The 144,179-nt window shown below is 37.9% G+C and overlaps 1 protein-coding gene and 1 long non-coding RNA gene across 3 annotated transcripts; one reads left to right on the top strand and one right to left on the bottom strand.

Annotated features, from left to right (window-relative positions):
- Positions 1–5,310: 5,310 nt before the first annotated feature.
- Positions 5,311–104,985, bottom strand: LOC132017376 (uncharacterized). 2 transcript variants are annotated; one of them, XR_009404249.1, is made up of 3 exons: positions 104,900–104,985; positions 30,767–30,811; positions 5,311–5,449 (listed from the first exon to the last, which is right to left on the bottom strand). It is a non-coding gene; the product is annotated as an uncharacterized LOC132017376 (long non-coding RNA). The 2 variants fall into 2 exon arrangements; XR_009404250.1 differs by lacking the exon at positions 104,900–104,985 and adding an exon at positions 65,314–65,392.
- Positions 102,418–105,496, top strand: TCF21 (transcription factor 21). Its single transcript, XM_059399169.1, has 2 exons — positions 102,418–103,122; positions 104,926–105,496. The coding sequence occupies exons 1-2, from the start codon at positions 102,673–102,675 to the stop codon at positions 105,013–105,015; spliced, it is 540 nt and encodes a 179-aa protein (XP_059255152.1). The 5' UTR covers positions 102,418–102,672; the 3' UTR covers positions 105,016–105,496.
- Positions 105,497–144,179: the final 38,683 nt, after the last annotated feature.

A 144,179-nucleotide genomic window follows, 5' to 3' on the forward strand; every position in this document is an offset into this window, starting at 1 on the left:
CATGTGTCTGACTCACATTTATCTAAAAATAAAAGGAAAACTAGGAGAAAAAAATAAACGAACAGAGGGTAACGTGCAGCTTCATGTCTCTAAGTCAGATAACAAGATAATTTTTCTGCAAGCTCTATATTTCACTTTACTTTCCACAATGACCTTTCCACCCTCTAGCCCTATCACTAGGATATAAATCCATTAATGAGGAATCTTTTCTTCCCCTGTCCTTTTTCATATTAATCTCAGCAGGATGCTAGACTGTTCCTTGAGTTCATTCACTTTATAGGCATTTAAAAAAAAAAAAAAATAGAGTCTGGAGACAGCCTGTCTCCAATTGGTTAAGCAGAGGCTGAAGGAAGAAATCCTTGAGTTTCCAGCTTTCATCTACCATTGATTTTCTGTGCAAACTGTGGGGAAATTTCAAAAAATCCTTTTTAGAAAAATCTGTGAAATGGGCAAATCATTTAAAAAACATCACTCACCAATGCAATTTTTTAGCAGAAAATAAAAAGCTGTTAAAAGATGAATGTTTTGCAGTTAGTGGTTTTGAAAACATTCTTGCCTGACTTGAGGCAACATAGGTTTTAACACATCACTCATTATGAAATGATGTTATGAAATGATACCAATAATAACACCAGTAAAATATAATGGTCACCACAACTTTCCCTGGAAGTGACCACATTCTAATCTAACCTTTAAAGATAAAGAGACCAGGGGTGCCTGGGTGGTGCAGTCAGCTGAGAGCAACCCACTCTTGATTTCAGCTCGGGTCATGATCTCAGGGTCATGATCTCAGGGTCGTGAGATCAAGCCCCATGTGGCACTCTGTGCTCAGTGCAGAATCTGCTTGAGATCCTCTTTCCTTCTCCCTCGCCCCTCCTGCCTGTGCACTCTCTCTCTCAAATAAATAAATAAATCTTACAAAAAGAAAGGAAAAAAAAATTAGCATTCGCAGACCTTTGCTGCCTCTCAGATAACATTTGCTCTTTTCCAGCAGCATGGCCTTCTCCTGAAGACACAAGTAACTTTCACTCAACACTGTGCACGCCCAGCGATACTGCCTTCTCTGCAAAGTAAATGATGGGGGTTGCTAAAAACTTCAAAGACATTCCTGATCTTGAAATTGTCTGATATTAAAGGAGTCTGTAAGGGAGCAGGCTCACCAAGTCACACAGTTTCTGAAGAGCTTGGTGTGGGCTTGGCTCCAATATCCAACAGCAATATTTACTGTTTGCTTGCTATGTGCCCTGCTCTGGTCCATTTCTTTTTCGGCCAGTTGGACATCATATATATAAACCTAATGTAAGGAAAAACTCAAAAGCTTCCCTGGAATGTCTATTGGATAACACTTAGTAAGACATAGTCTATACCAAGAAAAGATGAACAATACTTTGAAATCCAAATTCTAACATTCCCATGGGTATCTTGTGCAATTAAACTTAAATGAGCTGTTCCTTTAAAGTAGGTATGTCTATTTTAAAAGAAAAGGGAAGTAGAAGGAGTGCAAGTACGTACAACTCTCTGTGTTTTCCTAGAAATAACTTTTTCAAGATGGCTTATGAATTCCATTCCATTCTTCCATTAAGAAGTCTATCCGTGCATGTAATCTGGAATGAAGTCTTATGCTCCTTCCCAGAAAAGCCTTACCAGCAGGGAGACACAGAAGACACACACAGAGTGGAGAGGGAGAAAAAGTGAGACCAGCAGGGGCAGTCCAGGCTATCAATAAATGTCATCACTCTGTCATCTCACATCTAGGTAAATTTCTCCCAATTAAGAGAGGGAAATAACAAAACCTTACCATGAAGATCTCAGCCAGGCACACGGAATACACATCACAGGTAACCCTGTGGTGGGAAGAAGCCTCTAAAGCCAGTCAGGACCACCCTGTGTTAGAGGTACTCTCATTATACTGCTTGCAGGAGCCACAAAAATAAGACCTCACATCCTTGTCCTAAAAGAGTGATGGTGAAGTCTACTTTGACTACACTGCTTAAAGTTTTGTAATAATCATGAAACATTTTTACCAACATTGTAAAAAATTCCTAAAGTGAAAGAAGAACAGAAGGGAGAGAGAGAGGGAGGAAGGGAAGGAGAGAGGGAAGGAGGAAATTTGCTTTACTTTTGGAGAATGGATACTCCTAGGAGCCTGCAGATTGTAAGACTTGGGAACATTACCCTGTACCTGTAACTATATGGCTCTTTAGATTTTTTTTAAGACTTTATGTATTTATTTATCTGAGAGAGAGAGATCATGAGAAGGAAGGAGGGGTAGAGGGAGAAGCCAACTCCCTGCTGAGCAAAGCGCCCAATGAGGGACCCAGTCCCATGACCCTGAGATCATGACCTGAACCGAAGGCAGGTGCTTAACTGACTGAGGCCCGCAGGCATCCTGCATATGGCTCTCTCAAGGGCTTCATGATTTCTGAACCCAGATTCTGAATCCTGGAGACATACAGGGTAGTGTAGGAACCTTGATTCAACTTTCATTTTCCCCTTAGTTTCTCAAGAATTCACTTTGAGTACCACCACATAGAGAACTGAAGAGGACAAAGAACCCCCTCCAATTTCAGAGAAACAGCCAAGAGAATTCTCACTCAACATTTCCCACACTGATGGGAAATAATCTTTCTTTTTTTTTTTTTTTTCTTTTTTTTTTTTTAAAAGCAAGGGTCCAAAATAGGCAGAGAGGCAGGCCGAGAGAGAGGGGGAGGCAGGCTCCCTGCCGAGCAGAGAGCCCAATGTGGGGCTCTATCCCAGGACCCTGAGATCATGACCTGAGCCGAAGGCAGAGGCTTTAACCCACTGAGCCATCCAGGCGTCCCAGGAAATAATCATTCTTAACCTCTTTCTCTCTCCCTCCCGAGGCTCATGGTTCTTTGTAGACACAACTAGCATAATTGAATGGTTTCTCCCATATTTGCAGGTCAAGGGGGCAAGGCCAGAGTTGTTCAGATGTTTATTGAATGCCCAATAAGCACAAAAACAGTGTAATTGGCACCATACAAGTCCAAAGAAATAAAAGATATGGTTCCCACTAGAGCAAGAAAAATATGTAAAAAAAAAAAATTGGCATAGAGATTTCATAAGGTTTTTGCTAAAGGCAAATGTACAGACTATGAGAGCTTTCCTGACCAATGTAGTGCATTTTATATGCACTGTTTACTTTAAACGTGGATTCATCAACAGCTGTTAAAGGCACATATCCTTGCATGCACATACATACATACACACAGTCACAAGTCTCTTAGAATAAAATGTTTTAAAATAATCAGAAGTTATAAAAATGTACAAAGTTTAAACAATTAAAAGGAGAGCAGACATTAAGAATAGGTGACATTTATTGAGCATTTTTACCACTCCAAGTACTGTGCTAAGTGCTCTGTAGGCTTTGGCTCAATTAGTTCTTGCAACAAACTAAAGGGATAGAAATTATTACCATTTTCTATCTGAGGAAACCAAGACTTAGAAAAGATTAAGTAATTTTTCTAAGATGTCACAACTAACCCCATGTTCCTGAAGCATTTTGTGATATGTTAGAGAACTGCAGTCCACATTATACAGACACAGCACTAGCCCACTCTTGGGAAACTTCGTGTTTCAGGCACCTGAATGTTTCAGTCGGTTAAGCGGTTGCCTTCGGCCCATGTAATGATCTGGGGTCTTGGGACTGAGTCCCACACTGGGCTCCCTGCTGAGCAGGGAGTCTGCTTCTCCCTCTCTTTCTGATCTTCCCCCTGCTTGTGCTCTCTCTCTCTCAAATAAATAAAGAAAATCTTAAAAAAAAAAAAAAAGAAAGAAAAAGTAAGGAGTGTTTCAAACTCAAGGGTGCCCTGCAGTCAGCCTCATTATTCTTATCAGAGGACAATGATTACAAGACTCAAGGGCATGTTGGCAAACTAGCTCATAAATAAGATTAACTGAGAAAAAAGTTTTGAAGTCAATGGGCCTTTCAATGGATGGATTGAAAACAATCTGTAAAGAAAGGCATTTGGACAATTCACTCATATTGCATCATCCAACTCCTACTGAACACCCAAAGTTTGCAAGTCCCTCGTTTTGATGATAATAGTAGAGACGTGAAAGTGACAATGAGCTGCCTTTGGGGAGATAATCATAAAACCCGTGTGTGGTGATGGGATGCTGTGAAGATGAAGAGAGAGGATACAGATAATACGGCAGATACTAAGTCTTATTCTGGAGATACGAGCAAATGTAGAAGTGGGGTAGAACCATGCAGTAAAGCTGCTAACGCTGGGAATGGATTTGCAGCGGTGGTCTGGGCTGATCTGGGCCTAAGAGCCTGGCAAATCTGACCTGACAGATAAAGGGTGGGGAACATGTCTGACAGAGAAGTATGTACAAATGCATGAACATGATAAGGTCAGGTTTTTCATGGGAGAAAAACTAAGCACCTCTAAAACACAACAAAGCGAGAAAGTATTTCGCGTTAAGTTTGGCCACTGCCTGCAGGAAAATAGGGAAATGGGGGAAAGACAAAAACAGTTAGGGTGAGAAAGGGGGACAAAGAAAGAATGGTTAAGAAATTATGGCTGATCATCCAGAATCAGAAGAACCAAATGCTTCTTCTTTTCTAGCTCACACACACACAAAAAAGCATCATAATTCATTCAGTTGTTCAACCCAGAAACAAAGATGTCCTGGGTGCCTCCTTCCATTCTTTCACTCCCTACACTTCATTGGCCATCAATCCTTTGGTTCTGCTTCCTAAACCTCTCTCCTGTCTGCCCACTTCCCTGCACCCTTCAGTACTACTGAACCTGGACATGTCTCTATGTCCTCTTACCCTGCTAGTGCCCAGCCTCCTAACTGTGCCCTCCAGCCCATTTGCCCTCCTTGGCCAGTGCGACCTTTGTGAAAACACAAATCCAGCCATGTCCCTCTCCAGTGGCTTTCCAGTGCCCTTAAGGTTAAGTGAAGACTGGTTTTCTTGCCTCACAAAGTCCAGCCTCTACTTACTGTTCCCCATCCTCGGTCCCCTCTCCCAGCTCCCAGCTCCACACATACTCTGACAAACACACATACTCTGTGACCCCCTCCTGCTCAGTCACTTCCCTTTCTTGAGGTACATTAGGCACTGTCTTCTCCAGACTTTTACTCATGCTATTGGTTCTGTTGAAACCCTTTCTCCAGGTCTCACTTGGCTGACTTCAACGCACCCTTTAGGTCCTGACTTACCCGTCACTGTTTCTCAGAGCCTTCCCTGATCTTCCCAGATGGATTAAGCATCCTCCTTTAATGATACTTAATAACATTGTTTTTCCTCTTCCCCAGCATTTAGATTACCTGTTTACTTATCCATATTCTCAAATTTAGCAGTTCTGAAGAGTAGGACCACATCCATCTCATTTATTTTATATCCCTTAGTAGCTGGCAAGTGTTAATCCAGTAAATGAATGACTGCATGATTCTTCTTGACTCTGGACCGGCACTGAAGGGGAATGAGAGATCAAAACATAACAGTGGATAAATCAAACGAGGATCGGTGGCCAACTCCAAGAGCAAACCAATAAGACAGCTCAGGTTTAGTCAACGTTGTTCCAGTGGGTTCCGAACAAAATCACACTGGGGGGTGGGATGGGGGTGTGCCAAGGTGTTTTGTCTGCTTGCACCTGAGCATGTAGCTTAATGGAAGCCAAGAAACTGACTGTCCCTTCAGAACTGGGACAAGGACTCTTTATAGCTGGCATCCAGGATGTCTCATAAAGAAAAAAGCTTGCATGTGAAGGTTGGGCCAAGTTGAGGGTAAGAGAGTTAAGAAAACTACCAGAAAATGATCTGGTTTGGAAGATAGGAGAAAGATAGAAATTGGTTTTTAGTTTTCTACTGTAAGAAAATACCTAAAATATGGGACATCCTATTATAAGCAGTGTAATAGATAGCAATTATAAACTATTCCCTAAAATAATAAGTCTCTCACAAAGCCATGCAAGAACCTAGTTGTATCATCTCCTAATTTGAAAGAGTCTCTCTTTCCCCATCCCCTGCTTGGCACCTGAACTTCAGTTCATTCTTCCATTCTAGCAATCTTTCCTGGTGTGTATCAGAGTCTCTGTACTGGTTTGAATAAAACAAAAAGAGCAAAACTAAATGCACCCAGCTCCCTTTCCTCAATAAGGAAAGTAGAAGGACCCAGATTTGGCTTAATGAAAATTCAAATAAATATCTGGATATTTGGAAAGGTCAGAGGAGAGGGCAGGGAATGACACTAGATAAACGAGCACTGGGGTACCTGACAGAGGCATCAGTAATGCACGCTGCACTTCTGGGCTTTAGATCTGTATCTCTTCCGTGCTCTTGGTGATTGGTCACTTTGCCGCATCTGTCTAGAGGTAGGGAAAGCTGGACATTATCTGGGCTTTACATTGTGTAAAAAGTCTGATAACGCTTTCTGTTTTTCAAGAATAATTTAAGCTTTTCTGAACTTTTTTGGGTAAAAGCACACTTAATCATCATGCAGCAATGCTGGAAGCTGGCCAAATGCAGGACAATCAAAGGGCTTTCTCTCAAAAAGCCCTGAGCCGGATACCTCTGCTTTGGATAAGTACTAGCGGGAGAAATGCAAGGACCCTGGTTCTGGAAATCTTCAAAAACCTTCTGAGTTAAAGCAGATCCTTCCACCCTTTGGAGTAAAACTCAAGACTGGAGCATGAAAAGGAGTGAATAGTGCACAAATAATAATTTTTATTTAATACATAGGGAATATGAACGTTTATAATCACAAGCATTTTAAGCAAGAATTTCTTCCTTAATTGACTTGTCTGAATGTCTTTCCTCCCTTCCCCCCAAAATAAACTAAACTATTACTAACTTTGGCAGTTTTATACTAAAATGCAGGGTTATATATAATCTGGGAAGACCTAAGATAAGCACATCCTTCCTAATTGCTCTAAGTTATGTTTCTGGTAACTCCTCATGTTAGAGTCTTACACTGTATTTTCAGGGTATTTATCACATTTTATGCCTCTAACACTGGTGTTTGGCCTTTTGAGGCTATTCTAGGGAAAGTGATAGAGAGACAATTTAAGTGAATCCCTCCTTCCTTAACAAACGAACGCCAATGCTGCAATGTCATCAGCCAGATAGTTTGTGCTTCCATTGATAATAAAGCACTCATTTTATTTTATAGACAATAGTGAAAAGAAAGAGAAATCAAGGATTTGGAAATGTGTTGGGTAAGAGTCACTGGTTCTAATTCTGCTTTGGTTAATTCTCACTAAATTAACTGTAGTTAATTTTGCCTAACTTGCTTGCTTTACAACCAAGGGTTGGTAGTAAAATGTTCTCCAAACCTCACTCTAAAATTCTAGGAGTTCCTGACTTATTCTAGAGGTATACTAGAAAAAAGTAAATGCAATTGGTCTTACATGACAAATACCCATGGTTTTTCTTCAAGTTTACTTTGCATCTCTTCCTTTTTAAAAAATATTCACCAATGTTTTAATAGTTTCATAGTCTAATATTTTAAAATGCTGATTGACTTGGCACTTTAGAAAGATTAAAATTTAATACAAGGCAAAATTACATGAACCTCAAATATTAGTTATATAAACATTAATTCATACCTATCAAAAAAATTTTTAAAAGGTCTTGAAACTTCCTTAAGTTTTTAATTTCCCAAAATATATCAAAATACATATTCCTATTTAAAGGCTTTCAAATTTTGTCTGAGTTATAAATGTGGTAAGACAGACTAAAGAGACAAAAGCTAAAATTATAAGATCTTGTTTTTTAACATTCTGAGAAATAATGTCAGCTTGGAAAAATATAAAACATTGAAAACAATGTTAACTTGTAAAATATAAAGCATTATTATATTTATTTTTATCTAGCTCTCACTTGGTACCTTAGCAGATGGCACATTCCACACATTATTATATGCAGAAACTAATCCTTTGCTAATCCTTATGTTCATGTATTCCCATGAATAACAACATTAAAGTGTTATTACCTAGAGCACAAAGTATTGCTTTTCCTTTTGGAAAAAAAAAATCTTCTCCTCTGCCTCTACTCCAAATTCCTATCTTATGTTGCAATAATTCCTATTTTTCTGAGAACTTCTCTTACAGATTTTTTGGCCTCTTTGTAACTCATGCTCTATGGAATAGCTTTCCATTCTTCTTCCTTCAATAAACGTTTACCAAAGTGCTTACTGTAGGTGGTCAGTGACTTAGGTGTGAAGGCCACAGAACTAAGTGGACACAATCTTTCCCCCAGTAAACTCAAAAAAAATTCACCCCCTTGATTTCATCTATAAAGGGGCAATAGTAATTACTGCATTAACTATTGTGAAGATTGAATGGAATAATTTTTAAATACTTGGAAAAACGCTTTGGCCAATACCTAACACTCAAAAAATATTGTTTATTCTATTCTGCTCCTTAAGTGCTATAGTAAAAAAACAAACAAACTAACTCTCAAAGGAGATGATTTTGAACCATGTCTCAAAAAGAATTGTTTCTCAAAGGAAGGAAGATTGAGGGTGGCTGGGTGACTCAGTAGGTTAAGTGTCTTGGACTTAGGTCATGATCTCAGAGTTCTGGGATCAAGCCTCATATCAGGCTCCCCACAATGCAAGGAATCTGTTTTTCGCCCTCTTCCTCTGCCTCTCTCACTGCTCATGCTCTCTCTGTCTCTCTTTTTTTCTCAAATAAATAAATAAAATCTTAAAAATAAAAAAGGAAGAAAGATGGAAAATACTCTCCAGATGCTGGGAATATACAGTCTATAGTCCACACATGCAGTGTTAGAGAACACATCATACTCTATTTTAAGCAAGTGGAAAGAGATCCCATTAGACAAGGAAGAGAAAGCAGGATATGAAACTGGAAAACTAGGCTGGTTTAGTGGATTTAGTCCTGCAGAGATTTGAGAACTGACAGGTACTCTGAAAAAAAGAAAGTTAAATGATTCTACTTGTGTACTAGAAAAATCGTTGTGGCTTCAATAGGGAGAATGGGTTGGTTGTGCAAGAAACTGAAGAACATGAAATCGAGTAAGAGAATTCAAAGACCAGATTAGAGAAGATGATATCTGAACTAAAACAATGGCAGTTATTGACTAATGAATGTTGAATTAAGAAATATTTTAGAAGTAGCATCTACCATATGTCATCATGGATTGACATGACAGTTGACTCTAGGGTTTTTAGGTTGGTGGCCAAATGGGTGGATATATCATTAACTAAAATAAAAACTACAGAAAAAGAGTAAGAGTATTGGGGAATGAGGTGGGGGACAGAGAAGAGATATAAAAAGTTGGAGATGATGCACATAGTTTTAGACAGGTAAAAATCCAGAAGAATACTGATCCTCAAAAAGGTAGGGCAAAGTGAAGGAACCAAGGCAGAAAGTTTGTAAAGAAAATGTATAATGGACAGTTTGGTCAGTAAAGCATCCAACTCTTTGTTTTATCTCAGGTCAGGATCTCATGGGTCATGAGATTAAGCTCCAGGTCAGGCTCCACTCAGCAGGAGTCTACTTGAAGACTTTCTCCCTCTGCCTTACCGCCACCTCCTTCAAATAAACAAATAAATTTAAAAAAAGAAAAAAGAATAGGAAAAAAAGAAAAGGTATAATGAAAGAGAATAATGCATCAGGAGCCAAGACAAAAGTGTTTCAAGAAGAAGGAATTAAAGGTTCATGCCGATATAGAGAGCTAGGAGAAATATGGCTCAATCTTCTAATCCCAGAATTAGGGGAGAAAGAAATGTACAGATTCTTTTCCCAATCAGTTTGAGGAAGGGAGTGTCATCAGAGCAAATTAATGTTCAGTTAAGTTGAGGCGACAGGAATACCCTATAGAAAGTTTAACAATGTGGGGAAGAATTGGAAGACCCAGTATTCCAGTGAAGATAATTGGGAGGAGGGCCAGCAGGCAGGGGAGGGGGAAGTCACCAGACCACCAGGAAAGGACAAGACTGATCTGGAGAGAGATAAGAGGATGAGAGGATTAATGATGAGGAGACTCCGATTTCTTTTTATCTTTATCTTCAGTGAAATAATTTTCAGCACTTCAAATTCCTCTCTGGTATTACATTAACTTAATAATTTAATACTCTGGACGTTCTGCAATTCTACTCTTATGTGAAGATGCTCTGCCAATCTAAGCAACAGTCATGCCAGCTACCATAATGAGAAAGCCCAGGAAAGTTGTTGCAAAATTGCAGAATCTTTCCCATTCAGGTCACAGCTTTCCTATAAATTTCTCAAGTGTCCCCTCTGCATTTAAAGACAATCTTGACATCTTATACCTATGGCTATTTGTGGTGGAATTCCATAATTTTTCCAGCAAGGAAAATCTAAATCTGCATTCTTATGATTTAGACTCTTATTCTTGTGAAACACTGTGGAACCCCATTATCACTACCTTAAGAAAGGTAGCAGAGTCTCGAAGTTATTTAACAAACTAAGAAAAAAAATATATTGGGTAAACCACATGTCTACATCACAAGATAAAGTTCTGAAAATTGTTTTTGTCACCAGATATGCCTTGTTGAGAGCCCTGTTTTCTTTTGCCAAGATGCTGAGTCTAATATTTTACAGCCAGCTTTTTCATCAGTCCTGTGGTTAGGAGAAAAGACAGACAGCTATACTGACCACATTTGGACCAGCTGCAGAAATAATTTAATCAGCCTGGCATGAAGGGCATTGCTCGAGTGAGCAGTTTTCTCCACTGTCTAATTGGTAAATAAACATATTGTCAAGGTAATTTGTCAATATGTTTATCCTGGTATGGTAGTTTTAACACATGGTCTCAAATTCCTGATACTTCTCTTATCAAAAGGTGGGGATCCATGCCCCATTGCCTTAAAACCAGAAAGACATATGAGTACTTCTGCCAATAGAGTAAGGAATAACCAGTGTGATTTCAAGAGTAAGTTAGAAAAGGCAATATAGCTTCCATCTAGTCCTCTTGAGACACTCTTTGGAAGGAACCAGACATCATGAAAGAAGTCTGACTATCCTGAAACTACTATGCTGAAAAGACCACAGGAAGGCACTCAGTCAAAAGCCCTAGCTGAGAGCTCCCAGTGAATAGTGACACTGATTGCTAGTCATGTGCTTCGGACATCTTAGACATTCAGCCCAACTGAGCTTTCAGACAACAATATCCCAACTGCCAAGATATCCCAAGCAAGCATTGCCCATCTAAGCCTTTTCTGAATTACTAGTCCATAAAACCATGAACAAAACAAAAAATATATATTTTAAGGTACTAAATTTGGGGGGTAATTTGTTACAGAGCACTGATAACTAAAACAGAATTTGTTAGCTGAAAGTGGATACTGCTGAAAACAGCAGTAAACAACACCCCAAAACGTACGCATTGACTTTGGGACTGGGAACTGAGCAAAAGCTGGAGGTACCTTAAAGAACCTGCTCTCAGAAGTATAAAGGCCTTTGAAGGAATTGTCAATGAGAGCTTAAAGGTAATGGAGAAAACTGTTATTGGTAGCTTGAGGAAAAAACATCATTGTTCTTATTGATAAAGTTTATAGAAACTATTGTCTGGAGTAACATAAAAAATAGAAAATGTGCCTCATAAACTGATAAATCTAGCCAAGGACATCTCCAGGCAGAATGTTAAAAAAAAAAAAATGTGCCAACTGATTTCTTTTAGCAATATATTATAAGGCATGGATAGAGCAAGAAAAGACAAAGAAGAAATTTCTCCATTTTCAAAATTATGTAAAGGAAATTATAAAGAAACCATGGCCTCAAAAATAAAACTATTTCCAGTCTCTTCCAGCGGAATGTTCTCAAGGTCAAAAGGTCTTAGGATACATGTCAAATCTGGAAAAATGTGATTGTGACTAAAATTTTTTTTTAATTTTTTATTTTTTTATAAACATATATTTTTATCCCCAGGGGTACAGGTCTGTGAATCACCAGGTTTACACACTTCACAGCACTCACCAAAGCACATACCCTCCCCAATGTCCATAATCCCACCCCCTTCTCCCAAACCCCCTCCCCCCAGCAACCCTCAGTTTGTTTTGTGAGATTAAGAGTCACTTATGGTTTGTCTCCCTCCCAATTCCATCTTGTTTCATTGATTCTTCTTCTACCCACTAAAATTTTTAAACCTTTAGAATTATTTCAGATGGTACCTTGGAGATATTTTCCAACAAATGGCTCTATAAGTCTAAGGCGTGTTTTGTGATATCCTCTGTTAAATAATAAGGCTTCTCACACAGTCTCATAGAGGGCCCAAAATAGAGAAGGGCTTCTCTGGAAGAAATAGGGGATTGTTTCCATTATCTGATGGAGTAGGTTTTTAACTGGTACACAGGAAGCTCATAAAGTGTTTAAAGGAATTATATCAGCTTGGAATGAAATGGACATAGTGCAAAATGAAGAGAAGCCTTTGAGCAGGAAGAGGAATCAGAATTTATCCAGTTGTACCATGGGCCATTTCTTACAGAAAGTAAGGATTAATCACAAATAGAACAAAGAATCTGAGGGCAAACCAAAATCCACAGAGAATTAGTTTCAGGAAAAAATACTGATTCCTAATTTAAAAACTGACAAAATATGCCCAGCCACATTTCCAGTATATTACAGATCAGTGACTGCTATACCAACTGTTTTCCCCTTTTTGAGTGGAATGTCTACCCATTACCCAATGCCTAGTCTACCATTTTATATTGGGTGTGTGAGAGCAGATGACCATATACTCTGGGTGACAGTATTATTAATGGCTGTCAGCAAGATTAAAAAAGGGAAACAGGTACAGGACAAAGATAGCCATGGCAAAACAAAGAAGGCACAGCAGCACAGGTGTGAAATTGGCTAAACCAGGAGAAACCAAAGTCAGGCGACAAACGCTAAAGGAGTGGTGGCTAATGGAGGGATGTATAGATAAGTAGGTCAAGGTGAATAATCAAAAGCAATGGGAATTAGAAGACTACAGACACTGAACAATAGGAACTTGGGCAAAAACAGAGCAGAAAGCAAAGAATAAGATCACTCAAAATAATTTTTTAAAATGGGATGAGGTACTAAAAGAGGGACAAAACCCACAGTGCAAGCAAGAAATCTGAGAAGGAAATGCCATGGCCTAGAATTCTGCATTTCCAGCCACGAGAACACCTGGGTATCTGAGACCAAGTCTTATCTTGGCCAAGGAGCTTCCAGACTATGTATTTGTAGATTACTTAGTGTTAGCAGGATTAAGTGATACAATTGTGTCTAATTAGTGGCTAGTTTAGCTAGAAATTCAAAGATTATTAGAGTGAAGTGACTTACTATGGATAGGGGCAGCATTTTCTGAGATTTAGAAGCTCTTCCAAAGAGCTATGAATGTATGTCCCAGAGGCAAATGCTAGGCTGTGTCTATCTGCTCACAAATTTGACATCAAGATAGGCCATTACAAATTTTCTTTGGAAACTTCATATTGACTTTTGTCGCACAACTAATTTGATTAAACTATCTTCACTTACTCGTTAGGCAGCTTGAGTTTCTTTCTCTACAGACAAATACCACTGTATTTGTTTATACGTATTCTTTAATTAATTTTTTAATCATAAACATCCCAATAAGAACTTAGTGGTCCATATGTGAATTTACTACATCCTTCAGGTGGAAATTGTGAGTATAATAAAGTTTGCACCAATCAAAAAATTTGTCTTCTCAAATATGTCTATGATGTGCATCATCCAAAATTATTTCAGAATTGGCTCTCTACACTAGAGAAAATGGTATAACTTTAAGAAATAAATTGATAGTAAAAACTGATCAGGGAAACTGTCTTCAAATAACTGCAGCAAACTTCATCCCAATAGACTCAATTAGCTCAGGCAGAAAAGAAATAATTATTCTGACTCTTTTGTCCTTATCTAATTCATGAGAAAGAGATTATATTTTCACATATTTTTATCTTATCTGTTAACTACGTTCAACAACCAGGAAAGCACACATCAACAGGTTAATATAGTCTCTCCTAGAAAATAGAGAGGTGGGGGAGTTCAAATTTTTTATCTTTATTTCATTCTGAATTTTTTATGGTAGGTTTGCAATATTTTAATACAATAGAAAATTTGTTAAATGATTTAAAAAATAAAAATCTTTCCAGGAATAATACTGACAATGGTTGACTGTGGTACTCTGTTTTCTTAAGTAATAAAAAGTTAAAAATTGTTTGCAGTGAAATTATATAAATAAGGTATTACTAGTCTTTATCATTCAGGTAGTATTCAATGAGACATCCACTGTCACAACTTGATTTTCAACTTTGGAGTAAGAGTTCTGGCCATCAAGCCATACCATTCATCAAATGACAGCTCTTTAGATAAACTTTAAATGTGTCATGAGTATTTTTTTCTTATTATTTGAGAGCAATGTTCTCTTTACTCTCAAACTTAGAGTAAATTTATTAATGGAATATTTAGGTCAATTTTATCCTACTGAAAGTTTGCTTTTAATGTTTATTATTTTTTTCTTTTCTTTATCATAGATTTTCAGTGAAAAAACAAAGACTATACATAGAAGTTCGTATCAAATGTTGGATCTCTAAACTCAAAATTCAAGTTAAAAAAAAAAAAGATAAAGCTAGTCAAACCTCAAACTTGAAATTCCAGATTCCTTAAAAATTATTGAAGGTGAAAAGTATTTTTTATCTTTATAAAGTTTATTTTTAAGCCTATTTTTCAACTTTACCAAGTTAGATTTCAAGCCAATTTGGACTCAGCTAAAGTCTGAAACAGAGTGGGAAAAAATCTGTAATTCAAAGTCATTTCAAACTTGGACATGTCAACTAACATGACTCAGATAGGGTGCGAAAAATGCCCAAATGTCCAGGGCCTCACAAAACTCTAAATTTTCAATGTTGGCAAATCCTCTTGGTTTATATGTGATTTAAAAATATAAGCACATTGAAGATTTTTGGGCCTATCCTTAATCTAGAACTACTTTCTTCAGTTATAACATTGGTTCATATACAAGGTACATATTCACTTTTTAAAAACTAAAATATATTTGTATATTTGACTCAGAATTTCTTCATAATTCAGCTTCTATTAATATGGAGTGAAATGTAGCCAGATAAAGAACCTTATTCAAGTGAAGAGTGTCTGAAAACACTATGTATATTAGCTTTGACTAGTGTTTTCAGAAATATCAACCACATATTTATACAGTTAAGTGTTTAAATAATGCCACTTAAACTGAGTAATAAAAACCATTGTTTGGATTTTTAACACTGCATTTCTACGTCAAAAGCAGCACCAGAGTATCACATAACTAGAACATTTCTTTTTATTGTACTTTTTAACCTGTAGTAGTATAACATCCTAAAGCCTGTGTCCAGAATAATGAAAGAGTTTTTTGGAGATAAAAATACAAGTTTAAATCCTTGGAGTGGGGAGGGGGTGGCAGGGACGAGTGATGTAACTCCTAGTAGAAACATTTATAAATAGATCATATATTTTTTGTAAGGTGTAATACAGGCAAGTAATAGGTTTAAGGTTGTAATATTTTATTACTAAAGCAATTAAGTATAATTTGTTTGTGGTTTGTTGAATGTCAGAATTTAGAACATACCAAACCACCACTCTGCGCACTGTGGGAAATTGTAAGACATGAAAGATATGATTCTTTCTTCCAAACCCCCTACATCTGTTTGGGAAAGGAACACATATATTCATGATAAATTGAATGACTTAATTGGCCCACATTCACTCTTGTTCACAAGGGATCTAAATCAGGTGGTTATAGTTATTAATAAATAATAAAAATTATAATTTTCTTTATATTTTATATTCCACAAAGGATTTGAGAGGCAGAAAGTTAATAATAGAACAAAAGCTTATAATATAGGTAGGAAATCATAAAGGGAAAATGCTATAAAATTCGGATGAAAAGAATAGATACTGCTGCACAAGGAAGTGAAATTAGAGAGAAACTGACAAAGTGTCATTGTGATAAATAACCCCTATAATAACAATTAGCATTTTATACCCATTATTTCATTAATCTTCAAAGGAACCACAACCACAAGAGAGCTTAAAATTATTCATGCTACACAAATGAGATCAAAGTGGCTGAAAGAAGACTGAACGCACATCCAGAAGCTCAACACAGGTTGTCTTCCAGATCCAAAGTCTATCCTCTATGTGTTGATCTAGCTGTTGCACAGCCAGACCTATTTTATGCCCGTCCCTGGTTTTCCTGGCTTTAAGACCTTTAGAATCTCATCCTTACTTTTCTTCTGATGATAGGAGCATCACCAGCAAACAACTGTCCAAATGGAATAAAAAAATTTTTCAACAAAAACATTCTAGAATGAATAGTGCCAAGCCATTTTGGAAATCAAAGTCAGATGGGTATTTTGTGTTTAGGAAAAATAAAAGCAATTTTAATACCGGTCACCTGTCAAGTCATGTAACACCATGAATATCATTTTCAGCAATATGCAATACTTACTATACATGAGAGCTACTGTGGTTCTTCAAAAGAAAATGATGTCACTGTCAAGTCAAGATATTATCCTGGTGGAGTTGATTTTCACTCTGATTCTGGTCACAAAAAATCTTGCATGCATTGAATATTACCAAGGTTATCCATGACCATGTCCATTCTGGAGAAGTTAATTTTTTTTTAAGATTTTATTTATTTATTTGAGAAAGAGTATGTGAAAGAGAGAGCACAAGAGGAGAGAGGTCAGCGGGAGAAACAGACTCCCTGCCAAGCAGGGACCCAGATGTGGGACTCTATCCCAGGACTCCAGTATCATGACCTGAGCTGAAAGCAGTAGCTTAACCAACTGAACCACCCAGGCACCCAAGAATTTTATTTTTTATCAGAGAACTAATGTATACACTTTTATTTCAAGGCCAGTTAAAGATTCCTTTAAAAAATTCTGAGCTCATTCCCTCTATCCCTGAGAATACATTCTCATTTCTGGTATTCAGAAAGAGTAAAACTTCCCATATTGACCTATATATTTTATGTCTAGTTTTCTTTTCCTTAATAGTAACTGAATATCGTGAATATGATCATGACTATTATGAATATCATCAGAATCCAGTGTTCTCAGGACATGCTTGAAAAATTATAGATATCACAATAAAACTTTCCTAATTAACAGTGATAACTAAACGCAAACTAATTCTAGAAATTAGTATAAAGTAGTTCACCAAAAATATCTGCCAGTGGTAAAATCTAGGCTTCATTTTTTTTTATTTTGAAAAATAACATTTAAAAGACCAAAAAAATACAAAGAATAATAGAACTAACATAATAATATGCCCACCATCCAGAACGGAAAGCTGTTAACATTTGCTTATATTGACTGCAAAAAACCAAAAACCAAAAACCAAACAAACAAAAAACTTCTACATGCGCTTTTTAAAAAACTAGGTAAGTCATATAAGCCTGTATCAAAAGAAAAGAAGGAAGAGAAAGGACTGAGGGACAGAGGGAAAAGGGAAGGAGGGAATGAAGAAAGAAAAAGAAGGAAAAAAGGGAAAGGAGAAAGGGAAAAGGAAGAAAAGAGGCAGGAGGAAGAGGAGGGAGGGTAATAGAAAAAAAGTCCGAAGAGGACAAAGCGGATAATGTTGAAGAATTATAGATAAAACTGAAGATCCCTCTGACCACGATTGCCATCCCACCTCCTCCTCGCCTCTGCCAGGAAGTGTCCACCATCATAACTTTAGTGTGTGTCCTTCTAGTGCATTTTAGAATATTACGCTTGTGATTTACTCCATCATATTGATATACACCTCTATCGTTTAACTAATTGCTTTGTTATTCAAAATTATATTTTGTATTCCAGTCATATCGATATATATATAGATCAATGTTATTAATTTTGGTTGCTGAATAAATTGTCTGAATTCAACACATTTTAGTGATCAACATCCTTATTTGATGTTCCAGTTTTTCTCTCTTGCGATCAAGTTGGCAATGTACATATTTCTGCATATTGCACTGCACACAGATGTGTTTTTCTAGTGAATAAAGCTACAAGAAAAATAGCTGGGCCATACAGTATGAGTATTTTCAATTTTGCCATGAATTGCAAAATTGCTCTCCAAAGTAGCTTCATAATTGTACACTACCACTGCTGTACATGACAGCACTCCTCTCTTTATCTTCACCCACCTGTGAAATTCTAAAATTTTTGTCAGTGTGATGCTAGCTTGCTGGTTTCAACCTGCATTTCCATGATTACAAGTGAGGATGAATTTTTAATATGTTAACTACCTACTCACAAATGCTGTTCTGTGATTTATCCATATATATTATTTACTATTTTTCTGTATCAATGATTTTTCTTAGAGTTATTTTTAAAGATTTTACTTATTTGACAGAGACAGACATAGTGAGAGAGGGAACACAAGCAGATTGAATGGACCTAGCTAGCACGGTGCCGGATGTGGGGCTCGATCCCGGGGCCCTGAGATCATGATCTGAGCTAAAGGCAGATACTTAATGACTGAACCACCCAGGCGCCCTTTTTCTTAGATTTTTAATAATACTATAGATAATAATCTTTTGTCTACTGTATACACTAGAAATATCTTCTCCCACTATGAATTGTATCTTTTGGCATAAAGCAATTTTTAATTTTGATATAATCTAAGGATTAATATGCAAATTATAGATTTACTAATATTAAATGCTTCTTCCATTCCAATGACAAGCCCCACTTGATTATAAGGTATTCTTAAAGCTTTCTTGCATTTAGTTACCTAATATTTTGATCAGCAGCTTTCTATCTGTGTTTATAATTTTATAGGCTCATAATTTACCTTCTTGCTGTTATACTAATCCAGTTCTGAAGTTGGCTTATATTTACCTCATTTCAAAAGTTAGTTGTTTTAGTTTTCTGGAACAAGTGTTCTGTTTTCTGGAGCAGCTTAGGAAATCTCACCTGGAGACTTTCTGGGCCTGAGGTTTATAACTGGGGACCTGTAGGATATATTTCCACTACTTCAATTTCTCTAATGGTTATTAATGTAGACAAGTTTTAAAAATTGTCTTCCAGTGTCAATTCCAGCATTTTATATTTTTATAATTTTTCAAATGTATTAGTATATGATCTTTATAAAATCTCATATTTTCTATAGTTAATAACATATGCTCTACACACACACACACACGCACACGCACACACAATCACTTCTGCCAAGGCTTTGCCTCTCTTAGTAATCTTCTGGTTATACGCTATTGCATATTATTAGCCTTGTTCTCTAGTTCCTTGATATTGATGTGTATGGTTAGCATATTTTTATTCTTTGTTTTCTTTTTAAGTTGTTTTTAGAAAAGCCTGCAGAATAATAAGAACATGTTTTATATCACTAACCAGTTTAAGAAAGAGAGCTTCACTAATACAGTTCAGACCCTTATTTACTCTTCCTCAAAAATATCTTCTGGGACACCTGGGTAGCTCAGTGGGTTAAGCCTCTGCCTTTGGCTCAGGTCATGATCCCAGGGTCCTGGGATCAAGCCCCACATTGGGCTCTCTGCTCAGCGGGGAGCCTGCTTCCCTTCCTCCCTCTCTGCCTGTCTTTCTGCTTGCTTGTGATCTCTGTCTTTCAAATAAATAAATTTTTTAAAATCCTAAAAAAAAAAGAGAGAGAGAGAATATCTCCTATGCACTGAACATTAGAGCTGAATACTTTACTGAATTTTGTGGGCATCATCCTTTTGAATTGCTTTATACTGTTATATACAGATATCCCTAAGCAATACACGATGCTATTTGGCCAAATTGTAAAGTTTCCATAAATGCCTATATATACATATCTGAAATGGTAGATATATAGATAGATAGAGAGATAGATGATAGATAGATAGATGATAGATAGATAATAGATAGATGACAGACGCTTGTTTTGCTCAGTCTTTGTGGGGTTCACCCAAGTTTCCTGGGATCATTACCCAAATACTCTTCTCTGGAACCTCTCTCTCTGTGTCTGCTGGTAGGGGAACCCACTCTGGGACACCTTCCTAACCAATGTATTCAGAAGTTTTCTACATCCTTGTCATGGGAAGTGTTAAATATTTTAAAACTTATGCATCTTTTGAGAAGGTGTCCTCCTTTCATCTCTTAATATGAGTAGTTTTAATGTCCAATAATCCTTTTATTCCCACAACAACGCAGCTCAAACTTGACCTAATTTTTTATTTAGCTTGGTAATTTTTTGTTTCATATTTTGTATCTATGATCAGAAGTGAGATTAGCCTGTGATTTTTCATTTCATTTCCTTATCTATTTTAAGTAATGAAGTTATACCATTTTCACCAAAAAAAAAAAAAATAATAAAGACAGTTGAGGATCGTGTATTCCTCTTTTTGATTCTCCAGAAACACTGGAGTAAAAATAAAATTGCATTTCTTAACTCTTTGAATTAAATTAGCTCTAAAACAATCTGGAATTGGCTTTTATGTGAATACATTTCTAACTTCGATTAAATTTATTTAACAGATAAACACATTTTATTTCTTCTTGAATTGGTAGTTAAGTTGTAGTTTTTCTAAGTTTTTTGAGCTGTTTTTGCATATTTTGGAAAGTATTATTCTACAATTTTATCTTCTTAGTCTTTGCAGTACTATAGTTGTCTTCTTTTTTATTTCTAATGGTGTTTATTTGTACTGTTTCATCTTTTCTTGGAGCCTAAAAATGTCTATTCATTTTTTTCCAAAACTGACCTTTTGCCTTAGCTGATTCTCTCTACTGTATATTTGTTTTCCATTTGATTAATTTTCACTCTTATCTTTATAGTTTCCTTCCTTCTACTTTCTTTGTGTTTATTTTGTTGTTCTTCTAACTTCTAAGCTGCTTAGCTCATTTATTTTCAGCTTTCTTCTTTTCTAGTATAAGCATTTGGAACCATAAATTCACTATAAAATATGCTTCAGTTAGATCTTGCAATGTGGATGTGTATTTACTATTATTCATTTTTTAACTATCAATTATTTAGAAAGCCTGTTTAAAATTAATTTTCAAAGGTATTAGTTTTTTCTACATCTCTATTATAGATGTTTAACTTACTGTAAAATGGTCTAGATGATAAAAATTCTATGAAATTCTGTCTGAGGGTGGGGTGTTTTGACAACTGCTCCTCATATGATCGAAACTGAGATGTAATCTCTCATTTAGGGTTATTTATCTTTCATGTCAAGTTTGTTAATAACATTATCCAAATTTTCATATACTAATAAAAAATTGCTGCTTGATTCATCAGCTACTAAGAGAAGGTTATACCTATTATACTCTTATTGTGGATTGTTCCATTAGGACCTTACGCATTTTGAAGCCATGCTACAAAGTCTATACAGGTTACAATTGATCAATTAAATTTTTATCATCTTGTAGCAGTCCTCTTTATGACTGGTAACTTTCACCTCAAAGTCTATTTGACTGGCCTATCATCTATCTCTCTATCTACTCTTTGATTATTTTGGCAGATATTGGTTTAGTATATCTTTTCCTTTTTTTTTTTTTTTTTTTTTTTTTACTTTTGACCTTTTTGTGTACTGGTATGTTAGGTGTCTCTCTTTTTTTAAGATTCTTATTTATTTATCAGAGAGAGAGAGAGAGGAAGCTCATATGAGAGAGAGAGGCAGAGTAGGTGGGCAGGCAGAGGGAGAAGCAGGCTCCCAGCTGACTTTGAGGTGTGATTACCCATGTTCTGGTATAGTTGTGAAACTCTAATAAGAAAAATAATAAAACAGAAGAAGGGACCAATTGAGGCATGCATTTGAGGTATAGTTATGCATTTTGAAAAACTACACTGTCTCCCACAACTTTTTGTATTAAAAAAAAATCACTATTATCAACTTGACTGATTTGCCACAGCATCCATTAATTACCTTGTGACAGATTTAAGTAATTCTATGAAGGAAATAAGGATGTTTCTTGTTCAGTATTAAGTGTTGGAAACATGTGATGACATCTGTGGTCTGTTACAGACTGGGAATTAAGAGATATGTTTTTTTGGGTAATGTTTCTGTCACACACTACAACCTTGCCTGGGCCCATAATGTACTTGTTGGGTGCTTATGAAATATGACATCACTGTATTTGGAAGATTAATAGATTTGCAGATTCGTAGCTAAAAGATAAGATAGAATTTGTGATATGGAAAACTATATTCATTATTATAAGATTATTCTGTGATTTCATTTTGTCTTCTATATAGAAGCAGATTTGCCAAGTTCCTCTAGCATGGTGAGGATAGGCAGCGATTGGACTTTTAGTTAAATCCAAACCTGATTAGTAGTTAGAATTGGCTGAGAAAGTTCTTAGAAATAAATATTCTGGAATGACCCACTCAGCCTTGGAGTACCATCTGTCTTCCCCTCTAGGAACCCTCTTCAGGATTCTCCTTAGTTCATTTCCTTCTCCCTTTTTATAATCTGTAGTTAGATTTTTATTACTTCTGTAAATTCAATCTCTCCCTATGCATCATGAAGGGATGATGACAGAGATGTTGACTATTGTCTTCTCCATCTTGTTCATAACACCTACCACAAGGCCTGGGACCCAGTAGGTGTCAATAAATATGTGAAGGAATGAATATACAAACCAGGAGAAATCTCTGCACTGTGACCCAGGAATCTTTATTTGTGAGGAGTTCCTGAGATGGTTTTGATTACCAACCCATTAGCAACACATTACACTGCCTTATGACAAAGCAATTTTCAACTAAGAAGAATATCTCCGAATTTAGGATGGCTTGGGGGCAGGGGACAGCTCTGTAAGAATTGGACTAGTGGAGCCCCACAACTTTGACTCATAAGGAACTCACTCTGTCCCCTCCAGCACTAGGGCTCAAGGATCCGCAATTGCCACCTTTAAGTACTTAGTAATTTTATCTTTGAATTTGTGTTTTGTAAATGAAGTACAATAGAAGAATGGAGAGTGAACCAGAAACTTGGAGCCTCCTCCTGCTGCCTCTCCCTTCTCCCTCCCCAGGAGAGATTGTTAGCTACCTAACACCCTACCCTCACACTTCCCCCAATCCTGCCCAGCAAATGTAGCCTGTCTTGTCCTAAAGTGGAGGGCTAAGCATGAGTTAGGAAGGGTAGGACTTCCTCTTGTGCCAGTGAAGATCCACTTTTGCCCAGATAGGTTGGTGTTAAATAACAAAGAAACCAAGGCATGTTGAAACATCTTGGGAAAAAAGGAAAACATTTTTTTTTATTGTTTTTTGAACAAGGGGCCTGACATTTTCATTTTGTACTAGGCTCCCAGTGATTTTACAGGCAGTCCTGAGGGCAGCAGATGTTCATTTAACAAAGAGTGCATGAATATTTGAAAGTTGAAAAGCACCATTCCCAGGTTGACTTCCTTAAGGGCAGATTGCTATAAAATTAAGGCAAGTTGCCACAGGGTAGAGAGTGGTACCTTGGGGTGTTTTGTTCCAAGCAAATAAAATTTTCCATAACTGACACAGACATGACCTCTTTCCCACTAAATATGTTTTCTCAGTGGAAACATGATTTTACTAAAAAGTTAAGGTTAAAAAATGGTTAACTTTTTCTTTACTGCATTTTGTATATCGCAATTTGAAGAACTGTACATAATAAGCATCTTACTAACCCTTCAAATTGTAGATTTTTATTCTCTGGTCTTCTAACTTCAAATTTACATTCTCCCCCTTTTTTTTCTTCCTTTGATACCTAAAGCCTTTTAACTGCTGTAAATGAAGTTACAGTAACTTCCAGTTTTCTCTCTTGCTTCTGTTATTTAACTCCTTGGGTATATGTCCAAGGGTTTCTTTCTCTAGGGGGCTCCAATCTTCTCTTCAAGTTGATTCCCAAAAGTCTCAAGTGCTATGGTGTCAGTGGGGAACCTGAGTCTGCCAAGAAATGGTCCATTTAAAACCAGGTGCAGAGATAGCCAAGAAGTTCTCTGGAAATGCTAAGCCAGTTGGTTGAGCAAAACAATCTGATGCTGAAGCAAACTGTGCTGAGGCACTCTGCTGACCAACAATAGGCATCAGCAAAAAAAAAAATTTTTTTTTGGACCATATCTCAGCCTTTACTTCATGGCTTACATGGCTTTACCAGTATTTTACCACGATTCCATGTCTGGGGAAGTTCCTCCCTGTCTCCTTGACATGCCATTCATCTCTAAGTTTCTCCATAAGGGACTATTTATGTAGGGAAGGAGCACCTTTATTTCTATTATTGGTTCCTTATTAGCAATAACCTGTCTCTCTCTTTTGACCACTCTTATTCCTTTGGGGATCTCTTGATCGTGCCCCTAAGTTTATTCACCAAACCGCAACTGGAGTTCCTGATCCAACCTCTCAAAGAACCCATCAGCCAATTACTGACTAATGCAGGCTATTTGACCAACACTGGCATTACTAGATGAAGTAACTCATGACTACTCTCTGGATAGAAGAAGAGGGTCAAGACTACTCCCATCAAAGAGAATCAGAACTTAAAAGCACAGGTGTTCAATTTTGGGTGGTTTCACAACTCATGATCTTTCTAGTAGGTTACAAAACTAGCCCTTGGTGATAAAAGCATAGAAAAGTGTTCAAATCCTGAAGAATTTAGCAACTCTCAAGAGGCCAGAGTTTGCTACCCCAGCCTTCTTTTGAGACCCATTGGCATAAAAGATGCTTCTCCATCCCTTCACTTTCAGTGGATGGAGATTCAAATCAAAACCGCATTGACTTAGCGAAATAAGTCAAGCAGAGAAAGACAACTATCATATGATCTCCCTGATATGAGGAAGTGGTGATGCAACATGGGGGCTTAAGTGGGTAGAAGAGAATCAATGAAACAAGATGGAATTGGGAGGGAGACAAACCATAAGTGACTCTTAATCTCACAAAACAAACTGAGGGTTGCTGGGGGGAGGGGGGTTGGGAGAAGGGGGTGGGATTATGGACATTGGGGAGGGTGTGTGCTTTGGTGAGTGCTGTGAAGTGTGTAAACCTGGTGATTCACAGACCTGTTCCCCTGGGGATAAAAATATATGTTTATAAAAAAATAAGAAATAAAAAAAAAAAAACACATTGAGATACCACACCAGTTAGAATGGCCAAAATTAACAAGACAATAAACAACATGTGTTGGATAGGATTTGCAGAAAGGGGAACCCTCTTACACTGTTGGTAGGAATGCAAGTTGGTACAGCCACTTTGGAAAACAGTGTGGAAATTCCTTAAGAAATTAAAAATAGAGCTACTCTATGACCCTGCAATAGCACTACTGGGTATTTACCCCCAAAGATACAGATATAGTGAAAAGAAGGGCCATCTGTACCCCAGTGTCCATTAGCAGCAATGGCCATAGTCACCAAACTGTGTAAAGAACCAAGATGCCCTTCAATGGACGAATGGATAAAGAAGATGTGGTCCATATACACTATGGAGTATTATGCCTCCATCATAAAGGATGAATACCCAACTTTTGTATCAACATGGACGGGACTGGAAGAGAGTATGCTGAATGAAGCAGAGAGAGTCAATTATCATATGGTTTTGCTTACTTGTGAAGCATAAGGAATAACACGGAGGACATGGAAAGATGGAGAGGAGAAGGGAGTTGGGGGAAATCGGAAAGGAAAATGAACCATGAGAGACTGGGGACTCTGAGAAACAAACTGAGGGTTTTAAAGGGGAGGTGGGTGGGAAATTGTGTGAGCCTGGTGGTGGTTATTATGGAGGGCATGTATTGCATGGAGCCCTGGGTATGGTGCATACACAATGCATTCTGTATCACTGAAAAGAAATTAAAAAGAAAATAAATAAAAATTAGAAGGAAAAAAAGAAGAAGAAGAAGAAGCCGGAGCTCAGTCTTAGAGGATGCCATCTCATCTCACTGGGATAAAGTTCTCCTGGTGGACCAGCACAGGATAGCATTTATGAACAGGTGAGTGGGGCCATGTTCTTGTTGATCCAACTTTGCCTTTGAATCTAATACAAGCTCAATTACCAAGCAGAATTGCAATTTCTTATCGTCATCTCATTGTATATTTTCTGAGTTCCTTTAAGAATAACTTTTAATGGGGATGACTGCAGAGAAGAGAGGGAGCAACACTAAAGACAAATTCCTATTTATATTTTGGACATTAAGAACATTTCAGGACCTTCCCTGATAAGCACTGGTCCTTTAAAAGATGAGAAATTTTTAATATTATTATATGAAGAATTCTTGGTCTGGTCTAATACTCCTGATTGCATCTAAGCTAAACCCCCCTTTTCTGTAGATGCCCAGTGAACTCAATCTCCCAGACTCTATCTTTAAGTCAGGACTTTCTTGCATGGGGCTTCTGAAAGTCCATAGACTCCTTGGACTTGGATCTGTATCTGTATTTGTGTATACATTTTTAAAAGGAAGTTCAATAGATTTTATTAGATTTTTAAAGAATGTCCATGATCCAAACTGTTATATCTTCATCTTGATTGATTTGTGGCTAAATGGCTTTATTGACCAAGATGTGAGACATGAGGACATTTCAGATCAAAGCCATCCTTGAAATCTTTGAAGACCCTAGCTTAAGACTGACAGTTTAGCTTGAATCCTATAATTCATGAGCTCCAGAACTATGAATTATGATTAAAAAATCATGAGAAGACAAACCTCAGAGACAGTGGTTTTCAGAATGTTTATCATGAGAAGTAGAATTCCATAGAATGCCTCAGCATTTTCTATAGGGAAAAAAGTGTTTGGGGCTTCATATTTAGCTGCAAACCCGCTAATTCCTGTGTTATATGGTTTGTATGTTACAGTTATGATTCAATACCACTTCTAAAATTTTTTATTAGAAAAAAAAGTATAAGATGTTCTTTTGAAGTTTAAAAATTATTGCTCTAGGATGTCAAATCTCTTTTTTTATCATTGAGTCTCAGGATCTGGTTGTTGGGACACCATAACTTCACCAAAACATGATACATCCAGACACTGAGTTTATTAATAAATACTACTACTGGCATATATACCACCCAGAGTCACATTAGTAAATAGAATTTATCTTTCATGTCAATAGCAACTGGTTGGAGGAAGATTCCCAGAAGACATTCTTGAAAAGGATTCTGAGCCAGGGTGGCTCAGAAAGAAACAAGACTATAAATAGTGATGTCTGCCATAGTACCAGGAAGGTGTTATATGACACTTTTTTCCCTGGGTCTTCTCTGGAGAATAAATGGCCTCAGGCTACAAAACACAAAATATAACTTCTAATATGGCATTTTGTCTCCATAGAAACTGGAACTTAAACTTTTAAACATTTTTATCAATTTGATAACTTACAAACTCTAGAGACTCCACCCTTCCCAGTCCTTCATCTGCTACTTGGCCGGACTTGACCTTAGATCCACAGTTGCCAACTCTATTGGTAAATATTAAGAAATAACTTGAAGGGGAAATACCTCAACTTCTGGTTCTGCACAGACAGGAGTACCAACTTATAAATGGAGAGCAATGTGACGCAAATTAGTTATTAGCTTTTACTCAATCTTCCAGTATGAGCTCTTGGGAAACTATCACAGATATCCAGGTTATTGAATGATTTTATTGTATAGTCATTCTTTCTTTCCATAACTCGTATCCATGTGTGTGTGTGTGTGTGTGTGTGTGTATGCACATATGAGATTACATTTTATCTCTTGCACTAGTCTGTGAGATCCAGGAAAGTCTATTTTTACTCATCATTTTGTTCCTGGGTTCTTGCATTAAAAGTTTGTCATACATATTCTATTCTATGATGCATTACTGCTCTTATTTACTAAAATTAAGCCTTACAAAGTGAAAGGACAGATAACAGAGGGAGAGAAGATGACAAAAAAGATATATAGGAAAATAAAAGTAATTGGCTTCATCTGAGAACCTTATGTACTCCTAGAGCATGTAGCCTTTAAGATCAGGAAGGATTGCTCCAGAACAGAGCTGGGAAAACTTGAGTCACTCCACTTTAAAACCATCACTGAATATCCAATTTTGTTGTTTCTCTTGGGAGAACTCCCAGCTGCAAATCTGACCTTACTTTGGCCCTAGCTTAGCCCTCCATACCTTGAGATTTGCTGATAGCCACTCTGATTTCCCTGAGCAGCTCAAATAATCCTCCAATCCTTCCAGCCTAGCATCTTCCCATTCCTTAGTCCAGTACCATTTTGTTGGCATTATGCAGTAGGATGTCTGAAATCAGGCTGGGGAAGAGCTCAGAAATACCAAAAGAGTGGTGTCCCAGATACCCAAAGAAGAATTTGTTTTAAGAAAAAGAGAATGCAGCAAACAGAACAATGAATGGACGTTTTATGGACAAAGACAGAAAAATAACAACCAAAATTACTAAGTAGCAAAGTCAAATGTGATAAGGGCTATGAAAAAAATAAAATGGGCATGGGGAAAGAGAACAGCAGGTGAGAAGGATGATGACATTTTTAGTCATGCAATCAGGGAAGTTCTCTTTGAAAAGGTAGTGTCTGAGCAGAGACCTGAATTATGTGAAGGAGAGAGAGAGAACAGCATTCTACACTGAGGGAATAGTTCTCCAAATACTCAAGGGCAGGAAGGAGCACTGATGGTTTGAATAACGTCAAGAAGGCAAACATGGCTTAAGTGGAAAGAACCAAGGAGAAAGTGGTAGGATAGTTTTTCAAGGGTCTGATAATATAGAGAAATAGATTTCTGAATGGGAACCAGTGAAAAATTGGTGATAAGGATACTACAGAGGAAAATAAGAAGTCTGGTTAGGAGGTCATGATTGGAGTCCAGATATAAAATGACAGTCAATTTTTCTAAAAAAGGTGGAAGCAGTGACAACAAAGGAAAGTGGTCAGATTCAAGATACATTGCAAGGCAGATGAAGGTGGATTGCATGTGGAGTATGGAGAAAAGAGAGAAATCTACTATGATTCCTGGCTTGAGGACTTAAGCAAAATATAATACCACTTATTCAGTTGGAGAAATTGGAAGTATTCTGTTTGGGTGGGAATAAAAAGAATTCTACTTTGGACATATTATACTGGAGATGTCTATTAGACATCCAAGTGGAAAATTTAAAATAACCAGTTTACATACAAACATCAGACTATCAGGAAGAAGGTTGTAGCTGAAGAATATAAAGTTGAGCAAACCGAGGTATTGTAAATGATCACACAGAAGATCATTCATTAGGAAAGGTGTGTAAATAAAGGCAAATGGAGGAGCACCTGTGTGGCTCGGGGCCAATTCTTAATTTCAACTCAGGTCAAGATCTCAAGGTCATGAGATCCAGCCCCGAGTCAGGGTTATGCTGGGCATGGAGTCTGCTTAAGATTCTCTCTCTCGGGACGCCTGGGTGGCTCAGTGGTTTAAGCCCTCTGCCTTCTGCTCGGGTCGTGATCCCAGGGTCCTGGAATCGAGCCCCGCGTCAGGTTCTCTGCTCAGTGGGGAGCCTGCTTCCTCCTCTCTCTCTCTCTCTCTGCCTGCCTCTCTGCCTACTTGTGATCTCTGTCAAATAAATAAATAAAATCTTAAGAAAAAAAAAAGATTCTCTCTCTCCCTCTCCCTCCTCTCTGATCCCTCAATCCCCCATGCATGTCTTCTTTCTCCCAAAAAAGGAAGAAGAAGAAGAAGGAAGAAAGAAAGAAAGAAAAGAAAAGAAGAGGAAGAAGATGAAGGAGAAGGAGAAGAAGAAGGAAGAGGAGGAGGGGGAGGAGGAGAAAAAGAAGAAAGAGGGTGACGTCTACAACCTAAGATGAGCCAACCTTTAGAGATCAAGTTAGGGAAGAAGAGCTGATATAGTGGAAGGAGTAGTGAAGTTACAAATATCAAGAAAGCAATGTCACAGGTACTGAAGGGAAAAAGTGTTCCAAGGACAGAGCCATCAACAGTGCCACATACTGCTGAGTGCACAACCAAGACAAGGGTAGAGGATAGTGCAGAGAACTGACCAGTGGCTTGGCAAGTTGGAAGCCAGTGGTTCCATTGACAAGTACAGTTTCTGTGAGATAATGGTGGTAAAAATCTGATTAAAGTGGGTTCAAAATATTAAAATATATTGAGTATACATGAGTCATCCCAGGATTTTTTTTTTTTAAGAACAACAACAACAACAACAACAACAAAAAGGTTGGAGTTGTGTGTAGGGTCAGGGGAGGATTCGTTTTTATTTAAGACAGGAGCTATTACACTTGAAGCCCATGGGAATAATCTACTAGAGAAAGATAAAATAATGATGTAAGAGAGAGGAGATGACAGTTTCTGGGGAAGGAATGGAACAAGAGGACTTATAGGAGCATGGAGCTCATCACTGTAACAGGAGGGAAGGTGACATGCAAGCATATGTAAAGGTTGGTCAATTTAGTGATGGGAGATGAGGTCATTCTCTTCTGAATGCCTCTGTTTTCTCAGGGAAATAATAAGTGAGGTCACCAGCTGATAGCAAAGAATGGGAAGGTGGAGTTGAAAGTTTGATGACAGAAGAGATGATATAAATTTGTTTTCTCAGAGCTGAAGACAGAATATACACCAGGGAAAGGCAGAAGTCTTCATTAAGATCACTTTCCCTTCTTCCTTCCATTGCTCATGACTAATCTTGGACACAGGCTGTCTACTTCCCCCAAAGCATGATGGTTAAAGAAATCTATTAAATTGCTCTTCAAAACTAAGGTGAACTTTGTGTAAACATAGGCCTCAATTTACTTATTTTACCATATGCATAAAGAACTTACTTCTACCTACCTTCCTATCCTATTTATATGGATAATATGAATAATGAGTGTAAAATCCTATCAGAGGAGAACTGTGGTTGATACATTCAAGGCAGAGATGTACAAACCAAATACCTTACCTTATTGGCCCCGGGGAATGTCCTTCTCTTTCTGGGTGGAAAGGCCTAGAGATATGAAGTAAAGACAATAAAACAATCTCTTCGCTTTAATTTTGTAGTTTAAATTTGTGTTTTTCTTATTTTTAATTTCACATTTATTAGAGAAGTTTCACTAATGAGGCATTGCCACAACTTGATTCCCAAACTATTGACATCCAGGTTGAAAAGGAGATGCACTTAAAATTTAAAGAATTCCAGAAAAAGCAAATTAAGCCCTGGTATTGTTTTATCAGTCTTTCAGGGCTGCTAAAGAGTTGTAATGCATCAGTAACTGCACCAAACTTAAAATCAAAGTAAGTTTTTACACAGAGAACCCTTAATCCAAATAAGTCTAAGACATAGAGGGTAATATGATTAATATGATTAATACCTTTTTTATGATTTTTTACTTGTGCTTTGTTTTGGCAGCTTTGAAATAAACCATTATTCATTGTATCAATGAAGACATGTGAAAATGTAGTCTTCAGAGGAAATCTGCCTGATTTAAATAATAAACATACATGATATTCTTCTATTAGGAAATAAAGAATACATTGAAGTGAGGGACAATCAAAGATGGTGGATAACACCAATGGCCCATAAATGTGTTTGGAGTTATTTGTCAATGTTGTGTTTATTTGTCTGATCCCTCTGTAACTTAGCAGTGTTATGTGAGGAAGTGACCGAAATTCCTAGAAACTATTTTACACACTCACATAGCCTGAAGTTAGTAAATTCTGCAGTCCCCTTGGCAAACTCGTCATGTTCTCCCTTTGGAAATATGATAAACTTGTTTATTCTGTTTGTCAGCTTTCCGTTTCTGAGTTTCTTCATCGAATTTGTTATCTTCTTTATGTAACCAAGCTGTCCCAAGCATTGTGTGATCACAGTTACAAAGAGAAAATAAGGATATGAGTAATAATAAAGAGGAATAGTATAGCACAGACTTGGTTAGTTGTAAATGAGATGGGAGAGTTATTTTAGCTTTAAACCATAGGGCATAATATTAAATATTTGTCTTCCAAACTGTCTCTAATAAATGAAGTGTCTTCTCTATCTCTGTGACAAGATGGAGTTTCTCCTCTGCACTGAGTGTCACACATTCCGGTGCTGGGATGTGAAGGTTTCAGAGAGAAATGACACAGCTTGTTACTGAAGCTGGAAAGCCTTCAGACCAGTGTGCTTGGCCTGAGCCAAGCTATGTGAGCATGCAGCTAGGACAGGTGAGGGTAGCATAGGAGAACCAGATTTTCTTTATTTCCCTCATATCTAGAGAAACCATGAGTGGGATAGTCATGTAGTGGTGACTATCACCACTGAGGAATTTTTTTCCTCAGTAAGTAATGAAGATAGCACCTTATAGACCAATATATCTGTGTTTCAGTGGCAGTTCAGAGCAACTCCAAAGCTCTCCTGTTCTCCCACTGTGACGACAGTGACTAGGACAGGCCTATTGGATAGTTTAAAACTTCCTAGGATGATCTCAGAGTTATCATTGGGAGAAGAACCCTGGGAAAGGTAGGACATCCTCTCATGAGTAGACTTGGTGCTTATAGTCATTTATTTTAATTGCTAGATACACCACAGTGAGAGAAACTATAGCAGTTTCATTTGTTACCCAGGCAACACAGGGAAAGTGAATCATTTCATTAAAGAAATCAGTAACTGTTTGGTAAAGCAATTATGCCTAAAATTTATAACATATCAGAAAAAGGTATTAAAGAAGTAAACAAATCTTCCAGATCATGGTATTAAATGAATTTGCTTCTTTCTTCTTAAAAAAAAATAAAAATTTTTGCACATAATGACCACTCAACATTTTTGAATTGAATTAAAGAATTCTGAGATTTTAAAGAAATTTTTTGAAATATGTTGCAATACTACTAATTCACCATATCCTCATTGTTAAAATAATCAGTCATCTGGTTTGATGAGGATATGGTTGGATAATTCTTGCTCCCTAAGAAATACTTTTTGGGGTGATAAATCTGTACACCTAGATCCATAAACAATTCTGAGTTCAAAAGACTCAATAGACTCATTGAAAGTATATATTTTCTCAAATATACAAAATAGAAAAATCTTTGGATTATTTTCAAAAGATAATAATTAATGTGTGGTTAACATTTTAGGAAGTGTTTTCACATACATGATCTCATTTGTTATTCATTGCAACCTCATGAGTTGGGAATTTCCCTATTTGATAAATAAGTTAACAAAGACTCCAAAAAGATAATTAACTTCAACATTAGTAAGAGACTGAGATGGGGTTCCTCTGTATCCAAATGTCATGTCTTTTTCACCATAATGCACAGTCCAACATAACATGGTACTATAAATGTTCCACAAAATAGAACTATAATCAGCTTTCTTGAAATCTCAAGATTTAACCATTAGTCTACCTAGCTTTCTTTTAAGTTATCATAAACCTTTCTCCACATTCCATTTAATGAATGATCTTCCCTTGTAGTCAATGTGGATCTCAATAGTCAACAGATAGTAGGATATCTACCCTGCCATATTTCTCTGGACAACTAGCCACATATTTATGCTTTGTGGCCCCATATCACTGGTTATAGCTGATCAGCCAGAGGTAAATAACTCCTCCAAGTTGAGTGTTTCAGATTCTTTCTGGCAGAAATTTGGAATCAAGGCCATGAGAGAAATGATCAGGTTCTCAAAACTCAAAAGTTAAATTATGTGTATCCTGAATCTTGGAGTGACCAATTTTTTTCCAAACTAGAAGAAGAAAAAAGCACATACATGAAGAAGAGAAGAAAGGATAGCTTCTTGGCTTTGAATTTCATGAACTACCCTAATCCTCAAAATAAATCCCAGGATTGATTGATTGATTGATTGATTTTTTTTGCTTAAACCAAAACCAGCAGGTTTTTACTATTTACAAATAACATTTTAATTAATATATCTGATAATCCACTAAACTCATCTTACTAACTTCATTCTGAACCTTTGAGCAAAACTCCCAAAACCCATTTAGATAGATGATTAGGGTAGACAATAAAAATTTAAAATTACTATAAATTGTGAGGTGTTTCTCATTAAAAACACTGCAAATAGATCTGTAGTAAAGACTTCAGCCCTGCCCATAGAGAGGTCTGGCCTTTGTCATTGGTTACTCAGAGGAATCTTTGGGCCCTGGGAACATCATGCCTGGCACAAGTGTCTTTGTCTACACCCTTGAGTGACACTAAATAGTGTATTAATGTAATTTAGAATAGGGGCTGGCCACACCAGACATTAAAAATGCATTCAGAGTAAAAGCTTTGGATCATGTGGTGTCAGTTGAACTTTGTAGAGACTGGAGACTGAAATCAACCATGTGGGCAAAATCATCCTTACATGATGGAGCCCTGACAAAAAAAACTCTGGACACCAATATCGTGGGGATAGATTTACATTTGGCAGTACGCAGTGTTGTTGTTGGGGAAGTAATGCTCTCCTATCCCCATGGGGAAGATCCATGTTTGGTTCAGTCCTGGACTCTATCCTGTGTCTCTCTTCCTTTGGCTGATTTTAATCTGTATTTTTTCCTTGTAATAAGCCATAACCATGAGAATAACAGCTTTTAGTGAGTTCTGTGATCTTTTCTGGTGAATTATCAAACTATGAACAGTTTCAAGGATCTCTGAAACTTGCAAATGATATCAGAAATAAGGGTGGCCTCATGTGGACTATTCCCTCTAACTTCACAATTGGATTAGCCTTTGTAATGAATGGTCCTGTTTTGCTTTAATATTATTAGAAAAAACAGGCTGTTTTATGAGTTATTTTAAACAGTATAAATAGTCCTCAATGCTAACAGAGGAATCAAGATTCAAGGAGAGTTTGAATTTTGTATATGCTTTTTCAGTTGATGACAGTGTTCATTTTATTAGGTTCATCTCTCCTTTGCCGCTTTAACTGTGATGTTCTTGAGATGAGGAACATGTCTTTCTCCTCACTGTATTTCCCAGTTCCTGGGATGATATAGGTACATAAGTGAAACTTAAAAATGTCAAATAGTAGTCAGATGGATGGATGGACAGATGGATTAATATTACAATTTTGCAGAATTACAATGAGATGTGCAATGCTCTAGTGAAATTCCTGTGAGAAAGGATCAGAATGAGCATACCCTTTCTTCTCACAACCCTGCCTGTGTCTCGAGAACCAGGTTTGCACAGAAGCTTAATAGGGAATATTAGGGAAATCTTTCTCTATCTTCCTAAGCTTTCCCAGGCTCAGAACCAACCTCAATAGTGTGGGAAAAGGGAGCATTCAAGCCAAAACCATTTAATAAACACCAGCCCCAGGCATGGTCAGAAAGAGATAATGCAGTCCTGGACTTCCTGGAAAATGTCTAGTCTAGGTCAGTATTGAAAAATGTTTGTGTTAATTTTTTAAGGCCTAATATTTAATTGTTTTTGTTATTACTTCTAATATCATTTGTCCTATCACTTGTCCTATAATGTGTTCAATATTTTATGTATTTTATATATTCTTATCTATTCATTTTAATCAGTTGGAGTCAATCATTCTAGAGATGGTAAACTGAAGCTTGGGGAGATTCTATTACAAGTGCAAGGCCAATGGCTGCAGGTGATATATCCTGGATGTGAAAGTAACTCTAAAGTCCATGATTTTCCCATTCTGTCATATCACTGGGCCTCTTTTCTTTTCTTTTCTTTTTTCAAGAATGCTTAGCACATGCAAGGCACATGTATGCTAGATATTTTAAGCAACAATGAAACAAATATTGCTCTGTCCTCAGGGAGTATATGATCCAACATGGGAGAGAAGCAGTATGCACAGTCCAAAATGGACTGTGAAGCTGGCTGACCAAAGGAGAAAGCACCACAGTGACTCAGAAATGATCCCTGGTTTAGTGTGGTCAAAGAAAAGTTCCCGAAGGGGATGGTACTAAGGTCATGATTAAATAAAGGGATATCTAGAAAGAAATCTGGAGATGTTCTAGGCAGAATCAACAGAATGAGGAAAGTCAAAGTAGAACAAAGGATTTTAGGGATGCCAAGTAGCTCAGTTTGGATATAATATGTAAGTGTACATTTTGTAGCCAATTCTCCTTCTCTCAATAGCTATGTATTCTTAATTATGTCTTTTCACTTCCTGGAGCCAGTTCTTTCATTTAAAAAATCAGAAAAATAACACCTATAGGTTGAATAAGGGAATAATAGATATAAACACTCAATAAATATTGTTTTTTGTTGGTGGTATAGAAGTTCTCAACCAAGAACAGTTCTATTCCCATCTCCAAAATGTATGGACATGTTTGTTGTCAAATTTTTGGAGGGCTCTGGTGGCATTGAGTAGATAGGCTCAGTGTGGCTGAATGTGCCATAATCCTTAGGACATTATAGTATAACAAGGAATGTTCTTTCCCAAAAGGCCAATGTTGTTTTCATTGAGAAATATGGGAAAGAATAATAGAAGGCTAGAGAAGGGAGATAAGAGAAGGGAGATGATTTTAGATCATGGTAGGCTTTGAATACACGGACTGCAAGTTCATTCTGTTAGATAAGGAATAGCCACTGAACTTCGTAAGCAGAAATACTTAACATCTATACTTTGGGAAGATTAATAAAGCAAAGGCTTGAAGGATAGACTGGAAGTGGGGAGACTGATGAGAATGTTGTAAACTTGTGGATGCTCACCATCGCCTCAGCTTGAAGCATTAGAGGTTTGATTAGTGTGTCAGTCACAGGGCTTTCTGGCACTCTCAAGGAACTTGTGTCAGGGTAGAAAGGAAATCCTTCCTTTGACACTTTTATGGAAACTATGAAAAAACCATCCCTTCAAGCGGATGCAACATTGTGCCAAGATGCATGACTTGAATTTAAGCCCCTTCACCTCTTGAAAGAGATACCTTTCTTAGTGATACTGATGGTATAAGAGGTGCTGAAAAGGAAAAGTCAAATTCTAGAAGGATCATAAAAGAAAAGGTAGAGAAATGGGTAACTGACTGCATCTCAGAAAGGGAAAGAGAGGGTCAAGCCGACTCCTCTGTGTGAGGCTTATATATATTGGCCTATAACGAGGTCATTATTAGAGAGAGGTAGGTCAAAAAAATGTCTCGGAGGTGAGATTATAAGTTTTGTTTTAGATATTCTGAGATACAGTGACTTCTTGATGACAACAACAACAACAAAAATGTATTAAGGTCATTGATTATAATAGAGAAGGAAAATGAGAACTGAAGAGGAATGTAGTAAAGTAGCTAACTGCTGCAACAAATAAGCACAAAACTTCCTAATGACTCAAACACAATAGACGTTATTTTTATTGTTGCTTAGGAGAAGTCTAAGGCAAGTCTTTCTGGGTGACAAAAAGACATGGTAAATCAGGGATCTAGGGACCCTCCATCTTTCAGCTTTGCCTTTCTCCTGGAATCCTTTATTATCATCTGCATCCAAACAACCAGCAAAATGAGAAAAGAGAGTAGAGGAAGTACATCTACCTCTTAAAAATCTTGGTCCAGAAGTAACAGAAGCTTATATTCCATTAATGGGTCACATGGCCACACCCAGCAGCAAGAAAGGCTGGGAAAGTAATCTACCATGTGTCCAGGAAAAAAGGACTCAAATTTTTGGTGAATAGGCGGTAGTCTCTGTCACAGAGTAGTCCTAGCCTTCATCTCTTTAAGCATAAGGTCTAAAGGATAAAGACAATGTGGATCTTCACCCCTCTATCTTCATCACCTTGTATGGTGTCTGATACCTAATGAGCATGCAACATTTGTCAAATAAGGGTATACCTGAAGCTATGGCAGTTAAAAAAAAGATCAAAAAGAAAAATTATATAAAAGGAAGAAGGGAGAGAAAGGATATTTTAATAATAAAAGTTATTTAGCATTATTATGATTATTATTACTAACATTTGTGGAGTACCTGTCATATACAAAACCTTCACAGCAGCTCTGCAAGGTTATAGATTTTAGCAATCACATTTTAATTATGATGGAAACCACCTCTAAAATGCACACCACTAGAGAAGTTTGGAGCCACCCTTTAGCCCCAGGTCTTCTAACTCCCCGTGTCAAGATCTTTCTAGAACAGCAGCTTCCATTTAGTGGGGGAAGGATGATGAACCTTGACTATCCTGTTGCACCCTAGAAAGAGAGATGTTTCGAGAACACATGGAACTGCCCCAAAGGTAAGTCAGGTGACTTAGCAGATTTCACTTTCTTGGGTTACTTTGGGGCATGAGCAGAGCTGCCTGGGAAATCATGAGCCACTCCATATATAACCAAGTATTGAATGTCAGGCTTTGTTGCTTCATTCAGCAAGCCTTCCCAAGAGAACTCCCAGCTGTTGCTGCCGACCTTAGTTTGGCTGCTATCTTGCCATAACTTTGGCTTTCCTGTTTCTGAGTGAAACTTTTACCACGTGATGGCCAATTACTCATCTAATTTCTTCAGCAGCCACCTTTGCTGATGTCACATAAATGCTACCTGCTCTTCAATAGGGGAGAAGATGGTGCCTCATCAATTTAGGTTTTTTCTCCATGCTTCTAAGTTTCACTAGGTGAGAAATCTAGGATCTCTCCTTTGATTTTATCTTCTAGAAGTCCCTTGGACCTCCCTACTTCCCTCTCCCTCCACCACTACTGCTATCAATTCTCCCACAAGCGATTTGAATAGGCCCTGAGCTGGTCTTCCCTCATTCATTGTCATCTCCCCCTCTGATTTATCCTTCACAGCAGACCAAGAGTGATTTGTTTAGATGTCCATGTGGTCTTGCCACCTCTTTGTTTAAAACACTTTAAGAAGTTACTTCAGCCTTAGAATAAAGATCACAATCCTTAGCTAGATTTTATTTTTTAATTCTATTTTTATTTTAATTTGTTTAACCACAAATAAGGCTGATGTGTTTTTCATATTAGCCCATAATCTGTTTTTTCCAATGGAGGTAAAATTTAATTCAGTGAGTTGTTAAACATACACACCTATATAACAAGCATCCCAAATAAGATATAAAATATTTCCATGGCTCCAGAAAGTTCCCTGTGACTCCTCCAAGTCTATCCCTAATCCTTTCAATTTTTATCACTAAATGGAAATCTAATTTTAAATTCAATGGGTAAACAGAAGAAAATATTAGCTACCATTTATCCCAACTCAGAAATAAACTTTGGAAGTTACACGTGTGAACTAATTCATAACTCAGATGTTTATTTTTCCTTAGCTAGACTTCAGACTCTAATAGCCAGTTTACCTGAAGGACACTTCCTTCCTCAATTTCTGTCCCCTGGACACAGTGGCTTTCTTTCATATTTTCACACATACCATACTACTTCCCACCTCAGGACCATCACACACACTGACATGGCTAGCTTTCTACCTACTTGTCTCCTATTCATTCTTCAAATCATAATTCAGTGGTTACTTCTTCACAAGTTTCTTCCCTATGATTCAGCCAAAATCAGGTCTTTCAGGGTTCCTTATGTTTTTCCCTCATAATACAGATTACAAATGGTGATTACATAGATGTGTATATGTGATTATTGGATTAATGCCTATTTCTTCCTCTATTGTGTCACAATATTAGCCCAATACCAGTTGGCACTCAACAGGTATTTGTGGAGTGAGGAAAGAAATGAGTTTCCTATCTCAGAAAATGGAATGCATAACCTTGGCAGAAAATCTGCACCACACAGAACCCTTGGAAAAGAACTTGTAATTTTGAATCACTTCATAATAATGTTACTTATTTGCATCTTAGTAATTTTATTTTAAATAAAAATATTTTGTGGTTGAAGGGCGCCCAGGTGGCTCAGTGGGTTAAAGCCTCTGCCTTTGGCTCAGGTCATGATCCCAGGGGCCTGGGATCGAGCCCCACATTGGGCTTTCTGCTCGACGGGGAGCCTGCTTCCTCCTCTCTCTCTGCCTACTTGTGATCTCTGTCAGTCAAATAAATAAATAAAATATTTTAAGAATATATATTTTATGGTTGAAAAGTTAATACATTATTATGAACCATAGAAGGAACCACCAAAATTAAACTTCCTGGTATTGGTGTCTTTCTCTTCTCAGTATGAATTTATACTACTTTATATTTATTAGTAAAAACATAATTTTTAATGTGCTTTTCTGTTCATCTAGATTTATAATATTTTTGTTCTTCAAGTTTTATATTTCTCTTAAGGATTAACCCAAAAGTTTAGTAAATGAAGTATATATACAGTTCATGAATGTATTTTAAGACTTTTGGGAAACACTCAAAAGTAAAAGCTATTTTGAGGATTAGGAAATAGCTTGTCTGGATATTGCCAAGTGAATTTGGAATGACCTTTCTTTAGGATGTAATGAAAAAGAAAGGCAAGAACTTCAACATTCCCAGTTCAAGGTTACAAGGGAATGTGAACAAAAAGTGTTTCTCATCCTGTTAACACTTGGACACACAGAACATAAAAAGTGTCTTCTTTCATTTAAAAAAATTTTAAACATACACAGGGAAACTTTGACCTTTTTGCCTTTTAACTTCTCTGGGACGGATTGACAGAGACTTTGAGCTGTTTTTCTCCTTCTCAACTTCTTACTGTGTATTTAATGAACCTTGGATACCTGGACATCCCACTGTATACATATTAAGTGTGTTGGCAGTGGGAGAGGAAGAAAGAGCTGCCAGAGACTATGTGTGTAATGGATAATGCTATTGTAATGTCAAGACTTCCCTCTTGCTATAAGGAGAAGGGAAAATGCTTCATTCATAACATGTTAAATATAAATACCCTTTAAAAATGGGCAAATATAGATGGTTACTGGCAGAGTCAGGCCAGTTAGGGCAACAACAAATTCTTGGGCAAAGATGATGGTAGTTCTTAAGAATTAGGAACTTTATTTGGGTGGGTATAGATAGATAGATTTAGATTTATTTACTTGAGAGAGAGAGGGAGAGCATGAGGGGAAAACAGGCAGAGGGACAGAGAGGGAAAGAGAGAACCGTCAAGCAGACTCCCTGCTAAGTATGGAGCCCGACTTAGCGCTCTATCCCAGGACCTGAGACAATGACCTGAGCTGAAACGAAGGGTCTGTCGCCCAACTGAGTGAGCCAGCCAGGCACTTCCGGAAGGGTCTATGTCTTGAATGAAATGCTTTGCTCCATAATTAAGAACTTCAGAGCCTTAAGTACTATTTGGTTTAGATGAAAACTGCTAACTACTGTAAGAGTGTTGTATATAAAATATGTGTATTAAATAAAACACATTAAGGATTTAAAATAAAATAAAAATGTGTTTAAGGAGAGATTTCATGCAAAAATTACATTTCACAAACGGAACCTTAAACCCAAAGGGAATTTCAGTTAAACCAAACATAGTGTGGCCAGCGCCCCTACTGGAAAAGTGAGGTACTGCATACAGCCCCCCTGCCTGCTGGGCTTTGTCAATGCCTACTCACAGAGAGAAGTAAAGATTTTTCAGGAACTTGGATAGGGTTAAAGTATTCCCTAGAAAGAAGATGCCAGCATGATGCAGTGGAACAAGGAAGCTGCAGAGAGAAATACTGCAGGGAAAAAACAGGGAAGCTGTAGAGAGAAAAACTGACCACGAATATGAAATCCAAAAGGTGTTAGATTTGAATATGAAATCCAAAAAGTGTTGCTATTAGATAAACAGGAATTCCCCAGTGAAAACAAATCCTCCCTGCCTATGGCTGCCTTGATGCTGACCAGCTTATTCACCTCTACTTTGCCCAGTGTTTCCCCTTAGTGAACTTAGGCCAACTTCCTGCTATGAGAATACATACTATTTTTTAGAAAAGAACCTTAAAGAGTAAGTAATCCAGCATATTCATTTTACAGGAAAGACATTATGACCTAGACCTAGATGTGGGGAAAATATATTTATCCAATATACAACTAAATATTATTTAATTTATTCAATTACTATTGAATACAAATAAGTTCATTTACTCATTATACTACTAAATATAGAAAAATAGAATTATTCTATGTAGTACTGATTCTGAAAATTAAAAAATAATATTCTAAAGCAAGAGGCTGACAGAAACTAATAAGTAATAGTTTGGAGAAAATCTAATGAAATACTACTTGCAATTCACAAAGAATGAATATTGTACATAGCAACAGAGGCAGGCTATGATAGGACAAAGTAACTAAAAGCTGATTACATTCTTAAGTTGGCCAAGAAACTACAGCAACTCTTACTTTAAAAACAGGGTCTCTTCTCTAAATATAGCTTCCTTCGAAGTAGCTGTAGTCTAAATTTCTTTGTATCATGATGGCAACCCAAAGCCCAGGCTTCTGAGATCACACAGCTACCAGAATGGCAAAATCAAAACTGAAACTCAGGTCATCTTAGAGCACCCAGAAATCCAGATCTTTGTGTGATATGTAGTCTCTGTCCTGCATGTTTGCTCCCCAAATCCTATGCTTAAAATTGTCTCTCTTCTTTAAAAGTGATCACAATATCCTTCATTTTTTTATCCTTATGTATCACCTAATATATATCTGAATCTACTTCAAGCATTGATTAGTATTTTATTGGTTGAGTCATGAAGTTTTTTATCTGTAAATATATAATCAAATTTTAAAACTGCCTTGGTTAGGATAAATTAAACTACTGGGAAGAAAAGGTCTGAAACTTTTAATGAATGCAAAGAAATAGAAATTCATTTCCTATTTGCACAATCCAGGGCTAATATCCATGCTAGTGGAGCTTTCTCCCTTGTCTATTGTGTGGCTCTTCTCTCCTTGAAAGTCACATCATCATCTCTATCCAACTAGTAGAATCTGAAGGAGAATGTAGAGAACCCCAGACACACCTTTCTGAAAAATCTCACCCCAAATTGAAACAAGTCACTCCTGCTCAAAAGACAAGAGAAAAGTGTAAGTGACATCTGGGCATTGTTTAGCTATCCTCCTTTTACTAAAGCAGAGGAGGGCCTGCCTTGGTAGGTAGCTCACTATTCCTGTCATAGTCGCTCACTCAAATCCATTACTTAGGCTTAAGGCTTAAGCAGTGGTGGGAGTGTTGGGGGGAATGTCATATCTATAGCTTCCTTTTTCCCTTGGATTTCTTTGATTCATCTATTATTTACTGAGCAACTAGTCTGTGCTAATCACCATAATAATAAATTCCAAACTTTTGAAATCTATATTAACTAACAAAGAATACAAGGCTGTGTACAATTAAATGTAGGTTTCACAAATAAGTTTTAAAACATCAAAGTCATACTCAATGCTAAATTGAAATTAACTTCCAATATCACCCAAGCACAAAAGTCTGCTTTTTTAAATTAATCTGTTGGTATATTAATACACAGTCCCTAAACATATACTTTGCACAGAGCACCATCCTCAATCATGCTCTAGACACAGACAGATCTAATATTTACAGCCTGACCTCAGAGTCCTCTCTAGTTGAAGAACTAATAATAAAAGGTGGTATATAATTTCTTTCTCAATTTCAAAATCTGCAGTGCTGCTGCTACACATCTGAGCTAGTCATTTCCTTATTACATATACTCCTGAGCTCTTTCCTTTTGGTTTTTGTTTTGTTTTGTTTTTATTCAGATGGTTTTTATTCATAGAGTTTCTCTGTCCCCAACATATTACTCCTGCATCAAATATTTGAGGTATATGTAATAAGTTCTTCATCTCCTATATCACTAAATCTTACTGTAGACAAAGCAAGAAATGCCACATGCTTGGTGTAATTACAGCTTAGCCAAATGAGTACATACTGCACAGTGTCAGCCCCAATCAACAGACCACCCACCAAGAGAGTGAAAAAGAAGACACTGGTTCCTCCCACAGAGGACTGGAAAAGCTTGTGATGGAAACGGGTGATAATTGTGCCATTGGCAAGCACACATAGTGCCTAGCACAACAACACATGTGCTATGATATTTAATGAATATTACTGAAATTGTGATAGTAGCAGGAAAAATAGTTGTTTGACAAATGCATGGCACAGTATCTACCCCCCCCCCCACACACACACCCTCCTTATGCCTAAAGAAGTAATTCTAGGAAAAGAAAAAACAGTTGCTTATGGATATATATGACTGGGATTTTTTAAAAGTTTCTTTCTATTTTTTTTTTTTTTAACTAGGATTGTCGAACTAAGATTCAAAATACTGTTAAACTAAAAGATTGTGAAACTCTAAGGTCTAAAGTATTTTTTTTTAATATTACCTCCTTTCTACTACATTCTAATGCTCCATATAGTTTTTCACTTCACAAAAATGTTAGTTTTCAAGTATTAGTTTAAATTTTGCCAATTGGAAGCAAAGAAAAACTTGCGGATGTGTTCTAGATAAGTGATTCTGAAATGGGAGTTTGTAGGAAAATATCCGCATCCCTGCAGAGATAATGGAGCTAGGAATGTGCAGTTTGAAAAACCTCCCCAGGCTGATTCCACAACTCCTCCACCCTCATCCTCATTTAGAACCACTGTTTGGGCTTTACTTACTCACATAAGACTGAACTAATGTCATAGCTATGGAAAACCAAAACAAATGGCTAAAAACCTTGTGAATGAAAACAACAGCCCATGGAATGTAAATCTGTTCAGCCACTATGGAAAACATCAAATATTTAAAAAAGAGTTTCCTCAAAATATTAAAAATAAAACTATCATACGATTTAGCAATGCCACCACTGGAACTACTGTCTTGAAGAGTTTTCCTCACTCATGTTCATGCAACTTTAGTTATGATAGCCAAGACATGGAGACACCTAAGTGTCCATCAACAGATGAATGAACAAAGATGTGGTGTGTGTGTATATATATATATAGAGAGAGAGGGATAGATACAGATAGATAGAGATAGAGACAGAGATATAGATATATAATGGAATAATACTCATCAATAAAAAGAAAGAAATCTTGCCATTTGTAACAAGATGGATGGACCTTGGCATTATGCTAAGTGAAATAAGTCAGTCAGAGAAAGGCAAAAGTAATCTCACTTATATGTTGAATCTGAAAAAGATTGAACTCATAGAAACAGAAAACAGTTTGGTGATTGCCAGAGACAAGGGTAGAGGGGAAGGGAAATGGATGAATGTGGTCAAAAGGTTACGATCAGAAGCACCTGGTTGGCTCAGTAAGTTAAGCATCTGACTCTTGATTTCAACTTGGGTCACGACCTCAGGGTCACGATCTCAAGGTCATGAGACTGAACCCCATATCAGGTTCACGCTGGGCATGGAGCCTGCTTGGGATTCTGTCTCTCCCTCTCTTTCTGTCCCTCCCTCCCCCCTCAAAAAATAAAATAAAATAAAATAAAATAATTACCACCAACTTTTTCTAAGTAATCAAAATTTATTTGGTGTTCTGATTCTTCAAAGTTAACTTACACTTCTGTGATTTGTCAGGTAAAAAATAGAACTTTCTCCAGGGTTTAAGATAAACAACAGACTCAACTTTTTTGATAGTTAGGTACCTCTTGTCTCAATGTCTGATTTCCACAACATAATAGTTAGTGACTACAATAGTAGCCAACATCTTCTTTATTTTTTTTAAAGATTTTATTTATTTATTTGACAGACCGAGACCATGCATAAGCAGAGAGGCAGACAGAGAGAGAGGAAGGGAAGCAGGCTCCCTGCTAAGCAGATAGCCCAATGCAGGGCTCGATTCCAGGACCCTGAGATCATGACCTGAGCTGAAGGCAGAAGATTAACCCACTGAGCCACCCAGGCGCCCAATAGTAGCCAACATCTAAAGAATATCAGTAATTCAGTAGATGATGCTGACAGGGATGAAATCCCAAGATAATATTTTATAAAACGTGACATTAAGCCAAATACTGAACAAACAACCAATTTTAACACTTTAATATATTGAGATTTTGATAAATGATTAGTGCATCTTTGATAGGAACTGATATCAGTTACTGAAGTAATACCCAACAAACTCCTTCCTTATTCAATGTGACTTTGTATATTTTCATTCTACATAATCTAAGGTAAGCCAAAGTGATTCCTCATGATGCTTCAAGTGTTAATTTAACTAAACTGTGAAATCTCTTCTAATAATTTGAAATTTACATGGATCAAAGTCATGAAAAAAGGAAGTGAGTTTAATTGAGGGATTTAAATGAGAGGAAATGTTTAAGAGAAGAATTTGGATGAACTGGGGTAGCTTCAGAATCAAAAACTTCCAAGATTTTGTCCTAAGTCCTACTCAGTTGCTCAGTTTCATAGGCATATCCTAGACCTGTCATTACTAATTATCACAGTCTCTCTATAATCTAGAGTTTAAGCAGCCCATTTTCCAACCAGCAGCTTCTATTTTGTACTTTATTCCTCCTAGTCTCCAACTTCAACAATGCATGCATAAGAATACCTCTTCATTGTCTCACTCCTCACTTCCCTTCCAAAAGTCCATGGTTAGTCCTTGTAATTACACCCCTCAATATACTCTTAAACTCTTTATCCATCTTTGTTTTGTTGGATTTATAGGACAACCTCACACCATAGCTAAATGCATTTTTCCTGCCCTCCATATTTACCCCACATCCTGCCAAACATGGATGAAGAAAGATATACAACCATGTCAAATCTCCAATAGCTCTTTACACATCCTTATTTTCAATGGATGCCCTTGCTTCCAATTTTAATGAGAAACAGAAACAGTCAGAAGCACCAAGTTCTCACTCCACCCACCTGAACCCATGGCCCTTCATCTGTACCCACCTGCCTTCTTTCCATCCTGTTCCTATAAATGAACTGTACGTGGTCCTGTCACAATCAACATCCCCATTTGTGTACTGCACTCAATCCCTTCTCAGCTAGCAAAAGGCATCTTTCTAGCTATTCTCCTCTCTTTCTTCGGCCCACCAATTGTTTCCCTCCATGGCGTATCATTCCCATCAGCACATCAGTATGCTGTTATTTCATCCATTTTACAAAATAAAACAAAACACCAAGACTTTTTTCAACCCCATTTCACTTTTCATCATGTCTCCACTCCTCTTCAGGAAACTTGTCAAAAGAGTTGTCTACCCTTGCTGACTCATTCCTTTCCTACCAATGGATCCTGAACCCATCTCATTCAAGCTTTCTCCAGACCACTCTACCTAAGCTGTTCGTGGTAAGATCATCAGTGATTTCCACATTGTTGCATCCCAAAGTCAATTCCTAGTCCTGACCCCACTTGACTTATCAGTACCCTAGGACACAGATAATCATTCTTGTGATACTTTGTTCTGTTTGTTCTAGTACACCTCACATCCTGGTTATCTTCCTACCTTGCTATCTATACTTCTCAGTCTCATTTGTTAGTGTTGGGAATACTCAAGTTCCTGGACTTCTTACCTATCCATTCACCTCTCTGGTAGTCCTGTTCAGTCTTAGGCTGTTGACTCGCAAATGCAGATCCTTAACTTGTACTTCTTTCTTGAACTTCAGCTCCTTATATCCCACTAGCTACTTAACTCACTCACTTATCAAAACTGAACTCCTAGTCACTCCAAACATACCTAAAACCTGCATTTCTAGCAGGTGTTTTCATTTGATTTTGGTGAATACCAACTACATTTCTATTAATCAGGTTAAGCTGGGTGATGTTGCAAACTGAACATTTTACTGGCCTCCAACAACAAAGGTTTGTTCCTTGCCACATATCATCACTATATCTCTTCAGTTATAAGCTACAATGGGTCTGCTCCAGGAGCCAAACTAAGAGGATAGACTTTAGCTGGAGCATTGCTGGGTTTGTAGCTGAAGCAAATGTGACGTGGTAAGCCAAATGCTAGCTCTTAAAGCCCTGCTTATTTATTTTTTTAAATTTTATTTTATTTTTTCAGTGTTCCAAGATTCATTGTTTACGTACCACACCCCGTGCTCCATGCAATACGTGCCCTCCTTAATACCCACCACCAGGACCTCCCAACCCTGCACCCCCCTCCCCTCCAAAACCCTCAGTTTGTTTCTCAGAGTCCACAGTCTCTCATGGTTCGTCTCCCCCTCCAATTTCCCCCAACTCACTTCTCCTCTGCTTACATATTCCTGATTAAACAAGTCACATGGCCTCCCGGTTTCAAGCAGACAGATGTGCAGTATTCTCCCACAGGAAGGGACTCTTCATTGAAGGAAACTGAAATATTTGCTAAAGAGAAGAACAATCTACTACACCAGTCCTCTAGTTAATCTAGCTAATTGGCTCTTCTCTTTTTTATAAATCTAGTCATCAGTAAATTAATAAATCAATAAGCTACCTACCAGTGCTAGCATTCTGGTCCAAACCATCATTTCTAGGTTCCTTATTGGTCTCCTTGCTTTTGCCCTTGTCTTTCTAGTCTATTCTTCACGTAGTGTACAAAAGTGATCATTTTAAAACACAAGTCAAATTTTGTCATGCTTCTGCTCAAAACCCTCCAATGGCTCCCCATCTCACTCAGAGTAAAAGTCAAAATCTTTTGAACAGCCTTCTGAAACTTCCCAAAACTTGATTTTCCCATCCATTGCTTCACCGACTCCATGGCTTTCTTCCTCATCTCTGCTTTACTCTCTTCCAGCCACATGGACTCTGCTGCTTTCAAATATGCCAAGTACATTCCAGCCTCAGGACCTTGCACTTGTGGTTTCCTCTTCCTGGAACACATTTCTCCCAGATATCCACATGGCTCACTACCACCTCTTCAGGTATTTGCTCAAATGTCACTTTCTCGGTGAGTCTGTACTTGGCCAACTGACTTAGAATTTCATCCTCAACCCCTCACCATGGCTCTCCTTTTCTCCTTTCTCACTTTAGTTATGTCTATAGCATTCATACCTATGTGATTTTTTGGTGTCTTGTCCATTATTTCACTCCACTAGACTATACACTCCCTGGCTGTATGGATTTTTGTCTTTTTTATTCATTATTGTAGGACAATAATATATGGAACAATGCCTGGACAGTTGGCATTTAATAAACATTTACTTAATGAATAAATTACTGAATGACATAAACGATGGAAAGATTTGAGGAACTCAAACATAAAAAAAAAAGATGTAACTTAAAAGTGTGGAAAAAAATATGGTAAACATTAATAAATATTATACAGTCACACCAACTCAAAAAAATTGATGAGTTATTTGTCTCAAATTAGAAAAAAATAAAAAGAATCTGAGGAGGAAAATAAGACACACAGAAAAAGAAGCATTACTTCAAAAGCTATAATATTAATGATCAAGGCAACATTGTAGGGTTTACTATTTAATTTATTACAGAGGGTTTAATTTTAATCTAAATTTGAAAGCAAATATATTTTAATCCTTTATCAAATGATTAAAACTACCAAAGCAAAAAACTAGTATACCCTTTCAGTTTGGTTGTACCACTTTGGTAGAAAATCAAAATTTATTTCACCTCTGACACCAGACTAAAGTAAAGCCTTTCAGCCAGATTAATTATCTGCCTCCCAGGCTGACATTACCCTAGAAAAGTGTTTCTCAACCTTGATACTATTCACATTTGTGGCTGAGTAACTCTTTGTTCTATGAAGCTGTCCTTTCGTATTATAGGATGTTGAGCAGCATCCTTGGTTTCTGTCCACTAGATGCCAGTAGTACCTCCCCAGTTGTGACAATGAAAAATGTCTCCAGACATTGCCAAATATGTCTGGGGCAGGGGTATGGGGTAGGGATATCACTCCTGGTTGAGCATCCCTGCCCTAGAACATGACAATGTCTATAAAGTTAGCTTTCCTGTATGGGTTCAATCTCTGACCCATAAAATGCATGGTAAGATCATTATAGAAATACAATATCAAAAATAGGCAAGCAGATCCTACATGTATAATTTAGAAAAGTACTAAGGGGCACCTGGGTGGCTCAGTCAGTTGAGTATTCAACTCTTGATTTCAGCTCAGGTCTTGATCTCAGTGTTTTGAGTTCAAGCCCAGTGTTGGGTTCCACTCTGGGCATGGAACCTACTTAAGGAAAAAAAAATGTACTGAAAAAGCTCCCTTTGAAAAAAGCATACCTGAGTTTTTCCAATTGCATTACTCTGATTTAGTGGTGAAGAAAGATGTACCTGGAAAGTACAAATTATTAAGCCATTTTGGTCACTAATGTTTTAATGATAGTTTGGAAATAAAATTCAGGACCAAGAGAAAAATAAGGAAAAAAAAGTCTTAACAGGGACAAGTAAGAAAACTCCAGAACCAGTGAAGAGGGCTCTGAAATGGAGAGCTCCAGTTATTTAAGGAACTACATTAGATCTTCGGCTATGATGAGATAGAGAGGTTGAACCTCTGAGGAAAAATTCCATTTGTTGACAATTGATTTAGCATTAGTTTGCATAGTAACATCAACTGAGGAAAAAATAAAACTGAATTAATCAATTTAAAATAATATGACAATTTTCAACCAAGATTAAATAACTAATTTTACTGTTCCTATGGTCTGTGCTAATGTGGTTCAAATTTTTAAATAATTAAAAATGAAATTATTTAAAACTAACAGGAACTTGGACATAAGAGTATTGGTCAAATCTGGAAAACTTTTCAAATCTACTTTTATTTTTTTTTATTATTTTTTTATTTTTTATAAACATATATTTTTATCCCCAGGGGTATAGGTCTGTGAATCACCAGGTTTACACACTTCAAATCTACTTTTAAATTATCTCCTTGGGTACTAAATTTTTTTTTTAAATATAGTCTTTAAGGATTAAAAAAAAATTCTTGTTTTTTTCTGGAAGTTGTTAAATTCTCATATTTAATCTTAAAAAAAAAAAAAAAGAGGAATAAGAAAACTGATTATGCCAAAGAAGACCCATCACTATTGTAAGTAGAGGAACCAACAACGCTGGCTTGATTCTTTTGGAAACCAAAAATAAAAGAGTTTTTAGACAGATATTTTAAACCATAAGTAGATCTCATTTAAAAAAAGCATATGATCTGGGCTCCTGGGGGCTCAGTGGATTAAACCTCTGCCTTCAGCTCAGGTCATGATCTCAGGGTCTTGGGATGGAGCCCCACATTGGGCTCTCTGCTCAGCAGGGAGCCTGTTTCCCCCACTCGCCCCCACCTATCTCTCTGCCTACCTGTGATCTCTGTCTGTCAAATAAATAAATCAAATCTTTAAAAAAAAGCATATGATCAAAGTAGTCTATATTTCTTTCTTTCCAATAAAGACATCCCAACATTTGAAATATGCATGGTTCCCATGATTTAAATAATTTTTCAATTATAAACAATAATTAAAAGAACTAGTATAAATACTTCTACATGCACATATCATTTGAAACTTAATTCCAGTTTGTGGAGTTATTTAAATCTTCTCAACTTGGTCTACCTTTATAGTGAAGCTATATCCAAGGAACGGAATCAATTAGTTTGAGTTTCATTTTCTATCCTCATCCTGACCAAAAAAAAAATACACACCTAAATTACAACAGGACCAGAAAGAAAATGTTAATTGAAATTTTTAGAAATTCATGGATCTCTTGGGCCTACAAATGAGATGCTTATCCCCTAAAATTATGCACTAGTCATAATTATACATAGTTAAGATACTTAGCCTGACATCTGAATACAAATTGACAAACCAAAAAAAGATTTGCCTTCATTTGTTTCAAAGACTCTTGAAATAAGCCCTTGTTTGATATATGTTACTTTTATATGTTTGCATGGTATGCTATAATTTCAAAAATGATTTTCAACCAGAAAAAAAAAAAAAAGCTTATCTGTCAGCAATACAAATTGGGGTTTTGAATTTAAGAAACAAATTGTGTACACAGCACAGGTTCTTAATAACCCATTAACAGAGGATCTGGTGCATCCACCAGAGCTGATTTTTAAAGAAACTGTATTAAGAAATAGAGCAGAAAGAAACGTGCAGGAGGTTCTTGCCAAACCTCTGGCAATGTGCATATTCTTTAAAGTCTCAGCTTTTATTTAGTAGTATTTCCAACTGTTTAGTTAATCTTTATTGACTTGTGTTTAACTTTCATGAACAGGAACGTATCTGCGACTTGAGAGAAGTTTTCTGGTGTGCTAAAATGCCTGTTTACTTTCCATTGCTAATTCTTGTGTCCCCCTGAGGATTTAGATATTTGCAAGACCCAAAATAGTCACCTGGAATACTGTACCTAGGGGAACAGATAACATTTTCTTGATCTGTGTCCTATTTGAATTGTGGAAAGAGCTGTTTTTGTTTTATTTGGGTTAGCACTAATCAGTTCTGTTACTTGTCACTAGAGCTAAAAACCAAGAGCTCAGAAGACATCCTATAACAGATGGAAAATGAGTCAAAGAAACTGTGGGATGCATGACACAGGGCAACTACAGGTTATGGTGTGACCATCTGAACACCAGACAGAGTAGGACAGAGGTGTTTTTGATTGGATGGTGACAAAATAATCAAACTCAAAATATCTCAGTCTGAATTATCAATGCATACATTCTTGTCAAACAAAAACAAATTTGTGTTGTGTCCCCTGTCTCAATGAATGGTCAAAAACTCGAGCCACGTTATCTCCAATTCCTGGTCCCCTATTAGCCATGAAATCTTCAGTCATGCTTCAAAAATATGTCCAACAAAACCTCTCCTCTCTCTCTCTTTTCATTGTCATTGCCTAGCTTTAAGACTTGATTCCTTTCCCAGCCGCATATGATGACAGTCTCCACCCTCAACCTATACTCTTGCTTCACTAGACTATTTGCATGAACTAGAAATACCAAGTACTATTCAGTTGTTCCTTGAGTTCGGACTTTGTTACCTCTATTCTGGCTTCAAGGCCACCCATGCCCCATACTTCTAGTAGAATGCTTCTCTTCTTAGTATTGTCCTAGAAATAGGTTGGTACTGATAACACACCATTCCCATGAGAATAATAATTAGATGAAGGTAATCTGTATCTCCCCTATTACACAGGCTTTCTTTTGAGGAGAGACTTGTCTCATCTGACCTTCGTAGCTAGCCGGTAAAACCATGTCCAGCACCTCGTTAGTGCTCAATAATATCCTTTGGTTTAAACAATCAAGCGACCAGAGAACAACTGGTCAAACATTTAAGTGTTCAAAATTAGCAATGAGGTAAATGTATTCATCAATAATTTATGAAGGATTTCATTTGGCTTCAGCATTTTTTGCAATCTTTTTCCATGCTTTACAATACCCTCATAAGTTAGGGGTCAACTCATGTTAGAAGAAATTCAAGGAAGAAAGTGAGTTGGAGTAAAACCTTTAGTCTAAGCAGATGTGCTTAGTAAACCATCAGCCTCCCTCTTCTAAAGAGTGAAACGTTCTTGTATTCTATGCTTTATAACATGTCAGCATGCAAATGAGTGCTATTCAAAGAACAGCTTCACTCAGCATTTGAACAGGGTCACAAAGACAAGCTGATAATGGGCAAAATTAATAGAATTCACTTCTGAATGTTGAACCTGCTCTTACTTTATATTCACTTTTATTTCCCTAAATAGAAGAGATTCCCATATGCCATATACACTTACAAATTTCATCAAGAACAAGAAATAACAATTCACATAAGGAATAACACGGAGGGCATTGGAAGATGGAGAGGAGAAGTGGGGGAAATCAGAGGGGGAGAAAAACTCTGAGGGACTCTGAGAAACAGACTGAGGGTTTTGGAGAGGAGGCGGTGGGGGGTTGGGTGAGCCTGGTGGTGGGTATTAAGGAGGGCTTGTATTGCATGGAGCACTGGGTATGGTGCATAGACAATGAATTTTGGAACACTGAAAAAAATAATAAAATAAAATAATCTTAACAAAAAGAAATATAATTATAAGAAAATTATAGCTAGAGCTATAATTATATTTTCTTTTCCTCAACATAAGAAGTACTTGGATACCTCTCTATGGGTTCATTTCTCATGCTATACATAACAGGGTAAGAGACCACAAAGATCATTTAAGAATTTACAGTGCCTATAAATAATAGCAATATTTCACATTTAATACTTTTACAAATGTGATCTATATTTCCCTGATTAAATATTGCTAAAGCCTGTTTAGTTAAGAATTAGTTTTAGCTTCATTTTACAAATTATGGAGCATAAAGGCTCAAATATTTGGATATGGTTACACAGCTAGGAAGTGTCAGAGCCTAGAATCAAACCCTGTCCATGTTTTGAGGGGAAGAAGAAGGGAGAGAGGAGAAATGCTACCAAGCAGTAAAGCCAAATTTTATTATTTGGTAACAATATGTATGAGCTTTAAATGTTTTTGTCCTTTCTATGTTGAAACTGTCCAGTGTATATGTATGAGTGTATACATTTATCTGTTTTACCTTGAACTATCTGGAATCTTTTCTCTAGGATGGAGAAATAGACAAAATAGACCAATGCAATTTGAAGTGGAAGAGAGCGAAAAAGGGCTTTAAGGATTCTAGAAGTCCTAGAAATGACAAGTCTAGATATCATGAGATTAAAGAAGAGTAACCACGTTTAAAAATTATCCTGGGAGCAAAAGAGTCGGGACCTCAATACACGAACATTTAAATTCTCAATTTCTGTGGAGATTGGGTTTTCATCAATGCTGGGAGCCCTTTCCATTAGCAACGAAGCCCAAGCATCCCCTTTCCTCAGCTTATGCCTTCAAGTGAGAACTGAATTATGACTGGTCGTCTTAGGAAGAAAATGACTATTACAGGACACAAGATGGGGTGGGGTGTGGGTGGCTAAGGAAAGGCCTGACATGTAGCTTGTCAAGTGCAGCAGCTGTGGCCTGTTTTCACAAATATCTGACATGTTTCTTTGGCCACTCGCCAAATTGAGCTGTACCCAGCACTTCTCCCATCCTTCCTGTGCCTCCAAGAGCCTTTGTAACTGCTACTTGAGACTCCAGTCCACTCCAAATCAATCCCCTCGGTTCCTTCCTCCCCTTAATGTGCAGGCATCCCACCCTAATTAATTAACCCAACACCAACTTCATGCAGGACCTTCCCACACTTTGCCCCTCCACGCAGCCCAGAAACATCAGCACATTCCTTACTTCATCACTTGTCAACTCCCTTTCTGTTAAAGACCAGTGTCCCCTTTCCCTGACCTGGCCTCTGATTTGATCTCACTTTAAAGTATCCCACTTTAAGAGACAGTAACAAATGCTGCCTTTTTCCTGTTTGGTTTGTTTATTCACCAGACCTATTATAATTAAAGCCCAAAGAACTTAGAAGAAGAGCCCAGGAGGATACTTGATGCATTTGATACGTGGATAAACTCAATACTGGATTTACAATGAAGCTTTACTTTGCCTATTACTAAATGTTTGGTGTTGGGTGAGTTTCTTAGACTCTTGCCATTCATTTGAATACTTGCTGGGCACCCATGAGTGTGCTAGGTTCTATTCTAAATGCTGATGCTGCAAGTAAAAGAAATAATAATAAAAAATGTTTTATTTAAGACTGCTCTTAGTGAAGCTTATATTTTAGGGAGAGGAGACGACCATTAATAAATAGATGAGTCTTTATCAGACACATGAAAAAATGTTCATCATCACTAGCCACTAGGGAGATTCAAATTAAAACCACATTGAGATACCACCTTACACCAGTTAGAACAGCCAAAATTAGCAAGACAGGAAACAACGTGTGTTGGAGAGGATGTGCAGAAAGGGGAACCCTCTTACACTGTTGGTGGGAATGCAAATTGGTGCAGCCACTTTGGAGAACAGTGTGGAGATTCCTTAAGAAATTAAAAATAGAGCTTCCCTATGGCCCTGCAATTGCACTACTGTGTATTTACCCCAAGGATACAGATGTAATGAAAAGAAGGGCCATCTGTACCCCAACATTTATAGCAGCAATGGCCACGGTCACTAAACTGTGGAAAGAACCAAGATGCCCTTCAACAGACCAATGGATAAGGAAGATGTGGTCCATATACACTATGGAGTATTATGCCTCCATCAGAATGAATGAATACCCAACTTCTGTATCAACATGGATGGGACTGGAAGAGATTATGCTGAGTGAAATAAGTCAAGCAGAGAGAGTCAATTATATGGTTTCACTTATTTGTGGAGCATAACAAATAACAAAGAGGACATGGGGAGTTAGAGAGGAGAAGGGAGTTGAGGGAAATTGGGAGGGGAGATGAACCATGAGAGACTATGGACTCTGAAAAACAATCTGAGGGTTTTGAAGGGGCGGGGGGGGGGGAGGTTGAGGGAGGCAGGTGGTGGGTATTAAGGAAGGCACGTATTGCATGGAGCACTGGGTGTGATGCAAAAACTATGAATACTGTTATGCTGAAAAGAAATAAAAATTAAAAATTAAATTTTTAAAAAAATAGACGAGTCTAACAATATACACAGATATCCAAGAAGAAATATAAAGCCTGAGGGAAGAAGGGTGGAGAGTTCTGAGAATGGGGACAGGGGAAAGGTGGCAACTTGGAAGGGAATAATTAGGAATCACCTGACACTGTGATCCTTGACTAGCCCTAAGGAGGTGAGAGAGCCAGGTGATAATCACATGAACCATGTGATTACCTGGGAAAAAGTATTCCCAACAGAGGAAATAGCGAGTGCAAAGGCCCTTCCTTAGGGGGGTCTTGTCTGGAGTGTTGAAGGACCATCAGAGATTCAGCTAGAGCCAGTGGAGAGACAGCAAGGAGTAGGAGGTGATAACAGAGTAATAGAGAACTTCTGTGTGATGATACGGGCTATGGATGTTTATTAATTGAAATGGTGAGTTACTGGAGGTTATTGATTAGAAGAGTGACATCGATTTGACTGACCTCTAAAAAAAAAAAAAAAACCTCAACTAATTCCTCTACAAAATGGAAAAGATAACATGTGGTGAAGACTAGACTTCCCTCTGGAATCCCTGGGCCACCGCTGACTAGCAATGTGGCTTGAAGCTAATCACTTCACCTTCCTAAGCCTCCATTTTCTCAGTTTAAGGTAGACTTTGTAGTAGTTCCTATTTTCTAAGAGTTTTTTGAAAAATAAATTAAATGGTACATGCTGTCAAGGTGTTTAGTACGGAGCTTACCACATGGAAAGGCCCAATACTTGCTAATATTCTCAGGACTCTGAGGATCGGGGGACATGACTTATGTGGAGTACTTGGTGTGTCACTCAGCCCAGGAAGCACTTAAATGTCATCCTAGCATTACCAACAACTAACCCACTAGCTGTCTCGAAGTGACTTTGTACATTTTATGTTTTCATAATATTACCCTTAAAAAGAGAGTAACAAACTTTTGCGGGTAATTTTCAGGTATCTCAGACAGTCGATATAGCATTGGTTGGGTGCTACTCTGCGCAAAGCACCTTACTAGGCAGTGGAAAACCATACATACTCAGGTGAGAAGGAAGAGATGTAGTCAGAAATAGGAAGAGATAGAGGAATAAAGATGATGGATCAATCGACAGATGACAGATGATAGACTCTTGTCTATTTTATACATACCTATCTTTAAATCTGTATAACTTTTTCAAAAGAAGAGAAAGAATTACACGAGACAAGTGTCTATGTGTTCTGACCCCTACTGTGAGGGAAAAGAAGACCCAGTCTCCTGAAACAAAGAAATGTGAGTCATCAACATCCTGGTCACATACCAGATCTGGAACCTGCTCTTCTCCATAGCAAGATGTAGTGACTCTACGCCTTTGGCTGTAGTTGGGGGTGTTGGAGGCATTGTGATTCTCCACAACCCTGTTCCATAATCTGAAAGTTACTTGCCTCAGACCTATTTTGTTTCCTGTCACTTTAGTCTGAGAGGTTGGGTCTCACCTTGCTTTCCCTTGCCCTCCACCACTCCCCCCCCCCCCATAAACATACTTTCAAAACAAGCACACTCACTCAAAGCACGTGTCTTTTGGGAAACTCAGTGATGTAACTTAAATATGGTTTAGTAGCCCTTCACAAGGAGAAAAGGAAGATTACTGTAGAAGCCTGCAAGAGAGTAACTCCTGATTCTTTCCTGCCCTTCACACATCACTTTCCTGAAGGACAGACGAAACTTTATGTTTTTTCTTCTCATTTTACCTAATAAAAATCCAAGAATGTCCTCTTAAAATTAGCTGGGAAAGTATCCTTGTCTTATGGTTACTTTAAAAAAAAAAAGTTATTCTTCACAGGGCCAGGTAATACTTGCATTAGACATAAGCACTAAAAAGAGCTGGATGTCTTTCATGTATAACTTAAAATAAAGTTAAACTCTAAAGATGGTTTCATCTTTCAAGCTATACAAGAGTTGCAATATGGTGCAACTAAAATAGTTTTCTTGTTAGACTTCTGATCCTGTATTACCTATTTCCTTCCCCCTTTGCCTACTTTTTTTGGTGCCCTGCTTAGCTGGTGACCCAAGAAGCCCAAATTTATCTGGTGCCGAATCCTGCCCTAAATCTGTCCTGCCAAGACTGGTGCTCTAGAATATTCCATGCTGACTCTTCATGTAGTAGCAATCAATTATACTACAAATCAGATCTTTTCTTTTGCTTTATTGTAACAGGAGCCATCAAATCATCAAAAGAGGTAAATAATGGCAGAGAGAAATGGCACTTAGGCCTTAATGAGACCGAGATGCATGATTCGAGTAACAAAATACAAAACTTCAAGAAATCAGGTGTACCCTTTTTAAATACATCCTTAGAAAAAGCACAGTTAGAAATACTATTTCAGGGACATAGTACACCTGGATATACTCTATTTTGTTTAAGCTTTTGCCTGAAGGGACAAGTGGGGGAAAATGAAAACATATAGGACCATACTTCCACTGTCTTTTCCCTCCCAGCTGATATACGAACACTTGAGAAGAAAATGTGATCTCTTCACATCAGAGGTAAGGATTCGTGGGTTCAATTTCTCCTGATATACTCCCACACTGTGAGTGAGATGTTGGAAGGAGGAATAGGGGAGCGGTTCTAACTTGAAAATTCACAGCTTCTCCTTGTCTTCCAGTTTAAGTAAGTCTTTTTTTACATAAATACCCTAGTGTTCATGATTTTTATTTTGGGTCTTCCAGCCAAGGCGAGTCTCTGCTGATGCTACCCCTCTTCTCTTATCCTCCAGAGGGCGCCATATCCACAGGGGACTGGCTGAGAGCTCCTAGGTTTGGGGTTTGCTTTGGGTGGGGAAGAGGCTGTCTTGCATCTGTGCCAGGCACCTTTGTGTTTGTGCCCCCATGTTCCCCGGGCACAACTCATCCATCCTCTGTGACTTCATGCCTCAGTGGGGTGCACCGTCTTCCTACTCTGCCCCTCCCCCTCGAAGAGCACTCAGCACTTCTCCCTGGGTGGAAGCCAGAACCCGCACAGCCCTTTGTGATCAGCTGTCTCTGGTCTTGGAATTTCTACTCCAGGAAGCTGGGACACAGGTGTTCCATCTTGTACCCTTTATTCTCTCCTCCTTTTACCTTCCAAAAATGGAAGGTGTCAACTTTCCCCTCTTGCTGCAATCTAAACTTTACCTCCTTTGGAGTAGCTTTGGCCTCTTTCCTAAACCATGAAGGTGCGTGAGGAGCAGGAAGAGAAACATTGGCTAGCGGATAAGGAAACATTAATTGGGAAGCATTCCTGAAATATCACATACATTTTCATGAATAGATTACTGATCGCCTGTGTTAGGAGATCACTGGCTACAGATGTCTCTCCCATACCATGCTAGGAGCACCTCAAGAAGGGGGCTGCTTTTATTCTGCTTTTGAATCCTCAAAAGGTACAGGGCACAGCCTGGCATTTGGCATAAGAGTCAATCACTAACTAATCAATAATGACCTAGGTGGAGATTTGGGTGAGTTTTCATCTTTGTGTTCTTACTTCTGTTTGAACTTGACCCGATAGTGGAGTGCAACAGACCAATATCTGGTTGAAAATCTTCATAGATAACCCCATTCATACATACAATACAAACAAATATTAGTAAGACTGTGCTAGCTAAAGCATCTGACTGTGGTTTTTATTGTTAATAGCAAAATGATGGAACATGTTTGCTTTTTAAAAATTTTGAAGTATCTCAGAGAAATCTGGCAATGCTTATAGCATCCTAACATCCTTTTTTTTTTTTTTTTTTTTTTTACTTAAAGCATCAGAAATTGATTGCCTATAGTTCTGAAGCTTAATAGTCTGAAATCAAGGTGTTGGCAAGGCCATATTCTCTCTGAAGACACTAGGGGAAGATCCTTTCTTGCTACTTCAAGTTGCTGGTAATTACTGCCAATCCTTGGGCATTCCCTGTTGTGTGGCTTCATAACCCCAAACTCCGCTTTTATCTTCACATGTTGCCCTTTGTGACTGTGTCCAAGCTTCCCTTGTTATATAAGGACATCAGTCATTGGATTAGGACCCACCCTTACCCAGTACGACCTTATTTAACTTGATTACACCTGCAGAGACCCTATTTTTAAATAAGGGCACATTCACAGATTCTGGATAGACATGGATTTGGCAGGGGGAACACTATTCAACCGAGTACAACAATTACATTGGGGGATTTAGACACTCCAGGCTCGGTAAGTGACAGAATGAGTAGACAAAAATTAGTAAGTATATATCAACCAACTTGACCTAATTGACATATATAAGACACTATAAATAACAATGGTAAAATGCCATTTTTCAAGTGCACCTGAAACAGTCATCAAAATGGGCCATACCAAAACAATTTATACTCAAGTCCAAAGGACTGAAATCAAACAGAGTATGTTTTGTAATAAAAATGGAATTAAAATAGAATCATCAACAAAAGACTTACAAAAAACCTAAATACCTAGAAACTAAGAACAACACTCTAAATCACACATTCTAAATAATTTTGGAATTATACAATAGGCTTCTAAATTTCTTCTGCCTCCATGGCAGGAATCACAAGGAAGCATTTTGAACTGAATGTTACTGAAAACATAAGGGAACTAACATCCATTCTTCCTTTTACAAACTTACCTAGAAAACTGGCATGTCATGAACATTTGAAATCAAAAACTGTTAAAGGGATGAGGTAAGGTGGTCTCACCAACCACAGTTAAATAAAATACCTTTGTGTCAATTACTCATTTTTAACATGCTTTTATTTCATTAAATATTGTTTCCTAATTGTTAGCACATCTACCTGCATCCTGTAGAATTAAACTTCCCATAGATAGAAACAACTAAGTTATCCATGCTTTTAGCTAATTGGGGAGATTTTATTTTTTTAAAGATTTTATTTATTTATTTGAGAGAGAATTAGTGAGAGAGAGCATGAGAGAGGAGAAGATCTGAGTGAGAAGCAGACTCCCCGAGGAGCTGGGATCCCAATGCAGGACTCGATCCTGAAAGTCCGCGATCATGACCTGAGCGGAAGGCAGTCGCTCAACCAACTGAACCACCCAGGTGCCCTAATTGGGGAGATTTTAAAGGAAATTTTAAAATAATAAATAAATGTATATTCAATAGCACATAAATGCATACACATGTATTCTATATCAGATATAAAACATAAACATATAAATTTGACATAGGGGTTTCTAACCTGTGATCTATGAGCCTAGGGGCATGACGAGCCTCAATGTACATTCAAATTTTTTAAATATATACGCATCTCTCTCTCTACTGTTTTCCATTAATTCTTGGAGGAATCCATTAATCTGAAATTTTAAAAAACAATTTAAGAAATGAGAGTATATTTCAATCGTATTCTTTACACTCCATAGTCTCTTCTCCCTAGTGATCTGTTATGGGCTTGGTCTGTTGTTGACATTTTGGATATCCAAGCAGCAAACATTGCAAAATATTGAGAATAATCCTTTTAATGCAAAGAATGACCAGATGTGATAACATAACACAGCCCTGTTTGGGACTCTTGATTTGTTTAAAATTTAAGTAGCGTTACATCTCTTTACAGAACTGGCTTAGAATAAGCATGGAAACAGCTTTTATGCTGTCTATGAGGCCAAAAAATAAATGCAAGTCTGCACATTTTTTATTTGAAAGCATTCACAAATGACATGCAATACATAAACGTTGGCCAAAAGCCACAGCAAAGCATTGTGTCAAAAAAAAAAAAAAAAAAAGACGTATGTTTTTGAGCCAAACACTATTTAGGAATCAGTTATTTCCCAATTATTAAATTAAGAATAAAACCAGGAAAAAAAATTTAACGGGATATGCTTTAACTATTGACTTCCAGTCTAATAGCCATGAAAATTTTAAAAATCCAAGTACAATTGATCAACAGCCTATGTAAACAGACATGCAGGACTGAAGAGGACACTCCTATTTATATTAACAAGAAATTGTGCTAGAGGCAGCTTAGTGAGATGCTGAGAAGTGAAAATGATGAAATAGATGTGTATTAGGAGCCATGATTCTACACACATGTTCTGAATACTTCTGTTTAGATTAATGTTTTCCTGCAAATAAAACTGGTTATCATCTAGTTTGGATCAAATAATGCGGCCACAAAGATGAATCTTCAGCAAGCAAGGTATTTGGTCATTCAGGGCCAAGATATGAGAGTTGTTCTGGGAAAATATTAAATGAGCAAAAACATTTTGGACTCTACTGCAGCCCATATAAAAGTTTCAGATTGTGTGACAATGGATAATGAAACTTCAAAACAAATCCAAACTTAATGTCTTCAAGGTATAAGTGTCAATGTTATAGGGCATGGGAAAAATGTACCTTATTTGATATTCCATTTAAACAATATGGCTCTCCTCTGTCTCCACACAAAACATTCTGACACTTACCCTTAATTATGATGCCAGCATTCATATTGGAATCCATGCCCATCTTGGAAAGGTTAAGTGAGATACACTTGAGTAAATACCTCTAACAATCTTGATCATTGGCTTTCAGAAGGGGATAGTCTGGGAATGACATCACAACCAAAACATCCTATTTGAACCCAAAGGCCAAGATGTAACAACGCATTTTCCGCATGAGGTGCTTTGTTTCAGGGTTCCACCAAAAGTGGATATCTATTAATAACCGTATGGATGAACAAATATGGCATATTTAGTAGGAGTCCGGGGAAAAAAGACTCTTAGAAGTCTGTGTCACCTTTTCCAGCTGTCTAAAATTGGTCTTGAGAAAGTCCAATGCACAGTGTTATTACTTCTGCTGCTTTGTCTTCCCTGACCATCTGCGTGGTCTAGACCCAACAAACGCACATTCTCAAGCTGTGTTTCCTAATCAGTCTGACTCGAAGTATTTCAAGCTGTGGTTTAGGCCCATTTGCTTTTTCCATTCTTCAGTGGTGATTCCCAAATGACTTAAAGGTACAAGGAAGAAAACTGAGGCATTCTGAGAAATGATGTTTGGCGATTGTAATCATTATCAGTGAGGAATCCCTCCCTCGTGGTTTCACAATTTTTGTCTAGGACTCAGAAGGCGCATACTCCAAGGTTTGCAGGGCCCAGTGGTTCATAAGAGGTGAGTGGAGAACAGCATAAAATGAGCCATCATTATTCCAATTCACCTGTTGCTTTATGAGAAGAACCCTGTGGTTCTCAAGGTTATTTTCAAGGCAACCTAAATATCTGAATGTTTATGCGAAGACTCCTGTTTTGTAACTGCAGACACTAATTCTGTCTCTTAACTATTGTGTAGGCCTGCAGGCCAGACTCGGCAGCAAATGTTTTATATGCCTGTGATCCTGGAAAAAGACCTCTTGAAGCTAGTATTGCCATGTTACCATGAGAATTTGGACGAGTAATCTCATGTATAAGATGGATGGGAAGGCTGCCCTAGCAGCAACTTCTTGAGAAAAATGACATCATTACCAAATGCACTTTTTGGTAGCCTGCCTTTTTAGTTCCTATATTCATTTTTTTTTGTTCCTATTGTTCCTATATTCATTTAAGAAATACTGATTCTTTAAAAAAAAAGTATAAATGCAATTCTTACGATAAGATTCATTGCAATTCACTTTCTCCAACATATGCACAAATACACCAAATTTCTCAAGAGTACAGTGATGAGGATCAAAATAAAACAAAAGGGCAAAGCAACCCTCCCTGCAAAATAACAGCTTTCCTCAAGCCACTCATTGATTGTATGATGGGATTTTTTCAAAATGCTAAGAAATCTAAGATTATTATGCTGTAATAATAAAGCTTTAGAGATCTAAAGTCAAAATAGGGAAAAATATATTCATTATATCAGGATTGATGTGCTTTAGCCAAAAGGACAAGATATTGGAGAATATCAAGTTGTTAGTCTGAAAAATGAATCAAGAAAGATGGGGAAAGGCGGAGGCTCACTGCAGCCAACGCTGAAAAGTCTACAGGGCATATGTGATTGGAACAAAAACAAATAAATATAATTCATGGAAAACGGTAATAAATGTATCGATGCATTAAATGCTAATAGAATGCAGCATATGTTAATAATATGATACATCAAATGCTAAGTATTTTGAACTGTCTTCTTTACCGGACCTCTTACTGATCTAAATTAATATGAAATTAATTATAACCTTTTTTATTTATTTGGGATTCAGCAGTGGCATAAATTTCTGTCCATGGTTTTCTAGGAGATGTTACTTTATGAAAAAAGTGACCAACAGACTAATAAATAGCTGAGAAAAAAGAAATCAACATTTTGGAAGGTGTTGACTTTACTGCATCTCCCTCCATTCTGTGGCCTTCTCTTTACCAGAAAGTGACTATGTTACAAAAACACATAACCAGGAACAAGTGAGTTACAAAACAAATGTGAAAAATACATATACAGCACAGCAAGATAGTGAAATGTTTTTCTCAGGAAAAAAACTCTCTCTGTCAGCAGTTCCAAATACTAATACAGACTTCATTCCCAAACTAGTTTTCTTCACAGATTCTCTTTTAAATAAAATTTACATTTTGCTTTAAAAACAAAATGTTGTGGCCAAACATATATCAGTGGATAGAGTATTTTCCACAGAGTCTAGGTCATGTTCACCAAAAATACTGGGTTCCGTGACAATAACAAAAAAGACCCACAGAAAAAAACCATTAAAGATTCTGTGTTACCTGTCTTATACTAACATTCAGAAATTATTAGATCTACTTGTAGTTGATACAGCTATCCATATTTTCATTTGCTTCCTGGACACAAAGCTACTGATAAATCCCTTTCCTGCTAAGCATCCTGTTCCCCAATTCTGAGATTCAATAAATCAAATTTATGAAATCATCTTGTAATACTGATGCTCCCTTTTCTCAACCCACATATTCTTATAAAAATTTAACAATGAGATTAAAAAACATCTCATCAACATTGTTTTTACAAAGCAACTGTTGGTTATAAACAGTGTTTTAGGTCTCAAGGAGATTTAAGACACTTCAAAGGCTTGGTCTAAACCCCCTAAATCCAGGTTGCTCTCGTGAATTTTCTCAAGCCTGGTATGTGAAGTTAAAGGCTTAAATTTTTTAAGTGTTTTGTTATGCGCTGGAAAAATTGAAACGGATCTCATTCTCAGAAGCAGACATTTCTGGAATTTCCATTTTCACTAGTTTCTTTCTTTTCCAAAGATAAAGAAACTAATGCATATGTTCACTGTTTTTGTATAAACATCTTTGAATTTCCATAAGAGATAACCTATCTCATCAGCCCAAGACAATGTATATGAACATATTTTGACGCATGTCAAAAAAAAAAAAAAAAAAAGAATTCCTCACATCCTGGTTTTGCGGATGGTCTTCTTGGTTACTTTTCTTATCAGGAAAGAGGCTGATCTGTTTTCTTTTGGTATATCCTATGGGCCAGTGGAAAGAAAAAACAAATAAAAGCCATCTTGATAATTATTAGAAGTTTTTGCAAATATTAACTACAAGCTAATCTGAAATGCTCGGTTAACATTCAGTAGTACATAGCTAGATTTTTGAACTTCTGACTTGAATAATTTATAAAAGCATGCACAATGGTGAGTATTTATTTTCAACTAAAAGTCATGGTGCATGTTTCTTCCCTTAAGCTTTAGATGATAATATAGGTCAGGTTTATGCTGGAAGGTTTGGATTACGTGGATTAAAAAAAGAATCATGTTTTTTGAGGGCAACATTTTTTATTTCACCAGAAAGACCCAGTTAGACCAAACAAATAATTCCTTAGCTTTTAGCTGTTCTTTGCCTTAATAAGAAAGAACTATAAGCAACAATAATTTATTGTCTCTTACTTTAGTACATATTTCAAAAATCTTATAACCAAAAGGAACACAGAAAGTTCTTTAAATGTTCCTTTCCTCTAAAATAAAACAACGAATAGCTCTTACCACTGACTGAATATATTCCCCTCGTCTTAAAACGTGCAAAATAAAAAGAGCAAATGTTTGTTCTATTTATTATAGTGCCAACCCTATCCAGGCAAAGTAGAAGAAGCTTTAAGAGGCACTCATTTGCATACCTGTTCTGCCAATGAGATGTGACTCTTCCCATCCTATGTGTAATATGTAGGAAGAGATAAATGCTCAACGGGATACTGAACAATCAATCATCTTTAACAAAGATAACCTTATTATAAAATTTATTCAGAACTGAATCATGCTTGTGATTATTCTTTGCTTTGTGCTTTCTGCACTTAGATTTTTTTTCCCCAAAATGAATGAAATACACCTCTTAAAAAAAGAAGTAAATTTAAATCATGGTTTCTAAAGTCCCAAGGACTTGTGACTGATTAAACACCATCAATTCTGGCCCAGCTCCAGAACACAGAGACATTAATAAAAACAAAAGGTATGAGATCTCCCATCCCTCAGAAGAAAAAAAATTTAATTTATATCTAGTTGATATTGTATAATAAATTACTGCTAAAAGAATGTAGTACTTATAGTAAAAACTGAATTTATTCTGTCCCCCATTACAAAATTAACCCCTTAATAATTTTATTTTTTATTTCATACTAACAATCCTCAACAAGAATCTTTCTTTTGTGCACTTATGTGCCGAGTATTGTTAGTTACTAGAGAGTATTAGGTTTAAATTCTTTTATTTCCCCTTCTCTTCTTCTTCTCTCTCTCTCTCTCTCTCTCTCTCTCTCTCACACACACACACACACACACACACACACATACACACCAAGCACAGAGTCATGTATCTGGGTACACGGTAATTATTCAAGCAATTTTTGACACTTATTGGACAGTAAGGGTATTAGTTAGGCAATGGCACTCTACCTCTGATATTTCAACTCAAAGTTACAGTAAGGATACTTTGCATGGTTCTTAAACTCTAAGAGCTCAGGATCCTACAATGTAAAGATCAGTATTTACGCCAGAGGCTTTAAGTTTTCTTTGTATTTTCTTCTGTCAATAGAGAATGTCCAAATGACTTATAAAAACAATTTGAAATTCCCAGTGAGATACATGTTTATTTTCCACTCATTCCCTGTTCGCAGAACATGAGCTTTGACAACATATAAAGTAGCCTAAGATTTTAACTGTCCATATTATAATAGTAACTGTAATTAGATAAGACAAGATGATAAGTACCCTTAGAATGAAATACAAATGACATAACTAGATTGCCAACCTCTGTGCTAAATTTCTCTTTCCCTCTCCTATAGACAACAGGTATCTGATTTTATACTGTATTTATTGCATCAATTACTCTCATTAATTCACCTGTTTTTGTATCTTATAAGTTTATTTATTTTTATTTATTTACTTGGGAGAGAGCAAGAGCTAGATAGAGCACAGAGGGAGAGGGCAAAGCACACTCCCGACTGAGCAGGGAGTCAGACAGGGGGCTCAATCCCAGAACCCCAAGATCATGACCTGATATGAAGGCAGACACTTAACCACCTGAGCCACCCAGGTGATCTTTTAAGTTTAATTGGAAGCGAGTGCACAGTCTATACAATGGTTTTGGTGGGTGACTGTGTGCTACTCATGTCAATATATCTATAAGATTAATTACTGTATCCTATTCTGAGGACAGCTTGTCAGGAGGCCACTTGTCTTGCAATAGGGAAGCAACATGGAGTTAGAACTCTCTGTATAATTAAGAAGATACACATGTTTAACTATAAGAAGGTCTAAGCTTGCATATTCCCATGAAAGGAAGTCAGGTCTCATTTCTTTTGTTGCAAAGAAAAATTTCAGAGAATCATTCTGCAATGAAGAATCCTATGCCTAGGAATGCCTGGATGGCTCAGTCAGTCAATCGGCTGCCTTTGGCTCAGGTCATGATCCCAGGGTCCTGGGATGAGTCCCACAACAGTGGTCCTTGCTCAGTGGGGAGCCTGCTTCTCTCTCTGCTTCTGCCTGTCACTCTGCCTTCTTGTGCTCTCTCTCTCCCTATCTCTCTCTCTCTGATAAATAAATAAAATCTTACAAAAAAAAAAAAAAAAAGAATGCTATGCTTAGGACCTGTAAGCACATCAAATAGTTTAAATGTTCTCCATTGCCCTGAAGTACCCTCCTACAGTATTGAGCGCCCAAATATTTTTTTGTCCTGTGTAGGAACACACATGGAAGGAAGCATTTCCAGAGTTCAGGGGAGAATGAACTCCATTCACTTGGCAGGATCTCTTAGGAAGTGCTAAAGCAAGAAAAGGGAGTCCAAAGCTTTGGCCAATGGGTGTCAACTGAGTGGAGTATCTTCATCGGGACTCCATACCTCAGGGGTTCATGCTGCCAAGTCTAGAACCCCATTCTCAGATCACTAACCTCACCTAATTCCAAAGCCACTTCTTGGCTACACTCATTTTTTTAAAAGGATCTTCAAGGTAAAGGATAGAGCTTGTGTGTGGGTTTCAAACATAGATGCATTTAATCAAAATGATGCGGAAGAGAAAGGGAATGGGAAAGCCCTGAAGTCCTGTTGATTCTCATCGCATTAACTCTAAACATCATACAGCTCAGGAAAATCTGTATTTTCTTTCAAATAAAGTGTAATCTTGAATTGGGGCTGCTGAGGTTATAAAAGAGTCAATGGTATTTTTATGGGGATTATGATTTTTTAACCCTACTGCCATAGCTGAGCCTCAATAACTGGAATCTGTCTCTTTAAAATTCCCTCTTGCAACTTGAATGAGCTCTATTTTATTTCCTTTGAAACACACGTTGAGATTTTTACAAAGGTGGTGCTGGTGCTGCCGAAGTGGACTTTCTTTTTCTGAATTTTCTATGATTATTCGCTATTAGTATCTATGTAGTGATAACCACTGGCTCTGTAATTCACTCTGTACAATGTAAACCTTAATCAGTTGGAACTAGGTTAGTTATAAGGTATCTCAACAGAAATGACTGCATCTCAAAGACAATAAAGTGTTGTGTACTACAGATTATTTTCCACGTAACTGGTGGGTTCCAAAGTCTCAGGAATTTTAGGAGGTGCTAGGTGAGACTATAGAGTAAATATACATAATAAATAATATTCTAAAGCAAAAAGATATTTATACTTGTGCTTGGAAATTTTATTTAAATACATTACACAAGTTCAATCTCTCTCAAATGATGCCACAATTCAAAAGTGACCCAGGCTTGAGCAGTATTTTAATGGAGAGAATGTAAATTCTTAGCTACATTAACACACACACACACACACACAGAGACAGAGAGAGAGAGAGAGAGAGAGAGAGAGAAGAAACTCATCAACATCAAAATACCAGCACTGTTGACAGGTGATCAATCAATATCTGTTCCAGTGGATGTATGACCCTTTTTTGCAGAGAACATTTCAAGAGCTAACAGCTGTCCGTTTTCTCTACTGTCATACTATCTGCTCTCCTTAGAGTTCTACTTTGGAAACAATAAATGTTTTAAAATACAATTGGAGCCAGGTTCATCACACCTGCCCGGCAGAACAGTATAAGTGTCCTACCTACGCCTTAAAAAACGCAAATGAGCCTGCAGTTACAGAAATCAAATGCCTATGGAGGGAACCAAACCAAAAAAAGGCTAAAGAAGCATTGCTTACCAAATGGAAGAGAGAACTTTGTAATGTGTAAGATGAATATTCTGGGGAACGTAGGAATTACAATAGCAAGCAAGCATCCAAGAATTTAGAGTTAGCAGAATCAAAAAAAAAGAAAGAAAAAGAAAAAATATCATCCAACTTGCTCCAGATCCACAGTATGTAAGTCCTAATACTGCACTTGAATATAGATTATTTATTATAGATTAAGTTGGCTAACTATTAATTTGCCTATCTACAACTACAACCATTTTCTCCTGTTTTCCAGCTCCTTTTCTTCTAATTGGTTCACATGAGGAGACAAATGAAATTACTCTTTACTCCTATAGTGCTGCTTAGAGATGAAGTGAGTGCATAGTTCAGGGAAAACAGTTCACAATGAGCAGAAAACTTTCAGTTAGAATTTTATTTTCTTCAAGGTGAAGAGTGAATTTTCACACAAGGACAAACATGTCAAGCAAAGTTTGGCTTCATCTATGCAAGCAAAGAGAGCATTGAGCATAAAATACTTGTACCAAGGGGTCCATAAAGTCCAAAAAAGGGAAACAACCTAAATAAATCCGTTTATTTATCTATAAACGGATAAATCAAGTGTGGTGCATCTATGCAATGGCACACTATTCAGCTGCAAAAAGGAGTGAACTTCTGATCCATGTTACAATGTGTATAAACTTCAAAGACATCATGCTAAGTAAAAGCCGCCCATCACAGAAGACTTCATAGTATATGAATCTACTTATCTGAAATGTCCAGTATAGGCAAATCTATAAAGACAAAGTGTGTTGGTGTGGAAAGGAGAGAATGGGAATGACTGCTACTGGGAGCTTTGGAGTGGTGGGGGCAGTCTCTGTGGTGGAGGAGGAGATGAAAATATTTTAGGTTAGATTGCAGTTATATTGGCACAATCCTGTGAATACACTAAAATACCTTGAATTGTATATTCTAAATGAGTGAACTGTATGGTATGTGAATTAGATCTCAATAGAGCTGTTTTTCAAAAAGCGGAGGGAGGTTCGAAAAATTATCTGGACTTAGATTTATTTGGAAGCACAATTATTTAGTTTTTCTACCCAAATTAAATTCACTAGAAAGTTGCTGTCAGTGTTACTTTTTTTGGTAATGTAATTCTTATATTTTAAACTATTTTAGGGGCTTTTTTTTTAAGATCTTATTTATTTATTTGTCAGAGTGAGCACAGGCAGACAGAGAGGCAGGCAGAGGCAGAGGGAGAAGCAGGCTCCCTGCTGAGCAAGGAGCCCAATGTGGGACTCAATCCCAGGACCCTGGGATCATGACCTGAGCCGAAGGCAGCTGCTTAACCAACTGAGCCACCCAGGCGTCCCTATTTTTAAGAGCTTTTTAACCTGAGAAAGTTACAAAGGACAGCATCATTTTTCAAAAGTATGTCAAAGGTGGAAAATCCAAAGTGATACAATTATTACAATTGGCATTACTGTTTTTATCTTAATCTTTTGTTCCCCATTCCTTTGTGGCCATTTTTCTGTCCTAATACTACAATAATTTGATTTACCCAAATAAAGCTTTGTTTTCATGCTTCTCAACTTTGACCTGAAGCTAATCAGTTACCTTGGGTGTTGTCAAAAAATGACTTATTTTCAGGTTAATAATAATAAAACAACACTGTTATGCTCTGTCACCCACCAAATACTCTGGCGTGAGAATCAAGAATTCGATTAGTTAACTGAGCTTGCACACTTTAATTATGAAATAAATTCCATAATGGACAACTCGGAAATTTAATTTGAGAATCCTGAGAAACTCCCTCTTGCCCCAGTGCCTGCTCCTTGCTCTCTGAAAGGTTCAAGAAACAGCAATCGCATTGGCATTTACCTCTAATTTGTGGAGTATTTCATATGTTTTCCTTGGTATTCTCCTTAAAATCATGCTAGCTTTCCTAGGACCCAGAAGATGTTGTCTTTAAGTTACAATTTTTATTTGCAGATATTTTCTGCCATTTCTTTTTGGCAGAAAAAGAAACCGGAAAATTTTATAAACAAGAAATATCTCATGTAACAAAAATTGTATGTCACACTTGGCTCCACAAAGAGCTCCAAATCTGAAATATGGCAAATTTTTCCCACAGGAAGATGTTACTAACTCTTAGCATATATCTGTACCTTATCTTCAACTACTGTTTAAACTCCATCTCCGACTGAAAATCAGGCAAGCTCTCCATAAGTGATTTACAAAATGGGGAAACTCTACTTCACAGAGTCCAAAAGTCCATGACCATAAGAGTGATACCACAGTAGAAAAACGTAGAGTCATGGATCTTGACTGAAAATTACACCTCGAGCCAGCTGAGTTCATCTCAAGATATCCTAGGTGACAGGGAAGTTGGAGTAAGACAGACTTTCTCTCTGGCTGTCAACCAAACTGAGTTCTGTAAGCATTTACTGCTCTGGTCAGCAGCACAAAGGCAGGGCCAAAGCAGAGAGCAAATCCAGAGCTAAATCTTCCCTTTTGAAAGATAATTTTCAGGCAAATTTTCAGGTAGTGGCTACCTGAAAGTAGCCACTGTCTCTCTCTAACAAATTTTAATGTTTAGAAATATTTAAAAAAAGCATACACTTTCTTTTCAGCATTTTATAATGCTTAAGAGCTTTGCCCAATAGTCGTATTCATGCCAAATAATTTGTAAAGAGTGAAATTTGAAAAGGATGGGATAGACAAAATTCCATAAGAAAATTCATTAAGGCAAACCATGAGAAACTCTGAAATATAGGGAACAAACTGAGGGCTGCTGGAGGGGTAGTGGGTGGGGGCATGGGGCAACAGGGTGATGGGCATAGAGAAGGGCACTTAATGGAACAAGCACTGGGTGTTATTTGCAACTGATGAATCATTAAATTCTACCCCTGAAACTAATACTACGTTATATGTGAACTAACTTGAATTTCAATAAAATTTTGGGAAAAAAAAATTCTTTAACAGTCAAAAATATTTTATTACTGGACTAATTGGTTTTGCTTTTGTGAAAAGAAATGTTCTAATATATTTTATCTGTACAAATAAAACCCATTAAACCTTCTTACAAACTCTTAGGAAGAGAAAGTACGTCTTCCCTTCCATTTATCGTTTCTCTCAACATCCGGGCCATCTACATTCATATAACACGGATTCTTTATGAGGTCTCATCTTGCATAAGAAATGTAACTGATATTTGCAAATAAGTCCATTGCAAAATTATGTTGCCTGTTCAACCTTGCTAGTTCATCTAACTCACCAAAGCAAAACTTTGCTGCTTTCTTCAGAATTTTTTTTTTTTTTTAATTTCTTACTTTAGTAGTGGTTTCTGAGGCAAGTGAAATAGTTGGGTTTTACTGTAGGTATTTTACGTTTTGCTTGAAGACCCGCTAGATTCTTATTACAAAAGCTACCTGCGGACCAATCTTGGCCTCGGGTTAATTGTCTCACCGAGGCCTGTGCACACAGCAGAGGAGGGCAGAGCGGGGGGAAGCAACATGTAAAATAGCAATCATCGGGGCTATTAAAGTGGTTCCAAATCGCCCAGCTAGGCGCTCAGGATTCACAGTAATTCCCGGTGCTAGGGCTCGCTAAGCGACAAGTTGATGGGGCAGAAGCTGGGCAGGAAAATGACCCTGGAAGCAGAGTGTTGGTTTTACCCCCGCTGGTATCTGTTACAAGTGAATTTCCTCTGGCGCCAGCAGGTATTTTGAGCAGCCATCCAGAGGGACCCCAGAGGGGAAGGATGGAAGTGGGGAAGATGAAGCTCTAAGTTTGGGGATCAAAGCTTTAAAGTCCCACAGGAAATCGGTAAGATCCGATGGACTCGCCCAAAGGCTTCAAGAGGGACACAGAAGATATTTCGAATTTCCGAGGCTTAAGACAGCAGGATAAGGGGATGGAAAGGTAGGGAGCAAACAATAGCCCAGGGGAGACATCTCCCCACCAACACAAGACGGTCAAATTCCAGACAGGGCCACAAAAAAAAAGAGAGGCTTTCCCTCGCTTTTGCCCCTAGGAGCGCAGAGGACAAGGCCAGCCGGCGGATCGCACCAGCTTGGGCTACCATCCCCGCGCGGTGGCCGGAGACGCAGGCTGAGGCTCCCGGACAGGCGCGCGGGGGTGCGCGCCGAGGCCGGGGTGAGACTACCCCGGAGGTCTGGGAGGCACAGCCATTAAAGCCCGGCTGCCCCCCGACGTGCTCAGTAAAAGTGACTACGATTTATTTGGATTAGTCACTATAAAGGTCTAGGGAGACAGCTATTTATCGGATACGGTACCTTGACAAATTAACTGGGCTGTGCAACGGAGGACAGTCCCTCTGACCCCGGGCCGTCCTGGGGCGGAAAGGAAGATCCTCCCACCTGCTCCTAACCCAAAGGGGAAAGCAAGGCCTCGGAGAGGCGCGTCTTCACCTGCAGACGCCCTGCGGGGACCCCTGGCAGCCCAAGTTCCCAGTCCCGGCTCAGGCTCCGTAGTTCGGGCTGCTGCCTCCAGGCCAGTCCGAGGACATTCCCGCTCGCTCTCCAGTCGCACCTTCCCCGCCAGGTTCCGGGAAGGTCACCAAATCTGAGATCTGGTGGGGTTGCCCTGCAGGTGACCCAGTCCTGAGCCCACACTGCAAGGCCCATGTTGGTAAAAATCCTTTGGTCTTGTAGCATCCATCCAGGCCATGTATCAGTGAGGTCGTTTAGATATCTTTGGGTGTTGTGTGTGTGTGTGTGTGTGTGTGTGTGTGTGTGTGTGTGTTTAAAGAACTAACAAATTTGAACCTGAAATTTAATTCCACTTAATATAGAATAGGACCGTGTCACTGTGGTTCTTAACTGAAGATAACTTAGATCCTGGAGTCACGAATTCTACCCACAATTATTGCCTTTACAGCTCCTACACCTAACAAGAAAAGAACAAACCACCCTCAAGTTCATTCTTGACTTTCTGAACTTAATGCATTTCTGAACTTAATGCATTTCTTGGGATTTATTTGTCATTAATACGTGAAGAGTTACACTGAAGTCCTCTAAAAAACAAAGACCTCGGGGCGCCTGGGTGGCTCAGTGGGTTAAAGTCTCTGCCTTTGGCTCAGGTCATGATCCCAGGTTCCTGGGATCGAGCCCCATATCAGGTTCTCTGCTGCGCAGGGAGCCTGCTTCCCCCTCTCACTGTCTGCCTGCCTCTCTGCCTACTTGTGATCTCTGTCTGTCAAATAAATAAATAAATAAAATCTTTAAAAGATAAAAAAAAAAAAAGACATCTGTACTAAATATTGACCAACAAAGATAAATAGGTGAATTTCTAACTTGCAATTCAATCAAAAGGAATTATTTTTCAATAGTGTATGCTTTTAATGTAATTTATTGTTGCTTCATCTTTAAGGCCAACGTTACATTATCAGGTAATGCGAGGATGCAAGGCTAGCCACCTAGAATAGGTCATTCTGAACAGGAACTGGGACTGTTGATAACAAGTAAACAGAATCACTTTGCTTTCGGGGTCTGAAACAGTGCTTTTCGGGCAATCTCTAAAAAATTCTGCATCAAGAGGTGATGGTGATGTTCATTTCTTTCATTGTTTGCCTTTATGTTGGTAAAGACCTAAGGCTGGGAAGATAATTTGAATACACTCTTTCTTATTCAGTAAAAGAAATCGGATCCCTTCAGTTAAAAAGATGAAAGTTCCTTATGTCCAGAAGATGAGGGTTTTAGCTCTTTTGATGGAGACTATTTGAACCCGAAAATTTTGCGTAGCTATCTATCTTGCTAAAAGTCAGGGCGAGATAAAGTGTAATCTGGCTCTGATTTCTGCTGGAAAGAAAACATTGAAATGACTGCTCATTTATCACTGCTTCCCCCTCCCCCCTCTTCCACCTTGGTTTAATTGACAATGTAACACCGAGCTGTTTGTGTCTTCCCTAGACAGCTGGAAATGAAACCAACCTCTGTGAAGGGAGAGTTTAGTATGTAAAGAAATCATAAGGAAAAAGATATAGAAAGCAGTTGTAAAAACTTTACCATCATCAAGAATACTGGAGAATCATCTGAATTCTGTGATAATTCACCAAGTTTTTCTTCTTGCCTGAGTGTTTGGTTAATTTGCATAGGTAGGTTTCCTGACTAACAGCCACTACTCAAGAGCTCATAAGTTAAGAAACTATTTGTAAACTTTATTCCTAAACTGATTGCAAGAATACCTACTCTAGTGATCATAGAAATCAAAATGATCAGATCATTTGAGCCAAAGAAAACTCAGCATTTCCAGATTAAACGAATGCTTAAAATTGTACCAAAAATCTCAGTAGCCATAGTAACCATTTCCATAATATTAAAATAATAATAGGATATCTTTTCCAATGGTTTAACTAGTCAAGATTTCTTAACATAGTAATTCCCAACTTTGACAGGAATCCAGTAAGACATCTGCTTCCAAACACTTCTTGAAAATATATAAATTAGAGCAATCTAAGAACGTCCAATATTATGATTTAGAAGATTTTAAAATTCATATGCCCTTCAGCCTAGCAATTCTACTTCTGAGGATTTATTCATTAGAAATAATTAGGGATGTACACAAAGATTTTACTTAAGGAATCTTCACAATAACAAAAAACTGGAAACAAATATATATGACATAAAAATGAGTTTGTCATTCAATTATGTCATAGAAGAACATTTAATGATACCCAAATATATTTATAATATACAAGATAACAAAAGAGATTATTATAAAATTGAATTCCATTTTTGTGAAAAATATATACATAGAAAAGATTTTAATAAGATATATATGAAAGTGACTTATCATGGGATAGTGGTAGATGAGTTTTCATTCAAAAGTTTTTTATGATGGGAAATGAATCTTTTCTTTTGTGTCTTCTATCCATGGTGCTATCTGAGTTGTTGGCCGTTTCCATATTGGTTTGAAAAGATCTTAATAGATTAAGGACATGGATCCTCAATCTATCATATATTTCCAAATATTGTTTTCTATCAGAAATCTGTCTTTTGATTTTAAAATGTGTATGAAGCACATTTATTACTGTTTCCTTTCAGGACTTTCAGGTTTTGTCTTTGTTTGGAATGCCCCCTCCCCATACACACACACATACATAAACACACACACACACACACACTAAAATTATACGTCTTTAAAAGTTCTTCACTTTTCTTCTAATAGTTTTATAGTTTTAATTTTTTTTAACTTTAAGTCTTTTTTTTTTTAAGATTTTATTTATTTATTTGACAGAGAAAGAGAGACAGGGAGAGAAGGAACACAAGCAGGGGGAGTGGAAGAGGGAGAAGCAGGCTTCCTGCTGAGAGCCTGATGTGGGTTAGGGGAGACCCTGGGATCTTGACCTGAGCCTAAGGCAGAGGCTTAACCACCAAGCCACACAGATGCCCCAACTTTTAAATCTTTAGACTATTTAAAATGTATTTGGGTTCAAGCAGTGAAGTAAGGATACAGCTTATTTCTATGAAGAAATATATTTTTCCATTGATCTGAAATTCCACTCTTTTCAGAAACTAAATTTTCATTTATATTTTGATTTCTGGGTGCTTTATATCATTTAAGTAATGTATGTGTTTACTTAGGTGTCAATGAACAATTATGAAATTATCATATTTATAATATATTTTATATAAGGCATCATTCCTCTCTTATTGTTTGTTACTAAATTTTTTGGCACTAGAAGATTTATCTTATCTAGTTTCAAAAAATCTTCAGTATATTTGTATTGATGTTACAATAAATTTATTTTTATAGGGAAAATGTACATCTTCAAAATAATCAGGTCTTCACAACAAGAACAATGTATGTTTTTATAGTGGATTTTTCCCCAGTTTATTAAAATGTTTTTCAGACATTCCTGCCCAGGAGGAATTACATTCAACTGATTAAGAGTATAGGTTCTCAGGACGCCTGGGTGGCTCAGTTGGTTAAGCAGCTGCCTTCGGCTCAGGTCATGATCCCAGCGTCCTGGGATTGAGTCCCACATCAGGCTCCTTGCTCAGCAGGGAGTCTGCTTCTCCCTCTCCCTCTGCCTGCCATTCTGTCTGCCTGTGCTCGCTCTCTCCCCCCCTCTCTCTCTGATAAATAAAGAAAATCTTAAAAAAAAAAAAGAGTATAGGTTCTCAAGTTTAAAAGATCTTAAGTAAGTAAACATTCTGTGCCCACATTTTCTCACAAGTGAAAGAGAAATAATAACACTTGCCTCAGAGAGTTGAAATAAGAGTTAGTGAGATTCAGAGCACTTAAAATAACATCTGGCAATAGTAAGTGCTCAATAAATAATCCCTATTACTAGGTATTACACATAGCTTTTTGAGTTTTTCCTAAGTATTTAATCCTTTGTTGTAAATGGAACCTTTCCTTCCTTTTTATTTTCTAGCAGGTTGTTAGCTTGTATTAAGAAAATTGTTGGGTTGTTTTGTTGGCTCAGTCTGTTGAGCGTGTGACTCTCCGTTTTGGCTCAGGTCATGATTTCATGGGCTCTGGGGTGGAGCCCCACACCCACATGCCTCTGGGCTCCCTGCTTGGCAGGGAGTCTGCTTGGTGATTCTCTCTTTCTGTCCCTCCCCCAGACCCTGCACTCAAATTCTCTCTCTCTCTCTTAAATGAATACATATTTTTTAAAAAGAAGATTATTAATTTTGTACATCAGTTTACAAGCTGCCATCTTTATTGGTTCTTTAATTTTTTTCTATAGCTTTTCAATTGGTTCTCTTCAATTACCCAGGTATATAACTTTATCATCTGAAAACAATAATAAATGGACCTTCTCCTAGTTAGTTTAACTAACTCATTTCTTCCTGTTGTTTAATTGCCTTGGCTAAGACTTCTAGAACCATAATAAATAATAATAGAAATAATGTAAATGTTTTTGCCCTCAACATCAATGAGAATCTGTCTAGTGCTTCATCATATGTTTTTGCCACATTATAGAAATTTCTACTTAATTATGTAAATCAATTAATTATAAGAAAAATAATATTTTTAGTGCACATTATAGAAATTTCTACTTAATTATGTAAATTAATTAATTATAAGAAAAATAAGATTTTTCTTTTTTAGTGTACCCCCCTTTAGAGGGGGTAAAGTTGCTGCAGAGGGAGAGAGAGAATGTCAAACAGGCTTCACACCCAGTATAGAGTCTGACCCCGGGCTTGATACCAGGACCCTAAGATCATGACCTGAACTGATATCGAGTCAGACACTTAATCTGACCGAGCCACCCAGAAACCTCATAATAACGTGTTCTGAATGACTGTATGTTAAATTTTTTCAAATGTCTTTAACACATATAGATATGCTTATGTGTTCTTTTTTCCTGTGATCTATTAACAAAATGAATACACTAATGGATTTTCTAGTATTAAACATAATTGTATTCATACATGTAGAAGTGTATTCATATTTTGGTTAGAATTTTTCCAAAGATTTGCATAAAATGTACTTATATTCTTAGATAAGGTGAATGGCTGTTAACAAGTTCAAGTACACTATCACTTTTAAAATCTGATACCAATATTACACTTGCTTTACAAAAATAATTTCAAAAGTTTCTTTTCTCTCTATCCTCTGAAACTATGCAAGTAATAACAGAGTTATGTATTCCTTAGAGACTACAGAATCTATGATAAAACCATCGAGTCCTATTGCTTTTGTGGTGGGGAGTGTAGTGGAAAGTTTTACAATTTTTCAATTTATTTTCAGAATTATTAGATTTTTGTCCCTTCTGGTTTGAGTTTTACTGTGTTATATTTTCTCCAAAGTCATAAGTGTGTTTTCTATAGTTGAACAAAGTAATCTCTTTAAATTATTTCGATTCTCTAGTTACCTGTGGTCATTTCCTCTTTCTCATTTCTAATTTAAAATCTGTTTCAACATGTATGAAAAATACCTACACTTAGGTATTTTTGCTTAGATCTCATTTATTGATCTAATGACAGTTTAGGGGAAAAAATTGTATAGTGTTTCTCAATTTCATGTTACTTATCTGCCCAAAGAACCTAATGAAAACAGCTTTGATTTACTGCATTCTTTTTATGTGCCAAGGTCTCCAAAGCAGATTTCGCATGTATTATCTCTTTTAATCCTCACAATAGAAACTGTTTCCTCTACTTTCCAGATGGAGAAATTGAAGCCCAGAGGGATCAAGTGAGTTTTCCAGTGACAAGGAACAGAGAAGCATGTTTCAAACATTGGTGGTCCGACTCCCAAACACATACTATGAAGCCTTCTACTATACCACCTTCTTATCTACCATATTAGTTCTGCAAGTGAACTTAAAATACACCAGTACTAATATCACGGTTCAGAAAATTCTCTAGAGAAACCATTTTTGTCTCCATAGCAGGCCACGGTAAATTTTCATAATATCAAGTCATGAGAAAAGGCATGAAAGACACTACTGCTTTGTACATATTTGAAACATCACATTGGTATATGTGCCACACTCAAATCTACCTCCCACCAAGAACTAGTATTGGTCTCTATTTTAAAGGCAATGAAAAGCCAAGGGTTTGAAACAAAGAACTGAATTGAATAGATTTGTGCATCCAACTATCACTCTGGCTGTATCATGACATGTCAGGAGACCACTTGGAACAATTCCAGTTTGGTTATCAAGGTGAGTGGTGGCAGTAGCTTGAATACTAATGTTGACTGGGAAGATGGGAGAAATGGATAGATGCCATCAATTTTTAGGAGGTAGAATCAACAGAACTTGATGATGGATTATCCTATATGGAAGATGAGAGAGAAAGAGATGTCAAGAACCAGTCCTGTGTTTCTGTTTGCTGTTGATGCTGTTCCCAAGGAATGAGGCTTGCTTTCTCTGAATCTGTGGCTTAGAAACAAAGGTACCAGGAATAAAAGTATCTCAATTTTGAGACTCATGAAAGTATGAACATAATAAGTTAATATACATATCTAATACAATTAAATAGGTATCACATGTTTTGCTAAGACACCACACTATGTCCTTAAAATACTTCGAGCAATTATTAAAAAGATGAGTCCCCAAGAATCTATGTCAGAGAAAATATCACTTCATCTGACAAGTAAATGCATTCAGAAGTTTCTGTATGAAGAATATTATCAGAAACCGGTCATTAAGGGGGCACCTGGGTAGCTCAGTCAGTTAAGCATCTGCCTTTTGATTTTGCTGGGATCATGATCTCAGGGTTATGAGATCAAACCCCTGTCAGGTTCTGCACTCAATGTGGAGCCTACTTAAGATTCCCTCTCTCCCTCTACGTCTGTCCCTCCTCTACTCATTCTCTCTCAAGAAAGAAAGAAAGGAGACAGGAAGGAAAGAAGGAAGGAAGGAAGGAAGGAAGGAAGGAAGGAAGGAAGGAAAAGAAAGAAGGAAGGAAGGAGGAAAGGAAGGAAGGGAGAGAAAGAAAGAAGAAAAGAAAAGGAAAGGAAAGAAATCATTGGGAAACAGTATGAGGCCGTGGAAAAGAATCAATCAAAAAAAGATGGGTTCTATCAACTTCTTCCTGCTTCTTGAATGAGTGAACTTAGCCAGAAAATCACAGTATTAGTCTTACGTCTATAAAGAGAGACAATAATATCCACCCAGAAACAATATTGGAAGATTAATTGTGATGGCATATGTCAAGCACTCAGCCCACATGGCATAAATATTTTTCTGGGAATCAGCGATTTTCCAAATTACCACATTTGCTCTTAATAAATGAGTAATTCCTGAGAGCAAACCAGCCAGTCCTTCACACCTTGGTGCAAACTATTTACTGCCTTTTAAATAAAAAGTATATTTTTGGAAGCTAATATTGTTGAGATGAGTTTGTAATCTTGTAATTTCTTAATATCTAATACAGAAAAGTTAATAAAATGAGTATATAAACTTTTACTTATATGAAATTGCCAAATGCATTGAAGACATGTAAAATATAATTTTGTCACAGTGAAATTTGGTCTTTTGAAAGGCACAGGACACAGATTTTTCAAATATATTCCTTTGCTTTTAACTACTTTAAATGTTACATGGCAGATAGGTGATCTTACATTTGTATAACAAAGCTTAGTAGTTCCCTCAAAATTATAATAATGATACAGATGTAATTCTGTTATAAAAAAAATCTTGAGAACTGCTCAAGTACTTTGATGATCTTGAAATTAGTGTTTTAGTCACTGTTTATTCGAATACATCAATTAATACCATGGGCTTTATTTTTTTATACAGAGATTTTTGTAGTGAGTGGGTTTGCTCAGACACATAGGATTAGAACTGATAGCTTACAATTCACTAAAAGTTCACATTTCACACATTATAATGATTATAATGATTAGTTTCTCTAGAAATTGTAAGATGCAATCTAAATGATCAGAGAAATAATGTGTTTTACCTAGAGAAAATGGAAGAGAAAGGAACCTTCTTCACTTGGAGCATTCAAGAAACACAAAATAGAGTATGTCAAGAAAGAATTAATACTTACTGAGACTTAGGGTGTGTGTGTGTGTGTGTGTGTGTGTGTGTGTGTGTGATATAACACTCCATCTTCATAACAATCCTGTAAAGCTAAAAGGGGTTGATCACGCCCAAGCTCTCCCAGAGCCAAAGGCGGATGACCCATCCATCTGACTCCAAACAGGACTGTGTTCTTCTGTCCTCACAGGTACCCATTTCTCTCCAGTGGTCAGTTCACTGGAAGAAAATAAGGGCCACAGGAAATTAAAGATATTTTTTGCTTAATATCTATTCTGCAGTCAAAAAAACCTCATTTTTTTTATTTGAAGCACAAATTTAAATTTATAAAAGAATTTGTTGGAGAAATGTTTGAATTTCAAATGTGGGTGAAATGGAAGGAGAAAAAAAAAGCCCATCCAACATTGGCATCTGCTGACTTGCAGTTTTACAAGTACGGCCCACTACCTCAAACCAGGTCCTGTGGTGAACTAAGCATGTTGAATTCCAGCTTCATGAGTCAGATGGAGATGAAGATGTTCAAGAGACAGGCGAGTGAGAAAGTCAACAGGGCCCTTGTCTGTTACTTGACATGTGGAAAGTCCTAATAAACATTTGCTAAATGGTGAAAGGAGCTTGCGAGATGGACAATAGGCATGGGTTGTTAAGCATATTTATAACATTATTTGATATATTTAAGGAGAGTCCTGCTTGGGCAGGAATCATCCCTATTGTTTGTACTTTGATATTGTTAGTTTATTAAGTTTATTAATTTTATAGTATTATTAAAACAAACATGATTATACAATAATAAATAATAAACCTATATATAATAAATAAATGAAAAACCTATGAATTAACAAAAATTTTCAGGGGCACCTGGGTGGCACAGTTGATTAAGCATCCAACTCTTGCTTTCAGCTCAGATCACGATCTCTGGGTTGTGAGATTGAGCCCTGTATTGGGCTCCTTGCTCACTGCAGAGTCTTTGCTTGAGATTCTCTCTCCTCCCTGTGCCCCTCATGGTTGTGCTGTCTCTGTTTCTCTCACTCTCTCTAGAGTAAATAAATTTAAAAAAAAAAAAAAAGATAAAAAAAGACAACAAAGGTTGGCAAGGATATGGAGAAAGGAGAACTCTTTTACACTGCTGGTGGGAAAGCAAGCTGTTGCAGGCACTCTGAGAAACAGCATAGAGGTTCCTCAAAACATTAAAAATAGAGCTACTCCACAACCCAGTAATTCCAGTACTGGATATTTACCCCAAAGATACAGATGTAGTGAAAAGAAGGTTCGCACGCACACCAATGCTCATAGAAGCAATGCCCACAATAGCCAAACAGACAAAGGAACTGAGATATCCTTCAAAGGATGAATGGATTTAAAAAATGTGATTTATATATACAACGGAATATTGCTCAGTCATCAGAAAGGATAAAGAGCTACCGTTTTCATCGATATGGATGGAACTGAAGGGGATTATGCTAAATGAAATAAGTCAATCAGAGAAAGAAGACAATTATCATATGGTTTCACTCACATGTGGAATATAAGGAATAGCATAGAGGACCACAGGGGAAGGGGGGAAAACTGCGTGGGAAGAAATCAGGGAAGGAGACAAACCATGAGAAATTCTCATCTCTGGGAAGCAAACTGAGGGCTACAGAGGGGAGAAGGGTGAGAGGACGGGGTAACTGGCTAACGGGTATTAAGGACAGCATGTGATGTCATGAGCACTGGGTATTATATCAACTAATGAATCTTGAACACTACATCAGAATCTAGTGATGTACTATATGTGGATTAACTGAACATTACAAAAGAAAAAAGACCAGTCAGGAGACTTAAGACAGCTTTGTTAAGTTAGGCAGCTTTGTTAAGTTAGGCAGCTTTGAGTAAGTAGATAAGATGGTTGTGTGCAGGTGTGTATATGTGTGTGCTTGGTGATGGATTGCCAGTACATTTATTGCTTCTAGCCATTAATCTTTTTGTTCTATTAATATCAGTTGAAAAATATAATTTGTGTTTATAATTAGCGGAAAAACTTTTAACTAAATGTTATGCTAAATAGTACATTTAAAAAAGGGGGAATAAATAAGAAGAGCAGCAGCAGAACTTTAGAGAGAACCCACATTTAAGTGACTTGTGAAGGAGACACAGTGAAAATAAAACAGGTGATCGAAGATAATGTGAAGAGAGCATAAAGTCTAGTAGATTGAGAAAATTTAAAATATATATATTTTAAATATATATATATATATATGATGATATATATGTATGTGTGTGTGTGTGTGTGTGTGTGTGTGTGTTTCATCAATGATTAAACTATGGTTCAGTGAGACCATAGAGTACTACATAATCATTGCAATGAAGTGGATCTATGTTTGTTACCATGGAAAGATTTCCAAGCCATTTTGTTAAATTTACAAGTCAATAGATAGATAGATAGGTAAATACTATACATATATCTGTCTATTATCTAGGCTATATTAAATATATAATACATACAAAAAATATGTGATCCAAATTTATGAGGAAAACAATCATTACATAATATATATTCATATATTCTTCACATATACCCATGTACACATCTACATACAGGCATACCTCAGAGATACTGAAGGTTTTGTTCCAGACCACTGCAATGAAATGATTATCACAATAAAATAAGTCAAATTAATTTTTTGATTTGCCAGTGCCTACAGAAGTGATGCTTATGCTTTATTGTAGTCTCTTAAGTGTGCAATAGCATTATGTCTAAAAAAACCCCACATAGCTTAATTAAAATTACCTTATTGATGAAAAATGCTAACCATCACTGGAGCTTTCAGCAAGTCAGTCTTTTTCTGATGGAGGGTCTTGCCTCAATATTGGTGGTTTCTGATGGATCAGGGTGGTGATTGAAGGAGGTTGGAGGGGCTATGTCAGCTTCTTAAAATAAGACAACAATGAGGTTTGCTGCATTAATTGACTCCTTTCATGAACAATTTGTCTGTAGCATGTGATGCTGTTTGATAACCTCGTACCCACAATAGAACTTCTTTCAAAATTGAAGTCAATCATCTCAAACTCTGCCCCTGCTTTATCAGCAAGTATATGTCATAGTCTAAAGTCTATTTTTGTTGTTTCAATAATCTTCACTATGGAAGGAATTCACTAGGAATAGATTCCATCTCAAGAGACCACCGTTTTTGCTCATCCATAATCAGCTCCTCATCCGTTCAGGTTTGATAATGAAATTGCAGCAATGGGAGACCCATCTTCAGGCTCCACTGCTAATTCTAGCTCTCCTGCTGTCCACTATATCTTTGGTTACTCCATCCACTAAAGTTCTGAACCCTCACAGTCATCCATGATGAATTTAAGTGCTAACCCTGGAAGTACTGACCCAACCACATCCTTGGACTTTTCACCTATAAGAGCCAATAAATTTCCCTTTGCTTATATCATAATAGGTCTTCTGTCACTTGAGGCAGAACCCATCCAAAACGCCCATTTTTATTGGAACTATATCTAAAAATGTAAGAAAAAATACCTTAAAGTGAATTTCACAGATTAACAAAAATATTTGGCATGCCCATTAATTTCAGCATTTGTCCTATAGCTCTTAAGAGCCCAGCTAGCTAACCAACACTGAAATAACATTGAGCGTTTTGAATTTCACCACCTCTCCTTTCCTTTCCCTCCTCTCTAATGGAGGTGCTTAATGAGTAGTGAAAAGTCCCAAAAGGTGAACAAGGAACAGAACTGGATAATCAATCCCAAAGGCAGTGAACCCCAGAGATACTCAGTCTGTAAAAAATTGTTTGGCCTCACTAAAGTTACCACTTTGAACAGGTAGTCCTTCCTGGCATTCTGCTGGAGATGGGACAACAGATTTTCTTTTGAAGGTTAACATCTGAAATATTTACTACTATCAAAGAAGAACTTTATTAGAAATAAAAATCTATTTCCATATCATTTGAGAGGACATGATAAATTAGTGACTTCACAAATCATGTGAGTTGTGTCAAGCTTGTTTCCTGGTTTATATCACAGAAGGATATAATTATATAATATTTAATCCACACATAAAGACATTTATACAATACATATGTAAGTTAGGAACATACTATTAAAAACCACTGTTATAGACAGAATGTTTATTTTTACCCCCAGATTCATATGTTGAAAGCTAATCCCCAATGTCATGGTATTTGGAGGCAAAGTGTTTGGGTGGAGACCAGATCATGAGGGCAGAACTCTCACGAATGGGATTAGTGGCCTCCTAATGAAGACTCTACAGAACTCCTTAGCTCTCTTACCAGGTGAGGACACAGGGAAAAGACAGAATCAGGAAGCAGACCCTCACCAGACACATGAAGGCTAATACCTAAAATACTACTTAATACACCAGTGAATTTATTTTTGTGCTCCCTCAGAAACCCTTCTACTGCCCTTAGATAAAATCACTAATCTGAGTTTCGTGTTTGTATATAGCTTCATATATATATTATATATTTATATAAACAGTTACAGTGAGTCTTTTGTGGCCTGATTTTTCATCGAACATTTTGTTCCGTGATTAACCCATAATGTTGAGTGTAATTGTAGTTTGTGTAATTTTCCCTGATGTGTAATTTTAAGCCTTTGTTTTCTGTCTTATATTGTTACTCATTTTTTTTCTCTTTCTTTCCTCATATCTACTGTAACCTGGGGACTAGAGCTGGGAAAAATATATCTCAGCCAATGTCTGTATAAAGAGATCATGTTAGGAGCATAGTTTCTCTCTCAGGAGCTATTGATGCATATTTTTAAAAATTCTCTCTTAACAACCTTCCCAGAACAAACTGCAGTGTTATTTCCATAAGAACTCTAAATAGAAATTATGAGAAACTAGTCATCATATTCCATTACAGTTTTTAGAAGTGAAGAGAAAGTACTTATCTCACTGTCTTTCTTTAAAACACTTAGCATATAGTTGCAAATACTAAAGTATTAATACTAAATTATTACTAAAGTCAAAGCTCTGTCCTTTAGCTGACTCTGTGTTTCCATATTGTGCCAAATACCTGGTTAAAAATTAAAATGCAAGACTATCACTCACCAATTAAAAGGAAGAAAATACTAATATACTATAAGATGCATGAGCCTTAAAAATGTTATGCTAAGTAAAAAAGGGAAAATGCAAAGAAAGAATCATTATTTTCTGAATTATGTCATTTATAAATTATATAATGTGTCTAGAAAAGGCAAATTTACACACACAGAAAGCAGATCAATGACCACATAGGACCAGGAGCAAGAGTGAAAATAAACTACAAATGAGCAAGTGGGATCTTTTTGGAATAATGGGAATGGTCTAAAATTGGATTGTAGTGATAATTGCACAACTCCATACATTTACTAAAATCATTGAATTATAAAGGTGAATTTTATTTATTTATTTTAATATTTTTGATCAACATGTAATGTATTATTTGTTTCAGGGGTACAGGTCTGTGATTCATCAGTCCTATACAATTCACAACACTCACCATAGCACATAACTCCCCAATGTTCATGGGTGAATTTTATTTAAATAATACTTCAGTAATTGAATACTCCAAAATATACTCCAAAAGCAATTTTAAAATAAACTCCAAAAAAATTAAAAACTCCAAATCATACTCCAAAAATTAAAATTCTATCATAGTGCCTTCAAAATTCTAAATCTGATTCTTTCATTGTGTGTGTTTGATTTACTTAACACAATCGTAAGTTGTTGAGCTTTTGAAGAAACAGCTTCAGTCAGCTAAATTTTAACATTTACGTGGAAATTTAATGAGCCCATTTAAAAGTAAAACTGAAATGTGAGTGATAGGCATCTTGGGAAGACCTGCCCATGGAGATGGCATGTCACCAAGAATGAGTTGGATTACTTGGCTAAGGGGCCTAGAACATGACATTGGAAAGATAATCACTGCTCCGTATGGAGTAGAGAAATCTTAAAACAGCAGCAGATTTCCCAAGGGATCCTATGTCATGAAGAGGAAGGATTACAGGAAACTTCTACTAACACTTTATTTTCCTTCCCCGAGCTCCGGGAGAGGTTTCAGTAACTCTGTGGACAGGTCAATAGCTACTTACCCTATAGAGTTACCCACAGCCCTCAGGATAACTTACACCTCACCTACTCTTTTTAAACCCTCTCTTCTTTTGTCAAAGGCATTTAAGTTTTTTTGTTTTTTTTTTTTTTTGTTTTGTTTTTTTCCCACTAGTTTGCAACTCTCAGCTAAGCTTGTTTTGTGATGTGGTAGTTGTTAACTAGAGAACATCACGCACCAAACATGCCTTCAAAGGAAAGCAACTTAGAAAAGCCAAAAATAAAAGCATAATTTTACCAAACTGATCTCCCTCTTTTGGATATAATTTTAAATAAAACAGAGCATTTTTACCTGAATATGGATGAAACCCAAAACTAAAGATAAGAAATATAAGAAAGCTGGGGCGCCTGAGTGGCTCAGTGGGTTAAGCCTCTGCCTTCAGCTCAGGTCATGATCTCAGGGTTCTGGGATGGAGCCCTGTATTGGGGGGGTCCTGCTTCCCCCGCTTTCTCTGCCTGCCTCTCTTCCTACTTGTGATCTCTGCCTGTCAAATAAATAAGTAAAATCTTAAAAAAAAAAAACAAGAAACATAAGAAAGCTAAAATATTTAAAAATGTGTTTTAATTCTAGGTGTATTATCATCATAGGTGTATTATCTAGGTGTATTATCATCATAGGTGTTTATATTTGTTGAACAGAGAAGAAAGGCAATAGTTTAGATCATGTAAGCTCTTCCCCAGAATACTAGTTTTATCAGTTATCTTTATTTTTCAGGAGGGGGAAAAAAACAATGGGCACTGGGTTGTCCTAATGTTGAAAATTCCCCTAATTGTTTTCTATAGAGAGAAAAAATGTAAGTGAAGTGTGTTGGTGTAGACTCTAGCATTCCAGAAACAAGCAGTCAAAGAAAAGGCATCATCTCTCTCAATGTTTTGCCTGTAAAGGAAATTGTAGGATGACGGAGTGTGAAGCCATCACAAAGAAGATCGGTCCAGGTATTTGGTTTCTCAATTGAAATGAGTTTCTATGGCACTCTGAATAATTAAAAAAAAAAAAGTCAAACATTTGCTTTAAAAATACATGAGTATTCAGGGATGTAAGAAAGAATGTTTTATTCCTATATTTTCTATAGGTAAAAGTTAAAAAAATCATGTATGGAACCTTAAGATAACATTTTCTTTTAGCTATTTTCACATGGTATGTGTCAATAAGACTTCTAGTGCCAAAACTGATGACTAATACAACATGAGTTGTTTTTATAGACGTTTTATTTTTTAAATAAAAGAACACAATGCAACCAAACATCACTAAGTAATTTAGTGATGATAATACACCTAGAGAATGTCTGAAGAAGGTCACGTGTTAGTATTTCTCCCAACAATTTAGTGGTTTTTTGTTAGTATAAGTTGCTGTTCAGTATCTAAGTCAGTTCTCCTATCTCACCAAAGATCCAAATATAGAAAGAAAACTGAGGGGGAAAGTGTTTGCTAGTCATCTCTACCCTATTCTTCAACCCACTAAGGTCACGTGTTGAAATTATGTTTCCCAAAAGAGTGAAAAGCATTAAAGTATATATATTCGTATAAATCAGACAGCTCATTGTGTGATGTCCCATGCTCTGCCTAGACCCCAGAAGGCATTCCATAATGTCTATGAACCTGCAGTGCAAGTCAAGGACTTTGTCCTGACAATACCTTGCAAAGAAAGAAGAGAAATATGCTTTTATTTCCATGCTAAAGTTGAAATCAATCCCAAAGTTCACTGAGACTAGAATTTGATGAAAACCATTATATTAAATAATAATCTCAACCAATTATCATAAATCTCATAATTAAAGGTAAACGCCAGAAGCTTCTCGTCTTTTGCTTTCAGAAGACCTTTAAATTAATGTTTTGCAAATCTGTATTTTAACAGTGGCATCTTTAATTCAAACACACCCTTCTCTCATTTGTAACTGTGTTTGTATTTGATTTATGTATCTTCAATTTTATGATCAATGGCTCTTTATAAATAGCAGTCATTTATTCTTTTTTTTTTTTAAAGATTTTTTTATTTATTTGACAGACAGAGATCACAAGTAGGCAGAGAGGCAGGCAGAGAGAGAGAGGGAAGCAGGCTCCCTGCTGAGCAGAGAGCCCGATGTGGGGCTCAATCCCAGGAGCCTGAAATCATGACCTGAGACGACGGCAGAAGCTTTAACCCACTGACCTACCCAGGCACTGAGCAGTCATTCATTCTTTTCTTAATTTGTATTTGTCAATGTTAACAAGAAAATGTTGTGGGATGCCTGGGTGGCTCAGGAGGCTAAGCATCTGCCTTTGGCTCAGGTCATGATCCCAGAGTCCTGGCTTGAGCCTCACATGGGGCTCAGCAGGGAGTCTGATTCTCCCTCTCCCTGCCCCTCCACCCTTCTTGTGCTCTCTCATGCTCTCATTCTCTCTCTCAAATAAATAAAATCTTTATAAAAAATTTTTAAAAAGAAGAAAATATTGTGTACTCCCAAGATTTGCTACATCATGGAAAAGAAGAGAAATTCAGTTAGCTGCCTTGGTTTAGTGGTGAGCTACGTTCTGTGAGCAGAGAGGAGGTTCTGTGAGCACTTGAGCTGGGCAGAGCAGCTGGCTGGATTGGATGGAGGTCCTCACTGGCTCCAGCTTCCACCCGAATGGCCAAACAACACAGATCCTTACCTGTGCCCAGAATAACTTTTCATTGGTTGTACCATATTCATATCATCTTTTAAATTAAGATTTTTTTTTTTTTAATCAAAATAAGAGAGCATATCCTGACCTTTCAATGTAGAAGTAATAACACAACTGAAAGAACACAAAGGAAAAAAACAGAGAGAGAGAAAGAAACCTATTTCATCAGGCTCCAACCACTATGAAAAAAAGATTATCGTAAATAAGAAAACAAACAAACAAAAAAACCTACCAAATTTACATACTGTTTCTATTGTTTCGGAAATCTATGAGACTTTGATTCAATGGCTAAAAGTTCACAAGGAAGGAGGATGGGTACCATATTTATTCTAAGATTATCCAGCATCAGAGACTAACTTTTTTATAACTTATTTTATTTAAGTTCAATTAGTTAACATATAGTGTATCATTAGTCTCAGATGTAGAGTCTAATAAATTCTCATTTGCTTATAATACCCAGTGCTCATTACATCGCATGCCCTCCTTAATGTCTATCAGCTAGTTAGCCCTCCTGTCACCCATCACCCCTCCAGCAACACTCAGTTTGTTTCCTATAGTTAAGGTCTCTTATGGTTTTTCTCCCTCTCTGATATCATCTTATTTTATTTTTCCTTCCCTTCCTCTATATTCCTTTTTTTGTTTATTAAATTCCCCATATAAGTGAAACTATATGATAATTGTTTTTCTCTGATTGCTTTATTTCACTTAGCATAATACCGTCTGGTTCCATCCGTCTTAAATGGCAAGATTTCATTTTTTGATAACTGTATAATATTCCATTGTAGATATCGATACCACATCTTCTTCCCATTCATCTGTTGATGGACATCTGGACTCTTTCCATAATTAGGATACTGTGGACATTGCTGCAAAACTATGAGCACTTTTTAAAGAAAGGGAACTTAAGAGAGAGCTAAGAATGCAAAATAATTGGACTCAAGTAATTACTTAGAGATAAAAAACTCAAAGGTGAAACACTGAAGCGTTTCATGCTCTTCTTAATATAACTATAGACTAATTTTCAAAATTTCTTCTTAAAGGCAAAATAATGAAAAATACATGCTATAAGTGGTTAAGTTCTTAGATAATTTTTAAGACTTGAATTTTTAAAACTTTTAATACTTGAAATGTATATGAATATAAATACATATATAAAAATTGAAATAATAAAGTATGTATTTGAGTAACATTAAAATAGAAGCTTCATGATTTTATTACCTATCTCCATTTAATGGGAAATCAGGTATCAATATAATATTAGAAAGATATGATTATTTTCCTTCTGTTCTATAAGTTTAAAATTTTATAAAAAGTGTTATTCTAAAAATTGTTTTTGTATGTTTGGTTTATTGATTGGTGGATCCCCCCCATCACTAGAGGTAAAGTTTGGCTGCATTTTTCCATATATATAAGAATCCAATGTAACTAAATTTCTTTAAGATGCAAATAAATGACTAAATATATTCTTTTATTCGCCCTGATTTTTTCAGTCCATGGGGACCCAACTTGAGATCCTTGGTCATGGTTGTGTGTAGTGTAAATCACAAAATGGAGACTTCTAGTAGGTTGAAGTACCTCCCCAAAATTCATGTCCACCCAGAACCTCAGAATGTGATCTTATCCAGATATAGAATCTTTGCAGATATAATTAAGATAAGAATCAAGATGAGATCATATTGGACTCAAGTGTGCCTTAAATTTAATGAGAGTATGATTATAAAAGATAGAAAAAGATGCAGGAACACAGAGAAAAGTCCCTGTGATGATAAAGATGGAGAGCAAAGATAGGTGGCCACAAGCAAGGGAACACATGGGGCCACCAGAAGCTGGAAGAGGCAAGGAAAAATACGTCTCTAGAGCTTTCAGTAGGAACATGGCCTTGTGAACATCTTGAATTTTAGCTTCTGGACTCCAGAACCCTGAGAGAATAAATTTCTGTTGTTTTAAGTCACTCAGTTTTTGGTCATTGGTTTTAGCTGCCCCAGGAAATGAAGACAATTCTTGTACTTCAAAATTTCTGCATTTGTTTGTCAGTCAGTCATGAATACCAAAGATAAGTGCTATTCAAGATATTGGCCCTTTTCTGTGAGAATGAACTTGGAGGCCAGGATCCCAGGATGGGATCATTTTAGCTGTAGGTGAGAACAATTTTGTTTGTTATTTTCTTTTGTTTTGTTTTATTAGGCTTACTGAGATCTAATATTTTGGAAATTATTAATACAAAACCAAAAATAGGAAGCAGATCATTTTCATTGTAAATAGTTCTTTTTCTCTTTTAAGAACCCCAAACAATAATTTAGAATGTACCCCTACCGAGGCAAAAGAGAAAATCATTTAATAGAATTTTAACATTTCTTAAAAATGACAAAAAAATTCAAAAGGGATGCTAACCCAGTATCAATTTTAAAATAAGCATCCCAAATAAAAGTGGTTGTATCTAAGATTTAATATTTGGTGATAGTTCTTTTTTTTTCTTTTTTTAAAAGCCAAGTTATTTGCATAGTAGAGAGCTGTGATTTTTTATCACTAGGGTTAAATGCTTGGTGATATAACTGACTTACTGTGAGGCCCTTACAAAACATACTTTATCCTTATCCACCATGATCTGGACTAAACAAATTCAATTTTCAGGGGGGAAAAATAATTGCTAATGACAAAATCCTTCAAATCACCAGAAAGTAAAGGGGAAGAATTTTAATTTTATGACTGGCATAATAGCTGCTTTTGGTCCAAAATAAGAGAATTCTAGATTTTATTGAAATTACTCCTTCTTGACCACACACACTTTTTTAGGGTTTTGTTTTTAGAGAAGGTATTTCTTCGTTCTGTATGATTGTTATTCTTATTAAAAGGTTTCTATCTCTTATAATTCTACTCCTACCCCAAAGTGAAAATGAAAAAAAAAAAAAATCCAGACTGCTACTGTCAAAAAGAGCCTTAGAGATAATTATCATAGCATCCACCATCACAACAGCCACCAATATTTGTGTTTACTACATGTTAAGGACTAAACTAAATCACTTTACAGATATCATCTCAGTTAATGCACCCCAAACATGGGGTCCATTCCTGCTGTCGCCATGTTAAACAGGACACTGAAAACCAGCAAAATTAAATTAAGAGACTTGTTTGAGTTCACACAACTAGTTAGTTGTATAAGCAGAAGTTGGATCTGGTCTCTTCTTACACAGTGCAAGTATTCTACTGAGTTACAGTGACTTAAGAGAAGAGGATAAGAAGAGCAAAAATCATGGTCCTTTTAAGGACATTCATTTTTTATAATTCAGTGGGATGTGAGCATTATATTCTCCATTTAATATTTTGTTCATTTGAGAAATGTTTTACTCTCCCCTTCTTGGGTGGATTTTCTCATTTTGGTCAGTTTTGCAACTGGGTTAAAAGAAAAAAGAATTCCCTTATTCATGTGAGGGCAAGTTATAGTATCTGCCTAACATTCTAGCTGAAAATAATACTGGCTTTATCTAAAATATGTCAGAGTGACCAGTTAAAAAGACCCCAGTGAAGCTAATTCACTGTTTGTTTTGTCTATAAGTAATCCCCCAAAAACGTTTGGCAAATTTTATTACTGAATTGATCTAACCCATGTCTATTTCTGTGTGGGAGCTATGTGGTATACTCAAAGGCACTAGATAAAGAATTCCTAGATTCTTCTGCTAATGGGCTCTGTAGAATTGATTTAGAGCTTCTGACTAAAGAATGGTCCTACTTTCTCTAGGAGGATTGCCCTTTGCAGATTTTAGGAATGAGTATCAGATGACCCTCCTCGTCATAGACCATGAATTTAGATTTAAAGCTCTTCCTCCTAGTGTCCTTAAAAAGAAAACTGAGACAAACAATGCTGGGAATTTGTTATTCTCATTTTTGGCATTGACATTGGTATGGTGACATTGATGACAGCAGACCCTCAAATGACACAAGTGTCCTAGGCATATCTTTTCTTAATCCTGAGTAATTGGAAAGTTGAAAATAATAATGAATTTAAAAACCACATATTTTTCCAGTCACAATTTCTAAAGATAAATGCTATGGACTGATTTGTGTTCTTTCCCCTCCCCTGCCAAATTCGTATGTTGAAGCCCTAGCTCCAATGTGACTGCACTGGAGATAAGATATGTAGAAGGCAATTCGGGTTATGACATCATAAGAGTAGGTCCAATAGGACTGGTGGCCTTATAAGAAGAGAGCGATCTCTGTCATTGCACATTCTCAGAAGGAAGACCATGTGAGGATAGAGTGACAAGGCAGCCATCTGCAAGCCAGGCAGAGCTCTCACCAGACACCAACCATGCTGGTAGCCTGATCTTGGACTTCCAGCCTCTGGAACTGTAAGAACATAGGTTTGTTATGGCAGCCCAACCTAAGACAGCAAACTATTACCAAATCTTGAAAGTGTGTCAGAAAAACAAAAAATTTTTTAAAAGAGAGAAAAAAAAGTTTTCTACTCAGTCTCAACCTTGCCACCACATGACAAAATTGATAGAAATTAAACAAGCAACTTAAAGGACTTTAGTGAGGGCCAATGGTTGTTAGTAATAACCTCAGCAACCTAAACATTTTTCATTGGTCTATCCTCAAAAACAGCAAATTTACAAAGCCATTTACTAAGCAGAAAATAGTGACAACATTGGCTGAAATGACCCACACTGATGAGTGCTCTCGCATACGCAGTTAAAGATAGCTTGTTAAATATTTTTCTGAGCTCCAAGTAAGAACTGAAGTCCACTAGTACTTAATTTGAACAAATTTTAAACTTCATAGAATTGTGATCTGTATTTTTCCATATATGTTAACCTAATCCTTTATGCTACAAATATATGGCCAGAGACTGAATTGGCTTTCCTTCTTCTTACTAATGGATTCCCCCAACTCTGAGTTTAAGCTGAGCATATTTAGAGACTGTATTTCCAAATTTTTCCTTTTCCAGCTAAAGAGGCCAATATGACAGGAACTGAAGTGATATGTCTAAATTCCAGATCTTGTTATAAGAAATCCACTTGCCCTTCACCTTCTTTTCCCCTCCCTGAGAACTGTTAAGGGTAAGGGTAAGCTGACCTCACCTATGTATGGGAAGGTACTTCTGCTCAGGGACAACAGAGTTACAAGAGCGAAGGAACCCGAGTCCTGGTGTGTCTTTTTGGAGCAGTCACTCACCCACCCTGGACCACCTGTCTAGATCTAAAGTCCCTGCACTCCTAAAGCTTTCATTATAGTGAAGAAAGGGGAAGGGGAGTCAACAGACAATAATAAAGTAAACACAGTTAAACAAAACAAGTAGGACATATTAGCTATATAAAATAAGGCTCTAGAGCTAGATCGTGTTTAAATCTTGGTTTGCAGTTATCCACTGTAGTAACTAGCCTCCAAGGATGACAACAACCATCCATGCCCCAGCCAATGAACCATACATCCTGGTATTCAGATTCTTGTATAGTTCCCTCCCACTTGACTCTGAGAAGACCCCATGACTTGATTTTGACCGAGAGAATGAGGCAGAAATGATGTTGTGCATTCTTCCAAGCTAGGTCGTAAGAAGACTTTCAGCCTACATCTGGGTCTTATAGAATGTTCACTCAGAAGGAGGCCAACTATCCTATTAGAAGTTCAGCTACCCTATTAGACTGTCAGGCTGAGGAAGCCATGCGGAGAGACTATATAGAAAGAGACGCCCAGCCAGGCCCTAGTTCTTCTAGCCATCCTCGCTGAGACACTGAGTATGTGAATAAAGAAGTCACCTTTGATGTTCAGTCTAAGCAAGCCTTCAAATGACTCCAGCTCCAGATGCCTTCCAGCTACAACAACAGGAGACACCAGAAGTAAAAACCAACCATCAGAACCTGGTCAACCCACAGAAATAAGAGAAATAACTGAAGTCACGAATTTGGGTTATTGCACAATAATAGACAACCGGAATAGCAACTTTCTGAATGAAACACTTTTCTTAATCTCTCTGTAAGTCAATTTTATCTGTAAAATTAGTTATTCCTAACTCCCAAAGTTGCTATTAGAATTAAATGGGTTAATCTGGAAAATACAACAGTGTCTGATTTGTGGTAAACTTTGGCTACTGTTATTTGTTACTAATAAGTAAAATGGGATGATAGGACAAAAATATTCCTGAAAGGATGCTCAGGGTAGTTCTTGCTTGGAAGGTGACATTTGAAATTAGACCTGAAAACTAAGAAGTCAACCTTGCAGAAAGCCAAAGAGAAGGCTCCTAAAGAACAGGGACAAAGGTCCTGACCTAAGCAATGATACAGTGTCATTGAGGGACACACACATGGCTTTGTGTGGTTGAAAGTGGTAAGCAAAGTAGATCCATGCCAGCCACGATAAGGAATTTAGACTTTATATCAAACACAATGGGAAGCTTTAAGGAATTTGAAGTAGGAGAATGACTTGGACAATTCCTTTGGAAACAGATTTTAGAAGGGCAGGAATGGAAACAAAAGGTCCTCTAGGAGACTTTTATAGTCATCTGAGCAAAAGATTTTGATGGCTGGAACCAGAGTTTTAGCAGAGGAGATAGAAAAAAAAAATGTAAAAAAGGAGATTGAAAGAGTGGCCCTTGGCCACCCATGAGGCCCTCATGGTAGAGATGAGATTTTAACAAGGCTATTCTGGAACTTACATTACTAAAACACCTTTAGATGAGGTTCTAGGCATTATGCCCAGGGATAGCTTAAATCTACCTCATTTTATGTAATTCAGGATTCAGTTGTTACAGGGGATAATAGAATATAAATCTTCTCACATATTTTGTTGTTATTCAAAGAGGAAGAACAATTCAAAGCACTCTGGCTTTGTGCAAGGAGCATTAGAAGGCAAATCAGGACATAGGTTCAAGTGGCAAGTTGGTCACAGATAACTAATGTGAACCTGCGCAGAAATATTGGCTAGTTAGGCCTCCCTTGGTCCTCCGCCCTTCCAATTCTGACCATCTATTACTTGAGGGTTCTATTTTTTAAAAGTATATCATCTGGAAATATATCATGTTTCTGAGATCAGGAGTCACAGTCTCAGGACTTTGTTGCCGGTCCTGCGATCCAAACTCCATGACTCTTCACTCCTCCAGCCGAAAAGCACCTGCCACAAGGTTATGATCAGGAGATAATCACCAGAAATAGGCTTCAATTCTAGCGCACGTCTTCTCCTAACCTGACAGGAAGGAGGTTGACAGCAAGTTGGCCCATCTCTGTTTTATAGCCACCAATAAACATGTCTCACATATATGTGTTTTACAGGTATCTTTCGTGTAATCCACAAGATTTATTCTTTTTAGGAGAATTTAGGAGGATTTGTTCTCAGGCTTCACATTAAGATACAGACAAGTCATCTTCAAACAAGCTTTTCTAAAACTCTTTTATTAAGGAAGGGAAAGTCTCTGGCACAGATCTCTATTAAGATGGTCACTTTGTATATCAACTCTTTCCTTAATAGTGACAACAGAAAGGAAAGATGCTACATAAAATAGAGGAATGGAGGCAGAGTTCCTCACCCAGTACCCAACTAGAGGGGGGTTGTTCAGGTTCCCCCCCTTTTTTTTCTCAATATTGAGTAGGTCTGATACAATTACTCTAGGATTGGGAGGACATGAAATTGAATTTGGAAAGTTTTATCTCTCACTATCTTCCAGAGTTCCTTCACCCAACTTGCTTCTTAAGGTAAACTCTGTCCTTGAAGCACATGGGCTTGGCTGCTTTCAAAGTCACATTATGGAGCATGTAGAGGCAAGGTTGCTTCTTGGATATAAAAGCCACGAGGCGTTTGGACTTTCTTTGGACTTTACTGTTGTTGGTTTTGTTTTGTTTGCCAGCTTTAAATCTTAGTGTTGTGGATTTGGAGCTACAACTCATTGAATAAAATGTGGAAAGGGCAGAAGGGGTAGGTGAACACGAAGAGGACTTCTGATTGTTGATCATAATTGATGCCAGGCATAGATAACACAACACCCGTATCACTATATTGACCTCCTTAAATAGACACCAATCTCACTCACTAGTGTTCTACTCACTTTAACTGCTAAAATATGATAGACCAGCACCATTACAATTTGGAACACATAAGGAGAGACAGTACTCACTTTATAAATTAAATTAAAAATGTAATTTAAAAGAGGGGAGGCAGCTGGGTGGCTTAGTTGGTTAAGGATCCAGCTCTTCATTTCCACTCAGGTCATGATCTCAGGGCCATGAGATGGAGCCCTGTGTGAGGCTCTGCACTGAATGTGGAGCCTACTTAAGATTCCCTCTACCCTCTGCCCCTCCCTGCCCTTGCTCTTAAAAATAAAAAAATAAAATAATAATAATAAAAAAAAAGAACCAGATTTAAATAAGCTTATGAGCAGGAGATGGAAAGCAATCAATTAGTTGCAGCCAAGGATACAGTGACAATTTTGTTGAATGGAAAAAGAGCCACTGATTTGCACAGAAAGCCCAGACATTTTTTAAGTGGTGGTTGCCATCAAGTAAAGAGAATAACACCTCAGGAGGTGTTCATTAGAAGAGAAAGGGGAAGAAAAAAAAAAGAATTGGCAGTTTCTCCAATTTGTCAGCCTGTGTGCTTTCTGGCCAAAAAATGGAGAATATGAGAAAAGAATTAAATTTTTAATTGGAAGATATAATTCCCCCCCCCCTTTGACCCCAGGAAAGAGAATGTGATGGCATATAAAGTCTGAAAGAAGCCTGTAACGGTTTCCTTCTCATAAAAAAAGAAGCAAATTATTTCATCCAAGTACAACTGAATCAGATTTGAACTTCCTGAAAATTTATCAGCTGATAGACCAGGATTTAAGTTCAAGGACACATTCCACACCTAATCTTCATTTTACAACCTTTGGAGATAGATTTTCCTTAGCCCTGAAATCTTTCAAAGATAGTCTTTCTTGCAAAACAAATCGTTAGAAGTGTACAGCAAATTGGCCAGATGTCTCTGGGGCATAAACTCTCTCTTAAGAGTAAAGCAAGAACTTTTAGTAACTACCTCCTGCTTTCAAACCACACGCTTTCTAGTTGGCGTTTTGAAACAGTAATGTTCTAAGTATTTCTCTTTTATCGAAAGAGTTAATACAGCTTCTCAAAAGTGCTTCTCTTCTCACAGAATATAGTTTATATTTGGGGAGAATTTGGCACAGCTTAAGTTACAGCTTAACTGGTTTTCTTAGTAGAATCCAATAAGGCATTTCTCCCACCCATTTGCCCCTTAGTGTTTATTAGCAGGGAGAGACACAAAATGTCAAGAGGAAAGAAAAAAAAGTATTATTTATACTAATGGACTTTCTTCCAGACTTCACATCCAGATACCTAAATAACAGCCTTCTTCACATCTTCACATCCCAAACTGGTAACCATTCCCTGGAGAGTGTTCACAGACACCCCAAAGTTCATTACTAACCCAGTTGCTCTTCCCACTCTAAATGTATCACTGCAGGATAAGTGGACTTAATCCTTGCTTATCTAAAAAACAATAATAATTGCTAGGCACATAAACCAATTTGTGGCATGAAGCTAGTTTTGCTCTCTTCCAGAAATTGCTCATCTTACACTTCAGACCTTGAAAAAATCGCAGAAATCTGTTCAGCAGTACTTATTTCTATGATGGTTGCTGTCCTTCTAAGAGCCTGAGCAGCCTACCAACTGAGGTGTGGCAGATAACCAGACCCTATCCCCCCTGACCAAAAGAGAGTGCTCAGAGAAGCAAAATCTATACAGCTTAATAGATTGGTATGTGGCCATAGTTCTTTTTTTAACTATGATCCCACTCCGGAGCCTAAATAAATACATAAATAAATTGTGGCTAGTTTGCAGATATCTCAGGAGCTGCAAACATACATTTCACAAAGTGTGACCAATGCCTACTTTCACAATAGCTCTTTTAGCCTAAAAATAACTTCCATGTCTACCTAAGGGCAAGAAAAGGGAGGGAAAATCGAAGAAACTAGCTTGGGAATGAGTGGGGAAATGTTTAACAGGCCTGCTGGGTGTTCTCTTAATGCTGTCTTGGATCTCAGATTAAATTATTATATTTTTTCTGTGTTGTAGTACTGGTTCCGTTGTGCATGAGGACAAAGGCAACTTCAACTTGATATTTCTGTCATCCCTGCTGTGGGAAGAGTCCTGTTGCTGGTTTATAACATCAATCACTCTCACAATAAATCTTGGTGGTGGATATGGTCATTTAAATCTCCACCTGCACAAACAACAGAAAATAAGAGAGCTCATAAATCTCTACACTGGTGATTAACAAATTTTGGATCCTGGGCAAAGATGTTATGGGGAGGGGTTCTCACTAATTCATTAATAAAGACTGATTTGCTGACAATCTGTTTAGTTTACAGCATGGGGGAAAGCAAACAAGACCCTGCTAACAAAACAAAACGTTAGAGGTTAGTGAATTCCCAGCTGAGCGAGGATTAGAGATATGATATCTTAATGTAGGAGAGGGGTACAGACCGCCAGCCAGAAGTTCCGAAGCTGCTCTTACACTCTGCTCCAGCCCTCATCTTTGGTGCCTAATTGCAAGGAAAGAAAACCTAGAGAAGAATCAGTAAGATCCATGCGTTCCATCTCTCCAATTTTATTTCACGGATTTTGTGCAAGCTCTTGGTTTCTGGCGCCCTTTGCTTTTCTATTTAGCTCTCCAGATTTTCTTATGCTCCAGGAAAAAGAGGGTCTTGGCTGGAGTTAGAGAAGGAAAAACAAAACAAACAACAACAACAACAAAAACCTTTCCTGAAGGGATAGCAATGCTTCGTGTTCTGCAATATCAACTTCGTGTGGGGAACCCGGGTAGCAAAGAGGTCCTAAGGAGGAGGCCAAGGCATTGGGGGAGGGAGAAAACAAATCCCAGGCAAGATAATATCTGAGAGCCGCTAAGATTCTTAAGACATTCTTAAATGCATTTCTAGAAAGAAATTTAGGGGAAAGTTTTAATTTCGTCACAAAAAGATTACCAATTAACAAAATGCTTCCCATACACTTGCGTGACTCTCTCTCACGGCGACCCCACTCCCACTAAACTGTGTATGTTGCTGTGGGTGTGCGAGTCTCAAGGATGTTTGTGTACACACAGGCAGTTCCTTAATAGCTTTAAAGGGACCAGGTGCAGATGGATGTTTGGGTCCTTTCCCTGCATCATCCTAAAGGTTCAGTGAAGTGCTTTTTTTGTTAATTTACCCCAGTTCAGGAGAGAAGATACCTTGGTAAAGCCACAGTCTCAGGCAGGAGGGAGTTGATCGCTGTCTGGATTTTAATTGGTGTTTTAATTGCGGTGAAGTGAGGACAGGGAGATGCTTGTGAAATTTGTGTTTGGAAGGCCCGGGAAGAGCAAAAGAATCTGGTCATTTTCCTGAAATCCTCACTAACCACCAGCTATGACCTCTTAAGAGGGAAAGCGGGCCTTAGGAGATGGCCCAGGAGAGGGGCTGTGGGTGGGGCGCTCTCCTCCTGGGCCTGGGCCGAAGTGGAAGGTAACTGGTATTTGCGTGTTGCAGTTGAGAGGATTTACATTTCAAGTTGGAAATCAGGGTCTCTGCCCGAGTTTCCCTCCGGTTGTGAAAGGGGTCTAAGAGTCCGCTAGGGCCTAGTAGGCCCCTCCCCTGGGCTACAAGGATCCGCCTCTCTATTCCCCCAGATAAATTCCTAGTGTCCACCAAATTCCTCAGCGCTCTCTCACACTCCTCTGTGGCCACGACTCCGGGGGTGGGGAAACACAGCCGGGTTCCTCCCCGCAGAAGCCCTCTCCGTCCCTTCTCACAGCTCTGGGAAGGGGAAAGGGGTTTGAGACTCAACCAGATCCCAACTCCAGTTCCCAACACGAAGTGGCTGCTCCACATTCCACACCCGGGGGCCCCCTGGTTTGGGGCTCGCTCTCGCGCTCTCTCTCTCTCTCCCCCCACTCTCTCTCATCCTCTCCCCCAAACATGTCCACCGGCTCCCTCAGCGATGTGGAGGATCTTCAAGAGGTGGAGATGCTGGACTGCGAGGGCCTGAAAATGGACTCGAGCAAAGAGTTTGTGACTTCCAACGAGAGCACCGAGGAGAGCTCCAACTGCGAGGCGGGGTCTCCCCAGAAAGGCCGCGGAGGCCTGGGCAAGAGGAGGAAGGCGCCCACCAAGAAGAGCCCCTTGAGCGGCATCAGCCAGGAGGGGAAGCAGGTCCAGCGCAACGCGGCCAACGCGCGCGAGCGGGCCCGGATGCGGGTGCTGAGCAAGGCCTTCTCCAGGCTCAAGACGACCCTGCCCTGGGTGCCCCCGGACACCAAGCTCTCCAAGCTGGACACGCTCAGGCTGGCATCCAGCTACATTGCGCACTTGAGGCAGATCCTGGCTAACGACAAGTACGAGAACGGTTACATTCACCCGGTCAACCTGGTAAGTCCGCGGGTGCCGCTGCGGCGACCCGAAAGCCCCCGCCCGGCGCGCCCGCAGCCGGCTGTGCCCAGTGTGTGTGCGCGCACCTCTGCCGCCCCCAGCCCGGCGCGCCCCTGGGGACCTTTGCAGGAGATCCCACGCGGCCCTCGCTCGCTGCCCTGCAAGCCGCGGGAGCAGGGATGATTTATGCTAGTGTTTGACGTGGCAGCCCAATTAAGAGTTTGCAAGTGTATTGAGCTGGCATAGAGGAGGGATCCCCGAACCCGCGCCAGCACCGTCAGGGCTGGTGTGGAACGGGGAGCACCGACCAGCTGCTGCGCGCCCAGAAGGCATTTTATTAATGCCTTTATTTTTCTTTGAGCTGAAGAACTTTGTTTTTTTCTCTTTCTCATTTTTTGTACGCAAAAACACCCAACTCTGCTTCTTTCCCAAGCATATTTGGAACCATTAGATACAGACAAATTCGTGCCCGCATAATTGTCATGTAAGTTCCCAAGTACTTCAATATTCGGCTCTTCTCTTACAGGTAGGTTAACATTTTTAATTCCCAGAAGTTCTAACAACTATCAGCATAATCAGTAAATTCTCACAAATATTCGTGTAATAAATGATACGAGTCTATAATAAATAACATTAAAATAGGTCACTCTCATCGAAGATTTAAAAACGTGATATATTTTATGTTAAAAAGCATGCCTATTCAGTCTGTCTTTTAAAATTAAAAAAAAAAAAAAGTAATGCTGGTTGAGGCGAATTTTCTTTCAAATGTATTTTGCTGTATAAGAAGTATGGGTTAATTCCTTTTTCTATTTGATTTAATTTTAAGACTTCCAGGCTCTAAAGAAAAACAAGGACCACAACTTACTAGCACCTTTGTTTATATATGATAAGAATGAGAGGTTTTCCTCTTAAAAGTCGTCTTATCGGCCAGCACTAGTGGGAGAGGTTTGAAACTTTGAATTGTCTTCTCACTGAATTGGTTTCAGGAATTGGGGGGAGGGGATCCAAAACGACATTTTGCCCCGGTAAATATTTCTCCCTCTAATTAAAAGCTTATTCTTTTTCGAAGAAAAAAAAAAGATGAGTAAATAGCTTTTAGAAATATGGAACTAAAATGAAAGTAATCACTTCGTTTACAGTTGCTGCTGCGCTCGTCTTTGAAGAAACTAAGTTAGCTTTATTCTAAAACACCTCGGAAAGGAGAAAAGGCAATGCTCCCTTAGCTCAGTAGAAAGATGATCTTAAAATATGAGTGTATATTATTTTATTAGCATTATTCCCCTCCCCTTAAGCACCACCGATTAATTTAGGAAGTGTGTTCAAAAGCCCGGGTTTGTGAGGGAGGAAATGAAAGCTGGCAGTAGAAAAATTGACGGGGAGGAAAGCAAGCGGTCGGAAACCTGGCTAGAGCCTCAGAAGATGGGCCCGAAGGCACTTCGCCTGGAACCTGGTGTCCACTTGGTACGAGGACCTTCTCGACTTCCCTGCTTAGGCTCACGGGGACAGGGGCCTCCAGACTGTGCCACGGTCCCAGCACCTTTGGGCTTTCCAAGAACTTGTTCTTTTCGGTTTCTCTTACAACTAGGATGAACCCCTTTGCTCTGTCACCCCGAGCTGCGCTCGGCACCAACCCTTTTTCATTATTCAGCCACAGGCGCACTAGAACACCTATCAAATTGCAGCGATAACGGGTCTCGCCAACTGCCTGCCCCCAACTCGCCTTCTCCTTTGGTTTCAGGCTCGGAGCCCACCCTACTCCTCCTCCAAGGCCACTTACCTCCTCCACTCTCTTCTCTCCTGCAGACGTGGCCCTTTATGGTGGCCGGGAAACCCGAGAGTGACCTGAAAGAAGTGGTGACCGCGAGCCGCTTATGTGGAACCACAGCGTCTTGACCCTGGAGGTGCGAGTCTGGGAAAGGCGCGCTCCCAGGGGGGAGCGGGCCCCGGGAAGGCGACCCCTGCCCTCCCTGCTCTCTGTCTGTGCTTCCCCCTCGCAACGCTCCTCTCCCTGTCCGCCCCCGCCCCCACCCCCGCAAGAACACTTTACAGCGACGAGGAGATTCGTTTCCAGACCTGAGGAGATCAATTGTACTTACAAAGATTCCCATCTATTTAACTTTATTAACTTCTACCGTGAATGACTCTGCGAGCCTTGCTGGTCCAAGTGCAATATGTAATTATAAATATATAAATAGATAATAAGAGCCTATCAACGTGTATCTTTTGTACAATATGTTGTAAAATGTAGATCATAGAATAGCTGACTTTGACAGTCACATTTATAAAGTAATTCACTTAAAGATATATATATTTTTTCAAACAAGTTTTGCTACTTTCGAAAATAAATCTTTCTTTATATTGCTAAAAGCCCTGACATTGGTGTGATTTTTACAAAATATAGATAGATAGGTAAAGAGATAGATACCTTAGAAAAGTGGGAGAATATGGGGAAGCCTGATAATACAAGTGATTTGTTTGAACCTCAATCCAGACTTCTAGAAATGGGAAAGATTAAACACAATTTCCACGGGGAAGGTACAGCTCATATTTTGCAATGAAACCTCAAAAAGCAACTCGGGGCTCAGGTTTGCAGGTTACTTTTAAGATAATTATAAATAATGTAACCGTGAACCAAAAAAAAAAAAAAAAGAAGAAAAGAAAAAGAAAAAAAAAGGTTGGGGGATAACATTACTAACAGTTACACGATTCCAGGGGAGAACACACCAAAAGGAAAATCCGATTTTCAAGTATTTCACAGTAAAATTGATGACAGGAGCAGGAAGATAAATTTCACTTTTTGTTAGTTTTCTGGGCGCAGACGTGAACCTGAGCAACCTGCAGTACCAAACTGTGAAGAAATAATGGGAGCTATGAAAAGTGTAAATTCCATAACCTTTAAGAAGTGTGACAACATACACTACATATTTCTTCTTAGTAATTAATGAATTACTTCTAACATTGTTCATGCCTGCCTATCGGTCACATTTAGCCATCGCCTTCAGCTCCCAGCCACGACTTCCGGCGGACTGGGTTTTAATTTAAACATCTTCCATGCTACGGAACAGCTCGTTGGGGGAAGATTAAGTTGAGATAAACAGAGAGGCGAGGCTGAGGAGCCTGGAACCGGGTTCACTCGCTGCCCCAGAGCAGCCCGCAGCGGCCAATGCGCCAGATGCCACCGGGGCTGTTTAATGTTCGGGGTTATGACCGCAGTGTTTACAAGACGTCTTCGGTTATTTATATTGTTATTCCTCCCAGAGGGCCTTGAAACTTCCGCTTCATTTACTCTTTCTTTTCGATTTTTTTCCCCTCTTTTTCTCGGCTCAGTTTGGTACCTGGAGTAAGAGTTCCCTCGGTCCATCCTGTGCACCTACCACCAACCCCTAGTCTGCTTAGTGGGTAGAAGCCTGGCCCTGGCCTTCTGGGAAGGAGCCGGTGACACTGGTCCTGACAGGTGAACCGGGGAGGTTCTCTGCCCGTGAAAGCTACCACATTATCAAGTGCAAATCTCTCCTCTCCGAAGCTGGGAACTTGGCTCACTCCTTACCCGCCTGCCCGTCTTTTGCACGTCAGAGGACCTCTCCTGGTGTCTGGCTTTCCTACCACTCCCCCATCCCCCACCTGACTTTTAGGAGTGCAATTCAAGCCCTCCCACCTCACCCTCTCCAAATTCCTGCATTTGGTCACTTCAACCATAGGGCCATTGTCCCTGGCTCCCGGATTCAGAATCCAATTCAGAAATGAGTCCCAGAGTGATTCAGATGTTTGCTGTTCATGTTCAACAAAATTTCCAAGCTCCCACTCACATTCCTATAAACCAAATGCTCAAAATTCTGAGCACCCTACTCAGGTGGCCCACAGAGAAGAAATTTCTGCTTGCTCATTCTGGGGACCCCCAAACTGCAAATGGACTTTTTAAAAGTCCTATACCTCCTTCCTATAATTTGAAGCCTTTGCTTTCAGCATAAGGCATGAGGCTATGAATAGGGAACATGTGAGTTAAGCCCGGGTTCCGCCTCTAGGTTCTCCCTGAAAGGGCTTGGATCCTCCGTTTTCTCATCTCTGAAAATGGAGATGAAAGTTAGAATAACCTTACTGATACTTTTCTGCTTTTGCCTCACAAAACCTCAGTGGGACACAAATGAGATTATATTTATGTAATCACTTTATGAAAAATCAGTGCAAGTATCAGTTACTTTCACAAAGTAGCCAGAGATGAGCTGTCCATGCTTGACCTGACCTCAAAGTGTCTCCAACGGGAAACTAGAAGGGTGTGTGTTCATAAGGCACAGGTGATAGTCTTTCTATTGCCCAAACAAAACACCTTTCTGTCTTTGATGCAATGCTGAAGGTTATAATTTTTCTCTCTCTCTCTCACATGCATTTACCTCTCCCCAGTGTTCTCCAAATTTGTCTAGAGCTTTCTACCAGTGTGACTACTTCTTGAAAATCTAGAACCCAGAGTTCAGAGAGCAAATACAGGGCCCGAGATTAGTAAACAGAAGGGCTACCCTGGGGTCTTGCTCTCAGGAAAGCCTGCTAACAGGGGCCTCAGCCACAAGGCAAGGGTGTACTTGGAATACCAGGTTTACTCACTGAAAGGAGCAGACAACACTATAAGAATGACTGGGTAATGACCCCCACTAGGCACAGAAATGTGGCAATGTGACCACCCCAAGCACCTTCATACACACATCTACAGTCTAAACACTTCTTCCTCGTGGACCCTTCTCTTAGGCCAGCCAGCTCTCCCCCATCCACCATGCCCTTCTTTCCAGTGTCTGTAGTCCTGTGACAGCCATCCTACCCTTGCCCTGTCCAGGTACCTGGTGTGCCTTGATTTGAAAAGGAGGCAAGTGGTTGTTGGGGAAAGAATGAGGACTCTTCTGCTGCTCCTCAGATGAGGGTGAGGAGTAGGGTGTGACTTGCCCCTGGCCTCTTCCTTATAAAAACTGTCTTAGAAGGTGCTTTCAGGGGCGCCTGGGTGGCTCAGTGGTTTGGGCTGCTGCCTTCGGCTCGGGTCATGATCTCAGGGTCCCTCTCTCTCTCTCTCTGCCTGCCTCTCTGCCTACTTGTGATCTCTGTCTTTCAAATAAATAAATAAAATCTATAAAAAAAAAGTTAAAAAAAAAGGAAGGTGCTTTCAGGAAAAACAAAACAAAACAAAACAAAAACAAACGAAACACAAAACAAAACCTGGGAGAACAAGGAAATCAGACTGCAGAAGCTTGGAAAATAAACATGTCTGTGAGTCCTCAGGAGCAGTAGACAGATAGTAAAACTGCCGTGTAGTGCAGGAAGTCCCTCTTCTCGCTCTCCCTCTCTTTCTCTCTCTCTGATTGCTTGTAGGACTTCTTACAAGCAATTCATTGTGTTTCTACCAGGTTTTTCTGCTGCCAAATTGGAGAGTTTCCTTTTTTTTTTTTTTTAAGACTTTATTTATTTATTTGACAGACAGAGATCACAAGTAGGCAGAGAGGCAGGCAGAGAGAGGGAGAAGCAGGCTCCCCGCTGAGCAGAGAGCCCAATGCAGGGCATGATCCCAGGACCCTGAGATCATGACCTGAGTGGAAGGCAGAGGCTTTAACCCACTGAGTTACCCAGGTGCCCCCAAATTGGAGACTTTCTAAAAAGAGAAGTGGTAAAGGAGATCTGGTACCTCTGGTTATATTCGGTGATCAGTGGGAAATTCTGCCCAAGGTGACTTTAAAGCCAGGAGAATTACCTAGGAGGCTGGTGGAAGTCCATGATCAGGATTCATCCCCTCTCCCAGTTCCAGATTAACGTTTAAATGCCTGTCGGGAAATCAAATCATTCATCCTCAGAAAATAAAAGATTTGTGTGGCCCTCATGTATTAAAGGTTGTGCGCGCATCTCGTGCCCTCGAGACAGATTTCAGTCATCAGATGAATTACAACCCTGGATGGATTAAGGCCCTTCTGCTGTTGGTTCCTTTGCGACCCCTAAAGGGGTAGGAAAAAATAGGTACCAGGACTCACGCCCCCTCCAGCCCCCACCCCCCGCGAACCCCCGATTGCGCAGAGGGTCCAGCAAAGATTTCCCTTTCACTCCAGTAGGAGTGGGTATGTTGGCTTTGGGCTGGGGCCCCGTCAGTCCTATGGGAAGTCGGCTTAGGTTTGGGTGGAGGGGCTCCGGAGGTGATGGTGATCGCAGAGCGAGCTTCGGCTGCGGCTGGCGGGCAGGTCAGAGACCCGAGCCCAGAGGCAGAGTAAGGAACCACAGGTTTTCATTGGCGGCTTTTCTACTCCCAAGTGTTGATGAAGTAGGTTGGAGGAGGAGAGACAAGGCTCCGAGTTCCGAGCCCTAGCCTACACAGTCTCCTGGGTCCACGGCCTTTTCTGAGAACCGCCCCCGAGACCGCCCGGTCCGCGTGCGAACCGCCTGGCGCGCAGACACCACCCCGGAAGGTTCTAGGGTTAGGACCCTGCACAAACGCGGAAGGAAGGCGCCCTCCCCACGCAGTTGTCTTGCCGAACTTCCTTTGCTAGCTTTGCATCCTTCCCTCCAAACGCTGGCTGTGCCCCTGGAAGCTCGCGTGCTGCCTGCTGCATTGTTGAGAGCTCGTCTGGCTTCCTCCGAGCGGCTGGGGTCGACTTGACTTTGATCTTCTGGGCTGGGCCCGCTCCGCAGGTCCACCTTCCTGCGGACAGGATTCTCCACCCCCCGGGACCAGGCTTAAAATCCCCTCCGCGAGCAGAAGGAGGAGAAAAACTTGAAAAGGGCGGAGGGAACTGGCGTTTAGAACTTTGCGGAGACCAGACTTCTTCTCAGCGTCATCATCTCCCCCGCCCCCAGAACTCAGCGTAGTGCCCCACACCTCCATGAATGTTAAATCAAGAATGAATTTGAATCATTGACTCTCTGAGACTATGGTGAAGGAAGCTCGACGGAAGAAATTGTGAGATTGTTGCGGTGCTTAAATGGAAACTCAACTCTTGCCCTGACGTCTCAGTGCGTATTTGAGAAAAGCACAAAGCGAACAGACAGGATGGGACTGGGTGGCACAATCTGGGCGTGGGATGTTTCATCTGCCCCTCCCCCGCCAACTCAGATGAAATCTGCTTTTTCCCTTCCCAGAGATGACATTTTTAGTTATTAATTTATCCGGCCCTTAGGCCAGAATAGGCCCTTAGCCTAGAAGGTGCTTTAAATACTAGAAATAATATAAGACACTTTGTAAGAATAAAATGTTTACAGGACCTTATTTTAAAATTAACCAAGTTGGTGATAAGGAAGTAGTCTGTTGGCTTTTACAGATGAAGTTAGATCTATATCTAGTGTATAGTGTAATGGAAGGAGCTTTTGAATACTTGACCATTCAGACCTTGGTTCCTCTACATGTAATAATGACTCCTTTGGTGACATAATGCCTGGAACATGTTAGACACTAATTAAAATTGGTTTTCCTTCTCTCTTCTCCCTTTCTTCTCATCGCTGAATTATAAAAGTACTTCAAAGAATGATATACATATCCCCTAAGTAATTTTCTAGCCAATAGAAAACAATAGTAAATTCTTATAATCTCATTGCTCGGGTTGTCTTAAAAGTGTTTAAAACAAGTTACATTCAGCTTTGTCTTTCTTATCTACCGTGGATCCTGCTCGGAAGTTCTGTATTTCAGCACCTATCACTTTACCCGCAACAGGTAATTCTTATTTTCTTTCATTTCTCTATTATCTAGTTGTGTCTATCTACTCTAACTCCATGAAGGCAGGGACCACAGCGTTGGCTGGTTCACCTTGGTTTCCCCAGCACCTGGTGCAGTGACAGACACATAGCAAGTGCTTGAAGAGGAATGAATGCAAAAGCTTAATAATAAGCTTGTTAGAGGGCTCCTCGGTGGCTCAGTCTATTGAACATCTTCCTTTGGCTCAAGTCATGATCCCAGGGTCCCGGACCTAACCCACATGGGGTGCTTGCTCATCCAGAATCTCCTTTCTCCCTCTGCCTCTGCTTGCTGCTCCACCCTACTTGTGTTCTCCCCACCCTTGTCTCTCTCTCTCTCTCTCTCTGTGTGTGTGTCAAATAAATAAGTAAAATCTTAAAAAAAAAAAAAGCTTGTTAGAGATGTCTCTGTCTGCTGGGTAAGTTCCTGTAGCATTGCTATAACCCCAGGCTGTTTCAAATATATTGCCTAATCTTAATGTTGGAATTTGTGATAAAATTTACTCTATAATAAAAATAAATCTATGATGAAAAAATCACCATCAAGTCTATCAAAGGGGAATTAACCTAAAACATGAGTTCTCATTACATATGGATTTTTTTTTTTTTGAATACCAAAGCCAAGAAAGGGGTCTTTATTAAGTATTGTGTCTTTCAAAACACTGTGGGTCTCCCTTCAAAATTCTTACCATCACTGGGGAGTCCTCAGGTCTAAACTGTTCTGGTTGGTTCCTGGGGTCTTTCACTAATGAATCTCATTAGAATCCCTTTTCTTCTCCACACTTTATGTGAATACTATCACCTTCTGTGGCTCCCCAGTCTCTTACTTTCAGGCATCTGTCACCCACTCAATAGCTCCTTCCTCCATCATTTCTTTTTTTTCCTCAATAGGCTTTTTTTTTCCCCACCAAGAACTAAAAAGAAATCCAAGAGATCGCTAAACACAGGAGAATTTTTCAAACCAGCAGAGGTCATTTGGTTACAAGGAACAAAAATCCCTCCAAACTGGCTCAAATAAAAAGGGGAATGAGGCATTGTAAAGATAGTCCAAGGAATCTGGCTGACATCTCCAGGCATAAAATAAACAGTAAAGAAAATCTACTGGGAAACGGAAAGTCTGGAGTGAAACACCCTCTCTTTCTATCTGGGACCTTAGCTCTGCTTTTTCTGCCAGTGTTCTGCATTTTCTCCTCTGATTTTCTGTGCTAACTTGCTTTCTATTCTTCCGGAACTTTCTCTTTCGTATGTGATTGATCTGTTAGGTTACTTACTGACTGTGGTACCAGTTCTATGTGTATATTCAGTTAGACTCCACTCTCCAAAATTTTAATTTCAGCATGTCTTAATTTGAATTCTCAAGACCAGGACCACTACAGAGTTGTTCTAAGAAGCTCTAATTAAATTCCCCAGAACAGTTGTATGCCTCTTGTCCCATCAACTGTGGTTGGCTGGGGATGGATGGATAGGTTGGCTATTGACTGAGGCAGATTTTTTGAGAGGGAGGTTCTAGGTGAGACAAGAATCTCAAATCTCCTTGCTACATATGTAATCTAATGCAGTCAGGACTGGGATGTCTGCATATGGACCACCTGGTTTTATTCTGTTACACCAACAGTGAGCAACATGTGATGGGAAAAAGGTCATGTTCACAGATCTCATTATATCTACGTTGTGGGAAAGAGTGGGGATAACCACAGCAAGAAAAGATATAGTCACATAACCAAATGATCTACTTTATGGAATAGAAAAATTTTATTGAAAAAATCACCATCACTCTTCAGCCAATAAAATGTTACTATTGAACATTTTTAGAAATATGCTAATTAGCATAGATTCAGCTTTCCTAATGTTTTCATCCATTTGCATAACACAGAGCACATTTGTATGCATTATCATATTTTATCTTCAGAATAACCCTAACCAGGAGGTATTATCATCCTCACTTCTCATATAGGACAACTGATACTCAGTGAGGGGATTATATTACCTGAAGTTATATAGTGAAGAAGTGGCTGAAAGCTAAGCATAGAATTATTATATTTAAACTGAAATGGACTTCTGCCTTAAACATAGGAGAGTCCCCAAGATAAAAGAAATTAAGGATGGTTATAACCCTAAAAAAAAAAGAATACCTCCAATAAAATCATGACATGATGCTTTTTTCAATTCAAATTTTTATTTTATACTTATTTAAAGATCTCTCAGGCTTCTTAGTTAATATATTTTTATCCTATGTCACTATCGGGGATACAAAAAAGAAATTATAAACAAAATAAATTCATTAAAATATTCCAAAAATATGTTTTACATTCAGAATCTAATTCATTCCAAAATATTTATTTATTCTGTTATTAAAATCTGGTGATTTTCTACCCATGATGTGTTAGTTAGTTTTTAATCATATAATAAACCATACTAGAACCTAATGGCTTAAAACAATAAACATTTATTATTGTTCAGAGTCTGTAGGTCACTTGGGCAGTTCTGCTGGTCTGGGCAGGGCCCTGCTGGGCTCACTGAACTTGCTCATTTATTTGTGGTTGGTTGGCAATTTATCTGAGAGCTAGCTGGTTAGGGATGGCCTCACTCACAGGTCTGGTGGCAGGAGGGCTATTTTATTGGCTGGAGTGATGAGAGGGACTGAACCACATGTCTCTCATCACCCAGTAGGCCAGTTTGTACTTGCTCTCATGGTGACTGGAGAAAACAGAAACAAGGCCTCTTAGATCTAGATAACATCCTTCAGCTGTGTTCTATTGGCTAACGCCAGTCACAGAACATCATAGATCAGAGGGGTGAGGAAATAGATTCTATCTCTAGATGGGAGAAGCTGCAAAGTCATATTGTATAGAGTGCGGATCAGGGAAGAGTGGAGATTTGGAACCATTTTTATAATTAATCTGTTATATTAAATTTATCCTAAAACTTCTTCATGTTCAGAGTCTAGCCCTTCTGAATCACTTCCCACATCACATGGCCGATATCCAGAAATTTGTTATCTAGTTGTGTTCCCTGGACCATTATGAACATTCCTTAGAAGAGTTCTTTGTTGTCACTGAGTTATTCTTCCAAGCCACTAATACCAGTTCTGCAAGCTTTAATGATTTTCTGATTTTGTCAGAAGGAAGCATAAAGAAAATATCACTATTAATTAATCACACCAAACTTTTACTTATTCTTAGAAGTCTGGGTTTGGTTTTTTTGTTTTTGTTGTTGTTTGTTTGTTTGTTTGTTTCTGACTCTGGTTGTATTGCTTGGTATGTGTAGTGGGCTGAATGGTGGTCCCAAAGATCTCAAATTCTAATCCCTGAAAACTGTACATGTTATCTTATTTGGAACAGGGTCTTTGCAGATGTATTAAGTTAAGGATACTGAGATTGAGAGATTATCCTTGATTATTTATGTGGGCCCTAATGCCATTACCAGTGTCCTTTTAAGAGAATGGGAGAGGGAGATTTGATACAGGGAAGAGGATAAGGTGATGTAAAGACAGAGGTAGAGATCAGAGTGATGTAGTCACCAGAGGCTGGAAGAGGCAAGGAATGGATTCCCTTCCAGAATTTCCAGCGGAAGCAGGGCAATACCCACCTCGATTTCAAGCCAGTGAAACTGATGTTAAGATTCTGGCTACCAACTAAGGATGAATAAGTTTCTATTGGGTCAAGCACTAAGTTTGTGGTCTTTGTTACAGCAGCCAGAGGAAATTAATACAGCTTGTGATAGGCAATCCCTCAATGTATCTCAGTAACAAAAATGTAACAGGATTATCGGCTCATGGATTACTTCCTTTCTTAAGTTCTGTAAGGCACTTGGATATTGCTTTGTAGGAAAATACAATGACAAATTCTCCAATGACAAATACCTTTGTTCCTACACATTACTTTTCTATTTTCATGCCTTTAGGTGTATGAGAAAATAATATTTGTATTTATTATTTATATAACAAAATAAATTTTGCTTCTCACTTTTTTTAATTTTTAATTTTTTATAAACATATAATATATTTTTATCCCCAGGGGTACAGGTCTGTGAATCGCCAGGTTTACACACTTCACAGCACTCATCAAAGCACATACCCTCCCCAATGTCCATAACCCCACTCCCCTTCTCCCAATCCCCCTCCCCCTAGCAACCCTCAGTTTGTTTTGTGAGATTAAGAGTCACTTATGGTTTGTCTCCCTCCCAATCCCATCTTGTTTCATTTATTCTTCTCCTACCCACTTAAGCCCCCATGTTGCATCACCACATCCTCATATCAGGGAGATCATATGACAGTTGTCTTTCTCTGCTTGACTTATTTCGCTAAGCATGATACGCTCTAGTTCCATCCACGTTGTCGCAAAAGGCAAGATTTCATTTCTTTTGATGACTGCATAGTATTCCATTGTGTATATATACCACATCTTCTTTATCCATTCATCTGTTGATGGACATCTAGGTTCTTTCCATAGTTTGGCTATTGTGGACATTGCTGCTATAAACATTCGGGTGCACGTGCCCCTTCAGATCACTACGTTTGTATCTTTAAGGTAAATACCCAGTAGTGCAATTGCTGGATCATAGGGCAGTTCTATTTTCAACATTTTAAGGAACCACCATGCTGTTTTCCAGAGTGGTTGCACCAGCTTGCATTCCCACCAACAGTGTAGGAGGGTTCCCCTTTCTCCGCATCCTCGCCAGCATCTGTCATTTCCGGACATGAAAAAGTGCTCCATATCACGCGGCATCAGGGAAATACAAATCAAATACATATCACCTCACACCAGTCAGAATGACTTCTCACTTTTAAAAGCATTTTTAACAGCAGTTGAACCCAGCATGGATAATACCAACAATATAGAAAATTCAGACATATGTTAAGATGCATCTTAATTTTAGAAATATGAAAATGTGACAAATAATGTATCTTAGAATGATGATATACAGTAGCTCATTGCATTCCATGCATCATCATTGAGTGTCCAGGATCCTGTGTTACACCCTGGAAATAGATAACACCTTCCTCATCTCTAGCTTAGGTCTTCTCTTGAGCAATCGTAGAATAATCTCTTCTCTTCAACCCCAAGAAGAGCAAGGCAGCCTTGTATTCTGAAAAACACCATTGGGGTGCCTGTGTGGCTCAGTGGGTTAAAGCCTCTACCTTCAGCTCAGGTCATGATCCTGGAGTCCTGGGGTTGAGCCCCACATCAGGCTCTTTGCTTAGGGGGAGCCTGCTTCCCCTTCTCTCTCTCTGCCTGCCTCTCTGTCTAATTGTGATCTCTGTCAAATAAATAAATAAAATCTTTAAAAGAAAAAAAAAAAAACACCACCTATGCCAGTTTCTGGAAGGACAGGCCACTGATAAATGCTGGCTTCCCCGATATACTCTAGCCACTAGGCTATAGGCACTCAGCCTGTCATTCATGAAGTTAGGTCAACATGGAGTGCTTCCAGCTGCTTCCACCCTACACTAACCAGTCTCCCAGTAGTGGGCAAATATCTGGGGATGTGATTTCAAAAGGTCCCTTTCTGCATCTAAGGGGCTTGTCCTGGAGGCCTTTATTTTCCTAAAGCTAAAACTGGATCTCAAGCCATTTGGAGATGGGCTATATAAGATGGGCCATCATTATACTACACTGATGTAGGAAGCCATTTTGCAAATAAATACTCTTGGTTCAAAGCAAAAAAAAATTCAGGATATGATGGGTGCAATAGCAGAAACTTCTCTTCATTACTGGAAAATCAACAGACATCAAAACTATGAATGATATAGATCTCCAGAGTCACTTAGGCCCCATGTTAGCTGAGCTTAACTTTTCATTCCCCACCTGCCAAGCATTCTGAATCATCTCAGAGGCCTTCTGCTCAAACAATTTATAAATTTCCTGAATACTTTTTGTCTTCAACTCTGTCTTTTGCTTTTTCTTCTCTTTGAATTTTATAAATCAACTCACAGATTATGTGATACTGAATTCCACTATCTTTCTCAATATTTTTTATCAGGTATATTCCAATTTACTAGAATAAAGTTTCTTAAAAAAATGGTACTTCTAAGGCTTCATAAATAGGGGGCTCAGCCACTAAGTTGCTCTGGCCCCAACCTAATCATTTAATCTTTCTGTGCTTTGGTTTCTTCACCAGTAGTGAGATTTCTAAAGTTCTTTCCAGCATTAAAAAAACAAACAAAAAAAAAGTCATGACTGTAGAGAAAACTTCCTGTGATTTTGAGCCAGACTACTCATATTTTGCCAGTTAAAGGCCCACCCAGTCTTAACTGTATGTTATAGAAAATCCCAGAAATCATTGGTACATGATTAGTTTTGAAATCTTGGCTTGTCCTGACTATCAGAAAAGGGCACGAGATTTCTTCTAAGAATCATTAGAATGATTTCCTTTCCCACAAGTTACATACCATTTTAGAGAACAAGTTATACATAAAACAAGTTATATGTTCACATCTATTTAGTTACCATTCTGACCCTGGTCTGAGGTTCATTTCCACTAATGGCTGGACAATCAAAATGGGGCTAAGAAGACAGGGATGGCCCAAAGATATGGCAATCTCTGAAGATTTACTAAACCTACAGAAGATTTAATTTTTTAAAAATATTTTGTTTATCCCATCCACAGTTGAGCTAACCATCCCACGATTTTTTACCGTTTCATTCTAGGCCATGATGCCCATCTTGGATCTTGGTCTGCATCTTCCAGAAGTAGAATTCTGAGCCATAAAATGGGACTAATTTTAGGTTCTTCATCTATATTGCCAAAATGCTACTTATTTTATTTCAGAACAGCAATTTCTAGGTGACTACTCAGACTAAATTTTAAATTTAACTATTTTTTTCCCTTTCCTATATAAGGAGGTTAAACACCTGAGCAGATAAAAAGAATAATGGGTTAAGATTAGTGAGTTTCTTTCTTTGACAGTAATTCACACTATCACTCCCTTGGATAGAAATACAACTTAAAAAAAATAATAGTATTTGTTCTTGGGCATGGCTCAAGGAGAACATGAAATGATAAAAATATTAAAATTGTACAGCTATTGGGGAAAAGAGTAAGCTGGTTTCTAAATTCTTGTCTTTTCATTTCTTTCCCAAAAACCTTCCCCCAAAATTCTATCTTGTGTGTCTCACAGGAAAGGTCTAACCCCGGAACCAGAAGCCCCCAAAAGAGATTGTTGCCAAATTAAAATAGATTTTGTTCACTAACCTTTTTCTCAAAATAAAAATAATCTTTGATTATTTCAAAGCATTTGAAAAGAAAATATTTACTTCCAGAGAGATTGATAAACAAAACAAAATAAGGTTAATATTGTATATACAGTTTTTATTCTTTTTCTCTCAATATTATAAACTAAGCTTTTTATCATATCATACAATTATTTTTTGGAAACATGATTTTTAAAGATAGGGCAATATTCCATTTCATGAAAAACTGTAACTTATTTCATACATTTAGGTTGTTTCGAATTTCTTCTATGATAAATGATACTACATTGATGATCCTTTTATGTCCTTGCAAATATTTCATTATTTCTCAGATTATTCTTTAGGATGGATTACTGGAAGTAACTTTTTAAAGGTTTTTTGAGGGGGTAAGATTTTATTTATTTACTTGACAGAGAGAGATACAGTGAGAATGGGAACACAAGCAGGGGAAGTGGGAGAAGGAGAAGCAGGCTTCCTGCTGATCAGGGAGCCAATGTGGACCTTAGTCCCAGGACCCTGGGATCATGACCTGAGCTCAAGGCAGCCACTTAATGACTGAGCCATTCAGGCACCCTAGAAGTAACTTTTTTTTTTTTTAAATAAAGAGTATAAAATTGCTTTGCAGAGTCTATACTCATTCAAAATCTCACCAACAATGTATAAGAAGATACATTACAATGAGTAGTTATGAGCCCTGAATATTATTTCTATGTTTTTGTTAAAAACATCTCATTGTTTTTCTCTAGGTTGCTTTCAAATCACATCTTGGTAACTTTGCTAGTTTACTTATATGGCATTTACTCAAGTCAGGGGAAGGATAGAGGGAGGGAGAGGGAGAGAGAGACAGAGGGAGAGAGATGGAAGAGTTTGTGTCCTCGGAATTATTCAAGGATTGCTCTGGAAACCAAGTTATTTCCCTTTATAGCATTAGGGTTGAGATAGCTGCTGAGTTATGTGGTCAGTTGGAATTAGGTCCCACCACCCCCTTGAGATTCCCTTTATGGTCTGGTTTCATTTGCTTCACAATTAACTTCGCTGTTATGAAATATTAAGGGAGATGTAGAATAGCTGCCAGGTCATATCCCCTGTTTCGCATGAGCTCAGAAGTCCTGTGAGACATAACTTGAGCTCTGTTGATAACCTGCAGGTCCCCAAAGTAATCTAGAGTAAAGGGAGAACAGTGAAGGCTGAATGAAAAATATCAGCTTGAGTGAGGAGGAGTGGAGTGGAGCGGGCTTAAATGTGCAGTAAGGTGTGGATGTTGAAAAGGACACTTGTTCCAGGGAGAGCGAGAACCTGGGCCCAGCTATCCTCTGAATCAGTCACTGAAGGCTGAAGGAATAGTTTACTTCCTTCCCAGCAAATTGCTGGGCTGTGGTAGACCCTTTTTAAAAGCAAGACATCAGGGCACCTGGGTGGCTCAGTGGGTTAAGCCACTGCCTTCGGCTCAGGTCATGATCTCAGGGTCCTGGGATCGAGTCCCGCATCGGGCTCTCTGCTCAGCAGGGAGCCTGCTTCTCTCTCTCTCTCTCTCTCTCTCTCTCTCTCTCTCTGCCTGCCTCTCCATCTACTTGTGGTCTCTCTCTGTTAAATAAATAAAATCTTTAAAAAAAAATAAAAGCAAGACATCAGAAACAGATTTCCTATAGTTAGTGTGAAAAAAAAAAAAACACCAAGAAACTGCCCCAAGAATGGCAGAAATCCATGGGAAGGGAGGGTCAGCTGTCCCAAAGCAACTGATTTTCCTTCCAGCAGAAGAACCACAGCTATCAACTGAGCAGGAGGGGAGAGGAGCTGAAACGAGCTCAAAGGAACCAGAGAACCCCGCTCTCATTAGCTTGAGAGAAAAGCCCACCACCACTTCAACCCAACTCCTACGCCCACAACCAGTCTTTCAGAGATTCCAACATTGAGAATGACCCGTACAGGATCATAGTTCTAGGAATTCATTAAGCAAAACACCACAGCTTGTGAAGCAAGATGAGGAGACTCTGAGCATTGGGATGTTTGGGGTACAGATATTTATCAATTGGTGAGCTCTTTTTTTTATTGTTATGAAGCTTATGCACATAGTTTCATCTGACTGGAACCTAGTGTGTTCATCTATTACTTATAAAGAAAACCTCTGTATTTCTCAAGTTAGAAACTTATTGGTTATTATAAATTCCATCTTTATATATGCCAATGTGTGATTGTTAATAATGGGGTACAGATTCTTCCAGTTTTCTTTGCTTACAGAAAATACACACACACACACACACACACACACACACACACACACACACATACATAATACCAAATACATACATGTGCATTTCATATGTTGATTAACAGTTTTAACTGCCTAAGGATAGAAACACAAGCCACTTTTATTTTCCCACTATTACTGTGTATGTTGAATCTCCTTTTCCTAGCAGGGAGCAGATCTCTAATGATATCCTGAGCAGATACAACAGCACTTCCAACACTTTGTTAGTAAAAGACAAATTCAGGGGTGCCTGGGTGGCTCAGTGGGCTGAGCCTCTGCCTTCGGCTCTGGTCATGATCTCAGGGTCCTGGGATGGAATCCCGCATCGGGCTCTCTGCTTGGAAGGGAACCTGCTTCCTCCTCTCTCTTTCTGCCTGCTTGTGATCTCTCTCTCTGTCAGATAAATAAAATCTTAAAAAAAAAAAAAGACAAATTCAGTATTGTCCAGTTTAAAACTCAGATCTCACATATGATATAAAATTCATCTCTTCTGCTAGCTGTGGTCCATGGCTTCAGGGACCTGCAGTGGGTTTGCCCTTTGGCTCTTCCATCAAGTCACTCACTTGGGTTGAAGTGAAGGCAAAGAAGTTTGGCTCATTTCTTCCTCTATATTATTCAGGAATTTATTTCTCTGGTATTAGGTATTGAAAGAGAGTATGAGACAGGATGCTTCTTTATGGACTGCTCTCTGTGGTGGTCCTCTGGGATTTGCTTCTTGCTTGCCCTGGCTGCCCTCTATGAGGCAAGGGTTCAAATATGCTTTTTCACCTGCGCCCAAGACTAAGTTCCTCAGTCTCTTCTTCTTTTTTTTTTTTTTTAAGAATTTTTTTTTTAAAGATTTTATTTATTTGTCAGAGAGAGAGAGGGAGAGAGAGCGAACACAGGCAGACAGAATGGCAGGCAGAGGCAGAGGGAGAAGCAGGCTCCCTGCCAAGCAAGGAGCCCGATGTGGGGACTTGATCCCAGGATGCTGGGATCATGACCTGAGCCGAAGGCAGCTGCTTAACCAACTGAGCCACCCAGGTGTCCCTGTTCTTCAGTGTCTTTTCTGGAGGGCAGTACACTGTGGGGGAGAGAGTGCCATGAAGCCACTACCTTCTGCATTGTTTCCTGACAAGAGTTTGTCTCTATATCTTCCTGTCTAGCTTTCTCAATGCCTTCAGCTCCTGCCTTCTTGCCACTGGTATCCCCGTATCCTGTGATCAACACTCATCAGTCTGCCATCTCTCTCCAGTTCTGCTTTTCACTGTTTATATAATTACCCAAGCAGTTGGTGACTCAACTGCTTAAGCTAAAATCCCAAAAACTCCTTTGGGGAACGAAATGTCAGTCTCCTAGTTTATAAGGTATTCTTAAGGTCTTTAAACAATTACCTTGACTCTCCCTCCTTTACCTGATTTGTGGAGGGGGATAAGTAGCCCCCTTACTTTTCCCATGGGAACCCAATGGAAAATAAACAGAGGTCCCACCTAAGCCAACAATATCTGACTCCAAAGACTTTCCCCTACTCTATCACTCTACCCAGGTCTTTTGTTTTAGAGGACTGTAGGAAGTCTTGGGGTGATAAATGAGGTTGAAGGAAGGCAATGAGTGATGTGCTGGGATAATGATTGGAGGCAAGAAGGCTAATCTGCTCAATTGTTTGTAAGATCTAATAGAGGTGTTAGCCTACAGATATTTGAGTTTTTTTTAGAGGGTGTCACTATAGAATAACATACTTGATGTCCCTTTATCCCTTATAGCCTTAGTTTCCAATTCTAAACAATAGGAAAAAAGCCACTCAACAATTTTTTTAAAGATTTTATTTATTTATTTGAGAGAGAGAGAGCGCGCACATGAGAGGAGAGAGGTCAGAGGAAGAAGCAGACTCCCTGCTGAGAAGGGAGCCTGATGTGGGACTTGATGATGGGACTCCAGGATCATGACCTGAGCCAAAGGCAGTCACCCAACCAACTGAGCCACCCAGGCGCCCCAACAATTTTCGTATGAGAAATGAGAACATGCTATACATATTTTTTTGCAGCTTACTTTATAAAAAAGTGATGGGTGGGGAAGGAGGTAAGGATCTAATTAATTTTTTGCAAAAAGATAACATATTGGCAATGCTCATTGTATTATCCATATCTTCCCTATAGATTAGGTAATTCTACTTGTGTCAAATTTGAAATATTCACATCTTCATGAGTCCATTATAGTCATACTATTCTGTTTAAATGTTATATTTATATATTCTATGTAAAAGCATTTTTAATAAAAGCAATACTAGCATAAAAAAAAGTGATGGGTGCATGTAATTTTATTTTTTGTATACCACAATATTTTTTAACCATTTTTCTATTTGTTGATGAATTATTTCTAATTAATTTCACTTTTACAAATAATGCTAAGATAAGCATTTTTATTATTTATGTATTCATGTTAGTAGTTGTGTAGAATAGATTTTTACAAGTAGGATTGCTAATCTTGTTAAAATTTGTGGATATCTACTATCAAATTACTCTCACCAAAATTTTAAGAAGTTTGTAATCCCAGTACCAATTGCCTCACATCCTTGACAGTATTCAATGTTATCAAACTCTTCAAATTTTTGCTGAGGACTTCTGCTTCCAAGAAGTTGAAGCAGATATACTTTTCTCTATTCTGACTACTAAGTACAACTTAAAAACTCTAGACATTTTATATAAAGTGAACATACAATGAAGGAAAAACATGGAAAAAACCCCAACCCCTACAGAGTCAGTGAAGATGATGTGAGGAAACTGGACTTCCATCCCCATGTGTCACTAAGTGGGGGGGCCATCCCATCCCTGTTGGGAGTGGTATTAGAGAAGGTCTAGTGGAAAGTCAAGACTTTTTCCAGAAAAGGCAAAATTATGGAGACAGTAAAAAGATGAGTGGTTGCTAGGAGTTGGTGTAGGAGGTGGAGGAATGAATAGGTAGAGCACAGAGAATTTTTAGGGCTGTGAAAATACTGTGCATGATACAATAGTCAACATATGCCATTATACATTTGTCCTAACCCTTATAATGTGTAACATCAAAAGTGAGACCTAGAGTAAACTATGGATGTTGAATAATAATGATGTATTGATATAGGTTCATCAACTATAACAAATGTACTACTTTGGTGTGGGGTGTTCATAATGGGGAAGGTTATTCATGTGTGGGGGAAGAGGGTATAGGGAAATCTCTGTACTTTTTTCTCAATGTGGCTGTGGACTTAAAATTGCTCTTAAAAAATTAAAAGTCTCTTTTTAAAAGAATAACAATCAATAGATGCCAACACTAAGATGACAAAGATATTAGAATTATCCAACAGATATTTTAAAGCACCTATGATAAAAATGTTTAAATAAGTAGTTACAAACATACTGAAACAAATTATAAAATACAAACATTAACACAGAAATAGACAGTCTTAGCCAGGAAGGAGGAGGAGGAGAAAGGGGAAGAGGAAGAGGAAGAAAAAAGACAGAGGAAAAGGGGGAGAAAGAAGATATAAAGAATTAAATGAAACTTTTAGAACTGAAAAATATAATAACTAAACTAAAAACTCAATGGATGAGCCCAATGGCAGAATGGAGGACACAGAGGCAAGAATCAGTGAGCTGGAAGATAAGACAGTAGAAATTATTCAATCTGAATAGAAGAGAAAAAAGTATGCTGAAAAAAGTTTGTTAGGTCTGCAGGGTCCTATTGGATTATTAAAAACAAAAACAAAACAAAACAAAAACCCTGACATTTGTATCATCAGAGTCCTAGAAAGAGAGGAAAAGAGAGCAGGAATGAAAGAGCATGCAAAGATATATTGAAGCTTCCTAAATTTGGCAAATATATAGACCTACAGATGCAAGAAGTTGAATGAACCTCAAACATAACACCTCTCTCCCAAATCAAGGCTAAGATACAGCATAATTAGAATTCTGAAATCGTTAGACAGAAAAAAAGTTATCTTGGAAGAAATCAGAGAAAAATGATACCTTAGCTATGTGAGTAAAGCAATGACAGTGAATTTTTCATCCAGAAACAATAGGGATTGATAAGAAGTGAAATAATACTCTTTAAGGGCTAAAAGTAAGAATTGTCAAGGCAGAATCCGAGGCCTATAAAATTTTTTTCAGGAATGAAAGGAAAATCAAGACTAGATCAGGTTAAAAAAAGCTATGGCAATTTGTCATCAACAGACTAACCTTTAAAAAAATGGCTAATGGAATTTCCTAAATAGGAAATTATATAAGAAGAAACTCTGCAACAGCAAGGAGGAAGAAAGAGCAAGGCAAGGAAAAATATGGTTAAAACACAAAAGATTTTCAGTCTCTTCTTGAGTTTTCTAATTTGTGATTGACAATTGAAGCAAAATTACTATAACACTGTCAGATGTGGTTCTAAATGTATGTAAAGGAAATATTTATGACAGACAATTATATTACAAATGGGACAGGGTGAATGAACATAAAGAGAGGTAGGATTTCTATATATATTTTGAACTAATTAAATAATGTATCAATAGACTATAATACATTTTATATATATATATATAATGTATTATATATAAAATAACACACACACACACGGTAATGCCTAGAGAACCCACTGATAAAACTATACAAAGAAATGTACTGAAAAACACTATAGATCACAAAAGGGAATTCTGAAAACATTCAAATAACCCACAGTAACACAGGAGAAATAAAAACAGAAACAAAACAGAGATAAATAAAAACAAAGTGGCAGGCATAAGCCGAACATATCAATAATTACATGGACTATAACTGATATAAATATATAAATTAAAGACAGAGATTGCCAGAGTGGATGGTCAAAATATATGATGTCTACATGAATTCTCTTCAAGTATAACAATATAGATAAATTGAAAGTAAAAGGATGGAAAAAGATGTATCATGCAAACAATCCAAAAAAGAAGGAGTGACCATATCAATATCATAAAAAAAAGACTCAGAGCACAAGAAATTACAGAGACAGAGGGGTATATTAATGCAATTATAAAATGGTTTGTCCACTAGAAAATATAACAATTTTAAATGTGTGTGCACCAATCAAAATAGGTGAAGAATATGTGAAGCGGAAATTAATGGAACTAAAAGAAAAAGAAACAAATCCACAATTATGGTTAGAGAATTCAACACCCCTCATTCAACATTTGGTAGAACAACCAGACAGAAATCAAGTAAGGGTATAGAACTTTAACAGGTTCTAAAGAAAGTGTTTCTTCTGTTAAAATTTTCTAAAATCTTGGTTAACCTCGGAATTTATTTCTGCTTATTATAAATAAGTGATTTCACTTATTTTTTCCAAGTGAATAGTGATTTGTTACAAAATAGTTTATTAAATAATTCATTCTCTGCCAATTAATTTAAAATGTCAACTTTATCATATATACAATTCCCACATATACTTGGACCTGTTTTTGAACTGTCTTCCGTCTTGTATGACAAAGTGAGGTAGTTTCTTTTTAATAATATATCTACATCCAACTTCTTGTGTATAACAATGCATTATTTTTGCTCCAGCTCAGCTGACTGTTAAATCAATTTTTTTAACTTAAAGGACAACACAAAGTATTCTCTATGTAAATTTCAGCGATGATAATTAACAAAGAGAGAGAATAGCCAGAAGCATGCACAATCCATCCCAACTGTCAAGTACCCTAAAACTTGACCCTAGTCGTACAGTGAAACAGTAGAGAGCGGGTTGTGGGCCACTTCAAATTATCTGTGGGTAAGCTTCGTTTACTCAACTGTATTGGTTTCATACTAAATATTATATAAAATAGAGTTCTGTCATCTGCTACTGCTTTCATTTTAAGGGTGTTGTTGAGAACCTAAAAGAGTATGCCCACCAATTTCACTAATGTTCCAGAATACCAGGCATGATTGTACCTATCCTGTCAACTAGTTTTTTTCTCTTCTTAATACTGTGACTGAAATGATACATCTTCTTTTACGTAGATGCTTGAAAGGTCATAGACAAATCATCAGTAGAAAAATCATAGCAAATATTCAGAGTCATGTAGCCAATGTGATGTACTGACTCCACCAAAGGATACATCTTGGTTTTTTTTTTTTTCACTCCCATCATTCCTTTATCATATTCTCTTACTTTTCATGTTTATCCTGCCTTATATTATCCATTTTTAGTAAGCAGAATAATGACTTCCCAAAGATGACCACCTCCTAATCCCTAGAAGCTGTGGAAACGTTATGTTACATGGTGCGATGATCTTTTTGACATGCCTATTTGGCTAAAGTCCCTAGTTATTCAATCATTAATCTAGATGTTGGTGTGAATAAACATCTTTTGTAGATGTGACTGAAGGCCATAATCAGTTAACTTGAAGAAAGATAGTCCGGATAATCTGGGAAGGCCTGGGCCAATCAGTTTAAAGCCCTTAAAATCAGAGTTGAGATTTTCTTGATGAAGAAGAAATTTCACCTGTGGGCAACAGATTCCATCTGTGCCCAAGAGTACACTTACAGAATGAAGCCTTTATCTACTGTTGGGATTCCACACAGCATTGCTTCCAAACAAGGAACTCACTTCACAGCAAATAAATGTAGCAGTGGGCCCAAATTCATGGAAATCACTGGTCTTACCATGTACCCCACTATCCTGAACCAGCTAGCTTTACAGAATAGTAGAACAGCCTTTTGAAGACAGTTATAACCCTAGCTAAGTGCCAATATCTTGCTGAGCTGGGACAATGTCCTCCAAGAGTCTTCACATGCTCTCAGTCAGCATCTAATACATGTTGTGCCTCCCATAGCCAGTGTTCTCAGGCCCAAGAATCAAAGTGTGGAAATAGGAATGTTCCAGTCACTATTATCCCTAGTGGTTCATTATCAAAATTTTTGCTACTCATCTATATGACCTTTACACACTCTGCCAGTCTAAAACTCTTAGTCCAAAAGGGAGGAATGTTTCTACCAGGAGACATAAAAATTATTCTACTGAGCTGGAAGCTGAGACTGCCATTCAGCCACTTTGGGGTCCCATGACTCTGAAATAACAGGCAAAAAAAGGTGGTTACTATGTTTGGTGGACTGATTTGACCCGATTAACAAAGAAACTGGGTCATACAATGGAAATAAAGAAGAATATCCAGGCAATATCCTAGGGCATCTGTTAGTACAATCAATTCTCCTTATTTCTTGTAGTTATGTTTTATAAAGCCACTGTTAATAGAGTTAGCAAATATTGAACTGCTGCTCTTTGGGGAAAGATGTCTATATTTCATATATATGTATATATATATATATATATATATATATATATATTCACACACATATATATACACACATTTTTAACATAGATTGCAATTTAAAATCCTAAAATGACTCATCTTGGTAGATTCTATTTTCTTTGTTTTACATAAGTGAAAATGTTACAACCATATCAAAAGAAAGTGTTTAATTTTTTTTTTTTAAGTGCAAATGAAGTTCCGAAGTGTTAAGTCACTTACCTGAGTCTGCTCCACTAGCAGGGGCCAGATCTGGGATTTAAACACTGCCCACTGGTCCTGGAGTTGGAACTTCTTGCACTACACTGTTCTATCTCCTACTTGCTCCATTCTCTGGTCATCTCTGTATGGGAACTGAAACCGGAAAGCAGAGCATATCCTTGTTGGTAAGCTCACCTAGAAATGAGCCCAGTGACAACTCGGATTTTCCTTTGTACATTTGAGAATAAACATAAAAGCCTTCCAGTATTGTTTTTGGGATCATAGATAAATTTTAGTATAGGTGAATTTGCAAATATTGAATCTTGAAAAGTGAGGGTTGACCTATCTTGCCCTGTGTATTAGTCAGGGTTCTTAATAGAAATAGAACCAATTAGATAGGATAGATAGATAGATATTGTAAGAAATTAGCTTATATAATTATGGAGCTAAGATGTCTCATGATCTGTCATTTTCACACTGCAAATCCAGGAAAGCCAATGATGTTCCAATCTGAGTCCAAAATCCTGAGAACCAGGACCCCCAGTGGTATAAGTTCTGGTCCAAGTCCAAAGGCATGAGAACCAGTGAACCTAATGGTGTTAGTCTAAATTTGAGAACAGGAAGAAGACCTACATCTCATTTCAAGCAGTCAGGCAGAGAGATTAAGGTCTCCTTTCTTCCGCCCTTTTCTTCTAACCATTGCACTCAGTGGATTGGATTGTGCCCATCCACATCTGGGAGAGTAATCTCTTTCACTCAGTCTACCAATTCAAATGTTAATGTAATTTGGAAACACCCTGACAGATACATCTAGAAATAATGATTAACCAATAATCTGGGCACCCCATAGTCCAGTCAAATCAACACATAAAATTAGGCGTTGACCCTGTAAAAAGGAAATGGAAAACTGCAACAATCCAATTCAGCCAGGGTATCACCCCAGCACTTTGCATCCTGTTCTGAAGAAAAGAGTTAGTGTGTTTTGGTTGTATGCAGGATGTGTGATGTCAGGTGGAAGGGTGACTTCGTTGTTGCCTTTATTTGGAGAGTAATTTATCATTTACAGAGGTGTGTTCCGACTGACAGAGTTGTGTGTATGGAGCTGACAGAATGAACAGTAATGGTCTAGTAGATATGTCAACTTGCCTAAGCTATAGTCCCAGTTATTAAATCAAAAGTCCATAATCAATTAAATTTGACTTTAAGTAAGAGTGATTGTCTTGCATAATTTGTATGAGCATCATTCAATCATTTGAAGGGCTTTATAAGCAGAGTTGAGGCTTCCTTGAAGGAAAAGAAAGTCCACCTGTAGACAGCAATTTCAGCCCATGCCCAAGACATCCAGCTGCCCTCCCTGACTTTTCTATTCAGCCCCCACAATTACATAAACCAATTCATTGCAATAAATCTCTTAATATATATCTCCTACTGATTCTGCTTCTCTGGTTGAAGCTTGATTGGAATAAAGGCCAAAAGAGAATGAAGTCCACAGACAGAATTATGCTTGCTGATCAGCTGCAGCTGACTTTAAGATAGGGGGATTAGCCTGCATTATTTGGGTGAATGCAGCTCAACGTTTTATTTCTGCTTGAGGGGGGTGCGGGAGGGTTGGCTGCTTCTTTGGTGAAGCCAAAGTGTGCTGGGATCTATATACCCAGGGCTTGTCCCCTACAGGAGAGAGAGAATAGGCATGAGGGCACAGTGGACCAAGTCTAAGCACACAACCTGGAAGAGCAAAGAGTCTCAAGCAGTAAGTTAAAATCCACAATAAATCCTCAACTGGCCTCCAGATGTGGAGATGCATCCGTCTGAAGCGAAGGACAGTGCTCGTAAGAGAAAAGTTGGTGCTAATTGTCTGCCGGGTCCAGATCACACAGAATCAGATTGTAATGACGCCCTGTTCTTGTGAGCTCTTTCCTTGCCCCTTGTGAGTCTCTGGAACAGCAACTTCCTGTTTCAACTTTTCAAGGTGGGGAACTGGGAGGGTGAGGGGAGAAATAAAAAGGGAGGAGAAACTGAGATGAGGCCAACTCTATGTCCCTTGTCTCTTGCAGCCCCAGGTTGGCCTGTGCTGGGGGTTTGAGACTTAGCACATAATATAGTCCAGAATTTTTATTAACATCATGGGTTGGATATTCTAATTACTGGATTGAGACTCCCTGACACTTAGCACTGTCTCCTACCCAAGAAGGAACACAAAAGTGAGAAGGCTTGTCAACTTTTCATTCATTCCCCCACTGAACAGTTTAAAGCAACAGTAGGAGAATGGATGGATAAATAAGTGAATTTGGTGTTTGAATTACATCAGCATAGCTGTTTTATTTATTATAGGGACTTTCCATTTCTCACGGCATATTCCAGCTAGGTTGGAAAATCAACACGATCTCTGTCTTCCCATGATCCCCTGCTTCTGCGTGGCACATCAACTGAACTAGAATCATCAAGATTTCCTCTCTTACATCGACCCGTTCAGTCTCTAATGGAGTCTTCTTGTACATAGTTTGGGGGGGATTGTTTTTTTTTTTTTTTTAAAGATTTTATTTGTTATTTGACAGAGAGACACAGCGAGAGAGGGAACACAAGCAGGGGGAGTGGGAGAGGAGCAGAGAGCCCAATGCAGGGCTGGAACCCAGGATCCTGAGATCATGACCTGAGCCGAAGGCAGACTCTTAACAACTGAGCCACCCAGGCACCCCTGTAGTTTTTATACTTCTGTTCTTCCCTTTCCATTTTCCCTACTCTCCCTTGTTCCATCATAATGGGTCCAGATGGCCTCCTATCTTGGCTCCTATAATAGTTTTCTCATTAGTGTCCTTGATTAGGTCTTAGGATCACTTTCCAATTCAACTATTCTACACTGAAGCCAAATCGACATGAAAATACAGTATCTCTCTAGGCTTCTTTGCCTAGCATTCAAGGTCCTCCACAAGCGGACTCTACCATCTTCTCAACTCTGTTCTGCTTCTTCCCTATCCAGTGTGTTTGTTCCTGGTAAACAGGTATGCCTTTGCTTTTTTTTTTTTTTTTTCTTTATTCTTGAAAAGTCCCGTGACGGGGGCTATATTTCAGTTTTGTGAAATCCCATCCTTCCTTCAACGTCCAATTCAAACGCTGCCAACTCCGTGAAGCCTTTCCTAATTGCCTCAGTTTGAAGGTTCAGCTGCCGTGTGAGGAAGGTGGATTCTAGAACAGTACACATCTGCCTAATTAAATCAACGAATAACCCGGAGAAGTCTAACATTTGCAGGTTCTCATCAATATCGACTTGACCTTTTACTGAAATTTATACATCTTGAGGCAAAGATGAATTGACAAAAGGGATGTGATTGACATAAGGAAACAAAAATCTCCATTCTATATTCCTAACTTTACGGGAAGATATGAGGGGCAGAGGATGTTTTGTCACAAGACAGTTACTTCTGTGGTGGAATAGAGTTAACTGAGTTTTCACGGAGGTTGGATGAAGGACCCACTTTTGTAGTCAGTATCCAATCAGAAACCATACAGTAATCTGAACAATGAAGGCTTAATTTAAAAGGTTTACCACAAAAAGGAAAAAAAAGGAAAATTTAAAAATTAACTACAGCAGAGGACTAAGTAGAAAGAACTGGGGCTGAGAAAGTATACCCTCAAAGGGAGCAAACCTGGAAAAGGGGCCCTCTTCCCAAGGCTAGGACTTGGGCATCATTGTAGAAGTCCACTGGACAGAGAAGGTCCCTGATTGTTCCATGCCAGAGCTGGTCCGTATTGACTGGAGCACAGACTGGCAAGCAATGAATTCCAGCCAGGCCAGAGCGCACAGAAGGCTCTTTTGGGTTGAAGGCAAATTGGGAGCCATGACTGGGATTCATTGGGAATTTGCCCTCTGGGAATTCTGCAAGAGAAAGCCATCCACCACAGGTGCCACACCTCAGAAGGCCACGAGAGGAGATACTGGTTACAGGTCCCCCCAGGACCCAAGACACTGCTTGCTGCCAGAGTGCTGTAGGACCTGGCCTGCAGAAGGGGCCGCTCAAAGGACCCTGCTTGGAAATAGCACAGAAAGTGATTTTGAAAAAGGAGCCCCTTTCTCCTGCAATGTCCCTCTAGCGCCCTCTACTGACAAAGTTTAGCATTGTGCCAGCTGCAAAGGAGAAATGGGTGTAAAATCCAGCTGCAAAATAGGGCATTTGGGGCTGCGAGGCAATACAGTGATAACTGGAACACTGTCCCCAAACCGTTCTCCTCCTGTTTTTATTTTTCTATTCATCAGGAAAAAATGGATTTGTAAATCAATTTCCCAGGTACTTGAATCTCGGTATTTCTCCATCATCAAAGAATCTCAAGGGAACTACAACAACAAACAAATTGTTGAGACTTGTAGAAAGGATGCTTACATACATTATCTCCTGATGTAGGATGCTATAATAGCCACTACATTAAACTATAAGCACTATGTAAGTACATGGTATTATTCTATTTTAACACATGGGAAACAAGTCCAAGAATACATTGCCAGTAAGAGGTGGATGTAAAAATATGGACCCAAGACCATCTGGTTAGAAAATCAGCACTCTTTTCACAAACTCAGAATGAATTTCTTACCAAGAGATTTATTATTATTATTATTACTATTATTATTGATATGCCAAGAACTTTCAGGCACCAGGCTGAAAATGCAGTGCCCTGACTTTGAGAAAACCAACTGGCAATCCGTGTTTTTTTGTCTGACACATCTTTGCTTTGAATGCCTAAAAATGAAATAAAAGTTAGGGTTTTCTCTATGAAATTTGATAGCTTCGTTGTAAGCACACCTAGAGTCCGGTTGCACCCACAGCTCCACTGTTGGAAGATTCTAGCAGCTTAATGTTTATGGAGCACTAAGTGTTAAGCTTGGCACTATGTGCTGCAAATTCCTTTTCCTGCCTAACCCTTGCTACAGTCCCCTGGGTAGGTATAACCAGCCCCATTTTCCAGAGGAGAAGCTAAAGGCTGGAGAGATTAAATATAACTGGGCCTAAGTTAGCACCGAAGTAGAGGTGGTAAGATTGGAACCCAAATAGGATCCATTTCAAACTTTCCTGATTTTTAAAGTTTTAAAAATATAAAATGGGGTTCATATATTTTTAGCTACATTCAATTAATTAAAGAAATTGCTGCCTTGAAATTATTTGGCTCCTTTAAGAATGTTAGGCTGTGTTACGGTGAGCAGCCCCATCTCAGAGTTACTGATATGGCACCCTTGTCCATTCTCATGAATTCTAAGGGAGATGGGGCAGATGCATGCATACTTGAAACAAGCAATTTGCAATTGTCTAGGATTAGAGTAGTTACTGATATAATAAATATTTTTGGCAAACCGATGTTTCATGGCCTCCTTTCTTACCCTATGTCTCCTGGCTGAAAGCATCACGTCTACCAAGGGGACCCTTGTGCAACTCAACTAATAAGTCTCCTCAGGCTTTCACTTCTATGTTTAGCCCCAAATAGATCTTAGTGGCCATTTCTGTGATGCTCAAATTAGAGCAACACTTAGATAACTAGTGAAAGCAAATTCATTTAAATATTTCATATTTAAGTATTTGCTTCACTTAGACTTCATTTAATTCTATTTCATTAAATTATCTCATTTATATAACATGATTATCATGCCAAAAGCATTTGATTGTGAGAAAAGGGAGGGACAAAGAATTTTAAGAATTTAATGATCTATAGCACATTATTTTACTTAATTTGGTTTTATAAAATAAAATTGTGTTATCTAGACCCACTTTTAAGATAACATATATATGATAAGCTATATAATATATATAATATATGTAAGATATATATATACATATACATACATACATATGCATATGCCCCCATATGTACATATGCGTACATACATACGCATATGTATGTATGTATGTATATGCATATATATGTATATATATATGCGTATATATGTATGTATATGCATATATATATATTCCTTCCATAGATCTCTCAGTCTGTGAATATTGATCAGTCAATTATTATATCTTCCTGGGACTTTAGCATCTGGTCTAATGGCTGCCCCAGAACTTCCAGATGTCGCCTAAAGAGAATTTCACGTTCTTGTAAATCTCACAAAATGAATCACAATGACAATTACAAAAGTTGGTCATTACCGTTCTAATTAATGAGAATTCACCATGCACAATTTCCTCAGTTCTCACGGTTCTCTGTATAAATCCCTCCTCTCTGTTCAAGATCATACCACAGGGTGGCAGCCTTGTTTCTCATTTCCAGTTTTGTATTTTCACAACAGGGATCCTCATTGTTACTGAATGGGTATTGTTTCTCAGTAGAAACCAACTGATGGAGAACCACGTTCTGGAGGAAATGAGTAGGAAGAATAGTGTGGACCTTTGTTTCCTTACTTATAAAACCAAATTATCTCCCAAGTCCTTTCTAGCTCTAATTTTTGATTCCAAAACTGACTTGAAACTGAACTTGAATCTAAGATTGTGAGAAGGGGATGGTGGGACAGAACCTTCAGGGGCAAGTTGAACAAGTAGGCACCAGGTGGGGAAAGAGGTGAGGTCGGGCAGGAGGCGAGGGTGTTCCCAGCATTTTCAAATCCAGAAGGTATGAAAGCAGGCAGCTCAGCAAACCTCTCTGAAAGTCTGAGAGTCTACAGGACAAACGAAATTAATGAAGATTCTGATGGAAGTTATAAATGAGCTAGGAAACACTAGTTATAAGTATTCAGTGTCCACGACCTAGAAAATATCCTAAAATCAATCCTTATGTATAAAACTGCCATCTCAGATGAAAGTTGGGCGGGGGGGAATCATTGCTAATGGAAGTAAGTCTAGAGGAGAAATACAAAAACAATCCCAAGCCAATCAAGGTATAGTTTCAGAGAGGATAATCATTAACTGATCAGTAATATTATTGTAACTCTTTTGAAGAAAAAACAAGTCAACAGAAAGATAGCACACTGCATGCTGTCTATAAAGGGAAGACAGAAGAATTTAAGAGGTCTTCGCCACTGGGTGGCGGTCATGGGGTGTAGGGAGGGAAAAAAAATGAAACAAGATGGGATCCCGAGGGAGACAAACCCTAAGAGACTCTTAAACTCATGAAACAAACAGGGTTGCTGGAAGTGGGGGGTAGGGATAGGGTGACTGGGTGATGGAAATTGGGGAGGGTATGTGCTATCACGAGTGCTGTGAAATGTGTAAGCCTGATGATTCATAGACCTGTATTCCTAGGGCAAATAATACACTGTATGTTAATAAACAAAAAAATTGTCTTCTGTGTCATTGTTCAGGAAAGAAAGTCTTGATCATACTGCATTATATATATATTCCATCATTATGTATTTGGTCTATGCACTTTTAGGTAAGACATTTACTATCCTAGTTTGATAATGCTTGCCATTAAAAGTATCCAAGTATTCTTCCTTGAACAAGTGTCCTGATGACTGGTTATTTCTATTATACAGAAAGTATCTTACTTTCAGCATTTATTTGGAGACAATATAGCAAAGTGTTTTAGAGCGCAAGCCTTGAAATTAGACCATGCAAATTTCAAATTGTCCTGCCCCTTGAGTAAGTTACTCAACCTAACCCTTTTCCTCATCTTCAAAGAGATCCCAGGATACCTCAGACAGTTGTATGTGAGGAATAATTGAGACAATGAATGTACAGTGTCAAGCAGAGCTTCTGACACATAGTAGATACCAACAAATGGCGGCATTAAAGAAACTGGTCCCTTCATTAAGGGTTTTATTAGTCTGGGTAAATTTTTAATTAATTTTATTGGGGTCCCCAGATAACACCATCATTTGCAAATAAAAATCATTTTACTCTGACTTTATTACCATTATTTCTTTTTCTTATCTCATTTTATTGGCTAAAACTTCTAGAGCAAAGAGGAGAAAATTATGGTGATAAGAAGCATCCTGGTCTTAGTTCTACTTTAATGAATATGTTGCAACTCCAGGCTTGACCAATAATATAAACACGAAAGACATTAAAATGTTCAAAGTTTGACTTTTCAGCCCTCCTGTCTTCCTCCCAATATGGTTAACACTTCACTGAATTTTTTGTTTATAGTACCCTTACTTATAGAAAAAAAATGTTTTTATTAGTTTTTTTTTAAAAGTGTTTCTTCAAAAGAGCTTTTTAAGTTTGTTTAATTTTGCTCATCTTTGAGCTGCTATCATACTCTATGTAGTCTTTGTTCATAACACTCAATTTTCAATTGATTAAACCCTGTGATCGCTTCTAATTTTATTCATTTCAACTGCTATATAATATTCCCTTACATAAATACACCACAATTTACCCATTCTATTTTCAGGAAACTTTTGGATCATTTTAAAAATCACTTTGCTATTAGCAATGTGGCTTTGAATATTTTTGTGTACGTATCTCAGTGCAAGAGTTATCCTTATAATTACTAACAAGATGAGATTGAGCGTCTTTCCCTATGTTTGACTCACATTTTTATTCATATTATCATGTTTTTTCTGTGAAATGCTCTTTACATTTTATGCTCACCCTGTTTTTTCAATGGGTTGTCTGACTTTTTCTTACTGATTTGCATTAAATTCCTCTGTTCTTTCCATGTTTCTTCATGGAGGGAGGACATTCATTTTAATGTTGTAAACTTGAACTGTTCTATGATTATTGCTTTTTGTATCTTGTTCAAGAAACATTTCCCAATCCTGAGATCATAGATTTTTTTTCTTCCATTATTTCTTTTTATGGTTTTGAAATTTTGCCCTTCACATTTAAGTCCTTAATCATGCTGGAATTGATTTTCCTGTGTGGTGTGAAGTAGGGGTCCTATTTATAACCCATTTTCCTAACATTGATAATTGATTAGTCCACTCTTTCCCCAATGGAATTACAACATGACCTCCGATATATATCATGTTTCCCTATATGAGTCTGACTATGGCTCTTTATTCTGTTTTACAAGTCAATTGATATAATCCTGCACCAATAGTTCATCATTTAATCATACAGCTTTATAATAAATTATGCTAAGTGATAGGGCAAGTCTCACTCTTTTCTCCCAACCATATTCTTCAGGCTTGTTTGTGAAGTTCCTCTAAAAATCTTCTGGGGATCTAGATTGGAATTCCATTGAATCTATAGACCAATTTAGAAAGAAATTACTTTTATTTTTATTTATTTAAAAAAATTTTTTTTAATATTTTATTTATTTATTTGACAGACAGAGATCACAATCAGAGAAGCAGGCGGGGGCGGGGCAAGGGGGGGTGGGGGGATGGGAAGCAGGCTCCCCGCTGAGCAAAGAGCCCAATTCGGGACTTGATCCCAGGACCCTGAGATTATGACCTGAGCCAAAGGCAGTGGTTCAACCCACTGAGCTACCCGGCACCCAAGAAATTACTTTTGGATACTGAGTTTTCCTCCCTGTAAAGATCGTATATCTCTGCATTTGTGTAAGTGTTCTTCAATTTAATTCAATAACATAATTTGTACATAAAGGTCTTGTATTTCTTACTGTAAGTATTCATCCATGCTTTGTTTTGAGGATTCTATAAATATTATGTATTTTTCTTACATTCTTGGAACTCTTTGTTGAAGTGCATGTGGTTGACCCTCAGTTTTCATTCCTACTCTTTTCTAGAGTGACTGCTATGTTGTCACTGACACTTGCAGCAGAGTCTGGAAAGCTAAAATCTACATCTTGCAGAATCTCCTTGAAGCTAATTTTATCTTTGTGAATTAGTTCCCACCAATTATATACATTTACAGGCAATGTGGGGGACAAAAGTAAGGCAGAAGTCATCTTTCTGTCACTTCATCGGTTTTTGGCTAGGAGGCAAGGTCACCAAGGTATGAAGTTTGTATGTAGCCATGTTCTAGAATCCAGTTGCATTTCGCAGTCCTTGAGTTGAGAGGCAGCCGGAAAGTGACTCTCTCATTTCAGGTTCCTGAATTGCAGCATTGGTGGTATGTTACTGAATGCAGTCACCTGACGCTTTTACTTTTTGTGGTCTTCTTTGGAAGATGCTTCTCTGCTGTTCTGAGGTTCATATCTGGAAGTTCAACTCTCTCAGTGATTTCATATTCCTCTAATTTTGTCTATTCAATTTCTTACTGTTTGAAGTACTTAGAGTGGCTTCTAGTTCCTTGTTGTTAGTTGATTTATAGAAATGTAACTAATTTTTAAAAAATATTTTAATTATTTGAAAGAGAGAGCAAATGGGGTGGGAGGGAGAAGGAGAGAGAGAGAAGCAGACTCCTCACTTAGAAGGGAGCCCAATGTGAGGCTCGATTCCAGGACCCCAAGATCATGACCTGAGCTGAAGGCAGAGGCTTAACCAACCGAGACATCCAGGTGTCCCACATGCAAGTAATTTTTATATTTTTATTTTTTATTTAACAACCTTGCTAAACTCCATTTTTATTCTGTTTCCTTTTTATATAATCTCTTCATCTTCTAGAAATAACCATTCTTTTTTTAAAAATCCTTGTATCTTTAATTTGTTTTTCTTGCCATACTCACCTGGCTAGTACTCCACTAGAGAGCTGGTTGAAACAAAATGAAGTTTGACAGCATTTTTCTTTGTCTAAGTCCCATTCTTAAAGGGAAAGTGTTTGGTGTTTCACCATTAGGTATGATATCTGCAATAAAGTTATTGTTATTATTTGTAGATTCTTCTTATCAGTTCAAGAAATTTACTTTTATTCCTGACCTTATAAAAGTTACATTTTAAGTCATAAGTGCATATTGAAATTCATCAGATGCTTTCTTATTGAAATATTCATCTGATTTTCTATTTTAATCTATTCATTTAGTGAATTATAATTACTTACTTTTTTAAAAAAAATAGCCTCCACACCCAGGGTGGAGCCCAACATGGGGCTTGAACTCACAACCCCGAGATCAAGACCTGAGCTGAGATTAAGAGTCAGATGTTTAATGAATACTGTTATGCTGAAAATAAAAAATAAATTTTAAAAAAAGAGTCAGATGTTTAATGAACTAAGCCACCCAGGTGCCTGTATTTATTTACTTTCATATATGAAAGTAACCTTGCATTCCTGGGATAAACTCACTTGGTCATGGTATATTTCCCTTTTTACATTTTGGCTAGTAGGTTGAACAGTTTATTGAAGTAAAATTGACATATAATAAATTGCCTATATTTTAAGTGTATAATCTTGTAAGTTTTGATATATACATACACTCAAAAAACCATCACCACAATCAAGATAATGCACATTTTTGTCACTTTGAAAAGTTTCCTCATGCTCCTTTTTATAATCTCTTCCTCTCACCCCTCTCCTGCATCCTCAGAGAACCACTGATATATGACATATATGATATATAATACTGATATACAACATATGATATATGTCACTATATAGTAGTTTGAATTTCTGGGATGTTCTGCAGATGGAATAAGACAGTATGTACTCATTTTGCTGACATCATTTTTTACTCAGCATAATTATTTTGAGATTCATCAATGTTGTTCTCTCCTATAGCAATATTTTGTTCCTTTTTACTTCTGAGTAGAAATTCTGGCATTTCTCATGTCTCCATTCTATGAAAATACCACCATTTGTTTACCCATTCACCTGTTACTGGATATTTGCATTGCTTGTAGTTTTGGGCTATTAAAAACAAAGCTGTCATGAACATTTGTGTACAAGTCTTTGCATGAATTACCCTTTCACATTTCCAGAAGTGATATCTCATTGTGGCTTATTTGCATTGCTCTAATGACTAATGATGTTGAGTATCTTTACATATGCTTATTTGCCACCTGTATATTTTCTTTGACAAAGTGTCAAAGTCTTTTGCTCGGTGTTTTATTGACTTGTTTTGCTATAATTGTGTTTTTATAATTTTTTTGAGTTTTTTTAAGATACATGATTTGCAAGTATTTTCCCCAAGTCTATAGCTTACCATTTCATTCTCGTCACATGCCTTTTGAAGAGTAGAAGTTTGTGGGACATGTAGGTAGCTCACTAGGTCAAACCTTGAACTCCTGATTTCAGCTCAGGTGATGACTCAGGGTCATGATCTCAAGGTTGTGAAATTCAGTCCCTGTTAGCAGAGGGTGGGCGGGGGGAGTCTGCTTGAGATTCTCTCGCCCTCTTCCTCCGTCCCTCAACCACTCTATAAAATAAATAAATAACTCTTTAAAAAAAAAACTGTAGAAGTTTTAAATTTTGATGAAATCCAATGTATTCATACCTTAACAGGTATCCTTTTGATATCATATATAAGAAATATTTGCCCAATTTGAGGTCATCAAGTTTTCCCTTGCGTTTTCTTCAAGAAGTTTCATAGTCTCAGGCTTTACCTTTAGGTGTAGCATCTATTTTGAATTCATTTCTATATATGCCTCAAGAAATGGATTGAAGTTCTTTCTTTTTTCCCGTTTGGTCTGAGAAGACTATCATTTCTGAATTTTTTTGTTCAAGAATTTTGCCTAATGATTAAAACTGACCAGTATTTTCAGATCTCAGACTCTCTTTGTCATGTTTTGGGAACAAGTCATTCTAGCTTCATAAATAAATCTATGAATATTTCCTATTTTTCTATTCTTTGGAACATTTTATATAAGGTTAGAGCTGCTTGTCTTCTTTGAATGCTTGATACCAGAATATTTGGTATCCACAAAAGCCATCTGGGCCTGAAATTTTCTTTGTAGAAAAATTTGGGCTGTTAATTTAAATTCTTAGGTGTGGCAAAATATGTCTTCCTAAAAATCTGTCAAACCCATTATCAAATCCATTGCTATCTGTATATGAATGTTTATAATATCCTCTGATCACTTTTTAATGTCTATAGCATCTGTAAAGATGTCGCATTCATATTCATGATAGTAACTGTACTCTTTTTCTTACTCAATCTCAACTACAAATATTTGTAATGCTTATTAATCACACATGTATCAGCCATTATCTCTTTAGATATTACCCTTACCTGTTTTCCCTCTCCTCCACTTCATGGATTCTGATTAAATGTATGTTAATCATTTCTCCCCATTCTTTATGTCAATACCTTTTCTTCTGTATTTTCTTTTTGTCTCTGTTTCATTTTCAAAACATTTTGTCTAATTTATCTTCTAGTTCACTAACCCCGCCTTTCAGTTGTGTTTGCTCTGCTGCTAAAAATATCAATCAAGGGGCGTCTGGGTGGCTCAGTGGGTTCAGTGTCTGCCTTCAGCTCAAGTCATGATCTCGAGGTCCTGGAATCAAGCCCCACATCGGGCTTTCTGCTCAGCAGGGAGCCTGCCTCCCCCTCTCTCTCTGCCTGTCTCTCTTACTTGTGATCTCTCTCTCTGTGTCAAATAAATAAATAAAATCTTTTTTAAAAAATCAATCAAGTTTTTCATTTCAGTTATAATATCGTTTTGGTTCTTGCAATTTCATCTCGACCTTTTTCAAATCTGCTATGTAATTTTTTCCTAAAGGTATTTCAAATATAGCTTTTAATTTATTAAATAGTAAGCATAGTTGTTTTATTACCTATCTGATAACCTAAATCCAAATATTAAATATTTATGGCTCTATTTCTGTTATCTCTTGTTTCTTTTGGTTCTTGCTCCTGTTGTCTTCTTTCTCTAAGTGCCTGTGTAAGTTGAACTATATATGTGTGGGGAATAGGACTTGAAAACCTATATATAGGGGGTCGCCTGGGTGGCTCAATTGTTTAAGCGTCTGCCTTTGACTCAGGTCATGAGTCCAGGGTCCTAGGGTTGAGCCCTGCCTCCAGCTCCCTGCTCAGTAGACAACCTGCTTCTCCCTCTCCCTCTGCTGCTCCCCATGTTGTGCACTCTCTATCTCTTTTAAATGAATAAATACAGTCTAAAAAAAAAAAGAAAGAAAACCTATTAATAGGGATGATTTGAAACCTAATAGAAATTTACCTTCTTATGGAGAGGTCTGTGTTTCTGTTACGTATCTAGGGAAACCTATCCATCTGAAATCACCTTAATATAAGTTCGAAGTTTGAAGTTTTCTTCCCCACTGAGGAGAAAACTTGTTTACTTCAGGTACATTCTTACCCTCAGGATATAGCTCTTGTGTCTCACTTTGGTGTCAGGAAGATCTTCTTCAACTTCCCACTTAGTGGGATCACTGGGCTATTGCTGTGCCCTTCACTGAGTGAATGCAAGTCCCAGTTCTCAGGACCGGCCAAAGCTCCTTGAGCCAAGAACACCTTCTAATGATCATTTACCTTTCTCAGTTCTTCCTTGTTCTTAATTTTGGCCTTCTTATTCTCTTTTCAGCATTTGCTTTTAAGAAAGTCTTCTAGATTTTTCTCCCACAAGTTTCAGTAGTTTTCTGTAAGATAATTGGTCAATTACCAAAATCCAAAGATTCATTCTTTTCTTCCCGAGGCATTTTTGCTGTTATCAGTTTTAGGAAATTGGTTGTTCATAGTGTTCTTTGTTTATCTTTTTGGTCTTTATTTGAGGCTAAGACTTTATTTTTCATTTCTAATTGCTTTTATTTAAGCTTTATCTCTTGTTTTCCTTGGTCAGACTCATACAATGGTTGTCTACTTTATTACCCTTTTAAAAAAATCAGAATAATCCTCTGTATTTTGTGTTTTCTATTTCATTAATTTCTGTCTTTATCATGTGTTTTTTCTATTTTCTTGAAATTTCTTCTGCTTTTCTTTCTCTAACTTCTCAAGTTGGATACTTAGCTCATGAATTTTCAGGCTTTGTTCTTTAAATGAAATAAAAATCTTATGAATTATATTAATCTCTATTATTTTTATCTGCTTTACCTATTAATAATTCAGAGATATATTGGCATATTTACTCTGATATAAATTTGTCAAATTTTAAACATGTATCTACTAATTTTTACTTTTATTTTGCTGATATTAATATAGCTACCAGTTTTTTATGATTACTATTTTTCTGGAACCTTTTTTTTTGTTTAAGTTCAATTAATCAACATATAGTACATCATTAGTTTCCCATGTAGAGTTCAATAATTCATCAATTGCATGTAACACCCAGTGCTCATCACATCACATACCCTCCTTAATGCCCACCATCCAATTACCCTACGCTCCCCCCCCCATTGGATTCTGGTAATTGACCAATTTTCATTTTTAGTTTTCATAATTTTTACTCTTTAAATTTAAAAGAATCTTTGGAAATCTTATATTTTCTTTTTGTTTATCTTTGTAATCCACCAGAACAATCTCTGTTTTTGAACTCAATATATTTATACACAGAATATAGTTAAATTATTTCTAATCTACTATTATATTTTTCTGGCATTTTTTACATGTGAGTTTAATCTATTTACATGTGTCATGGTTAGTAGAAATTTATAACTTATTTCCACTATCTTTATGCTTTCTTTTTGTTCCACTTTTTCTGTTTCTTTTTTTTCTTTTTAAGATTTTATTCTTTTATTTGGGAGAGAGAGACAGTATGTGAGAGAGAGAGCACAAGCAGGGGAAGTTGCAGAGGGAGACCAGTGTAGGTCTCCATCCCAGGACCCTGCGATCATGACCTGAGCCGAAGGCAGAGGCTTAACCAACAGAGCCCCGCAAGCTCCCCTGTTCCACTTTTTCTGTGTTTTTCTCTCTCTCTTAACTTTCTTTTACCTGTTTAATTTTTTATTTGTTTTCTTATTTAATTTTTGTCTTCTACTAGACGGAAATGTATACAGCCTATTTTTAAAATTCTCTTTATAATAGTACTAGTATTTTAGTAATCTTATAGAACAATCCAACAAGATCTAAAATGGATCGTACTGTAACTTCTTTCAAACAATACATATCTAAGGATACCTTCCCCGCATCAATCTCCACCCTGTTCCCCCCGAGTTAACGAGTTGTTAAGTGCCCCACGGAAAATTTTTCCAAAGTAAAAATTAAGTAGAAAACTTTTCCGCCACTAGAGGGCGAGATGCATTTTCGAAATGATTTTATATATTTCAAAATAATGCTCTTTATGGTAGTGGTGATTGAATTATTGATTAAATGACCAAAGGAACCTTTGTTTCAAGTCGGTAACCTAAAAATACTTATATCTCTAGCTTTTCAAGATTCAACTCCATTAACAGAATAAATATAAACATAAAATTTAATTCATAGCAGCACAAAAAAAAAAAAAAAAAAAAAAAAAAAAAAAAAAAAAAAAGACTCTGAGGTGCCACCAGAATACCAGAACAGCGGAGAGTTTCTGAATCGTATAAAGTAGGTGACTCACAACAGTGTTAAATCTGAGGTGGGGAGTGGGATGACAGGAGGAGGAACAGAAGAAACTTCATTTCGTGCGTGTATGTTTGTGTTGTCTGAATTTCTACAAAGAAAATGTACTCAAGTGTTATTTCTGTAGGATAAAAAAAAAGGTTACATAGTCATTTGTGAATAAACTATATGGATCAAGATTTGATGATAAATCCTAACAAAGCAGAGGATCTTTGACAAATGTCCCAAGAACTCCACCAAAAAGGGGTTAAAATTGGAGACAATAAAGCTCTTT

Source organism: Mustela nigripes, chromosome 5 (assembly GCF_022355385.1).
Source record: "Mustela nigripes isolate SB6536 chromosome 5, MUSNIG.SB6536, whole genome shotgun sequence".
NCBI lineage: Eukaryota > Metazoa > Chordata > Mammalia > Carnivora > Mustelidae > Mustela > Mustela nigripes.

Excerpts from the sequence above, each read along its gene's own strand:
- TCF21 (XM_059399169.1), top strand. The coding sequence starts at position 102,673 with ATGTCCACCGGCTCCCTCAGCGATGTGGAGGATCTTCAAGAGGTGGAG. Across the intron at positions 103,123-104,925 it reads ACATTCACCCGGTCAACCTG|ACGTGGCCCTTTATGGTGGC; the intron begins GTAAGTCCGCGG and ends TCTCTCCTGCAG.